The following is a 144,179-nucleotide window of genomic DNA, read 5'->3' as shown; positions in this document are numbered from 1 at the left end:
CATTGCAGGTAATTATATGTTGCAAAGACTTGCATCAAGTTGCGCCTTCAAACCGTCAGGACATCCCTGTTTTGCATGTCACCTATTAACCTTTTCAAGGAGAAGCTTGGCATGTGACATACAAAGCCCGGATGTACTCGTGATTAGCGGTAGTATGGTGCCTGGATCGCGTCTCCGACTGGTGTGTTTAGCGTCCTATCCCGCCCATACATGAAAAGTGGTCCCAATGTGGCAACAAATGAGGTCACAGAAGCCGGAGTGTCATGCTGTTGCCTGTCGAGATGCTGGCGGTTGGCCGTAGTGATGCTTGCGAAAAGCACGAGCGAACGCGAGTGTCGCTGTCGTCGCGGCGTCCCAGACGTCCCAACTTCCGGCTGCTCTAGCTTCCGTGAACTGTCACAGTGGAGAGCGACCTGCAGCAGAACAGGCATCTGCCATATCCACCACAGCTGCTGAGACACCACCAGGGTCGCGACCGGCGACAGCATGACACTTGTATGACGTCATCAGGCGGAAATCGAGGGACCACTTTTTTGGCCGCGGTAAACAGACCAGTCGGAGACGCGTTCCAGGCACCATAGCGGTAGTAATGTAAAATGGGGCGAGTACCATCACAAATGAGACTGAACTTTTTCCGTACGTACAAGAAATGTGATATTTGCTGTTTTGGACGCATTGGAACATGTGATGTACCTTATAAAAATGGTATGTGTCCTGGCATGGCTTGCAACAGAACATGTACTGCTGTGTGCCATGATGGTACATTTCCTGTAGCATACAGTACTTGTTCCGTAATGATGATGTATGGAACTTGTTGTGGCTGCCCACACAGCAACAACAGGTCCCATACTAAAGAAGTATGGAACATGTTCTGTAGTCGGGTAATACAGTACATGTTGTGGCAACAAGGTTAGCATGTATGTGTCCCATACTTTGACAGGAGTTTTTCTAACAGTGTGGGGCCTCTTCCCTGCGCAGGAGGTGGCCATTGTAGAGACCGAGACCAGACAGAGTCAGCTGGGCCGGATGGGCAAAGACCCACGGCAGTCTTTATTCACAGAATATATACAAACGTAACAGTGAGGCAGCGCCCTCTATGATAGTATGTTAGAATTAGTGTTAGTCGTGTTAAGAGCGACACCTGACGATAACAAACAACACTACATCCCCCCTTCCAGAAGGATGCCCTTCTCTTAACTAGACCAACAATCACAAGTCCAGTCTCACAGGCGGAATAACCCGTCGCCCTGATCTTGTGTAGCGATGCTCGTGCTGCCTGAAGTCCCCTGATGTCGAACTTCCGTTCACCCATGGGTTTGCACTCGTCGCTGCCGATCGTCGCTGTTGCGGCTCAGCCGGCGTCTCTGAAGGCGGGGCTGGAAGACCAGCCAAAGCCTCCTCGGGAATCGGAGGATCAGCAACCGGCTCCCCAGGAACTGCAGAACCAGCCACAGGCTCCCCAGGAACTGGAGCCCCAGGAGCGTGAGCACCGTAAGGCACCAGGTGTCGCCGGTTTCGCTGTAGCATGCCCCGTTGAGTTTCCACGACATAGGAACGTGGACGCTGCGCACCGTTGAGCACCCGAGCAGAGCACTGAGCATCGGTTACCCAGACCTCCTCTCCAGGCGAGAGGTCTCGAAGCACCTGCACACCATGGCGACGGTTGAAGTCCACTGCCTGCTGCCGCCTCGCCGCACTGTCCCTCTCTCGGAAGGCACCCAGGGCCGGCACCTCAGGACGCAGCTTCTCCTTGGCCCTCGGCATCCGAGAACGCAGACGCCGCCCCATCAGCAGTTGCGCCGGGCTGAAACCTGAAACGCCTGGGGTGTCCCGGTATGACAACAGTGCCAAAAAGACATCGTCGCTCTTGCGGAAAAGGTCCTTAATGGTTCTCACAGCGCGCTCCACCTCCCCATTCGATTGGGGGTAGCCGGGGCTACTAGTGATATGCTGAAAACCATAGTCTCTTGCGAAACTTGCGAAGTCATGTGAAGAAAACTGTGGCCCGTTGTCGCTTCTTAGTACTTCCGGTATACCGAACCGAGCCATGGAACTCTTGACCGCTGCAATCACAGCCTGGCTTGACGTACTTCTTAATGTTACAACTTCTGGGTAACGAGAGTGGTAGTCCACAAGTAAAAGAAAATCCTGCCCGTCCAGATGAAACAAATCCGCCCCCACCTGTTTCCATGGCAGGTCCACCGGAGGCGTTGGCAGCAGGGGTTCCGCTCGTTGCGTCCTGGTAGATGCACAGCGGTCGCACGTTTGCACCATGGCCTCGATCTGCTGTCCAACATGTGGCCACCAAACCGAGTCTCGGGCCCGCGCCTTACACCTGTTCACCCCCTGGTGTCCTTCATGGATCAACTGTAAAACTTCGGGTTGCAGAGCTGCTGGGATCACTAGACGGCCACCCTTGAGAAGCAGACCCTCGCAGACGCTCAGCTCCCCACGGAAATTCCAGTACTTCATGACATGGCTGGGAAGCTTGTTCCTTTGAGGCCAGCCGTGGTTGCAGAACTTCTCCAGCGTTACGCACTCGCCGTCTGATGCTTGATGCCGACGGACATCTTCGGGGCTGACTGGAGAACCTTCCTGGATGGAATGGATGACGTTCTGCACGTAAAGCTCCACGGAGCTCGCTTCTACGGCTGATGTCAATGGGGCCCTGGACAGAGTGTCGGCCGTAGCCAACAGCTTTCCGGGAACATAAAAGATCCTGTACTGGTACCTCATGAGCTTGATGTTCAGGCGCTGGATCCTTGGAGGCAAAACGTCCACGTCCATTTCTCCCAGTAGGGCTGTCAAAGGCTGGTGGTCTGTCTCCACGGTGAATCGCAGACCTCTGACGTACTCGTCGAAGCGTTGTACGGCCCAAACAACCGCCAGGGCCTCTTTTTCGGTTTGACTATACCTCTGCTCTGTTGGCGTGAGTGCACGGGATGCGAAAGCCACGGCTCGGCGTTCACCCGTTGGCTGGTCCTGCAGCAAAACTGCCCCAAGTCCAAACGAGCTGGAATCGCAGATATGATGGTTGGGTGTTCTGGGTGGTAGTTGGCCATGCAGACGTCTGAAGAAATCATGTCTTTCAGTCTCTGGAATGCCGCTTGCTGGCTTGGACCCCAGAGCCAAACACTCCGCTTGTTCAGTAGCTCGCGGATTGGTGCTGCAACGTCGGAGAGATGTGGCAGAAACCTCCCCACATGGTTGACCATGCCCAAGATCCGGCGCACGCCCCCGACGTCGACCGGCGGTTCCATACGCTGCACGGCTGCCACCTTCTGCGGATCTGGTGCAATTCCGTTTCCGCTCACGATCACGCCAAGGAAACCGACGCTTGTGACGCCAAACTTGCATTTGGCCTTGTTCAAAGTCAGCCCTGCCCTCGCCAGAGGATCCAAGACTTCCGCCAGTCGGCGATCGTGTTCCGCGCTATCCCGGCCGAAGACGAGGACATCGTCTATCATGTTGACGACGCCATCTTGACCCTCGAGGATGTAACTCATTTGGCGCTGGAAAAACTCTGGCGCCGACGTAATCCCGAAGGGCAACCGGCGGAAACAGTAACGCCCGAACGGGGTTATAAACGTCGTGAGTTCCTGGCAGTCTTCGGCCAACTTCACTTGATGGAAACTGGATGTAGCGTCCAGCTTCGAAAAAACTCGAGCTTCACCAAGAAGTCCCAAGACCTGGTCTACCGTCGGAAGGATATGGCGCTCTCGAAGCACCACCTTGTTCAACCTCGTGAGGTCGACGCAGATGCGGTAGGCGCCGGACAGCTTGGGCACGACGACCATTCCCGCGCACCACGGCGTAGGATTCGACACCCGCCGGATGACGCCCTGGGCTTCCATTTTGTCCAACTCCGTCTTCACAACGTCGCGCAAGGGGATAGGAACTCTTCTTGGAACGTGAAGCGAGAAAGGAATCGCATCGGGCTGAAGGCGGATGATGTACTCTTCTTTGAGCTCACCCAACCCTTGGAACAACCCCGTCGGCGAAGTATCGTTCCTTCCTTGCTGGACGGCTGCCACCGGCTCGACGAACTTGACCACGCCGAGCGCCTGGATACCCGGAAATCCCAGGAGCGGAACAACCTGGGACCGGACCACATAAAGCTTCTGCCTGCTCGTCTTGTTCTTCCATTCAAGCGTGGCGACGAACGCCCCGAGAACATCCAAAGGCTGGCCCGCTGGACCGGTCAGCTGTCCGTCCGGCGGCTCGAGCCGCGCCGGAATCCCAGAAAATGTGCTGGGGATGACCGTGACTTCGGCCCCGCTGTCGACCTTGAAACCTAGTGGCATCCCGTCGACTTTCACCTCGACGAACTTCGCCCGAGTGCTGCCGTCCGAACTGACGGCACCCAGCTCAACCGACGCGAGCCTCTTGCTGTGCCTCTCGAGCTTTGTTCCGGAGCGACATACCGCTGCGAAGTGGCCCTTCTTGTGGCATTTGCTGCAGAGTGCTCGGCTTGCAGGACACTCGGAACGCGGATGAAAGTCACGTCCGCAGAACCCGCACGGCGAAGAACCCGCATTCCCTACGGCAACGTTGCGCGCTGTTTTTGGTGGGCGGTTCCCCGTGACTCTCGCCGCGTCGACGCTTATCGCCTTCGCTTCGGCAGATGCCGCCGAGGCTCCGGTAGAATCGCAAATCCTCCGCTCCCTCTCGGCATCTTCAGCCTGACGTACTTGAATCAGGGCTTCTTCGAGTGTCAGTCTCGGATTGCGACAAAGCCTGTCTGACAACTTGACATCTCGAAGACCGACCACGAAGCGGTCCCGTATCAAACGCTCCTCCACTTCCCGCGAAGGATAGTTGCATTTTTTTACGAAGTTTCCCAAAACCGTGAAAAAAGAGTCGGCCGACTCACCGGCTTGTTGGACGCGGCGATGAAAGCGTGCACTCTCGTACAGTTCGTTGGCGGGATGGATAAAATAGCCGTCGAACTTTTCGGCGATGTGGTTGAATTCGCTGAAGTCCACCTCTTCCACTTGCAGCGAGCTCAGGATGTCGCGTGCCTTGGGTCCCATGCAGTACAGCAGTGTCCGCACACGAACTTCGTCACTGGCGGCGTAGAGGCCTGATGCGTAGCAGTAGTCTTCAAATTGCTGCCGCCACTGTCGCCATGCTCCGGGGTTACCGAAGTCAAACTGCGGCGGCGGGCGTAGGCTTGGCACGCCCACTGTTACGGGTCCCGCCCCGGACCCCGCCGGCTTGCCTGTAGCCATGGTCTCCGAACTTCGCCGCGGCCGCTGCCGTAGGAGGCAGCCTAGCGAACCACTTCTGACACCATGTAGAGACCGGGACCAGACAGAGTCAGCTGGGCCGGATGGGCAAAGACCCACGGCAGTCTTTATTCACAGAATATATACAAACGTAACAGTGAGGCAGCGCCCTCTATGATAGTATGTTAGAATTAGTGTTAGTCGTGTTAAGAGCGACACCTGACGATAACAAACAACACTACAGCCATGAGTAAGGTGTGTATGACCTATCCTCAGTCGACACAAGACAACCTCATAGAAACGTTCACGGTGTCAAGCACTCTCCCACTCACTGATCAATGGTTTTACAGAATGGAGCTTGTTATTAACTTCTTCATCTTATTCTTATTGCCACTTCCTTCTAATACAATGCTTTAAAAGTGTGCTATAGTCTTTGTATGGAATGTCATGCAGGTCCACTTCTTGCTCACCAGCAGAACTTGCAGCAAGGTCCGCTTCCTCATTTCCGGGTATACCAACATGGTTAGGAACCCAACATAAAATTATTTTAATATTCCTTTTTAAGCATCAATAATTTTATTCTGTAACTCCATGATTATTGGGTTTTTCGAAGTCTTTAATGATGAGAGTGAGCACAGAGAACTCAGTGAATCAGTGTACACGACTGACTGCTTGCTCTTTGTTTTTACAATATGATCAACTGCAAGACGGAGACCGCATAACTCTGCAGTTAAAATAGTGGCTGTACACGCAATCCGTTTTACACAGCGAACAGAGGGGCCGACCACAGCACATCCAACAAACGATTCTGTCTTAGTACCATCCGTGTAGTATGAGTTGTGACCAGAATATCTACTCTGAAGCTCAAAAAATTTCTGTTTTAGTATGTATTCTGGTGGAGTTTCTTTCTTTTTAATTTTTGTTAGTGAAAGGTCACAGGAAATGAGGCAGTGGTCCCACGGAGCTATAGTTTGTGGAGCAGGAGTGACGGGCATTGTACTACTCAGTCCAATTGAATCTGCTTTGGATGCATTTCTCATACTAAAAGGTGGTATTACAGTGGGCTTGATGTCAAAAGTATGTTTATATCTCATTTCTTCAACAGCTTCTCGGGAAGGGTGCAAGGGAACCGAACGAATTCTAAGCGAATACATAAACCCTAAAGCAAACCTTCGCTTCTTTTTCCATTCATTTGACTCTGCGTAAAGGCTGGGGATAGGCGACGTGCGAAATGCACCTGTAGACAGCCGCAGTCCCTGGTGATGAATAGGGTCAAGCATTCGTAGGGCTGAAGGCCTTGCCGATCCATACACACTACTACCATAATCAAGGCGCGAGCGAATCACCGATCTGTAAATTCGGAGGAGGCAGAGGCGATCAGAGCCCCAGGAGGTGTGGAAAAGCACCTTAAAGGGATCCTTCAATGAAATTTGAAATATTCCCATCGTGTTCAAAAATAGGTTGAATATGATCCACAATATCCGTAAATGACAATCGCACGTTTGTATTTTGATCCTGGTGGCTGTATTTTTCGTTATAAACGGCCCACTCTGGCAAGCGCTCGGAGAAGGCCCAGCTTAGAGCACGTGACATCCAACGCAATCGTGACGTAGGTCGTCTCAAGACGAGCAAAGCTACGGCGAGGCTGACGTCGAGAGGATGGCCTAGTCATTCCAGCCACCTAAGCGGCTGCTTTTGTACGAATTTTGAGTGACGGGTTAATCTTCTATAATCTTCTAGGGGGACAATAGCAACTTCTGCGACACACAAAAGGGATTCTCCGGAAGAGGAGAGTTCCTCCTTCCCCCCTTCTCTCGTCGCGGCCGGAGACGAGACAACCTCCGTCACTAGCTGTCAAGGTTCCTAGACGAGCATTACAAACGAGGCGTTAGCGACATCCACCAGGTGCTCTTTGCTAATCGTTTAATTCGTTTTAAAATTCCTTTTCGAGACTTTTTTAACAAGATATTGGTATGTGTAGAATTCAGCAGCAAGCGTACCGCTATGAAAGAACGACCATCTCGTCCGGTGCCTCGTGATGAACTGCTTTTATGTCATCGAAAAGAGAAGAAAGAGGATAGGATTCTTAAAGTGAGATAGGTAGGGCAATACATAGAAGAAGAAGTGAAAGAGAAATAGCAGAACACAACATTTTCCCCCCTCCCCTTTTGGAGAAAAAACGACTATACAAAATGCACATAACAAAGCCAGTCATAGATATTATACATACAAAGCAAAGATGCACAAATCATAATTCCAAAAGAAATTCAAGTTAAGCATTCATTATCAGACTCTTAGCCTAGGCTATTTTTAAAGCATTCGCACTCAACACTCATACTCTTGTACACAATATCTCAAATAACACTGTCAGAAAGTTTCTTTTTACAGAATTCCAGCAAGTTATTTACGAAACTACGGCAAGTTATTTACAGAATTCCAGCAACTTATTTACAAAACTACGGCAAGTTATTTACAGATTTCCAGCAATAAATTGCACTTCGGATAATAAGCGTTAAAGAAATATGTAAACTTCTCTTCGCCCCCAAGACAAATATAGTCAACTGTCACGTCTGTCACCGCGGGTCAGAGACTCAGATCTCTAAACCGAACCGGTGGTCGGCGAGTTCGGGTCGATCGCCGAAGCTCCTCCACTGGGGGAACGGAAACTGGCACTGGGGGAATTGTAGCATCTACTGAGGGAACGGGAATTTCCGGTGGCAACCTCACTCTTTGGTGTGTACTTGGTGGCACCGTCACGGCACCCTGTCGAGAGTCAAAAAGACCGGTTGGACTACCTGGGCACGCTTCGTCTCCATCCTCATCTTGTCCCCGTGGAGGTGGAAAAGGCGGAGGCGTATGTGGCCTTAGCTGCTGCTGCTGCCACTGAGTAGCCTGCTTTAATCTGTTTGGCCGCCACTCATGATGAGGACGCTGGCTTCTAGAGGTCTTTCTGAGAATTCCCTGTGTACGAAGGCGCTCAAAAGACTGTGTCGTTGCTTGCGACGACTTCTCAACGTTATCTGGGCCAGGTGGAGCCGTTGCCGCTGTAAGCTTGGAGGCGTTCCAGATCCGACCGTCCTGAAGCTTGAAGGTCCATCGACCGACACGCTCCACAATTTTCATTGCCGGACCAAAAGCTTGGTCTCCCTTCTTTACCTTTCCTGGCTTCCTGACGCGCACCCATCCGCCGACCTGGAATGTCGGAACTTTGGCAGCTCGCCGTCTGTCTGTGTAGCGCTTGCTGTGCTCTTGTCCCCGCTGCACTCGGCACCGCAGACGCTGCAGCTCCTCAAATGGGTTCTTCAAGAACTGCGATGGAGAAAGGCCAATGATGTGAAGCCGGTTGCGTGGCTTGCGTCCATGTAGCAGAACCGCAGGAGACAGTTCTGTCGTTGCGTGCGGCGTACAACGATACACGCACAAGTAATCCAGAACGGCAGAGTGGATTGGACGCTTCTCTAGTGCAGCACACTGTAAGAACGACTTGAAGGTACGATTAAATCGTTCTACTTGCCCGTTCGCTTGTGGATAATACACAGAGACCAGGTGATGGTTAATACCTCGCTTAGCCAGGAAGCTCTCGAATTCTGCAGAAGAAAATTGAGGTCCATTGTCAGACACAATGGTGTCGGGGTATCCTTCCCGAGAAAAGACGAGCTTCAGGAAACCGGTCACCGTGCTTGTCGTGACGTTGGAGCAAAAATGGACTTCAGGCCACTTTGAAAAATAATCCACGAGCGTGATGCAGTACCGATACGCTGGTGGCGAAGCTTCAAATGGGCCAACGATGTCGATGCCGAGCTTTGACCATGGTCGCTCTGGCAAGGGCACGGGTTGCAAAGGTGTTGGCGATGTCTTTGCACTCTTGTCAGCCGAGCTACAAACACCGCAGGCTTGGACTGCCATTTTCACCTCCGCATTCATGCGGGGCCACCAATATAGTTCGCGAAGGCGAGTCTGCGTCCTGACGATGCCAGGGTGGCCCTCGTGTGCTCGGCCGATGAGAGCATTTCTCATACTGGTAGGAACGACAAACTGTTCCCCGCGCAGCAGGAGACCGTCGTGTACAGAGAGTGTCTCTTTAGTGGCGTGGAAGATGGCTTCGTCGGAAGACAACGCCCTAGATGGTGGCCATTCCGACATGACATAAGACATCACTACAGTCAGCTGGGGGTCATCCGCCGTTTCCTGTTGGAGTTGAGCTTTTGATATGCATTCGTCGTTCAGAGCGGTGAAAGACACAATCTGCTCGTCAAATGCTGTCCCTCCCTCATCTTCCGGTACCGGAAGTCTGGAGAGAGCGTCAGCTACTTGATTCTCTGCGCCACGCTGGTACTGTACTTGAAAGTTATAGTTCAGCAACCGGGTCGACCACCGAGTGATCCGGAGTGGGCGATGTCCGGTCCCTCTTGTGGCCAAAAGAGCGACGAGAGCTTGATGGTCTGTGCGCAGAGTGAATTGGCAACCCCAGAGATATGTGTGCCATTTTTCACAGGCCCACAGACACGCAAGGGCCTCTCGTTCACCCGAAGAGTACTTCCTTTCTGCGGCAGTCAGCGTTCGTGATGCGAAAGCAATTGGGTGAATGTCTTGTCCGTGAAGCTGCTGCAACACTGCTCCAATTCCATAAGCTGAAGCATCCGTAGCTACGATGATAGGCAGCTCTGGGTCAAACATCTTTAACGTTCTTGCAGAGGACAGCAGCGTTTTCACCCGATTGAAACTTCGATCTGCTGCCTGGTCCCAGATGAACGGGGTGTCCTTCCTCAAGTACGTTCGAAGCGGTTCCACTTCAGAAGCCAGGCGCGGTATAAAGCGTGAATAATATTCAACCATTCCTAGGAATGACCGCAACTGCTTTAGGTCCGTGGGAATGGGTGCCGCACGAATAGCGTCGACTTTGTTTTGAAGGGGTGAAATCCCCGCAGCACTAACTTTGTGCCCCAAGAACGAAATTTCTCCTACGTCAAACACGCATTTGTTGTTGAGTTGCATACCAGCCTCAGATATGCGCACGAGCACTTCTTTCAGGCGTTCCAGGTGCTCCTGCTGGTTCTTACCGTAGACAACCACATCATCGAGGTAGAAAAGCACTCCTTTGCAGCCCTGTAATATCTTCGCCATCATCTGCTGAAATGTGGCTGGCGCTGAGGCTAATCCAAAACACACTCGCTTAAAGCGAAACAGTCCTTCATGCGTAATAAACGCTGTCAAATCCCGACTATCCGGGTGTAATGGGACTTGATGGTATGCGGCAGCGAGATCTAATTTGGAAAAACGCTGCGCTCCATGTAGGGCGTTGAGCAACTCTTCAATGTGTGGAAGCGGGTAGCTGTCGATTACGACCGCTTTGTTCGCTTCACGAAGGTCAACACACATGCGGATACTGCCGTCCTTCTTCTGGACGACTACTATCGGTGACACCCATTCTGAGGCATTAATGCGTTCGATTACTCCAGCTTCCTCAAGACGTTTAATCTCGTCAGAAACTTGTTGTCGAGCAGCTTGAGGAATACGTCTCATACGATGTTTAACAGGAGTGACAGAGGAACGGACCTTTATCTTACAGGTGACTCCCTTGACTCGGCCTAGTCCTGGAGTGAAAAGATGATCGAAGTGTGTCAGAGATGATGGAAGTCTAGGAATGGAAGACACAGGCTTCGCTAAGGCAGTTGGTAGAGTCCGACTTGCCTTTGCTGGTGGCAGAAGACGTTCAGTCCACTGTTCCTCCAGTGCAGCTGACGAGTCGTGCAGCTGAGAGGTCGCGGCTGAATTTGCTACCGTCGACTTGGCTGACAATGTAGGTAATTGTGACGACGTTGACGGTTGTTCTGCCGCACTTGTAGAAGCCTCACCGGTGTCACTGGTCGCAGTATAGAAACAAGTCCGCGTTGCTCCGCTCATTTTGATGTCGAGTGCCACGACGGCGTCCATGCCTAACAATGATGTGCCTTGGTCTGCAATGTAGAATAGTACTTGCGAGCGACGCTGCTTGAATACCACCATTGCCTTGAAGGCTCCCATGATATTAATGGGCTGGCGCGAATAATTCAGTAGCGTCACCGGTGGTGGTATGACGAGTGCATCTCGCGCAAACCATTGCATGAACGTGGCTTTGTCCATTATTGAGACGGATGACCCGGTGTCGAGCAGGAACTGTATCGGCGTTCCAAAGACTTTGGCGGTAATCAAGACTTTTTTAGTTGATGATTCTGTTATGTGGCATACGATCTCAGAATCATCGTCGTCGTCGTAGTCATCATAATCTGAGAGCACCTGCTCCACTTGCTTGTATCGCGATCGCTGGTAGTCCCGACGTATGCTTCTGCATACGCGGCCAAGGTGACCCCTGCGACCACAGTTGTAGCAATAAAGGTTTCTTGCGGGGCAGGTGTCGTAGCTCTGGCATCGATGAGGACCATGTCCGCAGTTGGCACAAGTACGTGTGTGGCGAAAATTGTCATGTCGCCTTGAATGCTGCCGCCCTTGCCAGCCTGGCCTTGAGCGAATTGACTGTGCCGCGGGGTCCTGACGGCGGTCCGACGACTGTCCAGGTCGTGGTTGCTGATGGCTGGAGAACGGATCTCGGCCGCTTCCCCCGCAGGTCGCACACGCGTCTCTCGAGGCAGGACGTTGTCTCGCAACCCTCTGGGATGATGACCTCCGTGGAGGTGGCGGCGATGTCTCATAGCATATCCGTTGTGAAGAACTATGCTGACGGGCAGGCTGCTTGAATGGCGTTCTGGAAGCATGCCCTTCACGTCGCCCGGACTGTCTCTCCCTGGGTTGTCTCGAGGCTGACGAGTCTGATGAGTGCGTCACTTGACAGGTCTGCTCGCTCGGTGCAGCGACGCCAGCCCACTCTCGAACCTCTCGACGTGATCTTTCCAGGTTCATGACGGTATGCATAACAACGTCGAACGGGAGAGCTGCATCGAGGACCATCCGTTCCTGAATTTCAGTTGAAGCCACTCCAATCATGAACTGTTTCCGGATACGGTCTTGAGTACGGCTTCCAAAATTAGCGTTGGCGGCCAACGTCCGTAGAGCCGACAGAAAATCGCGAAGGGACTCGCCTTCTTTCTGTCTTCGTAGATGAAACTGGAGCTCCTGGAGCGTCACATTGACTGGCTGTGTAAATTCAGCCTCCAGTAACTTAACTGTTTCCTCGTAGACATCAAGGGGAGCTCCCACAACTTGTTCGCCACCTGCTGCTGCCAGCGGTGCTAGCGCTTCCTCAACAGCAGGCTCAGGCGTTGGTAGAGCGTCGTAAATCTGCTGGCCGGCCTCTCCGAGACAGTTGAGCAGCATTGCCCGACGGCGTTCTGCACCAAACTCTTGAGCGCCAGTTGCCAGCAAATAACGCTCAAACATCTTGATCCATCGCTCCCATGGAATGGGCGGAGGTCCCAGCTTGACTAAGAACTCTGGGGGTAGCTTGCCGCCCGAGGCCATAACTGCTCCAAGATGGCTTCTCAGCACTCGGTGATGCCGTTCGATGTAGTCGCCATCTTGTTGCTGGATCAGTTCTGGGGAAGGTTTTGCCGGGACACGCAAGAAATTGCCCATTCGGCGATCAGCATTCCCCGCATGTCCTCGCTGAAGCCCAGTCCAGCGCAGAACTCACGTAGATCCTCGTCGCCATAATGTAGAATTCAGCAGCAAGCGTACCGCTATGAAAGAACGACCATCTCGTCCGGTGCCTCGTGATGAACTGCTTTTATGTCATCGAAAAGAAGAGAAGAAAGAGGATAGGATTCTTAAAGTGAGATAGGTAGGGCAATACATAGAAGAAGAAGTGAAAGAGAAATAGCAGAACACAACAGTATGTTCCATGTGATACTGCTCTTTTGAACACATATAGACCAAGAAATGAGCGCCGAAATTTCGTTGTAGTATCCCTTTAAAGGGATACTTCAACGAAATTTGAAATATTCCCGTCGTGTTCAAAAATAGGTTGAATATGATCCACAATATCCGTAAATGACAATCGCACGTTTGTATTTTGATCCTGGTGGCTGTATATTTCGTTATAAAAGGCCCACTCTGGCAAGCGCTCGGAGAAGGCCCAGCTTAGAGCACGTGACATCCAATGCAATCGTGACGTAGGTCGTCTCAAGACGAGCAAAGCTACGGCAAGGCTGACGTCGAGAGGATGGCCTAGTCGTTCCAGCCATTGAAGCGGCTGCTTTTGTACGAATTTTGAGTGACGGGTTAATCTTCTATAATCTTCTAGGGGGATAATAGCGACTTCTGCGACACACAAAAGGGATTCTCGGGAAGAGGGGAGTTCCTCCTTCCCCCCTTCTCTCGTCGTGGCCGGAGACGAGACAACCTCCGTCACTAGCTGTCAAGGTTCCTAGACGAGCATTACAAACGAGGCGTTAGCGACATCCACCAGGTGCTCTTTGCTAATCGTTTAATTCGTTTTAAAATTCCTTTTCGAGACTTTTTTAACAAGATATTGGTATGCTCCATGTGATACTGATCTTTTGAACACATATAGACCAAAAAATGAGCGCCGAAATTTCGTTATAGTATCCCTTTAAGGATCCTTAGTGCTTTTTGGCATTTTACTTTGAGATATCTGATATGCGAAAGAAAAGTAAATTTACTGTCAAAAATAAGCCCTAGGAATTTATGTTCAGGTTTTGTTGGAATTGAAGCGGATCGCATGGTCAACGAGGGCTTCACTGAAGTTCCCCGTAGGCGAGAAAAACAAACAGACACTGTTTTTTCAGGTGAAATGCTGAAGCCGTTCTGGTCTGCCCACTTGAGCAAATTGTTAATTGCTAGTTGGACCCTACGTTCGCACAAAGCAAGGTTGCAGGATGAGACGGATATCTGAAGGTCGTCAACATAGAGTGAATACTGTAGAGATGGTGGAATGGCCCGAGCTATTGAGTTCATTTCAACTATAAAAAGGGTCACACTCAAAACGCCTCCCTGAGGAACGCCATTTTCCTGGGAGAACTCTCTAGAGTAAGTAGTGCCCAATTTAACACGGAAGGTACGCATCCCCAGATAGCTCTTGACGAATGCTAGCATTCTACCACGAATGCCAAAACTATACGGGTCTTGCAGGATGCCATGACGCCATGCCGTGTCGTACGCCTTTTCCAAGTCGAAGAAAACAGACAGGCAGTACTGCTTATTTACAAAAGCCTCACGAATAGTAGTCTCCAGACGAACTAAATGATCCATTGTAGACCGTGACGAACGAAACCCACACTGGTATTTGTCAAGGATATTTTCTTTTTCCAAAAAATACATGAGTCGTTTGTTAAGCATTCTCTCCAGAGTCTTACTAAGACAGCTTGTTAGCGCTATTGGGCGATAACTGATCGCGCATGATGCATCTTTTCCAGGCTTTAGCAAAGGGATAACAGTGGCCACTCTCCATGAGGATGGAAATGTGCTCTCGTGCCAAATGCGATTAAACAAATACAGGACTATGTCAAGTGTAGAGGGGTGGAGATGTGTAAGCAAGTAATAATGAATTCCATCTGGTCCGGCAGCCGTAGGTTTGACTTCATGCAGCACCCGTTCCAGCTCACTCAGCGCAAGGTGCGAGTTGTAAGCTTCTCGAGCACCACCGGATGTTCGAACAGACTGCCGCTCTGCCCGAGTCTTGTGTTTCAGAAAAGCAGCTGAAGAGTGCTCGGAACTAGAAACACGTTGAAAGTGTTCCCCAAGGAGATCTGCCTGCTGTTCAAGGCTCTCGGGGCAAAGTCCATTTGCAGAAAGAAGCGGTACTGAAAAAGCACGGTAGTTCCCATTGACTTTATGAATTTTGTCCCACACTTCTTTGCTAGTGGCAGTGCTGTTGATTGAGGATGCATATCCTTGGAAACTTTTACGTTTAGACTGGCGGCGTATGTATCTCGCACGAGCCTTCATTTGTTAAAAATTTAATTAGGTTAGTTTGCGTTGGGTAACGTCTGAAAATCCCCCAGGCTCTGTTTTGCTTTCTTTTCGATTTTTCACAGTCGGCATTCCACCATGGTTTAGGACGACGGGGAAGGGGAGACGAAGTCATGGGGATAGCTATCATTGCAGCATGAAGAATATGACTACTAAGCAGACTGGTGATTTGATTGACAGACAGATTGTCAAATGATGTGCAAGCAAGCTGAGTGGCCTCACTAAAAGTACCCCAGTTTGCCTCTTCGAACTTCCAACGGGGTGTTCGTGTGGATAGTGTAGCGGGTGGATTGATGCGGTTTAAAATTATGGGAAAATGGTCGCTTCCATATGGGTTGGGATCAACAGCCCATGAAAAAAGGGGGAATAATCTTGGGTCACTTAGTGACAGATCAATGGATGTGAACGAACGAGTTGGAGCGCTGAAATATGTAGGCTATAGTTTGTTTAACAGGCATAAAGCAGTAGAAGAAAGAAAACACTCAATCATCGAGCCACGTGTATCACGTCGTCCACTGCCCCACATAGGGTTATGAGCATTGAAATCTCCTAGGATTAGAGCTGGTTGGGAATCGTCATAAAGAGATTCTAGCTCTCTGCGAGATAAGGTGTAGCTTGGAAGAATATACACAGAACAGACAGTTATCAGTCGATCAGATAAGATGCGAACTGCCACAGCCTCTATCTAATGTGGTATTAAGTGGTACCTTGACACAAGGGGTAGACCTTGCAACAATTATAGCTACACCGCCAGAGGTGTGGGATGAATGGAGACGGTCCCTACGAAAAACCTGGAAGCGCGTTAGGATGTTAGTATGATTATATTGTTCAAATGAGTCTCCTGAAGGGAAAACGCTAGTGGGTGATGAAGATCTAGTAGAGAGTAAACGTCGTCATAGTTCCGGAGTAAGCCTCTGCAGTTCCACTGGAGAACTGTTTCTGCCATCTCACAAACAGGACAAATATATATATACATATATATATATATATATTTTAAGAGTATATGTTTCACTACACCTTAAAATCTATTTTGACGCGGGGAGCATTTTTCTTTTTAGCCGTATCTTTCAGCCTGCCGGTGGTACCACCGGAGGCCGAAAGTAGGCACTCTGAACTTGAGTGGAGTCTGTCCTCATCGGACTTCGACCCACTCTCGTCCATTGGTTCACCGGGGGTTGCCGTAGGCTGATCCTTACGGACCTGCGACCCCGACGGCTCACCGAGTTTCTGGGCGCCTTCGGAGGTGCGAGGGGGAATTCCCCGACCCCGAGGCAGCTGGGTTTTAGCGGGCGCAGGGGGTCCACACCTCTGCGCTTGGGTGTACCCTGGCGGACCAAGATCCTCCCTTTGGTTAGTGAGGGGAGTGGCTTGTATCACTCCAGGTGAGGTTGAGGGGGACTTGGGGAGGACACACAGGTCGTCCGTCGACGTCTGTGTTCCTGCTGACACCGTTGACCGCGCAGGTCCCCTGCGCGCGGTCTCGGCGAATGAACCTCGAGATAAAAATGAGTGTCGTTTTCTTGCTTCTGTGTAGGAAATATTGTCTTTGACTTTCAGGGAAAGAATTTTGTTCTCTCTTTTCCAGACAGGACAGCTGCGAGAGTATGCCGTGTGAGGTCCCTGACAGTTGACACAAATAGTAGTGTTGTTACCACAGTTATCGGTGGGGTGGTCAGTACTTGCACACTTGGCACAGGTAGCCTTTCCCCTGCAAGAAGCTGTTCCGTGTCCAAAGCGTTGGCAACGGAAGCAACGCCTTGGATTTGGGATGTAGGGCCGAACCCTACAGTTTAAATACCCGGCCTTGACTGTTTGAGGAAGTGTAGTCGAGTCGAAGGTTAATACTAAATGTTTTGTGGGTCGCTCTTCACCCTGACGCCGGAGGGTAATACGTCGCACAGAAACGACACCCTGACTTGAAAGTCCCTCAACGATCTCGTCGGTGGGAATTTCGAGGAGGTCATCTTCGGAGATGACGCCCTGCGTGCTGTTGAGTGAACGGTGTGGGGTCACAGATATTTTGTATTCTCTTACTTCGTTGAGAGCCAGAAGTGCCGTACTCTGCTTCGCAGTAGTGACTTCTACAAGGAGGTCGCCAGAGGGAAGTTTTTTCGCTTTGAAGTCCTTTCCTATCACATTCTCTAGGGTCTTTGCAACTAAAAAAGGCGAAAGCTTTGAGAGTGGTTGGTTGTCGTTCTTTGAGTGCATTACCAGAAACTTTGGAAAGGTAATAACTGGCATTGTAGGGCTTGCTTTTTTTATGTTTCTTCGGTCCGACCCCTTTTCAAGGGCCGATCTAGAAAAGATTTTGCTTTGGAACCCATACGAATGGGAACAAAAATTCAGCACCCATGGTGTGCCACCCACCACCGAGTCCAACAAACGGAATGGTCAACAGCCCATAACAAATAGGGCTTTGCTGGTACCGTTGAGCCATTAGCACTTGCCCGGGTGCTATACCCAAGCGTGGTTAGAATTTAGAAAATTCATTACCACACAAGGTTGGCCCTTGCCGCCAAAGGAGATGAAAAGGGTGTAAGGAAGGTGGGGTGAAGAAAAGAGAGAGATTTATAAGTAAAAGAAGAGAGGGGATAGTAGGAGAAAAGGCGACTGACTGGATCATCCTGGCCGGGCCTTACCAGGACACCCGTCTACAGGAAGCAGGGGCCAAAGTGGTGTGTTGCCTCGCCCGGGGGGCCCTGAAGGGTCCAAACCTACCCTGGGCTCGACTCAACCACCAGGATGCCCTTTTCCCTGGACACGGGCTCGCCACGCACAGCCAGACGTGGGTGGGTCTTACCCACTTTTTACTCGGGGCCTGTAATGTAGCCAATGTGGCTGGGGTCAGTGGTGTCGCTACTCACCAAGCACCTAGCACATAAGGCGCAGGCGCCCCCTGCGGGGCTCGGGGTCCGTGGAGACGCCACTCTCCAAACACCTGTTTCACAGGTGCCCCCTGCGGGGCCCAGTAAAAGAGCAGAATGGAATGGAATTTGGAAATGAAACAATTCAGGAAAGTGGGCATGACGTTCATTGTCCAAAGCGGGACACAGCCACAAGATATGCATGATGGTAAGTGTATCCCCACAATGCTCACACACCGGTGGGTCCTCCCCACTAAGGAGATATTTCTGTGATATGTAAGAATGACCGATTCTAAGTCGACACAACAATACTTCATGGAATCGGTTCCTGTGAGAAGAGTTCTCCCAGAGCCCGAGAACCGGCTTTGTAATATGAAGTTTATTGTTGCACTCCAGGTTCCATCCAGACTGCCATAAACGAAGAAGGGATGACTTTATTACAGGTTTAATGTCTTGGTGTGGCAAACAGGCGTGAGACGGGGGAAGATTACCTGAGGATGTAGCGAGTCTGTCTCCTTCCTCGTTACCTTTTATTTCCATATGACTGGGCACCCAACAAAATTTTATATTTAGGCCTCCATGTACAGCTTTATTGAGCTTACTTCGTAGTTGCTGCACCAGCATATTTTTAGTAACTCTCAAAGAGCATACTGCGGTAACAGCACTCTGGGAGTCTATGAATAGGACAGCCTGCTTTATTTTAGCTTGAAGAATATAATCTATGGCCATAGATATTGCATAAACTTCAGCTGTAAAAATGCTGGAGAAAGTATTTAGACGTTTCACTTTAATAAAACAATCAGAATGTACGGCGCTGCCAACAAATGACGACGTCTTAGCACCATCAGTGTAAAAATGTGTGTAGCCTTCATACTTAGATGTTGGCGTCTTTTCTCGAGTGACATCTCATTTGATTCAGCATACAGGCTGAGGACGGGGGACGTCCGAAAAGCACCTGTTGCGAGTCGCAGTCCAGGGTGATGGACAGGATCCAACATCTTGAGCGCGGACGGTCGTGCAGAACCGTAAACTGGGGCCCCATAGTCGAGACGGGATCGAACAAGAGCGTTGTACAGCCGTAGAAGGCATTTCCTGTCAGATCCCCAAGTTTTATGGGCTAAGACTTCGAAAATATTCGCAGTTTTGTGACATTTTTCTTTGAGTGACTTCAGGTGAGAAATGAAATTGAGCTTTTTGTCAAAGGTAACACCTAAGAACTTGTGCTCTTTCCTGACAGGGATGCAGGTTCTTTGCAGTTTTAAGGATGGATCCAGTGATAGACCACGGCGTAGAGAAAATGGGACACAGACGCTTTTCTCGGGAGAAAACTTAAAACCATTTTGGTCCGCCCACTTAGCAAGCTTATTTATGGCCAGCTGTAGCTGGCGCTCACAGCTCGAGAGATTGCACGACGATGCCGAGATCTGGATATCGTCAACATAAAGTGAGTATGTAATGGACGGTGGCAAAACCTGAGCGAGAATTCATTTTGATAACAAAAAGTGTAACACTCAGGATACCTCCCTGGGGAACCCCGTTGTCTTGAACGTATGGATCCGACAAAACAGTTCCTAATCTAACCTGAAACGTCCTGTCCGTCAAAAAACCTTTTATGCACTGCAGCATACGGCCACGAATTCCATAGCCATAAAGGTCTTGGAGGATGCCATATCTCCATGCTGTATCGTAGGCCTTTTCCAAGTCAAAAAAGATTGATACTCAATTCTGCCTATTCACGAATGCTTCACTAGGCCGTTTCTAGGCGCACCAAATGATCCAAAGTGGATCGTCCTCGGCGGAACCCACACTGATTGTTATCCAAAATACTTTCCTTTTCTAGAACGTACATCAGCCGCCTGTTTATCAGTCTTTCATATGTCTTCCCAAGGCAGCTGGTCAAAGCGATCGGACGGTAACTAGAAGGCAGAGATGGATCCTTACCCGGCTTCAAGAGAGGGATGTGTGCCCGTTTCCAAGCCGCTGGAAAGCTAGCCTTTTCCACAATGAATTGAAGAAATTAAGAGGGGATTTAAGAGATTCTGGAGAGAGATTACGCAGCATTTCGTAATGCAGTCCATCGGGTCCAGGAGCAGAGAGTTTTCTTATATCAAGGGCACTCTTTAGCTAGTACTGTGTGAAGGGCTGATTATAAGGTGCAGCGTTTGATCCCGTTGTGACTATATTATGTTGCTCTGCACGTCGTTTAAACAACTTGAAGGAATCTGGATAACTAGAGGAGCTGGACACCGAACAGAAGTACTTCCCAAGAACGTTGGCAGTGCCTTTCAGTGATGCACATGGAGGGTTGAAAACGGGAATCGTGAACCCCCTGTAGTCCCTTTTGATTCTCTTGAATCTGTCCCAGACCTCCTTAGCAGTTACAAAGCTGCTTAGAGACGACACATATTTAATCCAGGTTTTCCGTTTCGATCGCTTACGGGTCCACCGGGCTTTAGCTTTTCGTTTTTTCAACTCAACCAGGTTTATTGAGGTGGGATACCGCCTGAACTTGCCCCATGCCTTATTTTGCTCCGTGCGCGTAATCGCACACTCCTTATTCCACCAAGGTTTGCACTTACGAGGCAGATTACCGGTAGTTTGGGGAATTGACTGCTGAACGGCATTTATTATCTGCTCTGTCACATACAATGTGGCTTCATCTGCAGTCATGGAGGAAAGCAGGGATGTATCCAGCGTGGAGCTTAACTTAAAAAGAGACCAATCGGCCTTGTCCAACTTCCACCGAGGCATTCGTTTTAACAAAGTGGGAAGACAAATGTCGCTCTCTAAAGTAATAGGAAAGTGGTCACTCCCAAAAGGGTTATTAAGAACCTGCCAAGAAAAACAAGGCAGTAATGAAGGTGACGCAATAGATAAATCAATAGATGTAAATGAATTGTGAGCTGAACTAAAGAATGTAGGCTCCCTCTTATTAAAAAGACATATTTGAGATGATAGTAAAAACTGCTCAATTACGCTGCCTCGAGAATCGAGACGAGTACTGCCCCACATAGGATGATGGGCATTAAAATCACCTAAAATTAAAAAGGGTTGAGGGAGTTGTCCCACGAGTCCTTGGAGCTCAGAGAGATGCAGGGGAACATTTGGAGGCAAATAAATAGAAACTACTGTTATAAGACGGTCTAAAAGAACACATACCGCCACGGCCTCCAGTGGGGTGCACAGTGGGACCTCGGAGCAGGCAGCCCCGCTCTGCACAATCACTGCCACGTCCCCAGAATTAGAATTAACACAATCTTTACGAAAAACTTGATGACGCCTTAAAATCTGTGTATGATGAGCTTGGAGATGGGTTTCTTGTAACGCGAGGGCAATAGGCCGAAGATCATCCATAAAATAGTTAACGTCCTCAATATTAGGTAAAAGACCACGACAGTTCCACAGCATAAAATGTAAATTCTTCATTTATCTAAAAAGGTGAAATGTAAAATTAAAAAGAGAGAGGCAATGAAAAATTGAGAGTATTAAATTAATGGTTATTTGGGAGGGACCACTGGCTTTTTCCCTTTGGATTTCAAAGTCTGCCACTCCATGTCATCCTGGTCGGATGCAAGAGTGGGTGACTCGGAGGTATCGTCCATCGCCTCCACTTCTGGAGGCGAGTCTTTACCTGAAGGTTTTGGCTGGTTTGTTGCACGGGGTGGCTTGCCCCGGCCACGACCAGCCAAAGAGGCACCGGAGGTGCTGGGCAGAGTGTCTTTCAACTCTGCCTCCTCCGGCCCCTTGGGTACTGAGGGAGCGGCACGAGGGTTGTGCCGCTCTTTCGAAGAGGAGGTCCTCTCTGAGGAGGTCGGGCGGGAGTTTCGCCCCCTCTCCCCAAAAGAGGACCGCGATGTGCGAACAGGTACGGCATTTGCCGGCCTGTCTGGAACCAGCGAAGCAGCCTGTGCACTCCCTCCAGGAGGAGGGGGGCACTGCTGCCCCAGATGGGGTGTTGGGGCCTTGAGGGCTGCCTCTAGAACCTCAGGTGAGACCTGGGTAGCCCTCGATTCCGAACGTGGCGCAAGACCCCTGCGCGCCACGTCGGCGTAGGATCCCTTCGACATAAAGGAATACCGTTTCTTAGCTTTGATATAACTGATGTTTTCTTTGACTTCGATAGCAATGATTTCTTTTTCTTGTTTCCAGATGGGACAGCCACGATAATAAGTAAGGTGTGGTCCATTGCAATTAATGCAGTGGGCAACATTCTCACAAATGTCAGAGAAGTGATCTTGACTGCCACACTTCGCACATGTCTCCTTCCCTCGACAGCTGCGTGTTCCGTGGCCAAAACGCTGGCAACGGAAGCACCGCTGGGGGTTGGGGACGTAAGGGCGGATGTGGCAATTCAGGTATCCAGCCTTGATGTTTCTGGTAGTGTATGCCTCTCAAAAGTAAGTATGACATGTTTTAAAGGGACTTCTTCACCATCTTTTCTAAACATAATGCGTTTTACTGCAACGACACCGGCACCTTGGAGTCCCTCGAGGAGTTCTTCCTCACTAGTGAGCAAGAAGTCGACCTCGGAGAGGACTCCGCGGATGGTGTTAAGTGTGCGGTGAGGGCTCACCGACACTTTCACTTCAAGGATGGTGTTCAGCTTGAGAATTGCTTCGCTTTGCTTTTTGTTGTTTACTTCCACTAGGAGGTCTCCAGAGTGGAGTTTTTTAGCCTTGTAGGAAAACCCTACAAGCTGTTCAAGTACTTTGGCTACAACAAATGGTGATAGCTTTGACACGGGTTTCTGTTCATCAAGAGAATAAACAACGAAAAACTTCGTAAAACTTTCTATCTCAGATTCTTTTTCGATGGTCTTGTGTTCAGGACAGCGCCTTTTAAGGGCGTGCCCCGAACAGGGTTTGGAAGAGAGGGGCGCCATAAGAGGGCAAGGAGTGTTCGGAATCTGTGGCGCACCGCCCACCACGGAGCCCAACGAGGGAATAGGTAACACCCCATAACAAATATGGCTTTGCTGGAAGCATTACTCTATTAGCGCTACCCAGAAACTATAACCAAGTGTGGATCCGGACAAGAGTATCTGTCACCACCCAAGGTTAGCCCTTGCCGCCAAAGGAGTTGAAAAAGGAAAGAAGAGAAATGAGGAGAGTGAAGAGTATGAGAAGATAAGGGCGAAAGAAGGGAGGGGATAGTAGAAGTGGCGACTGACTGAATCATCCGGGTCGGGCCAAGCCAGGACACCCGTCTACGGGAAGCGGGGGCCGAAGTGGTGTATTGCCTCGCCCGGGGGGCCCCGAAGGGTCCAAACCTACCCCGGGCTCGGCTCAACCACCAGGATGCCCTTTTCCCCGGACACGGGAAAGCCACGCACAGCCAGACGTGGGCGGGCGAACCCGCATGGCTCGGGGTCCGTGGAGACGGGGCTAGTAGAAGTGGCGACTAGACAATCATCCTGGCCGGGCCTTACCAGGACTCCCGTCTACGAGAAGCAGGGGCCGAAGTGGTGTATTGCCTCACCCGGGGGGCCCCGAAGGGTCCAAACCTACCCCGGGCTCGGCTCAACCACCAGGATGCCCTTTTCCCCGGACACGGGAAAGCCACGCAAAGCCATACGTGGGCGGGCGAACCCGCAGGCTCGGGGTCCGTGGTGACGCCACTCACCAAACAGCTGCTTTCACAGGTGCCCCCTGCGGGGAACTCTGTTGTTCTATAATTGTTTACATCATTATGCGTTTTTTTAATACTTTTAGAGTCTTATCCTGCCCAGCCTTGCATGGAGAGCTGTAACTTTGTAAATGATGTTGCTTAATGTTTATTTCAGAGACACATTAAACTATGAAATTGTATGATGGGTGATTTTTATTCACTGAGGTCCATTTGTCTGCCTTGTTGAAACTTGTTCTCAACTGTTGGTGATGTTGAGTGCCTGGGAAAGAAGGCGCATTTTTTTCGCATGCATTTCCTGTCGCTTTTTGTGCTTCTCCGCCTTTGCCCTCCTTCTTTCTTCCCGCCTCTCTTCCTTTTTCTCCTCTCTTTCTGCACGTCTTCTGGCCTTCGGTTCCTCCACTTGCTCCAGCCTCTCGAAAAATTGCTGCATGTGCAGCACTCTCGGGGCACTGGGTCTTGATACCCTGTCCTTTGCTGGTGCTGTATCCTTGCTGCTGGCTGCTGCGGCTCCAGCCACGGCTCCTGGTGGGCTGTTCCTGGCTGCTGCAGTTGCAGCTGTCCCGCAGGGGCTGCTGGACATTACCGAAGTGGATGGGCGACAGCATGAGCCCCCCTTGTAGGTTGCCCCGTGGATGTCTCTCAAGACTTTGGGCTCAATGCTGTCGTCCATCATTCTGATTCTGTCCAGCTCCCCCTCATAGGCGACCTCCTGCAAGGATTCTCCTTATTTATTGTTACGGCAAACTGCCTGCCTTTTTCATTTCTGAACAGTTTTAAAACAAGTAGTGCATTGGTCAGGTGTCTTTACTGAGCCAAGTTTTTCAAATGGAACTGCTGAAATTTTTATGAATACTTGTTTTTTAGTTTTAAATTTCTTCAGGGGTCCCATCTGAGGCAGGTACTTTTCATAGCAATCGAGCAGGAGCTTCGTCTCTCCGTCACTCCACTCGCAAGCTGAAAAAGAGAAACATGTTAGAAATAAAAAAAGGGAGCAAAAGTTTCTACAATTGGGCTCTAGATTTTATTTTGTTTACCTTTCAAGAAAGAGAAATACATCATTTCTCGGCATGGTAGCAGAGAGCAGATTCAAAATGTCATGCAACAACAGAATGAGCTTGAACAGCAGTTCTCCGACAGTCCCAGAAAACTGTAAGCATTCTGGGACTGTCAGAGTCCCAGAATGCTCAATCGTTGACTTCCGAACTTCTTCTTGATCATAGACAGGCATCCGCCAATAAATATCTCTTAAAATAAGCTTTATGAACACCAAGACTGATGTCTCATGAGGAGGTGAATACAGCAGTGCGTTCGTAACTAATAGTGTAGTATCGGCAAAAGGAAGGCGGCCGAGCAAGCGACCCGAGCCATCCGGTAGCAAACACGCAGTAGTCGTATTCCGTGGTTTTCTGCCTGCTCGACTCAAGCACCGCAATCTTTTATTCGCATCATGATGTCAGCGTTTCAGCAACAAAACAAAAGATGCAAGAGTTGACAAGGTTGCCGACGCGATACAACATCTCTCCCCCCTTGCAAAAAGTTAACTTCAATGCAACATCTAACTTCTACGCAATGTTAACTTCAATTAAAAGAATGTCTATTTCTTGGCGTAGTCTTGGAGCCATGCTGGTTGTCGCCGTTCTCGAGTCGACTTCCTCGGTAGCGGCCTACTTTGATCTTCCGCCAGCACTTGCTCCTCTACAGGCTCTCCTCCGCCATCCAGGGGTGCCTCAAGCTGCTCCACGTCCTTGCCCTCATCTGAAACTTCGGAAGCACTAAAATCTCTCGATACGCTTGTCTAGGGAGGTGACATGGGCTTGACTGGACTCTGCGTATCACCTGCAGGCATCTGCGGTACACTTGACAACTTTGAAGTGTTCCACGTGTGGTTATCTTCAAGAATAAAGGAACTTGGACCCTTCTGTCCCACAATTTTTTGTGGCTTACTGTAGGACAGGTAAACCTTTCTTGGCGATAGTGGGTTTCTTCACCCTCACAGAGTCGCCTGGTTGAAACTTTGGAGTCTTCGCACCTCTCTTTCGGTCCGTATACTCCTTGCTGTATTTCTGCTTAGTCTTCACTCGCTCCCGTAGTTTGGCCATCTCCGAACTGGGGTCACCAAAGAATCTTGGGCTAGGCCACCCAACAATGTCCAGCATGGCCCGTGGGGCACGACCGTGCAGCAGTACAGCCGGTGGCATACCTGTCGTTGCCTGGGGCGTACTCCGATAAACAGCCAGGTACTCCAGTACTGCAGTTTCTAGGGGACGTTGCTCCAATGATGCAAGCTGAACGAAGTCCTTCAGCACCCTATTGAAGTGCTCTATTTGCCCGTTACTCTAGGGGTAGTAAATGGAGGAACAGGATCGTGCTTAATCCCTCGCTGTCGAAGGAAGTCTTCGAACGTAGCAGACGTCAGTTGTGGTTCATGGTCGGTCACAAGTTCGTCGGGATATCTTTCACAGCTGAAGACCGCGGTCAGGAACTTCATCACCATTTCTGATATCACGTTCGAGACGAAACACACCTCTGGCAACTTTGAGTAAAAGTCTATTAATGTTATTGCAAACGTACAACTCTCCTTGGCCTTTCCGAAGGGCCCAACCGTATCCAACGCCAGCTTTTGCCAAGCACGTTCAGGCCATGGAATCGGCTGCAGGGGTGCCACTGCAGGTTTGGCGCATTTGTCGGCTGACTGACAAATACTGCAACAGTTGATTGCTTGCTCCACTTGCTTATCAAGTCCCGGCCACCAATACTGGTTACGAAGTCTCTGCTTGGTACGAACAATGCCGGGATGGCCTTCATGCGCAGCTTCCAGTAGCGTGAAGGTCTGTAAGACCGGAATTACCAAGCGCTCGTCCCGCAGCAGGAGATCATCCATGACCGCGAGTTCCTCCCGGACATGGTAAAAGGGCAGAAGCTCAGAGCTGAGGTTGCGTTTCGAAGGTCACTGTGTTTCGACGAAGGACATTACCAGTTGAATCGTGGAGTCTGACTTGAACGCTTCCTGTAGTTGCTGCTTCGTCACGCAAGAGGATACCAGAGACACAATCTCTTCTTCCTGTTCTTGACGTCCCGGTAAAGGTAGTCGCGAAAGTGTGTCCGCTACCTTGTTGTCACTCCCCCGATGGTACAGCACGTCGAAGTTGTAATGAAGCAGGCGAGCTGACCATCTTGCAATGCGTGTCGACCGGCGACCTATTCCTCTTGACGACAGTAGGGTGACCAGGGCCTGGTGATCTGTACGAAGCTCAAATTTCCGTCCCCACAGGAAAACGTGCCAGTACTCGCATGCCCAGACGCACGCCAGCGCTTCCTTCTCCCCAACCGAATAATTACGTTTGGCTTGAGTTAGTGTTCGGGATGCGAAGGCAACGGTGCGGAGTTCGCCTTGAAATTTCTGTTGCAACACGGCTCCCAGTCCGTGCTCGGAGGCATCCGCGGTCACTACCACGGGAAGTGAGGAGTCGAACATATGTATGGCTCTGCAGGTAGAGAGAAGTAGCTTCACCTGACGAAAGCTCTGCGCCACCTCTTCATCCCAAGAAAAACGGACACCCTGCCGCAGCAGCTTGCGCAGAGGCTCCAGAATGTCCGCATAGTGGGGCAGGAATTTGGCATAATAGCCAACGAGTCCGAGGAATGAACGTAACTCAGTGACATCGTTAGGCCGCGGTGCATTGACGATGGCGTTGGCCTTCGACTGGAGAGGTGCCAATCCCCTGTGACTGACGACATGTCCCAGGAACGTAAGCTCCCGGACATTGAAGACGCACTTGTTGTTTAAGCGTAGTCCTGCAGCAGCGATCCGGCTGAGAACGTCTCGAAGATTCGAGGTGTGCTCTACCTCTGACTTCCGGTAGACGATGACGTCATCGATGTAGCAGAGTACCCCCTTGCATCCCTTTAGTAGCGCTGTCATCATCTTCTGGAACGTAGCAGGAGCAGATGCGAGGCCAAAACACACCCGCCGAAAATGAAAGAGACCCTCATGAGTAACAAAGGTCGCGAGGTCCCGGCTCTCCAGTGTCAACTCCAGCTGGTGATAGGCCGACGCTAAGTCGATTTTTGAAAAGTGGGTTGCACCAGCCAGCTGGTGCAGGAGTTTCTCCGTGTGAGGTAGAGGGAAGCCATCGACAATGATGACTTTGTTGGCTTCACGTAAGTCCACACACAGGCAGATGCGGCCGTCTTGCTTGCGAACGACAACAATTGATGAAATCCATTCGGAAGCGTCCACGCTTTCAATGATGCCGCATTACTCGAGACGCCATAGTTCTGCAGACACTTGCTCTCGAAGAGCCTCGAGGGAACAGGGTGGCAGGGGCGGCAGGGGGTGCCATCCCCTGCTTCAGGGTGGACGTTGAAGGAACAGCGTCCACTGTGTGGTTTGGCTGCCGTGACGCTGGCACTGCTCCCATAGGTTTTAGAGGGGACACTGACGGGAGACACACACCCTCTGGAAGAGTCTGTGTTCCCGCCGATGCCATCACAGGCCATGCGGGTCCCCTGCGCACGACCTCGGCATATCCTCCCTTCGAAAGGAAGGAAAAACGTTTTTTTGCCTCATGGTACGAGATGTTTTCTGTGGTCTTCAGAGTCAGTATTTCCTTCTCCTCCTTCCACTTCGGACAAGAGCGTGAGTATGCTGGATGACGACCATCACAGTTGGCACATCTCGGTTCACTTTCGCAAGTGTTGGAAACATGCTCCCCACTGGAGCACTTCGCGCAAGTGTCACTTCCTCGGCAGCTCCGTGACCCATGGCCGAATTTTTGGCACTTAAAGCACCGCTGAGAATTCGGCACATAGGGGCGAACACGGCACTGGAGGTAGCCTGCCTTTATGGTCTCTGGTAGTGTGGTGGAATCGAATGTCAAGATAATATGTCTTGTTTTTCGTTCGACACCGTCTCGGCGGAGGGTGATGCGGCGTGCTCCTACAACCCCTTGGCTGGCAAGGCCCTCAACGAGCTCTTCCTCAGATGTTTCGAGCAAGTCGTTCTCAGAGATGACTCCCAGAATGGTGTTCAGCTTGCGGTGAGGTGTCACGCTAATCTTGTAATCTGAAACGGAGTTCAAGGCGAGAAGGGCGTCACTTTGTTGTTTTGTGTTTATCTCAACCAGAAGGTCGCCTGACGCCATCTTTTTGGCATTGAAGTCAAAGCGTATTGAAAATGTCAGATACTGCTAGTTTCAGAGCTCAAAGTTATCAAAGCGTGTGTACTTGCGATCGCAGCAGAAATGTAAACATGCGGGGTTGTGGATCGTCGTGGCCTCGAAAGTACAACAGAGCAGCTTGACAGTGACAGAAACACGCGGCATTGAGCATAAAACAACTATAAAATGTTATTCCAGACGAAAAGCTTGTTGAATTTTAAAGATATAACATTCTAACTTCAGAATAAAAGCTATCGCAACATCTTGGTGGCGCTTTAAGTGTGAGATGCTTGCGTTTTGGGTCCCCGGCAGAGAAACGCTTTTGCCGTCCGTAACGCGAGATGAAGCAGCGCCCGTTGTTCTAAAACTCCCCATTTTCTCGGCTCATTTTTGCTTATTAAGCTATTTCTTTAACTAGTTGTGCTTGCTTTACCTGTTCTTATGTTTGGAACTGTGTGCAGCATAGAGAAAAGTTGTCACTCATTCCGGGTGTGGTCCGAGAAAGTGTAGCTTATGTCAACAGAGCACACTTACTGAATTCCTTAATGCTACCTTCAATCCGTTTCTTTAGAAAATGTCTTACTGGTCTAGCGGTGGACTGAAGTGGTCCCACTTTAAATTAATTACATTGATCATACTTAATTTCATTTGAAAAGTTACACTTCCATAATATTCGGTTCATGCAGAGCCAATATGCCTTTGCAGTTAAAATGGTTCAAAAGGATAGCCATTTTTCGAAACGCGTGACAGCATGCGACTAGTTTTGAAGTTATGGAAGTGGACTGGATGGTACTGTTAAAGGACACATGCAAAGGAAAAAATCTTTTTTTTTTAAACAGCTTAGATGGAAAAAGGATATCATAAAACAATTTTACAACCAAGAAAAAAATTCTTACAACTATATTTACGGCGCTATACGAATTTGTAGTTGGCGCCGGCGGGCGCCGCGGAAAAGTGGCCTTTGACGGGCCCATATTCGTCATGTGGTGCTTGCGCTCTTTCGGAAGCTTCCTATGGCCTCTAAAAGTAACTTATTCATCTTTGTTTGAAGTATAACAAAAAACGAAGATGAATAAGTAACTTTTAGAGCCCAAAGGAAACTGCTGAAAAAGCGCAAGCAGATGTGATAGACCTGTGCGCCGGTCAGACGACGGCGGCGGCGCCCCGAAGCAGACGAACTTGTGCGGCGGCGGCGGCGTGGAGAAACGCGTTGAAACGGCGTTCGCACAACGCTCAGCGTGCGGCGGCGATGCAGCGCGGCGGCGCGCAGGCCTGCTACGTGACCAGCAGCGGCTCTCGCGAGCGCCAACTACAAATTCGTATAGCGCCGTAAATATAGCTGTAAAAATTTTTTTTCTTCGTTGTAAAATCGTTTTATGATATCCTTTTTTCATCTAAGCTGTCTAAAAAAAATGTTTTTTCCTTTGCATGTGTCCTTTAAGGCAAACCGGGCGAACTTCAATCCCCTGACCTTCCCGAATTGATCTGGGTTTACATACCCAATATGTATTCGTTGACCGAACTAAACGAAGATTGTTAGGAATCCCACAAACATAAAGCTGATATCAATTTGACATTATTTAATTTCAAGGTTCTTCAGAAGGCTGACGCTTGAGAAGTTTTAAAGGCAGTTAAGCTCATGATGAAGACAGAAAACAAAGAAAATCCAGCCTCTTAATTTTATTTTTTTAAGTCTGAAATTTTCAGCATGCTCCAGTCATCTATCTAATGGCTTTAGCCTTAATCACTTTCTGTGGTGACATCATCCTCAACCTTTGCCATGCCGCCGATTAACTCTTTTTGTTTGTTCTGCTGCTCATTTCAGGATTTCAAGCAAGAAGTATGCCATTATGCTCTGGCACATTTAAGACTCAGTTTGTGACAGTGTTCAGCATCAAGATGCCTTCATAACAGGAGCAAGTGTACCCCAAGACCCTTTTTTGCATAATAAAATGTATAAAGGCACCACCATTCCTTGTGTGCTCATGCAGATGGCCTATATGCCAATGCACCAATAGGCCGATACACCAATAGGCCGATACACCAATAGGCCGATACACCAATAGGCCGATACACCAATAGGCCGATACACCTATAGGCCCATACATCTATAGGCCCATACACCTATATCCCCATACACCTATAGGCCCATACACCTATATGCCCATACACCTATAGGCCGACACACCCATAGGTGTGAATAAAGCGATAGGCTATGGGAATTCTCTATGGGAATTTTTGCTAGGGAGAGGCCCACGGACTGCTTGAAGGTTGGATTATGTCGTCGTTCACTATCTCTTGAACTTGCTCCTGGATCACCTCTTTTTCTTTAACGGAGACTCTGTACGGCGATCGATGCACAGGGCGCGCGTCGCCCTCGGTAACGATTTGGTGCTTCACAACGGTGGTTTAGCGCACCTTTGACAACGTCACAAAGCAGTCGCGGTATTCAGCGAGAAGGTTAATCAGCTGTCGTCGTTTCGGGCCTGCAAGCTTAGGGTCAATGTCGGGCCGGAAGCTTAGGGTCAATGTCGAGCTGCGCTGGCGACGTACTGAATTGCTGAGGTGGCGAGGATTCGTCAGTAACAAAAAAATAGTCAGAGTGCAGGCGAGCTGGTGTAAGTTGAACATGATTGTAAACCTGAGACTGCGGCAGAAAAGAGAACACAACAGAAGGTAGTAAAAGCGGAGGCAACGTCTCAAACTCAGCTGCAAAGTTTATTTCGAACACGCTTTATATACCCCATCTCCAACGCCGTCTCTACAAAAAAAAAAAAAAAATACACATATGACAAAAGGACAATGACACTTGGGTAAACCTTCTCTTATCTCCCTTGACCTCGGCTGTGGGACACTCACACAAAGGGTCACATTCTAGCATAACCACCGCCAACCGGCGAACGTAGGTGAAATCACCACTGAACACAAAGAAAGGGTTTGACCTTCAAAGGTGCGTTTCCTCTAACAAATCACTCGGTCCAAAGAAACAATACTATACACAGCTAACAGCCAGAACTGTGACAGTAATAGTTTACGAGAGATTTGCTGGGGCACATACTGAGTTCCATAAAAACTCTTCTTTATGAGTCCATTCATATTTTCGAATGGAAAGGCTGAAAAGCCCCACAATGACCCCCACTGACGTACAGAGTCACAAAGGTGTACAATCAAATGCAGGTTAAAAGTCATTTGTGCACACCCATACAGGTCTTAATACTCTCTCATGAAGGTTGGTTTTGGGGTTTTTTGGCGCAGCAGCATCGGGGCCATAGTGCGCGCCAGAAACATTGTGTAAAGGAAGCCTACATTCTTTAAGGACTGACTAAAGCCTCAAAGCAGACCTTACTAGGGACTAGACTTATAATTTCCGCAGAATATTAGTTTCTTCCAAAAAGTTGAAAACTTGTGAGACTGGGACAAGAGGCTCGTCACCCAGTAAAAGTGCCAAGTGAAATGGTACATGTTCCCGATAGAATATAAGAAAACAGGTTCGACGGTTCTCTTCAAAGTGTGGACAAACTATCAAAATGTGAAGTATACTTAATGGTTCAGAACAGAAGTCACAGGTCGGTTCACTCTCCCTACGCAAGAGGTAGTTATGGGTAAGGTGGGTATGTCCTATTCTCAATCGGCATAAAACTATCTCATAAAAACGCTCTCGGTGTCTGGCACTGCGCCACTCCCTCAAGATGGGCTTAATCATTTGGAGTTTGTTTTGCAGCTGGAAATTCCATTCCCTCTGCCAGGCATATTTTATTTGCCTTTTTAGTGGTACTCGGTAATCAGTAGCAGGGATGCTGTTATGGTCAACTGTCCTATCTACACACGCAGAAGCTGCACGGTCAGCTAGCTCGTTGCCTTCAATGCCAATATGGCCAGGGACCCAGCAGAATTCTATCTGTATTTTCTTTGCCAGTGCTTGTGTTAGTGTATTACAAAGTTGCACAAGCAGAGGGTGCTTCCAAGATGTTGGAGAGTTGAGTGCTTTCAGTGAGCTCAGAGAGTCGGAGAAAATGACAGACTTTCTATATCGATGTCTGACAATGTGGTCAACTGCAGTTATCAGACCATAAAGCTCAGCAGTAAAAATTGAGGCATTTTTGTTTAACCTTTTTATAGATCTGTAGCCCTTGCCGATAGCAGCACAGCCAACGTAGTCTGTGGTTTTTGATCCATCAGTAAAGAAGTGCTTGTAGCCATATATTGTACGAGGTACACAGCTCTAGGAATTCTTGCCTGAGAACACTAGGGTCAACTGTATCTTTTTTGTGCTTGGTCAAAGAAAGATTACAACAAGTATTGGCAACTTTCCAGGGTGCAGTTCTTTGTTGAATTTCAAGGACAGAAGAGAGAGTATCAAAATTGTATTGTTCTGTAGCAATTCTTACACGTAGTGCAAAGGGAGGGGTTATAGATGGTTTGTGCTGAAATAAGCGCTCATAGTTTATATTTTTAATTATTTCATAAGCAGGATTTTGCGGAAAAGAACGGAGTCTTAGAAAGTACTGAACAGCGAGAAAAAGTCTACGTCTCTCGAGCGAGCACTCATGCGATTCAGCGTACAGGCTAAGTACCGGCGACGTACGGAATGCCCCCGTTGCCAAACGGATCCCCTGGTGGTGAATAGGATCAAGCATCTTGAGGGTGGATGGTTTCGCAGATCCGTAAACAAGGCTTCCATAATCCAGGGTAGAGCGCACTACAGCCCTGTAAATTCGTAAAAGACATACCCTGTCCGCGCCCCAGGTGCGATGTGAAAGAACTTTTAAAATATTTAGTTTCTGCTGGCATTTCAGTTTCAGTGCCTTGATATGGGGGCCGAAAGTAAGCTTGCTGTCAAACGTCACACCGAGGAACCTGTGTTCCGGTCGGACAGGAAGGGGTGTGCCATTTATGTGAAGCGATGGTTCGGGAAACATTCCCCTTCTCCGAGAGAAGCAAACAGCCTCGGTCTTCTCAACAGAAAACTTGAAACCGTTCTCATCAGCCCATTTACTCATTTTATTAATGGTTACTTGGATTTGGCGCTCACAGATAGCTAAATTACATGACGAAAAGCAGACCTGGGCGTCATCAACATAAAGCGAGTAGGAGACCGAAGGTGGTATTGCTCGGGACAGAGAGTTGATTTTAATAAGAGGGTAACGCTCAGGACACATCCTTGTGGGACTCCATTCTCCTGGATGAAACATGACGAAAGGATTGTTCCCAATCGTACCTGAAAGGTGCGATCCTGCAAAAAGTCTGCAATGCAATTAAACATATTTCCGCCAATATTCATCTTGATAAGGTCTTGAAGGATACCGTACCACCAAGTGGTATCGTAAGCCTTTTCAAGGTCAAAAAATACTGAAAGGCAGAACTGCTTGTTTATAAAGGCCTCTCAGATGGCCGTTTCCAATCGTACGAGGTGGTCGGCAGTGGACCTGGCGGCACGAAAGCCACACTGTAAATTGCTTAAAAGCGAGTTCCGTTTAAGAATGAAGATAAGCCTATTGTTAACCAGCCGCTCGAATGTCTTTCCCAGGCAGCTAGTCAGGGCTATAGGCCTATAGCTGGAGGCTTTAGTTCTGTCTTTTCCCGGTTTGAAGATAGGGATGACAATAGCCTTTTTCCACACGCTCGGCAGCTTCCCCTCTGCCCACACTCTATTGAAAAACTGGAGGAGAATGACGAGGAATGCTTCAGGCAGATGGGAAATCATAGTGTAATGAATGTCATCAACCCCGGGAGATGTTGCTTTTGCAGTGGCAATGACTCGACGCAGCTCAGTAAGAGTAAAAGGCCGGTCATATTCTTCGGCACAGCTATCAGATCGGCGGATTGGGACCTTCTCAGCTTTGGTTTTAAAGCGTAAAAACTTTTCCGTATAATTCTTAAAGCTGGAGACCTGTGCAAAATGTCTACCCAGTGCATCAGCCTGTTCTTGCAAAGATGAAAACGCCTCTCCATCGTCGGCTGATAGCAGGGGGATTGAAAAGTGGGCGTAATCACCATCCATTCGCCTTACCCTGTCCCATACAATTTTGGCTGGAGCAAAACTATTAATGGAGGAAGTATACGAGTGAAAGGAACAGCGTTTCGCTTGTCTCCTGACGCGTCGGGCTTTTGCTCGCAGGCGCTTGAATGCGAGAAGGTTTGTGGGGGTGGGATACCGCCGAAACTTTGCCCAAGCGCAATTCTGGCGATTTCTGGACTTTCGGCACTCCCTATCCCACCAAGGCTTTGGGCACTTGGGTAGCTTACCCGAGGTTTGTGGAATAGCAGCAAGAGCTGCATCAACAATGGCAGTTGTGATGATTTCATTTTCTTCTTCAATAGAGTGTGCTACAGGCAGGACAGAAAACGTTACACATTCCTGGAAAAGTTCCCAGTTTGCTATAGAAAGTTTCCATCGAGGAGGGCAACAGGGGAGAATAGGTGGGGGCTCTGTGGGGATGAGACGGATAGGGAAGTGGTCACTGCCACGTGGGTTATTCAGGACAGTCCAGGTAAAATTTGTAAACATGGATGAAGAAACAATGGATAGGTCAATGCAGGAAAAGGAGTGGTGAGTTGAGCTGAAATATGTGGCCTCACCAGTATTTAGGAGACTGGCAGCTCTTCGGGAGAGAAACCTTTCTATAACAGATCCTCGGCTGTCGACCCGTTGACTTCCCCAGAGCGGATTGTGGGCATTAAAATCTCCTAGGAGAACATAGGGTTCTGGAAGCTGGTCTGCAAGGCGTTCCAGATCGGTCACCGTCAGGGAAGTTGAAGGGGGTATGTAGAGGGAGCATATGCTAATAAGGCGATCTAACATCAACCGTACTGCGACAGCCTCCAGAGAAGTGTTCAAAGAAATTTCAACAGCTGGTACCGTTCCGTCCACAACAATGGCAACACCTCTGGAACTGCCAGACGTTGTTATGCGATCTTTGCGAAAGACTTGAAATGATCGCAGGAAATTACTATTCGACGGTCCCAAATATGTCTCCTGGAGACATACTGCAGAGGGTGTGTACTCCTGAAGCAAGGAGTAAACATCATCCAGGTTGTGAAAAAGTCCTCTGCAATTCCACTGTAAAAAGCCTCCTGCCATAAAAATGTGCTAAGCTAAAAGGGGCGTTAGGAATGTGGACCAAATTTTAAAATCGCTAAAACTGAATAATAAAATTAATATTAAAAAGCAAGTTTATACTGATCTCAAAATATTTATCACAATGCAATACACATAAAAAAGTAGACAATGTGAAATTGGAGAGCTCCAGAATTAAAATATATGGGGTATATACATGAAGAAAAATGCATGGGGTGAAATTAAATGCCTTGGGTAGAGGGTTCATTTCGGAGGCTTAACAGGCGTTTTTGCTTTGTTCTTGGGTTTTGGGGTCTGCCAATCCGTGTCTTCGAAGTCAGACAGGTTTGTGGATGAATCAGCAGCCTCAGCTGCTACTTCCATCTCCCTAGTTTCGCAGGCAGGTTTGCCTGCAGGCTTCGGTTGATCAGGTGTTCGAGAGGGCGGTTGCCGCCCTCGGCCCGATCCACAGGGAGGAGTGGAGGAGGAGCTGGGCAAATTGTCCTGCTCCATCGGTTCCACTCCATTAGAGCCAGGGGCGGTGCGAGAGTCGCGCCGCTCCCTAGAAGAAAAGCCCCTCCCAAGCGAGTTGGAGCGAAGACTTCGCTCCTTCTCCCTCAGGGAGGGTCCAGGAGGGACAGTGGGCACGGCTGCCGCCGTCCCACTCTGTGAGAGGGCAGCTTGCGTGCTCCCTCGAGGTGTCTGAGGGGGCAGCTGCCTGCGTTCAGGAGTTGGGGCCTTGAGGGCCACTGCCAGCATCTCTGGCAAGACCTGGGTGGCCCTCGACTCCGAGCGTGGTGCAGGACCCCTGCGCACCACCCCGGCATAGCCTCCCTTTGAGAGAAACGACAACCTTTTCTTAGCCTCTGGATATGTGATATTTTCCTTGGCTTTTCGTGAAAGAATTTCTTTTTCTTGTTTCCACAGAGGGCAGGTGCGGGAGTAGGCTGGGTGTGGTCCACTGCAGTTACTGCAGCGGGCCACTGCGTCGCAGATGTCAGCGACGTGGTCCTGCCCACCGCACTTCGCACAAGTCTCTTTTCCTCTGCAACTCCGTGAACTGTGGCCAAATCGTTGGCAGCGGAAACATTGTTGCGGGTTGGGGATGTAGGGACGAATGCGGCAGTTCAGGTAGCCTGCTTTGATTGTTGCGGGAAGAGCATGTTTCTCAAAGGTCAGGATGACATGTCTTGATGGGGTTTCTCTGCCATCTTTTCGGAACATTATGCGTTTTGCGGAGACAACACCGGCGCCTTTAAGTCCTTCAAGGAGTTCTTCTTCACTTGTTTCCAGAAGGTCGTCCTCGGAAAGAACTCCACGGATGGTGTTGAGTGTGCGGTGAGGACTTACCGACACTTTCACATCTACAATGTTTGTTAGCTTACATAAAGCTTCGCTATGAAGTTTTGTATCCACCTCAACAAGGAGGTCTCCAGAGTGCAGTTTCTTGGCCTTATACGAGAACCCGATAAGGTGTTCCAGAACCTTCGACACAATAAAAGGAGATATCTTTGCAACGGGTTTTTGTTCATCTAAAGAATGAACAACAAAGAACTTGGTAAAGTTTTCCACAGGAGGGTCTTTTTCGATGGTTTTGTGCTCAAGGCAGCGCCTTTTCCAGGGCTGTCGTGAGCTAGGTTTAGGAGGAGGGGCAGCCATAAGAGGCGGAGTGTTCAGAACCTGTGGTGTGCCGCCCACCACGGAGCCCAACAAGGGAATAGTTAACGGACCATAACAAAAAGGGCTTTGCTGGAACCGTTAGACTATTAGCACTGCCCAGGTACTATAACCAAGTGTGGTTTTGAACAAGGGGTCTGTCGCCACCCAAGGTTAGCCCTTGCCGCCAAAGGAGTTGAAAAAGGAAAGAAGAGAAATGAGAAGAGTGAAAAGTATGAGAAGACAAGGGCGAAAGAAGGGAGGGGATAGTAAAAGTGGCGACTAGGCTGAATCATCCTGGTCGGTCCAAGCCAGGACTCCCGTCTACGGGAAACGGGGGCCGAAGTGGTGTATTGCCTTGCCCGGGGGGCCCCGAAGGGTCCAAACCTACCCCGGGCTCGGCTCAACCACCAGGATGCCCTTTTCCCCGGACACGGGAAAGCCACGCACAGCCAGACGTGGGCGGGCGAACCCGCATGGCTCGGGGTCCGTGGAGACGCCACCTTCCAAACACCTGCTTTCACAGGTGCCCCCTGCGGGGGCTCTCTCTCATGAAGACTGCGATTTCGGCTTCGATAGCACCAAGCCTGTCAAGGGTTACCACATCGGCCAGTAGTGCAAGCATAATGGCACTGAACCTACACCAATTTTTGAAATATGGTTTGGGGAGCACCCCATTCAGGACAAATGGCGAGTAGTAGAGCAGCCATGCCCTCCATTCCGTCGCCTTCCAGAATTTTCGCTGACACAGCAAGCGTGGAAGGCGCGGGTCTTCTCCAGCGATATAAAAGAGGCAGCTGCGCTTCATAATTTCGGGATTTGCGGCCGTTCCGGCCGAAAGGCTGATCGTGAATCTGCTTGGTTTTCCAGTTATCGGACGCTTATCATCATCAAGCTTCGGAATTTATCTTCACGACCAGCAACCGTGCTTCAAGCACCAGCCTGTCCAGGCGCAAGAGCGTCGGTGCTACCGGGGCAAGCAGTCAACACAAGCGGAAACCACGCCACCCAAACGGCGCGGGCGGCGCCAGCGGTCTTCTCCAGCGATATAAAAGAGGCAGCTGCGCTTCATACCTTCAGGATTTGCGGCCGTTCCGGCCGAAAGGCTGATCGTGAATCTGCTTGGTTTTCCAGGTAAGAATATCACGGGTCTTTCCCTATCTCGCAATAGTTAGGCCGCAAGTCCCGAAGTGTTCGCTTTGTTGTGCATTTCTGTTTGAAAAGATGGGCGTTTCTATCTCTGTTTACCGGGCACGTATTGGGCGGTTCTTTCGGTCCCATGCCCCCAGGAATGGGAAAAGTCAAATGTTGTTAATTAGACTGTACCTTGTATTCCCGAGACCCCGGAGTGTGTTTGCTGTCGTCTGCATATGCTCTCTGCTTATCCTTTCTGGAGATGTGGAGCAGAATCCCGGCCCTGGCAAAATGAAAAAACTGCAAGCTGCCCTTGACAAGCTCCTTGCAAACACGGAATCTTATCAGTAAGATAACTCGGAAAGGCTTCAGTCAATATCTAATGGTGTGGTGACTTTAACTGCAAGGGTTGCCCAGCTCGAATCGAAGGTGGAAAAAATAGGACGCAGCCACCGACGATATAATCTTAATGAAAAACGGCATAGTTTCACTGAAAAACAACTTGTGTGAATTGTCTTCAACTTGTCAGGATATGGGTTACATCGCAGAACAGGTTGATGGACTTGATAATCGCTTACGAAGAAATAATCTTATTTTCAAGGGTATCCCAGAGGTACACGGCGAGACTTGGAGTCAGACCGAGCAGATTGGAACAGATTTCATTCAAACCAACCTGAAAATTAATGCTGGTGTAATCGAGCGGGCTCACCGTGTAGGCAGAAAGCGTAACGAATACAGCCGCATGATTGTCGTTAAATTTTAAAATTTCAAGGAAAAACAGGAAATTCTGAATTGTGCACCTTTATTAAAAAACCTGACGTCCATGAAGGTGTGGATAGAAGAAGACTTCTCTCCTCGCGTAAGAGAGGCTAGAAGAAAGCTTCGTGAATACGGAAAGCCATTCCGTTCAGCTCAAACACGTGTACGTCTTAGTTTCAACAAGCTTTTCATTGGTGACCAGGCATATTATTACAACCCCGTATCTGATAGAATTATCGAATTGAATCAGGATTTTGTACCGAGTACGAGCACAGGGCAAAATCCGTATCAAACTTCTGCGCCGAATACAAGCACAGGGCAGGAATGACAGGCGGGACGAGGCCCAGCACCGATATGGATGCGTCTTTTCTTGTTAACTTTAGAAGTATTCTCTCGAAAGAAGATGATTTAAACAACTTGATCGCGGTATGCAACCCTTGTGTTATTCTCGGGATGGAAACCTGGCTTTCGAGTGACATAGACAACAACACACTCTCTATAAATAAGGATTACACTATCTATAGAAAAGACAGGAACCAATCAAGAGGCGGTGGAGTCCTTGTTGCTATCAAAAACTGTTTTTCCACCACTCCAATCTTGATTGATACAGATATTGAACTTGTTTTTGTTCGTGTGAAGTTCACATTTTCCTATGCCATAATAGGTGCTATAGTCACCTTTTCTTCTACTATCCCCTCCGATCTTTCACTTTTACCTGTCCTGTTTCCTTCATTTCTTTCTCATTTCTCTTGCTCCTTTTTCTCCCTTCTTTGGCGGCAAGGGCTAACCTTGGGTGGCGACAGATACCTTTCTTGAACCACACTTGGTTATAGTTACTGGGTAGCACTGGTAGTGTAGCATACCATGCCATACTTGCTATGGGGTGCTATGTACCCCCTTGTTGGGCTCGGTGGTGGGCGGTGCGCCACAGTTTCTGAAAACCTCCCCACTTTTATGGGTTCCAAGTCAAACCAACCTGATCGGCCTCTGAAAAGAGGCCGCACCGAAGTTATCATCCCAGACAAGACTCCATGTTTTCATTCCAATTGCTAAAGTTTTTGGTTATTCACTGCGAAAGTGACAAACAGCTCTCGAAATTATCACCCTTCCTCGTTGCAAAAGTACTGGAAAGTGTAGTGGGAAAGAGCTTCAAAAGCAAGAAAAATGTCTTATGGCGCGTCATTCTGGTAGAAATAGAAACCAGCTTGCAGAGTACGGCACTCCTTGCACTGCGTTCAGTGTCCGACCATAAGGTGCCAGTCACGCCACATCGCACACTGAATACGATTCAGGGAGTAATCTCCGAGGAGGACCTTCTAGAGACAACAGACAATGAAATTGCTGAAGGTCTTTCTGACCAAGGAGTCGTGGCCGCAAGGCGTATCTGCATGCGACGTGACGGGCAGGAAATAAGAACAAAACGGATTGTTCTAACATTTGAAGCCGCCACACTTCCTGAAGCTGTCAAGGCCGGATACCTCCACTGCAGGGTTCGGCCGTATATCCCTAACCCCCAGAGATGCTTTCAGTGTCAGAGGTACGGACATGGCGCCCAGAACTGTCGCGGGAAAGCCACATGTGCGAAATGCAGTAAAACTGACCATAAAACAGACTCCTGCACAAACAGCGCACACTGCGCAAACCGAGGCCCACCCAGCATACTACAGATCATGTAGAGTATGCAAAGATGAGAAAGGAACTACTAACTCTGAAAGTAAAAGAAAACTTATCATACCTGGAGGCACGCCGTCGTTTTGCTTTCTTGCGAAAGGGTGGCTACGCGCAGGTGGTGCAGCGGGGACATGCACCCCTGAAGGTTGCAGTGGCTACCCAGACGTCCTTTCTGGACTACCGGAAGCCACTGCAGTCCCCCACGCCCAAGCTTAAAATCGAGCTGCCCGGGCGTGCAGTATTGGCTGGGGGGTCTACTGCCTCCTCCAGCCAGACGACCACCCCTCCCGCTCTCACGGGACAGCAGTCTGACCCAGTTAGTGGGGAGAGAGCACAGACGGCATCCCCTTTACAGGTTGGGTCGGCAACGGCCAAGCCTGTCCGCAGCCCGCGATCCCCTTCAAGGGAGAGGGGCCCACGCTCTCAGGAGAAGACATCCTCATCCAAAAAGTGGCATAGTTCCTGTGCCACTCCAACACCCAAAGGGCAGGAACAGGAGGTCTCTGGCGCCTCCCTGCCTGGCACCTCCACCGCCTCTTTGGCTGGAGGTGGTCGTGGCCGACGCCTGGCTCCTCGTGGCCAGAGCCTTTCCGTACCTTCTGGGAAGGTCTCGCCACACGACCCAGGACCTATGGATGAAAGTACCCAAGCCTCCTCTCATGCGTCTGACACAGACGACATGGAGTGGCAGACTCCCAAGGCCCGCCATAAAAGTAAAAAACAAGTAACACCCCCGAAGTAAGAATCTCCAACACATGGGTGCAACATTTCTTCAATGGAATTGCAGGGGATTACTTACTAACCTCGACGACGTTGAATATCTTCTGCAGGAACACAAACCTGCAGCCCTGTGTTTACAAGAAACACCATTTAAATGCCACACATACCAACTTCCTCCGAAATTTTACTGTCTTCCGAAAGGATCGCCTAAATGCTACCATTTCATCTGGAGTAGCGATAATAGTTCAAGGCTGGCAGCTTGTATGGCCATACCCTTACACACTCCTTTAGAAGCAGTGGCAGTGCATGTTCTAGTACATAAAGCCATTTTTAATATATTTATCACCCTCACAAGCTATAACAAGTGCAGAACTTCACTCTCTTTTAGATCAACTTCCAAAGCCATTTCTTTTGATGGGGGATTTAATGTCCACAATACCCTTTGGGGTGGGAATCTAACTGATGTTCGCGGGAAAATAATCGAATCAGTTTTAACTTCTCGAAGCCTTTGCCTTTTCAATACTGGTACTTCAACTTATTTTAGCGCCTCATCCTTATCATCGACCTCCATCGACCTCTCCATTGGTAGTGCCTCGTTGCTGCCTGACTTCTCAATGAGTGTAGATCAGAATCCCTACGGTAGCGATCACTTTCCCATTGTTTTAAAAAGCACAGTCTCTTTTAAGTCATTAAAAACTCGAACTCCGCGTTGGAAGTTGGAAAAGGCTGACTGAGCCACTTTTAAAAAGGAGTCAGAGTTGCATCCTGATACATTAGCTAGCTTAGATGTTAATGCAGCCTGTGAAGTCGTGACTAATGTAATTGTCAAAGCAGCACAGCCCTCTATTCCAAAAACGTCAGGACGCTTACCATCAAAACCAAAGCCTTGGTGGAATGAGGAGTGTAGCCTAGCTCGTAAGCGGCAAAACTGTGCATGGACAATAGTGCGCCGTTACCCAACAGTTGAAAATGTCATTAAGTTTAAAAAGCTATGTGCTAAGGCCCGCAATGTAAGACTCCAATCTAAAAAAACCACGTGGATGTCGTATGCTTCTTCAATCAACAGTTTCACAGGCATAAAAGTCGTATGGGACAAGGTTCATAGAATTAGAGGGGATTACCGTGCATTTACTATCCCTCTCTTCACATTGGATGGCAGCAGTGTTCCCACACTAAAACAGCAGGCAAATATTCTTGGTGAATACTTAAAGTCTGTCTCGGCATCTGAGCATTATTCAGACACCTTTCTAAAAATACAAGGCTGCCAAAGAGAAAGTACCATTAAAATGTACCGGTGGTTCTAACGAGGCTTATAATCAACCATTTACCCTTGTGGAACTGATGATTGGCCTTGACAAGGGAAAGAACTTGTCCCCAGGGCCAGACCTTATTCATTACAGTATGCTTCAGCATTTACATCCTGCAACATTAGATACGTACCATACTATCGTTTTTTAACTCTGTAAGGAGCAGTGGAGCTTATCCCATTTTCTGGAAAAGGGCAATTGTGATTCCTTTGCTAAAGCCTGGAAAGGATCCATCATTACCCTTCAGCTACAGACCAATCGCACTCACTAGTTTCCTGGGAAAAACGTTTGAACGAATGGTGACCTCTAGATTGGTGTATTTTTTAGAGCAGGAAAACTTCTTCGTCAAATTTCAATGTGGGTATCGGACAGGGCGATCAACTGTTGATCACCTTGTTCGCCTAGAAAAAACGGTCAGGGATGCCTTCGTTAACAGACAACATTAATTATCTGTGTTTTTCGATATTGAGAAGGCATATGATACCACATGGCGGTACGGAATTTTAAGGGATTTAGTTTCAGCTGGAATTTGGAATTTGTGGGAGAATGCTAGCTCTTATCAAGAGCTTCCTCGATGAGTGCTCGTTCCAAGTGAGGCTGGGCACGACACTTTCTAAAACGTTTGTCCAGGAGAATGGTGTTTCCCAAGGGTCGGTGCTGAGTGTTATTTTGTTTCTGATCAAAATGAACTCCCTTAGACAGGTTCTTCCCCGATTTCTCTCTTATGCACTTTATGTCGATGATGTACAAATTTCCTGCTCTTCGTGTAATTCAGCTATCTGTGAACGCCAAGTTCAACTAGGTATTAATTGAATGACACGTTGGGCAGATGAGAATGGTTTCCGTTTTTCAGCTGAGAAAACAGTCTGTGTTCTGTTTTCTCTTCGAAGGGGTATCATTACAGAACCTACTCTAACTTTGGGAAGTCAGACTCTAAACATACATCCTGAGCATAAATATTTAGGGGTTATTTTTGATAAGAAACTTAGCTTCCGTAGCCACATCTTGCAACTAAAAAAGAAGTGCCTGCTAGCATTGAATACTTTGAAAGTTCTTTCTCACAAGTCCTGGGGTAGTGACAGAAGGTGCCTGCTGCGTTTGTATCAGTGCCTTGTTCGATCAAAATTAGATTACGGTTGCATGGTGTACGGTTCAGCACGGCCGTCTCTTCTTCGGATCTTGGATCCTGTCCACCACCTGGGACTACGACTTGCAACGGGGGCTTTCTGAACCTCTCCAGTTCCCAGTCTCTACGCTGAATCTAATGAATACTCTGTTGGAAAAAGACGTCTGTTCTGATTCTTGTATCAGTCTTTTTGGCAAACAGTGTTATTTTCAACTTCATGCACTTTTCTCATTTACATTTATATTTCATGTTTTTGTTTGTTCAAATTATGTATGCGTTTGCGTGCATCTTTTTTATGCAAAACTGCATGTAGGTGTCAACGGTGCACCCTTATGTAGGCCTATGGGCTGTTTAGGGGCACCGGAAAAGTACAATAAATAAATAAATAAATAAATACCTCCTTTTCCTCTGCGCCTTAAAGCTGAGGCCAAGAATTTTGCAATAGACTTATCGAGTCCGGTGGCAGTGTTGCCCAGCCCAGTTGCACCCTGGAACATCACACCTATTCCAATTAATTTTTCTCTTTCCAAGTATGACAAGAATGTACCAGCGGAAGATCTTAGGCAGAAGTTCTTCCAAATCTCCGAAAACTACAAAAACTTTGTACAGTTTTACACGGATGGAACGAACGGGAGCGGCAGTATTGGATGTGCTGTAGTCGGGCCGTCATGCAGTATTGTAACGCGGCTCAGCAACCAAGCCACCATCTTTTCTGCAGAATCATATGCCCTACTGGTAGCTGTGGATACTATCATCAAAAGGAATATCAAGGCTGCAGTAATTTTCTCAGATTCTCTCAGTGCACTTGCATCCCTAGATCGATCAAAAGATGCTTTTATTCTGCAAATACGTAACAAGATTGTAGCTGCCACAAACTCCAACATCACCATTAATTTTTGTTGGGTCCCTAGCCACGTCGGTATTGTAGTATCTTACGAAGCGCATCGCGTATGACGTCACATTGATAGTGCGTCGCTTATCTCTATATAAGCGCTGGGAGCCGTATGCTCCGTGTTCTCGTAACCAGTCTACGTTGGTCGTCACTCTGGCTCTGCCTCGTCGCTCGCGGCTACAACATACTGGCGACGAAGAATGGGATAAAGGATTCCGCCGGGTTGCAAGAAGCCACTAGCGGCGGTCCCGGAGCAGGCTGCGAAGAGACTGGCAGGATGGCGACGATTGGAAGGTTCGACCAGTTCATCGAGGACGGCGACGAAGACTTCGAGTCCTACGTGGAGAGGTTCGAACACTTCCTGAAAGCCTCGAAGGTGAGCGACGACCTGACGGTGTCAGTGTTCATAACGGCAATAGGAAAGAAAACCTACAAAACTCTAAAAACTTTGCTGGAACCGGAAAAGCCGGAAAACAAGACATATGCACAGCTAGTGCAGACCCTGCGAGGGCACTACGTACCAAAGCCCTCTGTCATTGCAGAGCGGTTCAGATTTAACCGTCGCTTCCAGCAAGAAGGCGAAACGGTGGCAGCTTTCGCGGTAGAGCTGAACCGGTTGGCGGCGTCCTGCGACTTTGGGGCGTTTCTGGACGAGGCTCTTCGCGACCGTTTCGTGGCCGGGCTCTGTGACAGAGGAACTCAAGCTGAGTTGCTGAAGAAGAGCAAGTTAACGTTTAAAAGTGCCTGCGATATCGCAAGGAGTATCGAGTTGGCCAGCCAGGAAAGCCGGAATTTGCAGCCCAGCATGGGGCAAGAGACCATCAGCACTCTTCGCCACAAGCCAGACAGCGGGAAACGCCCACCGCGCCGGAGGGAGGTACCGGCTACAGTACCCGCAGGGGCAAGAGCGACGAAATCGCCGGACTGTTTCCGATGCGGTTCAGCGCATGAAGCGTCTAGTTGCAAATTTCGCAAGTATCGTTGTCATTTTTGTAAACGTGTTGGACACTTAGCGAAAATGTGCAAGGATAAAAGCAGAGACGCTGCGAACGCAATAGCTGAGGACAGTGACGGGGGTGAACTTGTGTTGCACAATATTTACTCCTGTGAGGGGCGCACCGGACTTTACGAAATTTGTCTGAAAATTGAGCAGAGAAATGTCCGCATGCAGATTGACACGGGGGCATCCGTATCAATATTACCAGAGGCACTGTATAAGAAATACTGGCCCAGTCTACCGAAAGAGCCATGCAGTCTAAAGCTAAAAAGTTACAGGGGTACTCCACTCTCGGTAACGGGGAAGCCAACCGTTTCGGTAGAGCACAACGGTCAGCGTAAGCAGCTCCCGTTAATTGTCGTGAAGACAAACGAGAATACCAACACTGTGCTGTTGGGACGTGACTGGCTGGCGGCCCTTAAGTTGGACTGGTCTAGTGTGCATGGGGTTTGCTTGGACAAGGTAACGGCGTTGCTTGAAAAGTACGCTAAGCTTTTTGAGCCTACCCTTGGCCTAATCAAGAACAGTGCAACTAAATTAGTGCTTAAAGAGGGTAGTACACCAGTCTTCTGTAAAGCGCGTTCGGTTCCATTTGCGGTTCGAGAAGCAGTGTCGTCCGAATTGCAGAATCTCGTAAAAACAGGGGTGTTAGTACCTGTTCAGAAAAGTGAATGGGCGACTCCACTAGTAGTCGTGCCTAAACCGAACAACCAGGTCAGAGTGTGTGGAGACTTCAAAGTGACGCTAAACCCATGCCTTAGAACGGATCATTACCCCCTTCCCGTCATGGACGATCTGTTTGCAAAAATGGCCGGGTGCAAATATTTTACTGTGCTTGATCTATCTACGGCATATCAGCAGCTGGAATTGCATCCGCAGGCGCAGTCACTAGTCGTGGTCAACACACACTTGGGGTTGTTCAGGTACACGCGTTTACCCTATGGCATAACGAGTGCACCTTCGATATTTCAGGCAGTCATGGATGACGTGTTAAAAGGGCTGGATCGCGTAGTGTGCTATCTGGACGACGTGCTGGTAGCTGGAGCTACGTTTGATGAGTGTTTCCAAAAGGTGGAAAGTGTTCTGTCACGGTTTCAGGACAGGGGCATACGGTTAAAGAAAGAAAAATGCAGGTTCTTTCAAACGTCGGTGTCGTACTTGGGGCACGTTCTTGATGAAAAGGGCATACGCCCGTCAGATGAAAAAGTAAAGGCAATAATGGAGGCGCCGTCACCAAAGGATGAATCACAGTTGCGGGCCTACCTGGGGTTGCTTAACTTCTATGGGAAGTTCGTTCCTAACATGGCCGCCAAGCTAAGGCCTTTGTATGACGTAGTAAACCAGGAAAAAGGTTTCAAGTGGTCACTTCAGGCAGAACAAGCATTTCAGCAAAGTAAAACGTGGCTAACGGGCGAGAATGTTTTGACATACTACGACCAACAAAAAGAGATTGGGCTTGTGTGTGACGCGTCAGCGTATGGCGTAGGCGCCATTCTGTTTCATAAGATGGTAAAGATGAAAAGCCAATTGCATATGCGTCTAGGGCACTGAGCAAAGCAGAGCAAGGGTACGCTCACATCGAAAAAGAGGCTCTCGCCGTTGGGGCTCAAGAAATTTCACAAGTACCTGTTTGGGCGTAGTTTCGTCATTTATTCAGATCACCAGCCATTAGCTAGCCTTCTGGCGCACGGCAAGCCTGTTCCAGTGATGTCAGCGGCACGCATGCAACGCTGGGCTTTGTTGCTAGCGGCATACGATTACAAATGGGTGTATCGTAAAGGCAGCGATATTGGAAACGCTGACGCGCTGTCGCGGTTGCCGTTGCCGAATGATAAGGATGTTTCAGATTATGTACATTTCTTCTCAGTGGTCGATGAACTTCCCTTGTCTGCTGACGCGATCCAAAAGGGAACGAGCACTGATAGGGTGTTATCGAAAGTGTTGATGTACACGAAGAGTGGCTGGCCTACGCGTGTAACGGAGAGTGAATTGTCCCCGTACTTCGTCCGCCGGCATGAGCTGTCCGTAGATCAGCAGTGCGTTACGTGGGGAAATCGTGTGATTGTCCCTCGCCGCTTGCGCAAACAAGTGTTAGCGCTTATGCACGAAGGTCACCCCGGAGTTACGCGCATGAAAATGCTCGCGCGTAGCTATGTCTGGTGGCCTCGGTTAACACAAGACACTGAATGTGTTGTTAAAAGTTGCAGTACCTGTCAGTTGACGCAAAACACTTCACCGAAGGCCCCACTACAAACTTGGGGTTGGCCGAGCCGCAGATGGCAACGAATCCACCTGGATTTTGCATTCACAGACAACCAATGGCTTTTGGTGCTGGTGGATGTACACTCCAAATGGGTGGAGGTGTTCGTGATGAGTTCAACAACGGCAGAAAAGACTATTGAAAAGCTTCGGAGTGTGTTCGCGGCGTATGGCCTTCCGGAGGAGGTCGTTACGGACAACGGGCCGCAGTTCACTGCGAAGAACTTCACAGAGTTTCTGCTCAGGAACGGAGTGCGTCATACCAGGACACCTCCGTACCATCCGGCATCAAATGGAAGTGCCGAGAGATGCGTCCAGACGGTCAAACGGGATCTTCTGCGACAGCTTCTCGACGAAAACTCTTTGGGCGTCAGGAAGACCCTACAACACCGTATAGACCAGTTTCTATTCAGGTACCGGAACACCCCCACCACGACAACGGGGCAAACGCCTGCTGAACTGTTCCTGTCGTGGAAGCCCCGCACCCGCCTGACCCTGCTACAGCCAGATCTGGAGAGACGTATAGCAGATCGTTTCTCCAAGATCAAGAGCCAAGCTGACGACAGAAGAGGGCCGTGGAGGTCATTCGAAGAGGGCGAAAGAGTAATAGTTCAAGGCCTTCGTCCGGGGGAGGCAAAGTGGCTACCTGGGGTCATCGAGAAAAGGTGCAGTGCCGTTACGTACATTGTGTGTGTGGGACGCGGGACCAGGTTTGTGCATGCAGAAAATTTACGTCCTCGTTATTTTGAAAGTGACGAACAAGGGTCCGGGAAGCCTTCATGTGTGGTACCCAGTTCGATTCCAGACCGTGTGCCGGAGGCGTCTGCTACGAGTCCTCCTCTTCCTGCATTGGAGTCTCCGAAAGCGGCTGCAGCACCGCCAGAGCCACCCGAAGACTCAGCCCCCTTGGGTCAGCGGAATGCAAGTCCCCGCCAAGGTTCCGCACCGCAGTCCACTCTCCGAGAACCGGCCTCTCCTCAAGGGGCACAGACTCTTCGACGCAGTGCTCGTGCAAGAAAACCTCCCGATTAGTACACGCCCTAACATTGTGTAAACAAAATTTCTGGGGAGGAGTGTAGTATCTTGCGAAGCGCATCGCGTATGACGTCACATTGATAGTGCGTCGCTTATCTCTATATAAGCGCTGGGAGCCGTTTGCTCCGTGTTTTTTTGGTTACGCACTGGCGTGCTGAATAAACCGTCTACGTTGGTCGTCACTCTGGCTCTGCCTCGTCGCTCGCGGCTACAACAGGTATAGTCGAAATGAGGAGGCCGATAAGGCCGCTAGAACATGTCAGGACATGGACACAGAGGTTACCTGCATCCCATACCTGGATTACAGGTCATCATTGAAAAAGCCGATTAAAAAGAAATGGCAGGAGGAATGGGACACTGAAGTTTAAAATAAACTCCATTGCGTGAAACCTGTTCTTTCTGAGCGGGCCAGTTGCCGACATAACGAGCGTTTTTATGAAGTTGTTCTCTGTTGCCTGAGAATTGGTCACACTCGACTCACACATGGCTTCCTTCTGCGAGCAGAGGATGCTCCGATGTGTGAAAAATGTGGTGAAACACTCTCCGTCTTGCACATTCTCATTCAATGTCCGAAATATCATGAGGAGCGTCGCACCAACTTTTCATGGTTTTTTAGAGAACAGATCCCATTCCACCCAGCGCTTTTGCTGGGAGAGGAGCCTCTTGTTCCTCATAACCAAGTTTTTAACTTCCTAAACAGCATTGGCTTATTACAGCACATTTAAGTTAGTGGATTTTCTTTGTACTGTCTGCATTTCATGAACGATTTTAAACTCTCCCCATATCATGCCTCACCTTTAACTAAATAGCACCGCAGTTTTTTCCTCTACCATTGTTCTGGCGCACTATGGCCTTAGCAGCCGCTGTGCCATTAAAACCCAAAATCAATCAATCAATCAAGAACTTGGCTGCCTTGAGGGAGGTGGAGCTGTAGCATAGTTAAGAGGCTCTCCGTTGCCTCTTCTGTGTTGTGGTGACGCAAAACGTGAGCCATGAGCAAGAGAAGGCTCTCCTCGTGTGTCACCTCAGCCCCAGGAAACAAGGGTTGAACCTGGGAAAAGAGAACACTTTCTACATTACAAAGTTTTTCCAAACCAATCATTTTCTGTCATATTGCCGCACGCGCAGCTGGCCAAGTAGGCAGCGCGCGCGTGGCCTAACGGTTATCACGCTTGCCTCCCACGCAGAAGGCCGGGGTTCGATTCCTGGCCGTGGCTACATATTTTTGTTGACAGTGTAATTTGATGTTCTGGTGAATCGAGAACCGTCTTGCTGATTCAAGGTCAGAATGTTCTACACGCCGAACCTTCTACGCCGATCATTCCAGAAGCCCACACGTGTACATAAGGGGCTCCGCGTGACGATCTGCAGTCAGTCTCGCCCCAGCGTTCGACTCTGCAGCTACGCCGACTTCGACGCCCGCGACGCTCTGTTATTATCTTTTGTACCCCTTTTATTTTTGGCACAAGTTTGCCACATTAAACGTTTATTTCCTCCTGTTTAGTTATTGTTTTTTGGTCACCACCCGTGACAATATAAAAACTCGAAATACTTTTCACAAACTATTAGAGTTTTGGATTCCTTAAAAAGCAACTCCGGTCCATACTTTCGATTTTGGGACTATGACTTTTTTAGCGCAGTCAGCGTCCCTGAATTGCAAGGTGTAATTTTTTTTCGCTTTATTGTGCATAGTTTTAAAGATATTGACGCCTCCAAGTTTTGTTTGGGGTGCGGCCGACAAAACCGAAACTAGCCGCGCAAGGCACCGGCAACACTGGAAGTTAGCCGCTATGTGGACGTGACGTCAGGGTCGTTCTCGTTCAACGGGTACGCACGCCGAGCGGCACCTACCTCTGTCGCGTTAGCCGTCTTAACATAAAAGGTAAGCTGATTTTGTTTTAATTCTGTATATGTGGTAGTTATCCAGCATATGTAGCAAGAGTTAGTGCGTATACCCAAAAGCTAGCAACTGGAAAACCTGTGAACTCGTTCGGTGCCGTACTCGGCGGCCATCGCCGTATGTGCGCTCTGCCGTACTCGTCGCTTGTATACTCAAAAGCTCGCGACTGTGACGAGTGAATTCGTTCGGTGCCGTACTCGGCGGCTGTCGCCGTGTGTGCGGTCTGCAGTACTCGTCACTAGGCCTAAATTGTTATCAGAGCTCCGTGGATAAAGCGCCGTTGCTCTATGCCGCGCTGCCAGTGACATACAGTACTGGGGGCCCTCTCGTTTTCACGCTGCGAATCAGTCCCAGACACGAAGCTTTGAGGCTCTCCAGCACGGGCCGCGGCTCCCGAACACACGTGTGCTAGGCTGTACACGTCTCTTTTTTAGTTCTTTTTTCCTCAGGCGCGTAAAGGCCGAATTTGTAAAGTACAACACTAATTTACCACACAAGTTCGTCTAGGTGGTAAATCTAAGTTGTAAAAATGCCAAAAAAAACCAGAAAAAAACTTGCCGCATTAAAGAAAAAAAAAAGAAAGTTCTATAAGCAGACATTTTCTTCTCATAAGCTAGCAAATGTTTTCGCGGGTGATAGAGGAAAACAGAACGTTGGCAAGGTGGAAGAACATTTTCTTTCCCTTCTTTCCCTCGAAGAAGCGCATTTTACACTGCTCGACCGCACAACGGCTGCACCCGTTCGGACCGGAGGAAAAAAAGAGAACGATCCTGACGTCACGGCTCAATGTTGCTTTAGCGATCGGCAACGCGCTGGCCGCCCGCTAAGGAGCAGCGGGTCGCATTTTTATTATCGGCATTAGTTGAGAATGCGGCGTCCCCTGACGCAATATTTTGGCTGGCTTCGTATTTTGTGTCACTACAACGACAGCAGTAATTTATTTCATTTTGGGTTTTCGGCCGGAGTTGCCCTTTAAGAGGGATAATCCGGAGAGTACCCGGGGGTGTTCGGGTTCGTGGGCAGGATGTTTCGCGGGACCAAAACAGTCAAGGGACCGAGTTGGTCCCGAAACGTTGGGATTTTTGCTTTTAATAAAGCTTGGTTAAAGTTTCAAGTTAAAGTTTTTTAAATCATTCCTAACCAGACGAATGTCCGTCGAAAACGTTTACATTTAAGTATGCGTCACTTTTAACCAAAAAGCAAATCACCAGCACGAAACCTCCGTTGACGCTGTCGGGGTGGGAACCGAACAGGACGAATGCATGTTGATGCTTTGAAGTCATGCGGGGGGTCTATAGAGCACTTAATAGATATGTTTATAGTGCCAGATATCTAAAATATGCACTTGGCGCAAATTTAAATAAGGACTAATACAAGAACTTTATAAATTGTAAGAGCAATGGAGGCCGCAGACTGCGACAAAAATGTCTGTTTTTAATGTACATTTTGAAGCACAGTATCTTTGATGCAGACAAAATAATGCAACATGTTTTTAAAGGAAGAAATGGCAATATGGTGTAGAATGCTTCAATTACCTATTGAAGTTGCAGGAATTTTTACCTTGCTACATGTTTCAAGCGCTGTAAATATTTTTTTTCATGAACTATAGATCTTTTCCGCTTACTCTCGGCCCCGACCGCCAAGTAGGCATATCCAGTATGGGCGACGAAAAAATATCAAAAAGTTTCAACCTGCAAATAGTAAAAAAATAGAGGGGAGGCAAAACGAGAATGTGTGACGCTTACGTTTATGTTCTAAATGCCTTCTATTGGCGTGGCGACGGCAAAACATTGTTTTCGCCCATACTGGGAATGACAACAATTCAAGATGGCGGCGCCCTTGCAAAAAATGTCTATACCAACAAATTATATACAGACGATAGACCCTTATGTGAATAATATGTTATAAAACATCCAATGCTATATCTTAAAAACACTACTAAATAATAAATCCCAAAAATGTCAAAGCCAGGTTTGGTAATTTTTTCCACATGGTATTACTTTCCAGAATTCTACAAATTGTGGATGTTGGCACAATAAACTATCTTTATAAAATATCTGAGCTTCCTATAGTTTGTACTTTGTCTGTTATGTGCTATCACTTTACAAAAATTATAAAATGCAAAAAGGGGGTTAATGCATTGATGCAGTCTAAATTTTTTTTCTCGAGAAATATATTTTTTTAAACCCCTTTGCAATTTTTAAGAAAATATCACAAAGGACTTTGAGAAATATGAAGACATTCAAAAATGTCGACCGGACACGTGTGCATTATCTAATACGAACAGATCCTGTTACCTTTGCCCTTTTTCAACATAATCTCTTCACCGGCAAATTATCTTTCGGTGTGCAACAATGCCTTGGGGAATTTATTACTAATTGACACTTGTGTTGTATTTAGCTCTCCTGAAATATCATGTTGCTAGCTGTTCAGTTTTGCAACTTGCTTTTGTAAGATAAATCAAAGTGCTACACAGGTGACATCACAGCCCTTGCTGTAGTAGATTGCTTCTGGCATACAGGGCACATCCTTTGTGAACAGATTATGTTTTCGTTTCCTTTTTTTTTTTTTGTGGCAGGCGGTTTTTTTATGGTCCAAGTATTCACTTTGTCAAAGCTTTCTGCCGTTTCCGAGCATGTATGGGTCAAAACCAGTACATATAGATTTCTCACCAAAGTAATTTAAGTTTGTCACCCCCTAATGAATGCAAAATAACTTTCTTGTTGCAGTTTTTGTTTGTAAAGTTGCATGGTTAAAAACAAAGACATGTGCTGACATGGGCGTCACACAGCCGAGACATAGAGGTGATTTAAAGGAAAGCTGCCAGATTTAGAAGATTTATACTTTACGCCGTCTTTCCTGTGCTACGCTGTAAGGGCGAGCATAGCTTGCACAGTGCTGCAGCCTCGCACTGCGGACTCACAATGCTAACACGAGCTTTGTTCGACAACACCTGCATCAAGCATTTACAATGTATTTTAAACAAAAATCTCATCAATCAGTCGACAGCTGCCCACATTGCCCTTGTGTGATCTCCTGATCCACAATAATTTCTTGCTTCCCATACACTCCTCAAGAAAAAAAATTCTCTTAGAGGGTTAGGAATCTAGTGGAGCTCCTTTTTACTTCTCATTGTCGACTACTGAGAACACCTTTACAGGTTTGAGGCCTTTTGTACCTTTTTTAACAAGTGTGGCATGCAGCATATCAAAAAAGACTTGACTGCCAAAGTTGATAGTCAAACATTTGAAGGTGAGCTGCCGACCCCTCGTCGGCCTTCTAATGCCCCGGGACCCCCAGTCGTCGCACTGCAACCCCCACTTTGCACACCTCTGGTCTTGGGCATCGCTGTGGTGCTGAAACGCATCACGGATGATGTGCTTACCACATCCTCATTTATGTCTCAATTCGTGCTCGATGACGTTGCGCGTGTCAAACTGTTGCCTGCTGTAGTCCTGTAGGTCAAACAGCAGAAAATATGAGTGTGGCAGACAACTGTTCTGCTGTAGCTCACTCTGCAGCATGGTGGTCAACAGAAACCTCACAGCCTCAGCTGCCAATTCCCTCCACTTGTGTTCTTCTCTGGCACTTTTACGAACAAGTGCCAGGATCGCAACAGTGTGGCACACCGGCTCCTGTGACATTTTGTTTACCATTTTCAATGCGTCATTTGAAGATGCATTCCAAGCACCACAGCAGTGATCATACCATCAGTTGTTTTGATGCATAAAGCCCCATTTCTGTTGAAAGATTTCAAATATTTTAGCGATATGTGGCCACTTCAGGCATGCATGGTCATTGCTTCCATGAACTCGAATCACTGTTCCCGATGATCAGTTTATGAAATAAGAAAGTCTGTAAGATTTGTGCCTCTCATTTGTGTTTTAAAGATTTTTTCAGGGAAATGAATACACGGAATCAGTAAACTGCACCTAAACAAATCATGTCCAAGCAGTCTTGTGTCACTTGCTGCTTAAGCATATTTTTGTGTTCTGCTTTTTTTTACTTTTTTTTTTATTTTTCAGAGCTTGCAAATGCTGTGAGCGATGTTCGCCTTCTTCATGAAGAGCTGCGAGAAATGGGGAACGCGAGAAATGCAGAAATCGCGGAACGTCAAGCAGAGGTATGTAATAGTTTTTACATTTGATGTTGATATGAAGCAGGAGCAATGTTTTCACCAGTTACAATTTTGCAGAGCTTATTGTCACGAATGACAGCTAGGTGACGAGGCAGGAAGTAACCGAGGAAAATGCATGTTTAATGGGGCGAACTTGTGCCCAAAACAAAAGAGAATAACTACATGGTGGGTGTCGAATCTCAGTCTGCAACGGAGTCAAGCGCGGGTGATAGACTGACTGGCTACGCGGGACTCCTTTTATAGCTGCTTCACTTTGTGGAATATTTCTACTAGAACATTCGCCACTAAAACAAACAAGAACATTCTCGAATTTTCTAGAATGACGGATTTTACGAGTTAATAAAAAGACAGCAACCGGTCCCGGGATTCAAACCCGGGACCTCTGCGTGGTAGCCAGGTGCAGTGCCCACTCAGCCACCGCACACATATGCGGCAATATGAAATAATTTGGTGTAGTAGGAGCAAAGTTGTCACTAATTATAATTTTTCTGAGCATATGAGACGATTTGATAGAGTAGGAGCTATGTAATAATCAATTAAAAAATGGCTTTAGGTCCAGTTTATGATGAGCATGTGAAAGAAGCAGACCGGAGGCGAACTAGTGCCATATTCGACTGGTCGCTTTCCATCATTTTAGAGCACCCTGGAAAGCCGCTGCGCATTGGGCTAGGTTAAGTCGGGCGCTCCAAGTACATTCTGCAGTACTTTCAGAGCGCTCTGAAAGTGCCGGCTGGCTCCGTCTCCTGAGTCGCTGCGTTGCGAGGTTGCCGAGTGTTCAGCTGGCACGCCGTTCCTCTCACTGGAATTTCGAGGCTGTTCGAGGCGGGGTTTAGGCCGCACGTCCGGAAGCTTCCTGGCTCGAGACGACGTCCATTCCCCGAAGTGAAGAACCCAGGGGTCCAGTGGAGGTGGGAGAATTGGTAACGTAACGAACGGTTTAATTACATGGTAGCGATACAGTCGTCAAATCCGAGAGAGAACAACGGAGCAGCCTCGCGCTCCGCCTTATATAGGGTCCGTTTCTCCCTCACTCCTTGCCAGGGCAGCCAGTGCGATGCAGGAACCCGCCGTCAAGTGCGACGCAGCAAAGTCCGCCGTCCAGTGCGACGTAGCCAAAGTTCTCCGCAGTTAGGCCATGCCTCTCTCCCTTTCCCGAGCGCACCAACCACCACGCACACACACACGTCCCGCTAACGTCACGGGCGCGTTGAGACTTGTTGCCGCAGGCCCCGTCACGCAGGCGACGGTCCCGGACTCGTCGGGACTCGTTTCGCGCAGGCCCCGACAAGCGGGCGACGGTCCCGGACTCGTCTTGACTCGTTTCCGCAGCGTTGAAACTCGGAAGAAGGTCGCCGAAGGTTCCATTCTTAACAGCCCCTCCGGGGCCAGGGAAACCTCGAATGGCCGGTGATACTATCGCTGGCCTGAAGAGGTGGGCTTGGAGTAGGCCTTGAGAAGATGCTGCAAGCACTAAGCAAACTCCCAAACCTCTCACAACGGAGGCATCAGCGGAAACGTCCCCCACAACACCACGCCACACCGCAGTCAAACGCTCGGAATCCGCCAGAGACCCGCCAGACTGGATTACGGATTACCAAAATTTGCCAAAACAATGCAATTTAAAACCTTAGGACAATTTCGGGCATCGAGACCCGCTGTCGCCAAAGCAAAACTCATTTTTCCAAAGAGGTCACTATGAACAAAATACAAAAAGACAAAAACTCTTCGCAATTTGTGAGGTCATTTTGGGGTGTTAACGAAGTGCCCCCCCTTAGATCCTCATTCCCGTGGATGACGAAAACCTCTGAGATCATCCCTACGCTTTTTGGTGATATCAGAAAAATCTGCTCAACCCATCGGCATTGCTGTTAAATTTGCCTTTCCTCTTTCTTACGCTGAAGTCATAGTGATCGATTTTCACGTGATTTCTAGACGTGAAAATGCGGTCCTTATAGCGCCGATAAAACAATCCGCCTTTTTCATGCCCCGTCACATTGGTCCTGGCAATCTCCTGAGCTGTGCCGCGAAACCCTGACACACTAGGGTCGCTCTTCTGCTCGACTGTCAAAGACGCTCTGTCTACTCGTAACAGAGGACCAAAGTTACGTGACGCCGGAGCTACGAGAGATCCTTTGATGATCCCGTCTTCCTCCGCCTTTTTCGCCGGCGCGTTGGGACGGCGTACACTTTCTAGTGCTACGAGGTCGGGCTGTTCTACAACCCGGTCCCCTTCATCCCGTTTCTCTGCCTCCAACTCTGGGAGTGCTTGCTCCCCGTCAGCTGTCTTTCGCTCTGGATCACTCGTTAACAAAGGGGCGAGCTGACGCGATTTGGCCCTCGTACACGACTGAACGAGTCCTTCTCCCAGTTGTTGACCCCTTTCGCGTAGCAGGAAATCTGACCGGTTAGAAAACAAATAGGGATACTCCAACGGGACTGTTTGCGAGACAGCCGCCTCTGTCACTAGCTCTCCGAACGGGCCAGTTATCCTTACTCTCGCCATAGGCAGACAGACACTGTGCTTCTCGAGCAGCTGCTTGATCCAAACTACCTTTCCAGTAAAGTCGGATGGCGTTACATACGACGGATGAACAACGTCCATCGTCGCTGCACTGTCACGAAGCACCCTGCACGGCTTTCCATTTACCTGGAGCTCGTGAAGATAGGGACGAAGAAGCTCCAGGTCCCTGTCACTACCGCTCACGTACGAGAACACAACCCGCGGTTTGTTACACCTGGCCGCTGTGTGTCCCGGCTCCTGACAGTTGTAGCACAGGAACGGCTTCCTTGCCTCGAACTGCCCTTTTTGGCTTTTCCGTGCCTCGTCTCCGTTCGAGGGATCTCCGCTCGAGGGATCTCCGCTCTTTTCTGGGACCTTTTGTCCTGTTTCTGGCTTCTCGGGCCTTTTTTCTCGCGAGCCGTTTCCCTGTCGGAAGGGCTTGCGCTGATCGCTCCGGCCGGGTTCGCTTTCCTCTCCGCTCAGCTTTCTACGCGTCGCGTACTCTTCGGCTAGCTCAGCGGCCCTCTCGACAGAGTCGACTCCCACCCTATCCTGCACCCAGAGCTTGACTGACTGCGGAATGCTACGAAAGAACTGTTCGAGGCACACACACTCGACTACCTTGTCGCGGCTTTCGTACACTTCCTCGCTCTTCAACCATTCTATCAAGTTGGTTTTAAGCCCGTACGCGAATTCCGAGTAGCCCTCGCTGCTCTTTTTGAATGCGTTTCTAAACCTTTGACGGAACGCCTCGGCAGAAAGGCGATACCGCTTCAAAAGGCTCGACTTCACCTTGTCGTAGTCGTCCGCGTCTCTAGTATTAAGGCGCGCGACAACCTCTGCAGCCTCACAGGGCAACAAAGTCAAAAGCCGTTGCGGCCACGTTTCTGGGGCGAAGCTCAACTTCTCACATGTCCTCTCAAAGTTAACTAAGAATAGGCCCACGTCTTCCCCAACTTTAAACGGCTGCAGGAGCTTCTTCATTTGATACGACTCGGCCTCACTTGCTCGTACCGGAGCCCCAACTCTACTGTTCTGCGAGTTTAATCGCTGTTGTTCAATTTCGAGCTCTAGCCTTTTTAGCGCTCGTTCCTCTGCCGCTGCAGCCTGCGCTCGTTCCTCTCTCGCTGCAGCCTGCGCTCGTTCCTCTCTTGCTGCAGCCTGCTCCCGTTCTCGTTCCTCTTTCGCTGCAGCCTGCGCTCGTTCCTCTCTTGCTGCAGCCTGCTCCTGTTCTCGTTCCTCTTTCGCTGCAGCCTGCGCTCGTTCCTCTCTTGCTGCAGCCTCACTTTTAGCGTTCTGAAGTAATTCCCACGCAATTTTAATATCCTCTGCTTCCGCGCTGTCTGAAATTGCTTTACTGATCTCAGATTTCTTCATCTTTTGCTCCACCTCCACACCCAATTCTTCACATAAACAGAGTAAATCTGTTCTCAGTAACCTCATTAGATCCATGATCGCTGCTTTTTAGCTTTGGCTTTGTTCTAAAACTTGTCGCGAGGTTGTACAAAAACCTAGCGCACGAGTCAAACACTAAGGATTCCCAGCAGTTCAAAATTAATTACCCATAATCTGAAGCCTGGCGAATCTCAAAGCAAAGTCCAAACGCTCACCCACAGATGTAGCACGATGTCGCATGGTCCGATCCCAACTGCTGCCAACCAGTTGTTCGAGGCGGGGTTTAGGCCGCACGTCCGGAAGCTTCCTGGCTCGAGACGACGTCCATTCCCCGAAGTGAAGAACCCAGGGGTCCAGTGGAGGTGGGAGAATTGGTAACGTAACGAACGGTTTAATTACATGGTAGCGATACAGTCGTCAAATCCGAGAGAGAACGGAGCAGCCTCGCGCTCCGCCTTATATAGGGTCCGTTTCTCCCTCACTCCTTGCCAGGGCAGCCAGTGCGATGCAGGAACCCGCCGTCAAGTGCGACGCAGCAAAGTCCGCCGTCCAGTGCGACGTAGCCAAAGTTCTCCGCAGTTAGGCCATGCCTCTCTCCCTTTCCCGAGCGCACCAACCACCACGCACACACACACGTCCCGCTAACGTCACGGGCGCGTTGAGACTTGTTGCCGCAGGCCCCGTCACGCAGGCGACGGTCCCGGACTCGTCGGGACTCGTTTCGCGCAGGCCCCGACAAGCGGGCGACGGTCCCGGACTCGTCTTGACTCGTTTCCGCAGCGTTGAAACTCGGAAGAAGGTCGCCGAAGGTTCCATTCTTAACAAGGCACTCCCAGATCTCGCAGATCCAATTCAGAGGATTTGAGCGCTGGAAAGCTACCAGCCGAATATGCTATAGGAAAAGTAACGTCATCGGCAGTATTGGTGACCCTTGCCTGACATTCATGCTCAGAGTTGCCGAAGATGTCATCCTAGTTTTTATTGTAGTAAAACAGAAGAAAAAAATATTTTCACTGTAGCACACTGTGAAAAAGGGCTTCTCCTGTTTTCACATTGGAAATAGCTGTTATGAGGAAAGAATGAAGGAAGGGCATATTTAAAAAAAAAAAAGAAAGGTTACGCCCGTACAATTTTTGGGGTTCAGAGATTGCATTGTGAGAGCACGCTAGCTGCTTTCAAAAGAATTAACTTTTATGTAAGTGAGCTTTATTTCAACATTCTTATCTGGGCTGCACTGGAAAGCACCCGCTAGCTCAATTTGGAATGCCTACTGCCATCTACCAGTCCTTTTATGCACAGCCTTATAGCTTTCATTTCATTGGGTTCAGATAAGAAACCTTGTTTGGAGAGTGCATCTCCGTTACAACACATAGTCGGCTGTAGTCAACGTTGTTGATTATAGAAGTAACCCTCAACAGCCTTTTCTGAACAAACTGGGACTCGCAGTACAACTGAAATCGTTCTGGTTTCTTCTAGCCTGAAGATGAAACTGAAGACATAGGGGGCTTCATGGTGAGCAAATCGCTCCTGAAGATGGTGGAGCTGGGCCCCACAAAGACCGCCACATCATATGCCAGAGAGCTGCTCCGCCAGATTTTCCCGGAAGAAGAACTAATGGGCAAGTCCATCTCCGGGAAGCAGTCAAATGCACAGAAGGACAAGGACGCAAAACCACAGCTAGATCCAGTCAGGGTCAACGCTGTAGTGAGTGAGTATTCCTTTTGCAGTTTTAGGAATGAAAAATGGAAATGGTTTCTGCAAACTATTTCCTTAAAGAGACACGACACAACCCAAAATATTTTTAATATGTTTATCAATGCGATTTAATATGGTTCAGAAGACTACTTAATCAATACTTTGCTACAGCGTCACACATACTTCAATTGAAGTAAAAAAAAAAAAATACAGCTGCTCGAAACGGGAACTGAGACTGGACTGGAGGAGGAAGAGGAAATGTAGAGGATTAGAGCGTTGCCGGGCGTCACGTGGCAAAACTCCACTGCATTTTACTTTTTTTTTTTTACTTTTTGCCCCCTTCATTTTTCTGTTTGTGCGAGGCAGATGAGAAATTCGCTCGTTGCACGAAAAACGCGAAATTCAAGCACGGGGTGCTTGACGTTTGTGCGTTTTTGAAGCACCTACCTATTCGTGTTCGTAAGACGGGCAGGAGAAACGACGACTCGGCGACGTCTTTGTGCGAATCACCTTGGTGGTCGGGCGTGTCGTACGGAATAAATCCTAATTTTTTTCTGTGGTAAACGATTTCTCTTTTGACGCTAGACAGACTCGCTGGTACCGCGAACAACACTTCTGAAGTAGAGGTCCCACGCTCATCGTCCGCCGCCATTGCTTAGTTCGCTTCGTTCAACCTACCCACAATACAATGCCATGCTGAGGATGCACATTGTTTTTCCTCGTTTTCTGTGCAACTTTTTTTTTTCAGTCAACATATTTGCAGTTTCTGAGAAGCCAAAAAAATTGGGTATCCTATTTTTATATTTTTAATATTGAGCGTGTGCCTTCGATGGCCTATGGTTCTGATTATATTTGGTGTGTGTGTCTAAACTATAGAGAACTGCACGGGACCACGGAGAAGAGAGTGAGCGCGACTCAAACTGGCCAGTTCTCGATCGGCGGTATTAGGGCGGAAAGAAAACAAATTTTGAGCCGCAAATAGTGTTCTGGGTAGTTGGGGTCTCATGTGTGATGTACAAATAAAAACCTTGGCGAGCATTAACAGCCTGTCATTGTCCCTTTAAGCACAAGCTTTGAATATGTGAAAACTATTCTTTGCATAATCTTCTTAGTGGAATTTTCAGATAAATTTCTTTTTATGATTTTTTTTTCCTCTTGGTATGCAGGAGCAACTTGGCTCCCGCATGCCTGCTCGTTTTTTTCTAATTGTTTTCCCTATTAGTTATCCATCGGAAGTTTCCTCCACGCTAAACTTGCTTTTGAACATTGGTTCATATGAGGGGCGTGAAACTCAGGATACACCAGCAGCAACCTTGTTCAAGTTAACAGTTACAAATTTTGATGCATTCGAATTGCCGGGAGCTCTCGTCGAAGTACACAAGGGTTGAACTGCATGTTAGCTCAACACGCAGGTCCCGTTCAATTGTGCTCGTATTATCTGCTGTATGAATTATTGATATCGAGCTACCATGATGTGCTGATGGGACCAATTAACTGAGAACTCTTAATTGATGCAGCATTATTTTAAATTTTTGTTAATTCATGCATGCAGATGAAAGCTTGTTTTTTAGATTTAGCAATTTGTACAATCTTCGTCTGCGCATTTTCAGAACACACTTGCAACAAGTACAAGTATACCAAGGAGTCGACGGTGAGGACGTCCCTGTCAACCATGCTCAACAAGCTTCAAGCAAACCATATGTCCCTCCCCTAGATTCACTGCATTTCAGTAGCGGGGAATAAAGGTTGTATAAATATTGCTTCTTTTGTTTAAATTCATAATATATGGACATCTACCTTATACAAAATGGCAGACCAGAACACAACCCTGTAAACTAAAAAGCTAGCATGCCAGATAAAGTGAGCCATAGGTGGAAAATTCTTTAGCAGCTCTCAAGCTGTGCCTGCAACAAAAGTGTGTATTTCTTCTTGCAAAATGTAAGAGCAAGCCTCGTAAAGTTCACTCCTACATTTGCTCACATGCAGGTGCTTAAAGCCCAGGATCATTACAGAATTGTAGGTGTTCACTGTGTCAGTCAGAAATGTGTCGCATTCGTTGTAAATGATAACATGTATGCTTCCCCTCTGTATAAGAACATTGACTACTAAGTCTAGTGTACTGTTTCCCTGTATTTTGTTACTAGCTTGCCTTTGACTATCTGTGCATGTCAGTTTTTGTCCTTGCCTCGACCCAATTCGCTTTTAACATTGTCTGATGCTCGCTTTGACGGCTTTCCACAGCTCAACGCATCAAGTTGAAACTGGCGTCGAATACGTATTTTACTAGTCCTGTTTATACAACTCGCCTCGAATACATATTTTTCTAGTCCCCTTTGCACATTAAAATTTCAAGTCTATTAGAGATGAAAAAAACTATTAAAAAACTAACCCATTTAAAAGAATAGGGCATTTTCCTTTTTAGTTTTTTTTAAATTTTATACTTGGATGTGATACTTAAAATTTTAATGCCTAAATCCGACCAGTGAAAGCTGTATGTACTCGAGATTTCTACTTGATACGTTGAGTCGATCCCTAATTTTTGTGGGTGATTTTAGAGTCGAAACCTTGTTTTGACACACCCTATACTTCATACCTCACCCTCCCACTCACCTTCCCACCCTCCCTTCCTCCCTCCCTCCCTCCCTCTCCTGTTCCACGGGTGCTAGAAAGTCCGCTTTGTCACTGAGCTCATTTTATATACGCTTATCTAACATACATCTAATGCCGTATGAATGAACTTGAGTTTTCCTCAAATGTTTCTATGTCAATGTTCAATAAACTATAAATAAATGCCACTATAGTCCCCAGTCTCTTTATATAGGTGAAATTTGTAATAGAATTTTTAGTGGTTAGTCACCACACAGCTATTTTAGGTGGTGGATGAATTAACATGCTCATAAGAATGCGCAAATGGGCTTGCAAAAAAGTGCATTGTTGCTTGCATTCAATACGATTCATTATCTTGCTTCTATAGGGAGAGACATAATACTGACTTCGAATGATCTTTTCGAGGCTAAGGGAACCCAAATGGTTGAAAGGTCTACATATACCCAATGAGATTTTCTAGAGCCAAATTGAGCATTTACGATGTTAGTTTATCGCTCCGGTGATACGCTTTAAAGCAGCTAGCTAAACAAGCTTCTACAGTCGAGTATATAGCTTTTGTAAACAAATCATTATTGGGAGCGTTTGGAATATTGAAGGTCTATATACGAAATGCGAGCAGCTTCTATGGCTGGTGTAGCTTTAGTGACACCCTAAGGACCATAATAGCAGCTAATTAAACTATTATTGTCGACTATATAGCTATAGCTTCATGGTACAAACATGCAAAACTTAATGCTGCCAAAGAATCTTCATGGTCGACAGTACCATAAATTTTTTTTTAGTTGCCTTAAAGGGGTACTTCGGCCGTTTTTGAGCAACCTAGACTTCAGTCGTCACGGTATGCTATTTATTTTCTCGAAATCCAAAATAGCAATTGAGAAAACCGTAAATGAAGATGATGCCGAAACCAGCATTCAAATTTTCGCGCGCTCTTCGATTGTGTGACGTCACACATGGTACAGACTTTCAGGTCGTGCATGTAGTCTTAAACAGAGTATTTCGAGTGTTTTTTTGCGTGCTTCTCAGTGAATCAGTTACCAAACATTCTTTTCCCACCATCAAACGTCTTGTAATCAGTTGGGAAAATGGCTTAATGCTGCTTACTGCCCACTTTGTACCATTTCTGTTGTCACATTTCAATGTTGCCAGTAGAGACTCCCGGTTTGAGAAACACGATAAAAACGAAATTCGAAAATTCAATAACTTCGCGAATTTTTTTACTTTTCACACAATACTTCGGGAACTCATAGAGCCTCGCCTATCGGTGTGCTGAGCCAATTTTGAGGCAAATCAGCGATCATGAAAAAAACGCTGGAGTACCTACCCCTTTTTAAGAAACTTGAATGGTCGCATGTCTATAGATTTGGAGACGAACTTCCTGTAGGCAGCTAAAGAATTCTTTTGTTTGAAAGTCTATACCTTTGGTAGCATACAATTTTCTTTAGATTAAAGGAAGACGTATGGTTGCACGTCTCTAGCCTTGGAGACAAGCTTCTCTACAGATGGCTAAGGAAAATTGAATGGTCACCGGTCTATAGCTTTTGAGGCATCCACTTATTTATGTTTGGCTAAAGAAAGTTGAATGGTCTCAGGCCTATAGTCTAGGAGACATCCAATTTTCTATAGCAGGCTAAAGAGCATTTAGTGGTTTTATGTCTTGAGGCACGGTGCCATAAAATTTTCTATAGGCGGGTAAAGAAAATTTATTGGTTCCCTGTCTTTAGACTTGGGGCCATCGAATTTTCTATAGGCAAGTAAAGAAATTTTATTCGTTCCCAGTCTTTAAACTTGGGACCATAAAATTTTTTATGGGTGGGTAAAGAAAATTTATTGGTTCCAAGTCTTTAGACTGGCTGTAGGTGCACTTATGGATTTCTATGGCCGACCATAGAGGGCCATAGGGGGTGATATACGGCCATAGAATTTTCCATAGACGACCATAGGCCATTTTTGTATGGGATGGCTTCCAGAAGCCTGAAGAAGGGGTCCCTGGACCTGGTTTGGTCGTTGATGGAATTCCACCAGTACCACGTCAGATGCAACGGTAGCAGAGTCTTGCTCGTCCCCTTGCCTTTTTTGAGGAGGTCTTGTTCTAGGGCAGTCCAGGTGGACTCAATCTTCTGGGTGTGAGCGCCGGTTTCGGGGTCCACGAAGTTCTCGCTGTGATTCACGGTGAGATGGTTGAGCACCATGTGCCCCAGTTCATCGTGAACCGTCCACAGGCCGTCGTAGCCCTTCCACTTGTCCGTGACTGCAGTGGTTCCCGGGTAGACGTTCCTTGCTACGATGGCATGCAGGGTCCTCCGGTTCCTCTTCTTCACCTCAAGCAGGCGAAGCTCTCCCGTCCCGAATTCATCCGAATTCAAAATCACATCATGAATTCGTCCAAATTCACTATCACTTAACGAAGTCATTCACCATCACAGTCAACACGAATTCACCGGAATTAACCATCACATCATTAATTCCGCATAATTCACGAAGTCATTCAGGTTCATTCTGACTAAATTCGACTTCACGGCTGGTAGCCCTTCACGAGTTCGCAACTCTCGCGGAATAGGACTGTGGCTCCTTTTTGTATCAGCCACTTGAAACCAGGACCTCATTCCGTCGGAAAAGTGGGATATTTCGAGAGTATGAAACGCAAAACACATTGATAGAGCGCCAATCCAGCCAATGCCGCGCTGCGATCGTGTCACGTGAATGTTAGTTAGTGTCCTGAAACGAGTGTCACGTGAATGCGAGTTAATGTCTTGAAAATCAAACATGGAACGAGCCAAGCCAAGGTGGGGGTGAGGGCGGGGGTGGAGGATATCCTTCATTGCTACACTTTCAAGGGGTAAATATTTTGCTCAAAAATTTATTTTCAGAGAATTTATTTTTTAACATTAACTTTCGTTGAGTACACGGTACACCCCATCAGCGTGTATAATTTTCGTGTACAGAAAATGCACTCGAGTGTCAGACTCAGAGGTACGACAACATTTTTAAACTGAAAATTTCCATTTTCAACTTTAAATCGCTGGGTAGCGCGCAAGCCAAACGCCGCAGAGATCATTATGTCTATCTGCACCAAGATTGAAGCACAAGGTCGGCAAGAAGCTCACCGATTAGCGAGGAACCGCTCAGGACAACGGTGACATTCAATGTTACCCATCAAATCGACACCGCCTGTCAAACCAAATGCCCGCCACCCCTGCTTCCCTCCTCCTTTGAAATTGCCACCACTATACCTACCGCGGCCGCACTTTTCTCAGACCCAGAACAAAAGCAAGGATGAAAAAAACTAACAACAAATCAGCAGAAGAGGCTGCAATGGTGCCGGGTAGTCTGGAAACACGAGGAGGGCGGTGAGCTTATATCAACAATTCAAGAGCGAAGGCTTGAAAAATCCGAGGCGCACGCGAGCCGCGGATTTTGGTGGGGCGCTATCCTTTCCCCACCGCGCGCTTCCCCTTTTGTCGACGCCATCAGGTCTGGGTGGACGCAGCCCGCGGACTGTGTGCGGCTGCGCCATGCATGACTCACGAGCGAAACGGCACAGCGACAGCCTTCAGGGACTTCCCTTATAAACAGCTGTTACTGTGAAAGTGGATCGGCAAAGGGGCACCGCGCTGAGGCACGCACGGCCACGCAGCGAGACAGATGCCCAAACCGCTAAAAGTCGAATGGGTCCCTGTCGTTTGTGGTGAAGGATGAAAACAAGCAGCAACCAAACAAGCACCTGCGTAACATGTTTTACGCTTATTCTGAATTCATACCCGTGTTCACTAGCTATCACGTCGAAAATTAAGTTCACGGTACTACTTCCCATCACAAACTTATCATTATCAAGTTCACGAGCCACTCACATCACAAATTCATCGTGTTCACGAGCCATTCACCATCAGGTCACAAATTCATTGAGTCATTCACATCACAATGAATTCTATTCAATTCACGAAGTCATTCACAATCACAACTGATCATGAGTTCATTCAAATTCACGAAGTCATTCACCATCACATCACGACTTCATTCAACATCACATCATGAATTCATTCAAATTCACAAAGTCATTCGCCATCACATCAAAAATTCATTCAAATTCGAGAAGTCACTTACCATCACATCACGGCTTCACGACTTCATTCACCATCACATCACGACTTCATTCACCATCACATCACGAATTCATTCAAATTCATGAAGTCATTCACTATCACATTACAAATTCATTCAAATTCGCAGTCATTCACCATCACATCATGATTTTTTCCACTTCACGAATTCATTCAGAGCCATTCAGATTCACGCCGTGAATGCGAATAAAGGTGAATGAGCGAGTTCATGAATGAATTTGCCGAGGTATGACTGCCCATCCCTGCGCCATGGGAATCCGTTTAGCTAGCCCGTTACCTGTTTTGAGAAGATGGTTTTCTGTACTCGGTAGTTTCTAATAAAATTACTTTTTTGTTTTGGGTGTTTTACGCACTTGGGCAGCGACGTTTTCAAGAAGGTGAAAAGTAATAGCACTTTTTTATAACCACATTTTGGAAAATTAATGAAATAGAGTAGCACAGTTCTGTAACGCGAACCGTGTTTTACACGTGGCAGACACGTTGCTTTTAAGCGATGAAACGCTACGTCGGGGTTCTGCGCGTTCAGAGACGGCGTACGTGTGTGAAATGTTAGTCATTAGGGTTATTCCCTGATGCCCCCCGAATATGCTTTTTCTCTCCTCCGTCGACGAAGCTTGTGAGAACCGATCGAGTTCCTTTCTACCGCATTGTGCACTGCTGACGCCATGTGGCGATAATATCGAAAGGGCTTTGCCGAAGTGGACGATCTCGTGCCCACAGCAACGCTGCCTGGGGATGACGAGGCTACAAAGGGACAAAGAGACAACGGTTAGGATCTTGGCTGTGTGGGACGAACGAGGACGGCTGCCTGGCTTCTTGAGCACGAGGCTCTGAATGCCGCCGCTAGCCGGCGAACTGCCCGGAGCTGCAGCCCCCCATGGAAGACGACTGCCTGGCTTCTGGACCGCAGGGCTTGGATTGCCACCGCAAGCCGGTGACCTTCCCGGAGCCTTTGGATAACAGTGCCGCGTCGAAACCAACGTAGCAGCTTGCCTGGAACCACAGGTTCCCATGGACGACGTTTACGCGCCTGCAGACCATTGGGAGGCCGACCCAGGGCAACGTTTGCGTGCTGCCCGCTGACTGCCCGGACATTGACGTGAGGCTTGTCTCGTAAACATTGTTGGGTTAATAAGCAGTTAACCTAGGGCGTGTGTAGTGTCCATCCGAGGAAGGGGAGTTAAAGAGCCGCCCACAAGCTCGATCAACAGAGTGTTCAAGGCCGGCACCTCTCACGTGGACACCTAGCAAACAAAGAAGTCGGGATCTGGGAAAGGCGACCTTCTCGTTCCCAAGCCGGACACACACCCAAAGGAGATTGAACCATAGCGGTGACGTTTGTGCCTCAAATATGTTATTGTCCGTGTTCGTTGCCCACCTTGAGATAAGACCTGTGCGCCTAAGGAGGGGGGGGTAGGGTGTTCGGGCTTTCAAGTTGAGAAGTGTATCACCGCTTTCTGGTTTCGGGATGACACACAGGTCTCAAACTATTGTTACAGAGTTCACTCCTTTGTTAATGATTTCGACATCCAAATTAACAAAGCACAGCAACTGCACTGTCTAAAAGTTCACTTTTGTGTACATCGTTGACCTTTGCCTAAAAATTGCTCCCCCTTGTCTCATTTCGTGGGTATATAAACGGACAGGATCGCCGATTTTGTGTGTGCAAATTGATCTTCGATCATGGCGACCACTTCTCTACCTGCCGGACGAGTGGACGCCGGCGTCTTTACGCTCGTTACGATATTGTCGGATCCCCGAGCACTGCTCGAGCTTTGCTGAATGTACGGCCTGAGCCCCATCCCCCCACCTCAGCCCACACCGGACTCCGACCCCTGTCGACGAGGAAGACCTGCGGCTACTGATGAACTTAGGAACACCTACAGGGTGCTCGGCTTCAACCCCAAGGCTCCGAACTGCGGTGGTTCGGTCATCACGCGTTTTGGGGAAAACCCGAAGGGCGCACGTCTAACATTCCAGTGCGGCTCCTGCAGGAAGGAGGTAAGCGTAATTATGGCGTGTGATAGTTTCGTATTACGCCTAAGAAGATAATTAATATGCTGTTCTTTCACAAAGGCCACTCAGCAGGCCTAATTGTTTTCACATTCTCTTATCTAGCAGTTCACGTACGAACGCAGTTTGGCGTCCGCTAATAGTTTGATTTTTTTATTTCAGCTTTCGCAGGAGAATGGTGTAGACAATCTCCGTGGCGGGCCGTCCCGGCCATCTTTTTTTCCTATGTGGACGTCGAAGGCCGCCCCAACGTCCAGCTCTCCAGGAGGGAGATCCTGCGGATCTGCTTTTCCCTGACAAAAGGGTACTCCAGTGTTCAGATGACAGAAGCTGTGCAAGACGTCTTCCCAATGGGAAATGACGTCCTGTGCGATTGGAAGAACTTCATTAGTGAAGCCGACCCCACCCCACTGGGAGGGGTCGGCGAGGTCGTCGAGGTGGACAAGTCGCTCTACCGGGGCAAGCGGAAGTATAACCGTGGACGGCTTCTGACGAGCGACAACGTGCCTGGTTGCAGCAGCGACCACTACCGCGGGACCGAGGACAAGGGTCCTTGGTCCCAGAGTCTACGGGAGAGCTTCGCCTGTTCGAGGTGAAGAAGAGGAACCGGAGGACCCTGCACGCTATCGTAGCTGCAGGAACGTCTATCCGGGAACCACTGTAGTCACGGACAAGTGGAAGAGCTACGACGGCCTGTGGACGGTTCACGATGAACTAGGGCACATGGTGCTCAACTATCACACTGTGAACCACGGCGGGAACTTCGAGGACCCCGAAACCGGTGCTCACACCCAGAAGATTGAGTCCGCCTGGGCTGCCCTAAAACAAGACCTCCTCAAGAGAGGCAAGGGGACGAGCAAGACTCTGCTACCGTCGCACCTGACGTGGTACTGGTGGAATTCAATCAACGGCCAAAGCAGGTGCAGGGACCCCTTCCTCAGGCTTCTGGAAGCCATCGGCCGAAGGTATCCGTGTGCATGAACACGCCCAGCAAACGGCCCTTTTTAGGGCCACCCACTCCAGTTCAAGCAGTCCTCCAAATAAACCTTAGGGTTTATTTGCAAGCACCAATTGAAGCAAGATTTTTTTTTTGTTCGCACGGTATTTTTGAGCCTATCCCTGCATCGCCGCAGATAAACCAAGGAAGTAATTATTATGGGTCATCCAAACGAATTCCCGTGTACGCGGCACGAGCACGTTTTTACGGCGACGTCAGAAAACGCGCAAATGACGCCAGCGCCCCAAAGCAGGAGGCAGAATATCTAAACGGATGGCGCGAGTGCAACGCGAACAAGCGTCGTCGACGGCGAGGGTAGCGCGCTGGTAGCGCGACGACACCAGCGACCTGACGCTGGCGGCGGAGAAAACGCGCTACGCTCCCCCGCCGCCCCCCCCTTCCCCTCTTTTTACGTCCTCTCTCTCTCTGTTCACGCATTTCCTCCTCCACCTCATTCTCCTCTCTTCATTGAAATTTTCAACTGGGACCAGTTGGTCCCAGTTGAAAATTTTCGCGTGGGTAACCAAGGTCAAAGTGAGCTACAGTTCGGGCGTGGGGCGGTATGCACAATGGGTTCCGATCGAGCCCATCTCCATGTCGTTTGCCATGAAGGGAAAAGCCTTGAGGCATGTATTGGTGCGCAGAACCGTTTCCTCTCGTTCCAGCAAGTGCCAAGACGATACACAAGTCGCAGGGTGGTACCTTCGACACTGGTATACGACTATGCTAAGACTCACCCTCAAAAGCTGGTCCACGTTGCCCTTAGCCATGTCACTACCCTCCAAGGCATGTATCTGACCAACGTGGAGCAAGACCACAGATTCTACCACCATCTTAGCAATCCAGATAAGACTTTGGTATCGGCATTTGAGCGCCTAAACAAGCACAGCCTGGACACAGCCTCATGCTCGCTGTAGAGAGCCAATGACAAACCCCGCCACGGTCTACACAATCGCCCTGCTCAATGTCTGATCGTTGATTTGCCATATGGCGGACGTTTGTGGTGACCGTCTCTTGACCAGTGCTGATGTTCTCTTTACAGAGGTTGGTGTTGCCACGGAATCACAAGCTGTCACAATCCCCGAGTTTAGCATGGTTGCTTATGCCAGCCGTGTTGACACTACCAGAAGCTTGGGAGTCTGTATCTATGTGAGGAATGGGATTGCTGCCAGTGAACTGACAAACGTAGCGGTGCCCAAGGGTGAAGCCTGTGCCGTTCAGCTTGACGAAAGTGTTGTGGTCATCGAAGCCGTGTACGTGTCGCCGAACAATTCAGTTAAAAACACTATATACATAGTGGCTACGTCTATTCGCAACTCCAACGCCCTATAGGTGGCGGGGCGGTAGTTCGAAGATGGCGGAAGAGACGGGGATAGATTCTCCAGGATTTCCATGCCCCTGCTCGCTGACCCTGGTCAGCACGCTAAAAATGATTTATTTGTCTAGAAATGCGAAGTGGTTAGGGCAGGATCATATTACAGGTGACGGAGATGTTGATGCGCGTTAGCAAAACGAGCATGCTGATATTTAAAAGTTGCCAAAACCTAAATTTGCCTAAGATCAAAGAGCGTGTTGGTGAAAATACAAGAGTCAAAGAAAGAATAAAAACACTTAGGGACAAGGAAAGACAGCACAGTTCTTTGAAAGAACTCTGCTGTCTGTCCTTGTCCCTAAGTGTTTTTATTCTTTCTTTGACTCCTCAATTTGCGATGCTTTGTGGTGGTCGAACGCGTTTTAGGCACCGGCCACGTCACTGTTTGTGGCACAATGTTTTTGAGGGTAATGAAGATATCGTGTTCGCGCTTTGCCTGGCCATTAGTGCTCTAAAAACTGAGCCGCGCACGGTTACAGCCAAGCTTCGGAAGAGCAACATTCACAGTATTGATGTCTTCGTGCCAGAGGCTCCCACCTCGCTGCTCACCGTCGCGGTTTTATAGTGTATATCAACACGTCATCCAACTGCACTATGATTATTGATTGGAAGTTTATTATTGGAAGCTACCATGCGGTGTGGCATTGCAAAAAAAAGCTCGTGCTGCGCCTTTGAAGCACAATTTTCAGCACGCGCCAGATGTGTTGCTGTGCTCACGGTAGCCTGCGGTAACGCTATGCCAAGACTGCCTATTACCATAATCGGCGTGTTTAACCTCGTGGGACCCGAGAAAAATCCGGCATAGGAATTAAAGATTAAATAACATTAACTGCTTGATTAGGGGTTAGTTTGAGCATTTGTGATTTTTTTTTGCACTATTAGTATGCAGGTTCAGTAAAAATTGGTGTCCACCCACATGGACAGTGGGACTTTACACTTCAGTCAGGAAAATGAACACAAACTTTATTCAACATTTTGTGAGTTAACTTTTCCAGGTTAGGCTTTGGGAGGACAAATAACAAAACTGGAGCGATACCGGCAAAGAAATGACTCATTTCTTGGTATGGAAATCAAAGAAGCAGTGCCGGTCAGTTTCAATGCAAAGGTAGATGTCACAGGACGTGCAACGGTGCCGAGTCTTCTTTGAGCAGCCAGGGTTCCTGCACCGTGCAGCGTTCTTGATGTTTTCTTTCTTTGGCATGTGAAGTGACTGTGACGTCCGGACTGGCAAACTTGGCAGCGGCTTGACTCTCTTGCGTGGAACTTCAACCGTGTCTTCATCGCTGGAGTTTGAATCCTCTTCAAGTATGGTACTGAGAAGTGACTCAGCCACACTGATTTTGAATTCGATGTACTGCATGGCAGGTTGCTTCAGATACTTCTTGTTTGCACGGTACTCAATCCATGCATTCACGCAGGCCAGGTCAACGAGGTGAATCATCGTCCTGAGGGTCCATCTTGAGGTACGGCGACGTTGGCTGTAAAACGACATCATCCTGTCGCAGAGGTCAACGCCTCCCATTTTTTCGTTGTACTTTTGGACCACCATTGGACGAGGGACTGCGACCTTTCTGTGCTCCTGCTTACTGTATCGCTGGCATGTACCAACGGGTTCAACACCAAATGCTGTGGATGCAAGTGTGACTGCCTTTTTGTCATACCACTTGGTTATGGAGAGACTGCCATCGTGTTTCAGAACAGCATCTGATTTCCCACGAGGTTCTTTTGCTAATTCCTTGTCTGAAGCCAGATCTGCTGTTTTCGGGATCCGATTCTTCATTATCGTTCCAGTTGCGAATATCTTCTTCCTAAGCAGTGTTTCGAGAAGTGGTACAGACGTGAACCACCGATCAAAATAAAGTGTGGAATCCTGTGGGATGGTTTGGCACAGATGTACGACGGAGTTTCCTGACACCCCAAGTCCATAGTCTGGAAAAGTAGATTTTCCTTGGTACAGATGAAAATCATAAACCAATCCATCCTGTCCCGCAAGGACGAAATTCTTGAGGCCTATGGGGTGCGGCTTGTTTGGAACATACTGCTTGAGTGATGTTCTTCCCGTAAAAGGGACCATCTGCTCATCGATCGAGAAACAGTTCGGCCGCAGCAAAGAGAGGCATCCATCCCGAATCATGGTCACAAATGGCTTCACTTTCCACAGCCTGTCCTCCTTCTTTACTGCATCAGGCACCTCGATCTCTGTTGTGCACGTGAGGTTAGAACGGATCCGGAAAAACCTCTCTCGGGCCATGGCGTTGATTATCAACTGCACTCCAAGTCCAGCCTTCCAGTAGTAACGAAGACGGGGGTACCCAGTTGTACTCATCAACATAGATATTCCAAAAAAATGTTGAACCTCTTGCCTTGTTACTTTTGCGATCGTCCCATTTCGTTCCAGGATCCTAATGTTAGTCTTTTCAGCCAGTGTCTCATACATGCTGGAAGCGAAGTACTGCCGAAAGTAGTCGCCAGGTGTGAACGTTCCCTTGCTTGGATCATGTCGGCACCCAGTCTCCAAAACTTGTGCGCCAGAGTTTGATGGGGGGCTGGCAGAGGGTTTCCAAACTTTCCTGGCAGGCGGCCGCGATTCATCTTCATCACTTGATTCGTCGGAAGACGAAGAATCTTCTCTAACTTCATTTTCTGCTGCCACAAAATCAATGTCATCGTCAGAGTCGTCAACGTCAGAACTTGTGGCACCGCACACACTGTCTAAAATGGCATCAGCCTGACTTGTTGTTAGTCCTGAAAAATATAACAGAGTCAAACAAACCAATTGTTTTCAATTCGCGAGTGTTTGACATTGATAGCGAGCAAAATATGGTCATCGCGAAAATCAAGTCACAAGTTTTGGGTCCCAGCGTCCACCCACGCGGACACACAGTTTGGAAAGCGACTACTGCAACCCATGCTAATACTGTTGTCAATATTAGGCATTATTAACCATCTCTGAACTTTCAAGAGCACTATAGAAATATAAATTTACAAAGATTCCGTTTATGTAAATCATGTAAACTGATTACATACCTTGGCGTCGGCCGTAGAACGTGCGAGTGCTGCAGGTCGCCATTTGCAACTACGAGCAGCGAGTTGTTTTCAGTGCTGTTTGCTCCACACTCCACCAGATGGCAGCACAGAATATGTCCATCACGATGGACAGGAGTTCTTCCCTATGTGCGGCGCTGTTTTTTTTCAACAGTTAAAAACCCAATGTCCACACTGGCGGACGCAGGGTTTCAGGAGGTTAAGGCAAGACACTGGTTCTAAAATCGACTTTTTTGTTTATTAATGGATTATAATGAAAATCAGTGTGTATATGTGTTTTGGCTTCCTCTTTTCAAATATTCAATTAGTTCTGCAATATCTCAATTACTTTTTGAGTTACGAAGAAAATAATGAAGCCTAATTAGGTCATATCTTACGACTCATTAAGGAACTTTCTAATACAAATTTTTTTGCATAAGTGATATGGATTTGTAGCTAAAGACCTGCCATGCAAGATGATGCTATTTATATTTTGTAAAGATAGATCATTGTATAAAACTAGTCTAATTAGGTCAAGTACACTATTTACAAAGCCTAACGAGGTCACATTATCACTAATAATAAAATTTCGGGCCCATACTGTCATACAAAAATAGCATCACCCTGCAGTTCACTTCTTTCTGAATCCAACGGTATAAAGTTTATAGAAATCCTTGAAGAATAATCTCATGAAAACAACCGTAAGGCTAGGCATGTAGACGAAAAATGCGAAGCTGAGAAAATTGCAGTTGAAGTTTTGACACTCATTGCATAAAATTGAGTAAGAAATCCCATGCAATAATGTTCAGCAATATGAAGCATAGTTCCATCTGAACAAATTGAGATGAAAAATTCTGCGATCCGTTCACAAGAACCTTTATGTAAAATAAAGTTATAAAAGAATGAGTAGACTCTATAAGGGACAACGGGAGGAGGCACTAAGGGTTGCACGTTCCAAAAGCAGATTTTGTTTGGCCCTGAAAAGGGCCTTTGTTCATGTAGCACTTGAAAGGGGAGCCCCCTCACAGCTGTCCAGGACTGTAGTCCCCCAGCTGTTCCAGTCTGGTGTTGCCTGGAGAACCTCTGTTTTGCATTGCTGCTGCTCTGGTGGGCAGCGTTGGCCTTACGCAAACGCAGATTGTCCTTCTCCATGCTGCGGCGTACGAGGCAGTCACCGGCAGCATAGCCCAGGCTCGCAGCAACGGACTCGCTCATTGCCCGCCTGCCCTGATTGTAGACGGACACAGCTTCGGCAGCAGCCCTCTTGACGCTGTCCAGGGAGGCATTGGCGTTCTTCGAGGTTTGCGTCCAGATGACCGAATGCAGGCTCTCGCTGGCATTTTGCGTCTTGCCTTCGCTGCACCGTGCCAGCAGGTTTTCATCACTGAGCCTTGCAAACACTGGCTCGAGGGCGGCCCGCACACAATCTGGAAGAGGGTTCTTGTGCGCAGGTGGACACTCGCCATTTGCCAGGGCTCTGTTGAATTTGCACTACGACTCAGCTCCGTCGGGGCACTTGCTGTGGTCTGGAGCACTGTCTGTAGACGTCATGTGCAAGAGGGTGGCTTCCACTGCCCTCTTGATCCCTGGCACATCGTTACTGTTGCTCCTAAGGGCATAGCTGTAGTAGTTTTGAATCTTCTTGATTAGGTCCTGTGTCAGTCTGCCCTTTCCGCCGAGTGCTTCACCCTGGGCCTTCTTTTTCTCAAGGAGGTTACGCAACGCAGCCCCCGTCCGCTTGTGCACATGATTGATGCAGTCCTTTTTCTCGACCTTGACGAAGCCGTAGACTTTTGCCTCGGTCAACGCATGAAAGGTTCGGCTATCTCCATCCGAGAGAACTGTGGTGTACCTCAGTCCGTGCTTGGCCAGGGATCTTTGAAACATGGCCAATGCAGCCTCCACTTCCATCCGACCTGAATTGCAATCTATGTTCCTCTGGCACTCGTGGGCTGCGTACCAGTCGCCGTACCCCTCTTCCTCCGGCTCCGGTCCCAGGGCACACCCAAGGCAAAAGTTGGAGTACACCACATGGTCAAGAACTAGGCCGGAATACAGCTCGACAATGCAGCCCACACCAATGTGGGAGCTGCGTCCTCTCGTCATCCAAGATCCGTCAAAGATCACGCCGATGTTGCCGACAGGGTTCAAGAAGTCTGCATACAGTCTCTTGACAACTTCTGAGCTGGCAGCTTCACTTGCGCTTGCTGACTTTTCGCAGGCTTGCACATGGGTCTTCAGGTGTCCCTGGAAGGTCTTGTGATGCAGGCCGCGGTGTGACAAGTTCATGGACGCACAGAAGTCTGCGAGGGCAGTGACTCCTTTCCCAATTGACTGAATTCCCTTCATTGCCCTCATGTTCACTTCGGAAGGAGTGATCTTCGCCGTTCCGGCAACTCTTGGTGAAGAAAACTGCTTCTTCTCAAACTCGCATGTGGCACAGACGAGCAGAAGCTTAACTGCCAAGCCATACTCTTTGTCCGTGGCCTTGCTAAGTGTCAGGGTTCCCGCACCGCAGCTTCCGCACTTCGCCTGCGCGAAGAGGTCGTTGAGAGCTTTCATGTCCACTACAATGAACTGCGTCCCAGCGTCGCGCGTCTGGCCTCCTGTGGTGACGCCGAGAAGGTCGAATTTGCGCTGGGTCGCCGACTTTTCCGATAGCGCACACTTGCATTCGTCCGATCGTGCGACTCGTTGCGTCTGCTCGGCCGTGGAGTAGTATGCGGTGTCGACACGAACCGCGCTCGCAAAGCTCGACAAACTGCCGCTGCTGCATGGAGTCGCGATGTCTCCGGCTGATGTTTCCGGACGATCCAAGGCATCCGGCGGTGCCGATCGCGGTGGCGCACTTGCAGCAGACAGCTTCGGCTTCTTGTTCCACGGTCGCTTCCTCTTCCTTCCGAACGCTTGCAGCGTGCTTGATTTCAACCGAGCGTCGTCCGGCATCTCGAGAACTCGAAGCGAAACAAAACAAAACACGCGCGACTTCGTAGCAAAGCGAACCAACCATGTTCAACGCAAGCGCGCAAACGGGAACTAAAACGTGCGCTCGATAACTGAAGAAACAAAGCAGACAGGCCTAAGGAGACGGGCGAAGACGGGCCCGGGAGCAGACGACGCACCTCTCGCCAGCGCGGGAACGGAAAGGAGGAAAGGAGAAAAAGAGTGGAGGGGCGCGTTTAGGCCAATAGCAGAGGCGCTAGGCGCCGCGCGTGCTCTGACGTACAGGCACCTTGCTAGCCGGCCAATGAGCGATCGCAATTGGGGCCTTCGAAACCCGCGGAATGCGGACGTTTCCCGATGTTGTCGCGATAACGAATGGCATGGGGACGTGGGGAAAATAAGCGGCTTTCCAACAAGACCAAGATGGCCGCGATCCGACGAACGATCGCGAAACGCGCGGGGCGCGAAGTTCCACTTGTTTTCATTGAACTCGCTGTGTTAGGGCTCTGCGGGGACATCGTAAATATCATTTTTTTCATGCTTAGACATTGAATTTGACATTGAAACTTTGCAGGCAGGTACCTTAGACTACAATTAATCCAAATATGTGAATTTTGAAAAACGTGAAATTTCGCGTTTTTTTACCATTTTAAGACCCGCGTCTCCCCTTAAAGGTTTACTTTATTGCTCTATCAAAAATAAATATTTTACTATAACATACATTTTTTGTACCGTGATTATTCGCAACGTTGCGGCCCCTCTCGTCAAAACGGCCCCTTCTAAGCTCTTGTTGCGAACGGTTAGCTAACAAAGACACGTTTAAAATGCTTCGAGCATTTCTTTATTTGCTTTGTAATCACCTAAAAGCTAGTACGCGCATCTTGTCTTTTGAAAGTGCTTGGAATAAATGATCATGTTACTTGTAACGGCCTGAAAACGCGAACCCTTTCCCGATGTGTATTGCTCGACATATCGTTGCACGACGAGTCTTCTCCTACTTAGGGCACAAAAGACTTTTCGTAGACCGTACGGCAGAGCTCTCCATAACTAGTGGGAGTGTTTGCCATCACGATGAGCACAGATTGAGCTGGAGGTCGTGCACGAGACCAGAAATCCGCAGCGGAGGAGATATACGAAAAGTCCCTAATGAAATAAGACATCCCAGTCCTTCGTGCAACGGTGTTGCGAGGCGGACCACCAGCGTTCCTATTTTAACGCGCCCACAGTTTTCGTTAAAACGGCTTCACGCATCAAGGCCGACAGCCCGCGCTGCCGCCGCCGCTGCCGTCCCCGCTCCTCTGGTTCTCCGCTCGTCCGCGAGAGGGCGAGCGGTGGGCTGGAGTTGCGAATACCTGGTCGTGTGGCAAGTGAACTGTGTGTGGTGGCTGGTGACTTCAATCGTGCTCCAGACTCTTCTGGTGTTCCTTTGAAGGGCATATTTAACCTGGACTTAGCCAGCGTTCCAACTGTACAGACGACCCAATGGAGAACCACCATTGATCTTCTGTAAGAGACAGACAATCGATTCCAAATACTGGGACGGCAGCGTGTTACTACACTGACCACCGAGCCGTCTTTGTGGCATTAGTGAAGCAACCAGATTTTGAGCAAAAAAAAAAAGTAAAAGCCGCTTACAACTCCCTGTAACGCCGAATTAGAGCGCAGCCCTTGAGGAGGAGGAGGGAAGGGCACTGGGGGGGGTTAAACTAACCAGGGGGGGGTCACGTGACCCCCAATGCCGATGATGTCATCACTGACGTCACTGATGACGTCATCAGTGACGATGACGATGCTGGTACCGATGACGTCATTAGTGACGTCACTGATGACTTCACCAGTGATGATGACGATGACGATGCGAATGTCGGTTACATCATCAGTGACGTCGCTGATGACGTCATCAGTGGTGATGACGATGACGATGCGGATGCCGGTGACGACATCAGTGACGTCACTGATGACGTCATCAGTGATGATGACGATGACGATGCGGATGTCGGTAACGTCATCAGTGATGATGACGATGACGATGCGGATGCCGGTGACGTCATCAGTGATGATGACGATGACGATGTGGATGCTGGTGACGTCATCAGTGATGATGACGATGACGATGTGGATGCCGGTGACGTCATCAGTGATGATGACGATGATGATGTGGATGCCGGTGACGTCATCAGTGACGATGACGTCATCGGGGGGTCACGCGACATCGGCGGGGGTCACGTGACCTCGGGGGTCACGTGACCTCAGGGGAGTCACGTGACTTCAGGGGTCACGTGACCTCGGGGGGTCACGTGACCTCGGGGGGGGAGGGGGGGTCACGTTACCCCGGTGGGGGAGGGGGGTCACGTGACCCCGGTGGGGGGCTCGCGCGGTGCATTATGGGACATTTCCCATGATCCACCGCGCGGTTACGCCGACGGCGACGGCGACGCCGCTCAAGCCGGAAACGGGCCCCTAAGAGCTGCGCTCTAAAAATAAATATACCGTAATATCCAGAGTCATCGCCTATCCCCGAGCCATCGCCCACCCCATTTTTTGGGCCAATATCGATTTCCGAAAAAACACAGAGTCATCGCCCACCCCTTCAAATACCCCAGCGCGAACTCTGCGGTCCGCGAACACTCATCCTACCCGAATGACGCGGCCGCGGACCTTACTGTTGGAGGACCTCCGTGACAAAGTAAAACGAAGGAGGGAAAGACACTTCTCTTTGTTTACGCATTTCCTCCGTGAGCGACACCAAAGTGGTCGTGTATCCGTGCGAAAAGAAAACGTGGAGATAACAAAAGAGTTTGTTAATGTAACCGCGGAGTATTAAGTCAAAGTCTGTCTCCACCGAAGTAAGGACACCGCGAACCCGCTCCTTCTTCCCGCCCGTCGCGACCGCGGTTGTGCAATATTTTAGGCAAAGCAAACGCGTAAATAAAGCTTTGCTGGAACGCCCTACACAGACGGTTGCAGAGCGTCCCAACCGTGCATTGATAGCCCGCCGTGCACGGACGCACGTATGTACGCACCAAACAAGAAAGTTGCGCAAGAGCTTGCGATTGACAAGGCGACCGACTTGGCCCGACGCCAAAGTATTTGCCAACGCGACCGCCGGCTTTCCCGCTTTCCCAGGATTGCTCTTGGTCGCTTCTTTGGTCCGCTCGCTCGCTCGCTCGCTCCTGGTCGGTTTTTCTATTTTCTTGTAGATTTTTTTTTTTTTTTTTTTTACTAACTAGGAGAACATAGTGGTGACATTCTTTCACGGAACAAACGTTCGCGCTATATGCAGATCGGCGGTGTTTCTAGCGCGTATGCAAGCAACGGACTTCGCTATAGTAAAATATTCTTTCGTGAGCATTCTTTTCTATAAAACTAAATCGAGTTTTGAGTTTTATGTATCTCTTGTGCATCAGCGCTAGATACGCAGAGAAAAATAGGCGGTTTTTTCCGATTTTTTTCAAGTGTTTGTGCTCACCCACCGAGACATGGCCCACCCCACTTTTTTAATGAATTTCAGGCAGTAGGGGGGTGGGCGATGACTCGGGATATTACGGTACATGTCACATAATGCGTATACCATGTGTGTGTCATTGAAGCAGCAGTAAGCATGATAAGCTAATCCTAGACAACCAGGACAGCTAAGAATAACCAGCTGAACCTAAGCTCACGCTATGTATATCATAACATAGCCGAGCTACGCCACTGCAATTTTTTTTTCCTTCAAGGGCATATATTAACCTTCGTTTGATCATTTCTCCCAAGGTTTTTTCCAGACAACTTGTTAAGGCTATAGGCCTGTGACTGGTTACCTCAGAGGGGTCCTTTCCCAGTTTTAATAGAGGAATTATGTTGGCTACCTTCCATTAAAATGGGAAACACCCTTCCTTCCAGATTCGGTTAAAATGTATAGAATTAATTTTAGTGTAGAAAGGTGAAGGTGGTTCAGCATCTCATAGTGAATATGCATCAGGACCAGCACTGAAAGTTTAGTATGTTTCAATATCAGCTGGAGTTCATGCAATGTGAAAAGGAAATGGTAATGTTCTTTCACCTCCAGATGTTTTTACAATTTGTCGTTCTGCTTGGAGCTTATGTCGTAGGAATACAGCTGGTTACTGCTGAGAGCTGAGACAAATTGAAATTGCTCCCCCAAAATATTGGCCTGCTCCTCCAAGTTTGAAGGGCAGTACCCATTCCTGGTCAAGGGGGGAATAGAGAACGCAAAATATAGGTGCCACTCACTTTATGGATTCTGTCCCACATTTCCCTGGGTGTTGTGGTACTGTTAATTGAGGAGGCATACTTCTGAAAACTTTGACGTTTGGACTGTCTGTGAATAAATCTACCTTGGCCTGTTATCTTCTTAAATTCAATTACATTACTTGGAGTAGGATAACGTCTAAGTTTTCCCCACGCTCGGTTTTGGTTCGCCTTTGCCTCGCGGCAATCCTGATTCCACCAGGGTTTTAGGCGCCTGGGGAAGCGCCTGGATGTTATAGGTATGTTCTGCATGGCCGCGGCAAGAATATGTTGTGTGAGTAGTTTGTTTAGCTCGTCAATTGAAAGCTGGTCAAGTGATGTGCAAGCTAGAAGTGAGGACTGGGTCAAACCATCCCAATCAGCTTTGTCGAACTTCCACCGCGGTTCCTTAATGAAAGTGTCGGAGGCGGGAGGCAATGCTCAAGGACAACTGGAAAGTGATCACTTCCATACGGATTCTTTATAACCCACCACGTAAAGAGCTGGGATCAGCTATCGCTGATCCACCACGTAATAAGCTGGGATCAGCTATCGCAAGATCAATACATGTAAAAGTGTTTGACGAAAAGCGTAGTGAGTGGGTTCTATTTTATTCATCAAGCATAAATCTGATGAGAGCAGAAATTGTTCAATCATTACGGCCCGCGTGTCCCGTCTGTTACTTCCCCACAAGGGATTGTGGGCATTTAGCTCACCAAGGATAAGAAATGGATATGGAAGTTGACTAACAAGGGCCTCAAGTTTTTCATATTTCAAGTAATAATTTGAAGGTATATATAATGAATATATAGTTACTGCACGATCAGTTAAAATTTTTGCAGCACCTGCTTCCAGTTTGGTGTCCAGGCACACCTCAGCACAAGGAGTTGATCTTTGAACTATTATGGCAACGCCACCAGAAGCGTGGGAACCATGTAGCCTATCCTTCCAGAATAGCTGAAAGCATTTTAATAAGTTTGTTTGGCTCTCTGTCAGGTATGTTTCCCGAAGGCAAAGAGCTATGGGGCTGTGTTCCTCCAACAAATTGTAGACATCATATAGTTACAGAGCGATCCTCGACAATTCCACTGTATGATCATCATAAGATTAACCAAGCTAAAAATTACCCTCGGCTGTCTTTGCTGTGTGGGGAGTCACAAATCACTTTTTTTTTGTGTGTAGGAGTATGAAAAGCCTTTACTCTTATAGCTTTTATCAGGGTGGAGCTATTGGCTTTTTAGCTTTTTGCTTTGGAGTCTGAACCTCCATCTCCTTTAGGTCAGTGTCAAGGGAAGAAAGTTCTTCACCGTCTGCCGTTGCTTCTGTATTCAACGTCTTTTTGTCAGCAGGCCTGTCAGAAGACCTCGAATAGTCGGTGTTTTTTGGGGGCAGACCCTGGCCTTTGCCTAACACATTAGGGCGAGTGGTCGACGTGCTAGGCCGAACCACTAATCTGTTCATCTGGTCGGGTTCTGCAGACGCTGCACGTGGAACGTGCTGTGTCCTTGTTGAGCAAGTCCTCCTCTGAGAGGACGAGCGAGGGGCTCGCTCCTCTTGAAAGGACGACCTGCGAGGAGTGGGCAATGGGGTTACCTCCATCGCCTCTGTTGCACTTGTGTCTTTGGCATGACTGGGTGCCTTAGCTGCTTTTGCAGCCAAGAAAGTGCCCAGGAAGAGAGAGCTTGAACCTGGGCATAGGGGCTGTAGTGGTTTCCCGGGGTTCTCAAGAGACACCTGGGTCGCCACCGATACCTTCAGCGGTGCAGGTCCCCTGCTGGACACCGCCTCGGCACAAGAGCCTCTCTGGAAAGCGGAGAGGCGACGCTTTGCATCATAAGATATGTTTTCTTTGGTCACATGATCTGGAATAGGCTGGGTGGTTACCATTGCAATTCGCACATCTGTGATCCGCTTTGCAGTGATCAGCAGTATGCTGGGTGCCGCTACACCTGGCGCACATCTCGCGACCGCGGCAAGTGCGCGAACCATGTCCGTATTGCTGGCAACAAAAGCAGCGAAGAAAACTTGGGACATAGGGCCGAACCTTACAGTTGATGTAACCGGCCTTAACAGAAGGTGGCAAAACGTTCCTTTCAAAAGTCAATACATGTGGCTTGGTGAGTTGTTCTTTGCCGTCCCTTCGGATATAATTGCGTTTTGCGGCCACAACTCCTTGGGATCGCAGACCTTCCAGAAATTCATTCTCAGGACTGTCCATCAGGTCATCCTCCGAGATCACACCGCGTACGGTGTTCAGTGTATGATGGGCGGACCGGTGACCTTGAGATCTTGGAGGGTTTCGAGGTTGAGTAATGCAGTAGTCTGGTATTTTTCATTCACATGTACAAGGAGATCGCCTGAAAAGAGCTTTCTTGCTTCGAATTTTGCTCCCAAGATGCCTTAAACCCCCTTAGCAACAATGAATGGAAAAAGCTTATTTTCTTCAGAGTGCAAGACAAAACATTTTGTAAAATGGTCAGTTAAGTCATTTATACTTAGGGAATTGGACAGAGCCTCGGTGCGGACCCTTTTCAGGAACCGATCAGAGGTTTTGTTGTGTTTAGAACAGATATAGATGGGGAAAGAAGTTTAGTGCCCGGGTGCACCGCCTACCACGGAGCCCAACAAGGGGGCAGGTAATGTGCCATAGCAAGAAGGGCTTGGCTGACACAATTACTCTACCAGTGCTGCCCGGGCACTGTACCCTAGTGTGGTTGCTGTTGTTGTATTGGTGGTTTACTGGCGCAAAAGCGACGAAGGCCATACTGCGCCAAACAAGTGTAATAATCTTGCTCAGAGTAATAGTTTTGAAAGGCTCGCTGTGAAATCAGCTCTGCAACAAAAGTTTTGTTATTGGTAGAAGGTGAAAAGGGATATGAAAGTTAAAATCGACGTAAAAAAACACTTTTTTCTAGGTACGTAATGACACGATTAAAGGAGTGCAGGATGGAAAGGAATATTGTATGCGAAAAATTCCGGGAAGCAAGCACGTCGGTTTTGCTCAAGACCAGAACAAAGCCATAGAATATGAAGGACCGTTAGTGATTCGCCACAGCGCTCACAGACTGGAGTGTCCCCTCCACAAAGGAGATGCCCATGTGTCAAGAAACTGTGTCCAATTCTAAGGCGGCAGTGGAGAACTTCGATAAAGCGATTTTCATGAGATGCACTCTCCCACAATCCTAAACCTGGTTTTACCACATGGAGCTTATTTTCACTTTCTTGGTCCCATTCAGACTGCCACGTTCGGAGGAGTGCTTTTTTAATCAGGGGCTTCACATCTTGGTAGGGTAGGCCAGTAGAGGTCACCGCGAGATTTTTTGTGGAGGTAGCCAACTGGTCTGCTTTTTCATTGCCCAAAAGTCCAACATGACTGGGGATCCAGCAAAACTTTATATCATGGCCACGAACTAAAGAACTATTGATTTTAAATCGCACTAATTGGGCTAGCTTATTTTTGGTATCTTTTATTGAGCAGAGAGCCAAAACAACACTTTGTGAGTCCACAAAGAGAACAGCTTTCAAAGTTTTGCTTGCCATGATGTATTCAATAGCCATCAATATGCCATAGAGCTCTGCAGTGAAAATACTAGCCATGCTTTCAAGTCGTTGGGCCTTTGTAAATTCTTTAGAGTAAACGGCAGTTCCTACAGAGAAGGAGTTCTTGGATCCATCAGTATAAAAGTGAACATAGTTGCTGTATTTCTTTTGTAGCTCAACAAATTCTTGTTGAATAATAAGTGGAGAAACACTATGTTTGCTGAACCGTGTAAACGTCCAGTCACAAGAAACTGGAAGCAGCTCCCAAGGTGCAATACGTAGAGGCTTCTTAAGGAGTTCAATCCCATTAAGGTCGAGTTGAAGAGATTCCTGATCACTTCCCACACGAAAACTTAAAGGTCTGACCGTCCTCGGCTTGTTCTCGAAAAGACGGGTATACCGAGATCGCTGCAAAGTAGTAAAGGTTGGATGGTCAAGGTCCGACATAATCCGGGAAGCATAACTCAGGCCTAAATACTGCCGTCGCTTGGCAAGGGACATCTGATGAGATTCCACATACAAGCTAAGCACAGGAGACGTACGGAAGGCGCCCGTGGCGAGCCGCAAGCCAAGGTGGTGCACAGGGTCCAGCATTTTCAGCGAGGATGGTCGCGCCGAGTTATAGACTATAGCACCGTAGTCAAGACGGGATCGCACCAGAGAGTTATACAAGCGTAACAGGACCTTTCTGTCTGAACCCCATGTTTTGTGAGACAGAATTTTGAGAATGTTAAGGGATTTTAAGCATTTCTGTTTTAGTTGCTGTAAATGGGAGTTAAAATTTAACTTTTTGTCGAAAATAATGCCCAAGAACTTATGTTCAGCTTTAACGGCTATAGGAGTTCGGTTTATTTCTAAGCTGGGATCTAGGGATATACCACGTCGGAGAGAGAAGGGTACGCACACAGTTTTCTCAGCTGAAAACCGGAATCCATTTTCATCTGCCCATTTGCTGATTTTATTTATTGCTAGCTGCAGCTGGCGCTCGCAACTAGAAGGATTGCAAGAGGAAGAAGAGATCTGCAGGTCGTCGACATAGAGCGAATAAGCAATGGAACGTGGTATCACTTTAGCAATCTTATTGATCTTGACGGCAAACAGTGTGACACTAAGGACACCTCCCTGCGGGACCCCATTTTCTTGTAAGAAGATATCGGACAGAGTGGTGCCTAACCGAACCTGAAAAGTTCGTCCCGTTAAGTAAGCTTTAATGCAACGGAGCATGCGACCTCGTACTCCATAGGCAAGAAGATCCTGAAGAATGCCATGCCTCCAAGTAGTATCGTACGCTTTCTCTAAATAAAAAAATACAGAAACGCAGTGCTGTCTGTTTACAAATGCTTCCCTAATTAAGGTTTCAAGGCGTACCAGATGATCCAAGGTGGACCGACCCTGTCGGAAACCACACTGATTCTTATCCAAGATATTGTTAGTTTCAAGAAAATATACAAGTCGCCTGTTAATGAGTCTCTCATATGTCTTACCCAGGCAGCTAGTGAGTGCAATTGGGCGGTAACTTGATGGACATGAAGGGTCCTTTCCCGGTTTCAGGAAGGGTATGATATGTGCACATTTCCATGCGTCGGGAAAGTAGGAGTCTTCCCAGAGGCGGTTAAAGAATTTAAGCAACTGTCCAAACGATTCCAAGGAGAGCCGACGAAGCATTTCGTAGTGGATAGAATCGGGACCTGGTGAGGATTGTTTCTTGGTGTCAAGGGCCAGTTTTAGCTCACAAACCGTAAAAGGTTTGTTGTAAGGTTCTGAATCCGTACCTGACAACTTCAGTCGCTGACATTCTGCATTCCTCTTGAACAGCTTAAAAGAAGCATTGTAGTTATCAGAGGAAGACACACCCTGAAAGTGCATACCGAGGGCATTTCCTATATCCTTTAACGATGCAGGAGACGGGGCGAAGAGAGGAGGAACAATGAAACCACGGTAGTCACCCCTAATTTTACGGTAGCGGTCCCACACCTCTTTCGCGGAGGTAGCGCTGCTCAGCGAAGAGACATACTTCTTCCAGGATGTCCGTTTTGCCTGCTTTCGTGTCCACCGAGCCTTCGCCTTTCTTTTTCTAAACTCCATCAAGTTTTTGGGAATTGGATACCTTCGAAAAGTGTCCCATGCTTTTTTCTGGTTTCGCCTAGTTGTGCTGCACTCCTGGGTCCACCACGGCTTGCACCGTTTTGGGAGGTTTGTGGATGTCTTGGGGATAGAGTGATGTGCTGCATTTATGATTTGCTCGGTAACATATAAAGTAGCCTCCTCTGGTGTAATACTCTCAAGCATTAATGGGTCAAGTGTGGCCTCCAGTTGAAACAGTCCCCAGTCAGCCTTATCAAGTTTCCATCGAGGAATTCGCTTTAAAATAGTGGGCAATGGAATATGACTTTCTAAAATGTTGGGAAAATGATCACTGCCAAGAGGATTATCTAAAACCTTCCATGAAAAACAAGGGAATAATGTAGCTGATGATATAGACAAGTCTATACATGTGAAAGTGTTATGGCTCGAACTATAAAATGTTGGTTGTTTACTGTTTAAAAGGCATAGTGATGATGAAAGTAAAACACGTTCTATGACTTTTCCACGATTGCCCAACCGAGCACTTCCCCATAAGGGGTTGTGTGCATTAAAATCCCCTAAAATTAGAAAAGGCTTCGGCAGCTGGTTCAGCAGGTCCTGCAAATCGTAAAAGTCAATCGGAACATCTGGTGGAAGGTAAAGGGAGACAAGAGTTATGAGACGATCAGCAAGAATACGCACTGCAACAGCCTCCAGGGGTGAGCGAAGAGGAACTGCCGTGCATGCAATATCGCCTCGTACCACAACAGCCACTCCACCCGAAGAATGAGATGATGTACGGTCTTTTCGAAAAACATGGTGACGACGAAGGATGTTCATGAGTGCTATTGAGATGAGTCTCCTGCAGAGCGACTGCTAGAGTTCGCAGCTCATCAAGAAAAAAATGCACATCGTCAATGTTGTGAAGCAATCCTCGGCAGTTCCATTGCATGAAACTGTAACTATTTATGGTGGATATGTTAAAAGGGGTTCCTGCCTAGACGCCCTCAGGCGGCTTGGGCGGGGTTACCCGTGGTATTGGTTTCTTCTGGGATGACTTCTTTAGTTTTGAGTCATCAGGAGGAGCCAAACGGATGGGAGGAGACTCACTCACATCCATCCGCTCCTCTTCAGGTGAGACGGTGGAGCCAGCAGGAAGAGCCTGCTGCTCCTTAGATGTGGACGGCTCCTCGGGAGGCTTGGGGCGAGGGGCTCGCTCCTTCCTCCTAGGAGGAGACCGAGTTATCAGGGCAGGCATGTCGTTTGACAGCCTGTCCCTCTGAGTGGGAGGGGCACCAGTGCCACCTCTCTGAGGTGGAGGGCACGCCGCCACCTCTGGTTTCTTGGTAGGTGGGGGCTGAGCGACGGCCTCCCGGTTCCCAGAGGGAACCTGGAAGGGTCGAGGCTCGGAGGGTGGTGCAAGCCCCCTACGCACCACCTCGACGAAGCCCCCCTTTGCCAAGAAGGCATAGCGCTTCTTGGCCTCGGGGTAAGAGAGGTTGTCCTTGGCTCTCAACGAAAGGATCTCTTTCTCCTGTTTCCATACGGGGCATGCGCGCGCGTAGGCGGGATGTTCACCATCGCAGTTAGCACACTTGACTTCATTCTCGCAGATGTCGGCAACATGATCAGTGCTTCCACACTTTGCACAGATTTCATTTCATTTCATTTATTATACTCTCAGGGCCCGAAGGCATTACAGAGAGGAGTGGAAATATATACATCAATATAAGGTGAACAATAAAAACAAAACGCAAAAAACAAACAAAACACAAGGTACAGAATCGCTATGGAACATTGTTAAGAACATCAGTTATGGCGGTTTTAAAAGCAGCAGCGTCAGTAAGTGAGACTACGGATGCGGGAAGGCGGTTCCAGTCGACGGAGGTCAGAGGTAGGAAGGAGGCATAAAAGGTGGAAGTGATGCAGTAGGGGATTCCTACTTTTAGTGGATGATCGGTGCGCGGCGATATGTATGATGGTTCTGAAATTAATGAGGCTCGAAGTGCTGGGTTAGAGTGATAAATTTTGTGAAATAAGCAGAGGCGAGCTATTTTTCTACGAAAGGAGAGATTGGGCAAATGTAGAGACGCTTTCATGGAGGTGACGCTGGCTGTACGGTGATAGTTAGAAAGTATAAAACGTGCGGAGCGATTTTGAATGGATTCAATGGATGATGCTAGGGATACGCCAGGGTTCCAGATAGAGCCTGCATACTCAAGTTTGGTGCGCACTAAAGTTTTATATAGGAGAAGTTTAAGTGAAACAGGGGCAAGGGAAAAGTTTCTTCTGAGATAGCCTAATAAGCGATTAGCGTTGTTTGTGATATAGTCGACATGGATGTTCCAGGAGAGATCGTTGGTTATATGAACACCGAGATATTTATAGGTAGACACAGAAAGCAAGGTGGAGTTATTAATACAGTAGGAGGGACAAGTGTTATTTTGACGGGACACTCTCATAGATTTACATTTAAAGGTGTTAAGTTCCATAAGCCAATTATCGCACCAGCGGGTGACGTTGTTAATATCGGTCTGAAGAGCAGATATGTCAGAGTCGTTAATGATTTCCTTATAAATTACACAGTCATCAGCGAATAGGCTAATAGAAGAAGATACATGCGTGGGAAGATCGTTAATATATATAAGAAATAGAAGTGGACCTAATACGGAACCTTGTGGGACACCGGACTTGACAGGTGAAGTTGAAGAATTAGTTCCGTTAGCGTGAACAAATTGGTAACGGTCTGATAGAAACGATTCTATCCAAGCGATTATATTTAGATCTATGTTAAGTTTACGGAGTTTATAAAGAAGCAGCGCGTGAGGAACCTTGTCGAAAGCTTTTGAGAAATCAAGAAATATGCAGTCAGTCCTGGAACCCCGGTCAAGTGTTACGTGAAGGTCATGAGTAAAGGTTAGGAGTTGAGTTTCGCATGAATAAAACCTTCGAAATCCATGTTGCGCTGAGTTAAAAAACGAATTTGAATCTAGAAAATTGAAAATGTTAGTGTAAATGATGTGCTCAAGGATTTTACAAGGAATGCTCGTTAAAGAAATGGGACGAAAGTTTAAAGGGTTATGCTTATCGCCACCTTTGTGGAGAGGGATCACCTTCCCCACCTTCCAATCTTTTGGCAATTCTCCTTGTTCGAGTGATTGCGAAAATAATTTAGATAAGATAACGCATGAGTACGTATTAGTGTTTTTCAAAAACTTAGCATTAATATTATCAATGCCTGCGGTCGTATTGGTTTTAAGGTTTTCAATAATATTAGATACACCTTCACAGTTTACAATAACAGGAAACATGGGCAAAAAATAATAAGTTCTAAATACAGGACAATCTGAGGTTACCGTGCATGAAAAAGATCCAACAAACACATCATTTAACAAAAAAGAACACACTTCACTTGGCACCTCCTCTCCATGGGTGTCCCTAAGCACTATGCCAGTACTAGAAGGAGGGTTAATAACTTTCCAGAATTGACGCGGATTGTTAAGCAACATTGACGGCAGCGTATTGTTAAAGTAATGTAATTTTGCCTCTTCGACTGCTTTCTTATATACGTTAGCTGCAACATGGTAGGCCTCCCAGCGTTGTACATGGTCCGATAGCTTTGCAGTGCGAAATAATCGTTTCTTTTTATTTGACAGCTTTTTTAATGTCACGCTGTACCATGGAGATTCTGGTGAAGAAGATACCACGCGAAGGGGAACATGGGCGTTCATGAGTGACATAACTTTCTCTTTAAATAAACACCAGTTATCATCAACTGAGCGCTCAGCAAAACAACCCATGTAGTCCTCTAGAAAATGGCAAAGTTCGTTGTTGATTGAATTAAAATCAGCCCTAGCATAGTCCAAAAATGTTTTCGTCTGATTGGACTTACTGCGTCCAGGAATGTTTAAAAAAAAGTGTAGTAGGGAATGATCACTGAGACCAGGCATGTAAGTTAACGAGGAGATCAGCTCAGGCGATGTTGTTAATATGAGATCAAGCACAGCAGAAGTTGTTGTAGTCGTACGCGTCGGTTTTGTAACAGTTTGAGAGAAATTGAAATCTAAACAAAGATTCAAAAACTCACTACATTCAGAAGAGAAGTGACTAAGGTTTGCACCCTCGTCTGACCATATTATAGAGGGGTAGTTGAAATCACCCAACAGTAGTATCGGTGCATTCGGGAAACGAACAATGACTGAGTTGATCGCATCGTGCAGATTCGTTATAAACACAGTATTGCTAGAAGGAGGGCGATAACACACGCCTAAAATGTATTTTTTATTTTTTAACTGGAGACCAACCCATAGCAGCTCGAGTTCAGAAACAATATTGATAGAAAACGATGGTACATTTTCTGCTACCGCGACCAACACCCCGCCACCCTTCCTTTCTTCCCTGTCGTGACGATAGAAGTTGAAACGTCTCTGACAGTGCAAAATTTCACAGTTGCGTATCTTACTGGACAACCATGTCTCGCTTAACACGACAACATCCGCGTTAGAAGAGTCCACAACTGATGACAGATCGTCCCGTTTATTCATAATGCTTCTAATGTTCGTAAAAAGAACAGAAATATTATTATTAGGCAAAGTATTGGTAGTAGCAGCCTCACCCCTCCTTGAACGTTATGACGAAGCTGAAGCTTGATTAGGATTTACGATGTCACGCTCTGGCTGAGCGGAAGCACGGTTAGTAATTTCGGCGTTACGTCTAGGTAAATTCTGTTCTGGCCCGTGGGAGTTCACTTCACTGACACAGTCTGTTTGAGGTACATAGATATAGCACTTATTTCCAATCAGCAGTTTGTCGAAGCGCAGCTTGAAAGGTATATCTTGTGGTCTTGCAAATTCTAATAGCTTTCGCCGCGGAAGTCGCACTGATGGTATGAAATCCTCACTCACGGAAAATGATGTTCCTTTGAATTTGTAGGCCTTAGAAAGTACGGCCTCTTTATCTTTGTATGAAAACATTTTTACAATTATTGGGCGACACTTTTGCTGAGAAAACATACCGAGACGATGCGCCCTTTCGATACACGACGGTGCAAGAACAACTCCTAACTTGTCGAGGCACTCGTCTACAACAGTCTTTTCCGACTGCGCCCATGTTTCCTTATCCTTATCGGGGAAGCCAAAAAAAAGAAGATTTGATCTGCGCGCTCTGCTCTCCGCGTCATCGCAGCGTGCCCTGAGCTCCGATATCTCGTTAGCAGCCGCGGCTATCTGTGGGGAAGGGCCCACGTCGCTGTTAACGCTGACTGATTTTACCGTAGAAATATCACTCTCTAACTGGTCGACGCGTGCAGCGAGATTACTCAGCGATTTCTCGGTGGAATGTTGCTTAGCCTTTAGGTCTTTTACTTCCTGGAGGATGTCGGTTTGCCCGGTCTGAAGCGTCACAACTATTTCATAAACTTTGTTGAGTAACTCCTCTTGCGCTTTGGTCATGGGTCCAGGGTTGGTTTCAATATCCCCACCAAGTAGTAGAAACAACCCAAATCCCTCACTTTGGACATATGCATCAACAACGCTAAACAGCTCTAGAAATTCAAGATACAACGTAAAGCATGCCTTGGGGCCTGGCAGCACAAACAAACACAAAAAGTTGCTTTTGAATTCAAAGTATTTGAATTTACTAACCTGCAACGAAACGACAAAAAACTTAGGCATCCTGATCCGACACTTGCTGTCAGGCCCACTGGCGAAGTTGAAGGATGCTGCCGCTTTTCTACCCTGTGGCGCTGAGGTTGATGTGGCTCTTGATGGTAACTCGTTGGGTTCCAACGAAAACTGCACCGTAGGGGTCACCTGCTGACCAGTCCAGGAGTGGCCAAGCGATAACGGAAACTTGTTTACACTTGTAACTGCCGATGTCGCCGATGAAACATTGCCTCCGATGACGGTGTTGACGTTTTCCGATAGCGATGGGCAGGACGGCACCAGGAACGCTAACAGCAGCTGCAACGAAACGACAAAAAACTTAGGCATCCTGATCCGACACTTGCTGTCAGGCCCACTGGCGAAGTTGAAGGATGCTGCCGCTTTTCTACCCTGTGGCGCTGAGGTCGATGTGGCTCTTGATGGTAACTCGTTGGGTTCCAACGAAAACTGCACCGTAGGGGTCACCTGCTGACCAGTCCAGGAGTGGCCAAGCGATAACGGAAACTTGTTTACACTTGTAACTGCCGATGTCGCCGATGAAACATTGCCTCCGATGACGGTGTTGACGTTTTCCGATAGCGATGGGCAGGACGGCACCAGGAACGCTAACAGCAGCTGCAACGAAACGACAAAAAACTTAGGCATCCTGATCCGACACTTGCTGTCAGGCCCACTCGACAGCTCCGAGCGCCATGACCGAACCGCTGGCACCGAAAACACCACAGCGGATTCGGTACATACGGTCGGACACGGCAGTGGAGGTATCCTGCCTTCACGAATGCTGGGAGAGTGTGTCTTTCGAACGTGAGAATAACATGCTTGCTTGGAGTTTCCACACCATCCCGTTTGAAAATGATCCGCTTTACAGCAACGACACCCGATGGTCGGAGGCCTTCGAGAATTTCCTCTTCACTAGAGTGTAGGAGGTCGTCCTCGGAGAGCACCCCTCGAATGGTATTCAGTGTGCGGTGTGGGGCAGCTGTTACTTGGACATCCACGATGCGGGACAGTTTTTGGAGCGCCATGCTTTGATCCTTAGTGTTGACTTCGACAAGGAGATCACTGGAATGCATCTTCTTTGCTTTGTAGTTATAACCAATCAAGTTCTCAAGAACTTTTGCCACAATGAAAGGAGACATTTTTCCCACGGGGCGCTGTTCATCTTCAGAATGAATAACAAAAAATCTTGTGAAAGTTGCAGGTTCAACATCTTTTACTTTGGTTAGTTCAGGATAAGGCCGCTTGGACGCTTGTCCTGAAGAGGTTTTGGTAGAGGACGCCATAGAAGGCAGATAAAATTCAGCATCCGTGGCGTACCGCCCACCACGGAGCCCAACATGGGGACAGGCAGCACCTCATAACAGTTAGGGCTTGTCTGAGAATGTTGCTCTGCCAGTACTACCAAGACGCTATAACCAAGTGTGGTTCAAGACAAGAGAATCTATTGCCACCCAAGGTTAGCCCTTGCCGCCAAAGGGGGTAAAAAGGAAGGAAGAGAAATGAGAAGAGTAAAAAGAAGGAGAAGAGAACGCTGAAAGAAATGAGGGGATAGTGGAAGTGGCGACTGACTGAATCATCCTGGTCGGGCCAAGCCAGGACACCCGTCTACGGGAAGCGGGGGCCGAAGTGGTGTATTGCCTCACCCGGGGGGTCCCGAAGGGTCCAAACCTACCCCGGGCTCGGCTCAACCACCAGGATGCCCTTTTCCCCGGACACGGGAAAGCCACGCACAGCCAGACGTGGGCAGGCGAACCCGCATGGCTCGGGGTCCGTGGAGACGCCACTCTCCAAACACCTGCTTTCACAGGTGCCCCCTGCGGGGTAGTGTGGTTGCAGGGACAGGACCTGTTTTCACTCAAGGTTGGCCCTTGCCTCCTAAGAAGGTAAAAAAGAAAGGAATTGAGTGTAGAAGAAAGGGAAAGAGGTGGAGGGAAAAGTGAAAGAAGGAAGAAGAGGGTAGAAGAGGCGACTTACTGAATCATCTTGGTCGGGCCAAGCCAGGACACCAGTCTACGAGAAGCAGGGGCCGAAGCGGTGTATTGCCTCCCTCGGGGGGCCTCGAAGGGTCCAAACATACCCCGGGCTCAGCTACACCGCCAGGGTCCCCTTTTCCCCGGACACGGGTTAAGCTACGCACAGCCAGATGTGGGTGGGCAAACCCACATGGCTCTGGGGTCGTAGTGACACCACTCACCAAGCACGTACTAAAGTAGGTGCCCCCTGCGTGCGGGTATGGTGGGACAAACTTAAACAGATAACAGCGTATAGACCAATTTGATTAACTAATGTTGATTATAAAATTTTCATGAAGGTGCTAGCCTAAAGATTGCAGACTGTTATTAAAGAAATAGTTGGCCCACATCAGACGTGTGGCATAAAAGGATGCACAATATTCCCCAATATACACAAGGCGAGGTGTGTTTTAGACTGTTGCGACGCCTTAAATGCTAGAGTAGCAGTCCTTCAGCTCGATCTCGAGAAGGCGTTTAACTGTGTGGCGCACATTACTCTGTTTGCGATTTTGGATTATGTGAATGTGGTTGACGTAATTTGAGGGCGTTGCTCTGGCTTACTGAAATTGTACTACAAGGCGGATTGTAAACAAGAATCTGGAAGCCCCCATTGAAGAACACAGTTCGGTGCGCCAGGGCTGTCCCCTTATCCGCTTTTGTATCGTATCTATAGCGTTATGTTTAACGATCAAGCATTGTGAAAAGATTGAGGGTTTCCAACTAAGTGGGTCAGAAGTTAATCTTTTGGCCAATGCAGATGACAACGCTGTTTTCTGCACTAACAAAGGGAGTGTTGAACGAGCTAGCATGGGGATTAGCCTCCAAGCCCAAGTTCGTTTGCAAATGCCAGATGGGTAACAGCCCCCATAAAGTGCCTGGGAGTTCCGCTCGAGTGTTATAAAAGCAGCGGGGAATACTGGAGCGCACAAGTGCAAGAAACTAAAGCTAAAATGGAAAGGAGAGAAATCTCCATGTTTGCCAAAGCCACAGCTTGCAATTTATTTTATGTCTCCAAAATATGGTTTGTTATGCAAGTGTAGTATTGTTCCCGAGTTAACGTTAAAAAATTCCATCGAGTGTTTGCTGTCTTTATTTGGGCGTCATCCTAGGAAAAGTGTGCCAGGGACAATCTGTTCAGACAAGTCCGGGACGGAGGACTTGGATGGACTCACCTGTTTGTCCACCAGGTAGTGAACAGATTTCTGTTTTTTCGTGACACCTCTGACCCATTCCTGCGAACTGTGTGTCAGATGAGGTTGGCGCGTGCGCTGCCTCAGTTCATAGTGTCCACAAAGTGCACATCCGATCCTGTTCGCGGTTTTTTTAGAGAAATTGTATGCTCACTTCGGTTTTTGCAGATGCGTTTTGTTATGGAATATTTAAGTAACGTGACACACAAAAAACTATATAAAGATATAAGAGATAGCGTATTTTCTGTCCCGAGGTATAGAGCAATATATTGTGAAGGCCTAGGGCAGGATGTTCTGAAAGGAGTGAAGAGGATGCTAGCTAAGCCGGGGGTTAAGACATTCTTTTTTAAACTTCACACAGGCATGTTGTCAGTTAGAACATATTTAGAAGAAAAAAGATGTTCGTCCCTTGGGGATCGATCTGTTACACTTGCAAAGTCCCTGTGTCTCCTTGCATTGTTGGGAGGGGCCTTTTGGGATGTGCTTCAAAGATCTATATGCAAAGATTTTCCTTTAGATCAGCATGGTATTCGCTTCTTGGCAACAGACAATGACGAGGGGGTGCCTTTTGGTTTGATAATGCTCCTGGGCCTTCACAGTCTATGGCGCTCCCGCACGGCGAGGCTCCATAATGATGCCGACGCTCGGCCTGCGAGTATGTATTTTCGTCAGTGTTGTGGCGTACGTCGAAGGCGTTAAAACACAAGCCACCGTACCCGATTGGTTATCAAGAATTGAACCGCTAGAAATGTTAAAAGAATTTTGATGTGTCAACGTCAGCCAATGAATGAATGACGGCTTCATATTTTTTTCATTTGTATATAGCTGTCATGTAAACATGTTTGTGTAATGTAAATGTTTGTGTCGTGTCAAAATCAGGTAACAAAAAAAAGGAATTTAGTGTGTCAACATGTCATGTTGTACCTTGTGCTGCTTGTGAATGCGTTCATGTATAAAATCCTGTGGTGTCTGTATGTTGCATATGTGTGAAGTGTGGTGTGGGATATGTAAACACGCGCATCTCTGGCGAGGCGCTAAAAAAAAAGACTGTTGGTTTTTTTTTTTAGTTTGAGCGCTGTCCGTTAGGTGGCGCGTGTCGCCGCCCAATTCAAGGAGTCGCGCGTTTATCTGTCTACTTATTCGAGTGAGAACATGGAGGCGTTCCATGGCTCCACGGAGCAGCCTACGGAGGGTTCGGTTCTGGCCTCTAGTCCCAGTGGGATCAGTCCCATAGCCAGTTGAATGGGTGTTCTGTGCGGTGAATAGCGCCAAGTGCGTGCACAGACACGGTGAGGATTACCAGGGACTTGAAAGTGGATAACGAATGCTAACAGGTGAGCAGGAGCGTTGAATGATCGGTGATGCTTCGCCTCGCCGCTGTCAACCGAAAACGCCGGATCACGTGCGGCAAGCACAGCAAGCAGATACTCTGTTCAATAAAGACATCATTCCATTTGTCGCTATACGATTCCTTCTTTGAATGTTTTCTGGCCGCGAAGTAAATGCAGTTGGCCGCGCCGAAGGCAGTCGTGGACAAACCCCCTCGAATGCCCCCCCTCACATCGTCGACCCTACTCGTAATAGGTGCGGTGCCGGTGCTTCGAGGCGCGTCTTGGAGTGCTTTAGTGTGCACGGAAGGCAGCCAACGGACTTACGCACTTGAGAATCGGATTTTAGCAAAAAAGCAGTCCAGCTCGCAAGGCCTTACTCGCATTGCTCCACTGTTGCTTGCCAGCCGCCATGTTGCTTTTGGGGGTGGCCACTGTGACTACCTGTCGATTGCGTACCGTGTGACTACCAATGGGGTTGTTAGTATAACTACAGGGGGGGTAGCGATATCTGCGACGACTTCTGACTAACCCAAACGTAGTACCCTACACTACCCTTTTGTTGAGAGTGTGAACGCGACTTTGTAGTCATTTCAACATGATGGCTTGCCGATGTGATGTTGCATATGAGATCGCCGGGTTCAATACTCGTCTCATGCAGTTGCGGCGTTGCCTCAGGGAACGCATATTTTCTGCCGAGAGAAACGGCCATCCCTCCGTGATGGTATGCATCTCACCGGGATGTGCGACAACAAACGACAACGGCGCAGGAGCTGCTCGGCCGTGGCTTGACCGCCTGATCCGAATGGCGACAACAGGCGGCTGCCTCTGATACCCAAGCCACAGTTGCTCGTCACGCTCCGACATTTGCTGGCAGGATGTTTCTAGCTGTCGCCAGTACACAACTGACGGCGTGCCGTGAATTCGGGAGTGACGCGTCTTACCGTAAAGCACCTGTCGCTCCGACTGCTTGAACCTGTCCACTCCCCGGGCGCTCCCGAAATCATCCAGCTCCTTCGAGTAACCGGGTTTACGCACGTGTGTATAAAAAGCCCGATGGTGAGTTTGCAGGCATTTATATTAAGTTGAAAGCAGTTTCCTGCATAAAGTATCAGGTAGGTTCTCCCATTTGCCAAAAATATACAAGCCTCCAGAGCTTCTGCTGTGAAAAACCTGAGCAAGCATGTGTGGTGTCCATGCACGTTTATTGATGGAAGCTGGTGACATGTATGTAAAGTAAGCTTCCTGTACGCATACTAGCAGTTAATTCCGAATTTGTATTATTTGTGCTGAATTGCCTGTTTACGTTGAAAGCATGATATGTATTATGTGTCTGTCCCTCCTGTCAACAAATAAACATCGAAAATCAGGACTGTGGTGCTGCCATGCGTTTAAACCTCTCAAGTGATCTTAGCCGTGTCAAACGGCTGTTTAAGAAAAAATTGTTCAAAGAGTTGTTGAAAACTCACCCTGATCCATGTATACACCTTCTACATTTTACTGTTGCTGCAGATTTCGACTTGTTTTAACGTGTTGTTTCATTAATATATCTGTTCACTAGCTATCTACCAGGAAAGTCCCTTTCGACAATGTTACAAACTCCCCAGTTAAAAATACCCATTGACTCCAATTGGAATTTCAATTGGTACCAATTGGTATCAGTGGGATCCAATTGGTATATAGACAACCAATTGGCCATTCCAATTGGAATGCATTTTCCCAATTGGTCACACCAATTGGAAATATATATACCAGTTGGTCTTAATCAACCAATTGGCCATTCCAATTGGAACACATTTTGCCAATTGGTCACTCCAATTGGAAATATATATTCCAGTTGGTATTAATCAACCAATTGGCCATTCCAATTGGAATGCATTTTTCCATTTGGTCACTCCAATTGGAAATATATATTCCAATTGGTATAAAACAACCCATTAACCATTCCAATCATAGAGTTTACGATTCCAATTGGAAATTAATTTTCCAGTTAATTTTCCATATATAGCAACCAATTGCGACAGTTTAGACTCTCTAAAAGGAAACTCTGAAAAAACATAGGTTTTTTTCAAAAATTCGTTTTTTGAAAAAAAAAATGAATTTTCGTTTTTTTTTTTTATTTCTCTGTGACATATATATATATATATATATATATATATATATATATATATATATATACATATATATATATATATACTATCATTAATTTGATGGCTTTTCGTTTTAGTAATTCTTTTTTTAGTTTTACTAATAGTTTTGATTTCAAAGTTGGAATGCCCCATCGCTAGTGACACCAATAGTAGTTTGTTTTTTCTGGGAGCATGTGTGTGGAATGCGATTAGGGGGATGTGAAAATGTGACATTTTGACATTTTCATCAAGTTTTCCAACATTTGACGTTTTTTTGTTTTAATCAATGTGTCCAAGGAAAGCCTGGGGGAACCGCAACATGCTGGGGTTAGCCAGCAACTCCGTTCCGCGGCAGCTGCGGTGAGCGCAATTTTTCTCTTTGTCCTTCGGACTCCTGAAGCAAGTTCTGAATATTTTCACGTGGTCAACCTTGTTTGCTAAAGTGTTCTTTTACCTGCTTTGTTTGCTTTTAGCTGTTTTGTTGTTTTACCTGCTTTTATGCTTGGAACTGTTGCCGCACGTCCGCGTTAGGGAAAAAATTTGCCATGCGGTGCACACATCGCATTGTAAAACGCTTTCCATTGCAGCAAACAGTTTCTAGTGTCTCACTATTTCCTCATTCAGTATTTGAGCCTTCAATATATTTGCTGTTTTTCTTTAGGTTGCTCTTAACATTCTTTTTATTGCCACGTGTTGCTTGCAATATTTGTAAATTATTAAGTGCTTCCATTGTGCAGAATGCAGCTAGCATGCTATCATAAATATTCATTTGAATATGGACAGCTGTAAGAATAAAGCTAGCTCTGCTCTTTTTGCAATCAAAGGCATGTGTATCCTCACACATTCAAATAATGACAATTGTATCCTTTCCGAGATCCAGTGTGCACAGAACGAATAGTTCCTTGCAGTCAAAATTGTTGAAACGAATGGTTGCACTGCAAAGCCTTGGCTCCAAGGCAAAGCGCCGGCCTACGGATGCCCAGGTGGCGGGTTCGAATCCCGGCCGAGGTGCCCGCAATTTGATGGATGCTTATTGCAGAGAAGGGTCCGTGGTGACCATGCTTTCGGTTACATGTCAAAAGATACTACGGTGGTCCCATCAATTCTCAAACCTCCACTGGGGCGTGCCAGACGCCCGTCATTGATTGGCATGTAAAACCCCAAAATTAGACTGACTGCAAAGCTTTGGATCCCCTCTCAGCTGATAACAACATAGTAAATTTCTCTCACTAGGTATGTAAAAAGGGACTAATTTTGATGTAGAAGCTCAAGATGGCAGAAAACTACCGAATTGAACGGACAACACACAACTCTCTGCTGCCAGGTGTGTTAGACTTGTGAGCCATTTATCCTTCCAAATTTTTTGACAAGCCTTGGATCACTATCATAATTCAGAAGCCCATACTAACTTATTATCCTTATTATCTAGCTTTCATTGATTTCTATGCTTTCATGTTTTACCCACGTCATGATACCGACTGGCATTCATGCTAATGTACTCCTTGTTCCATTGTTCATTTCAGAATTTCAAGCATGAAGAATGCAGCTCTGATTTTAATAGATCCAGTTTGTGCCTATTTACAGTGTCTGCAGACCATCCAGGGAACAAGTGTTGTCCAAGAGCATATCTGCATAATAACTGCGGGGGGAATGCTAAACAAATGCTCAAGGACGTCATAGCGTCTCTCAGGAATCGTCCTACTCTCGGTAGAAGGAAAAAGAAAAATCCTTTTTGGGTCGGAACTGGGTTTTAGTGTTTCCTTTTCTATTGTAATAAATGCGCTCCTTTTAATTTTGCTTGTTTCTCATATCTTGCAAAGGTGTTTGCCATTATTTAGTGTGACTGCAAAGAACTCATTAAAAAAAAAACTAGAAAAGATGTGTTTCTAAAATAATGTGTTATTTCAGAATAGGCTTCAAATGTTTTGTATATAGTAAAACCCTATTTGTTAGGAACATATCCAACTGGCATATCTAGACGTACTTATGTGAGACATGCTCAATTTGAAATTTCATTTGGGAGTTCTACCTTTGGCTGTGTTAATTGCTAATGCATCAGAAAACTAATTTCTCTTGCTAGCTATCTTTCTAATTGGTTACAGTTTGAATTAAAAGTGTATGAACTGGCAGTTTTCTAAAGGGAATTTCAGACCAATTGGAAAATTGGTGTGGTTCCGATTGGAACCATTCTAATCAGAACCACAGCAATTGGTATTTTTCCAATTGGGCGTTCCAAAACACAGTCGGTTATGATTCCAATTGGGAAAAAAGCAATTGGTACATTTCCAGTTGGGTGTTCTAAAACACAGTTGGTCATGGTGCCAATTGGAAAAAATCCAATTGGTAACATTGAACCAATTGGCATTTTTTCCAACCGGGCGTTCCAAAACACAACCGGTTTTGGCAATTGGTACCAACTGGAAAATCCAATTGGACCCAATGGGTATTTTTAACTGGGTCTGGCCTTCGCCCAGCAGTAGCCGCTACTGATCCTAGATATAATGACATGTACCAAAGATCAGCAGCTGCACTGCATCTTATTTGCTACAGCTGTTTGATCCTAGTGCCCGTGATCTAACCTGGGAGGAGTCTCAAGCAAAGACGGCAAGCCTGGCCGAGCTGCTCGAGATGGATGACTCAACCATTGAGGCCTTTGAGCAGAAGACGTGTCGGCAAAGTGATAGTCTCCCTTGGCACAAATACCGAAGCGGCCGTATCACCGCCTCCAACTTCAGGTTCATTTGCCACACGAGTTTGGCAGATACCTCGAAATCCCTCCTCGAGCGAATATGCTATCCTCAAAGGAACCGCTTTTCAACAGCAGCAGCCAGGTATGGAAAATTGAAAATGAGCCAAAGGTCATTGCAGCTTATGAAGCACTTGCAACAGCGGGGCACGAATATGTCACTTTTAGGAGGCCTGGCCTTATGATTGCGAAAGGACACCCATTTCTTGCGGCCACACCCGACCTTCTTGTTTACAGCGCTTGCTGGGGGAAAGGCATTGTGGAAGTGTCCATACAAGCTGCGCGATGTACCCCTCAAGTCTGCTGCGAAGGACCCAGAGTTGTGTAACGCTCACAGACGACGAGCTCACGTTAAGTTTTGTGTCTACTAATCATTAACTAACGGAAAGTTGGCTAACAAGCGCCACAGCATACGGGCCAGCCACGCCCGCCACGCACGCTTCCCGTGTTATACTTTTTTGTGCAAATAAAGACTGATTGATCGATTGATTGATTGGTACCTGTCTTTCTGCAACAAAAAGAAGGTGAAAGTCCTGCCAAAGTGGAGGGACTTTCCGGGTGCCTGCAACCGTCAAGAAGCCATGCCAAGTGCATATGTAGGATCCTGAGATCCAAGAATTGAAGACAAGTTCGACTTTTGTATGAATTGTGTCTGTGCGGTGGCATCACGACTTCGGGAACCCATAGACATTCAAAACATCTATAATTGGTGACACAAGTGACTGAGTTCCCATGGCAACATGTAAGAGCAGGGATGCCAAGGAAGCCTTGTGCGCCCATAGCCGGCCAAGGATGTTTGACAGATCTGGGAGACGGCCACCTATCTGGCAATGTTAAAAAGATCCTGAAAAAAGACCCAAAGTACAGTGTTGAACCACGTCTGACACGACATGAAGGCTGTAGTGCATCGAATTTCCAAAAAGACTGATGCCGACAAGAAAGAGAGGTCTGTGTGTTCTGGAAAGACTGGGCTGTTTGACGCGTTGTTCCAAAGCAAGATCCTGATCCCCTGATGAAAGAAACTTTAACAAAGTGGTGTAATTTTTTCAGAAAAATAGACTAAGTTCACTACAGGCTGACAGGGATGTTGGTATGCCCCAGGAAATGTTTGGGAGTAAGTCTTGTGCCAGTGTTTCTAAGAACTTCAAACCGAGTTTTCTCGACCGAAAGAAAATTAAAAACGCCACTTTGGAGCTGTGCACCCGCCTTGAGTTGCACTACCTGGAAAGGGGCATAAAGAAAAGCAAAGTTGGGCACCTGGAAGTCTTTTTCACGGTTAGAACCCATAAGCAGGGTTCACCTTTTAAGATCCATTGTCACCGGAAGAAGGACAAGGCAACGGTTGGTGAGTCAATAACTTCCGAAGCAATTAACTACCCTGCAACTTTATGAGCCATTTCTGCTAGAGATCTCACAGCGATATCATTGTGGACCCCTACAAGGCCGCTGAAGTGAGTTAAGAGGTGTGCATGCGCTGCACAAGCACACTAATAGTAAAATGAAAGTTTCAAACTTGCAAAAGTTCATGTCCGAATCTATAAAGCAGCCGTTAAAACAACCCTAGGATAATGCAGGATTTTAATACATAAATATATACAAATATTTAACATATATTAAAAACACCTGACACAATTTCTTTTTAATGGGCACAATTTACACAAGATAATTTAAGGTAAAAAGTTGGTCCATAGAAAAGCCCCCCGTCCTCAGAAAATAAACAATACAACAGAACATTGTAGGCTGACATGTTCTGATCTGAATAACAAACACTCATGGCAAGTAATAGGAGAGGCATTCAGGGATGGGGTCGAAAACTACCAGAAGGGCTCTAGTCAGCCCCCATTCAGTTTTCTAAAAACAAATGGCTACATAAAAGAGGCTTTGCTGGACAATGTCAATGTTGTCAAGGGATTTCTATCAGCGTGCAATTGTCCAACACTGCGAGTGAAAAGGTAGCAGGGAATAATGTAGTTATGACGAATTAGCATAACCATTATAGCAAATAAAATTAGCTTAGCCAAAAAGGCTGTGAAGCAGTCAGAAAAAAAGAAACTCCCCCTCAGTTCCTCCTTTCCATTTGCGAAAGAGGAAGACTCCCCTGCTTCCAGCAGAAAGTAGTTCCGAGAGCAGCACATATGGGGTGAGGAGGATAGAGAGTGCAAAGACAATGTGCCATGATCATTACAAGTTTTGCTTGCTCTCCAGGTCTTCAGGGCAGCTACAGCGCCTCAAGGCGGTGCTAAACTACCTCGACGAATCGGAGGTCCACGCACAAGGGAGCGGCTTTTTAATAGAAGTACTGTGGAGAGACTCCGGGTCACATTGACAAGCACGCAGGACCTTCTCAAACACCCGAAAGAAAGTGGGGCACACATTTTTTATGATGTGCCGAGGAAGAGCCAACGTGGAGCGCCTTTTCAGCATCATTCGACACTTTTCCGACTCCAACGAGCACTGGTTCAAGCCGGTTTCTGAGTATTGCAAGTGCTCCAGAATTTGACAGTGCTACAAGACCCCCAGAAGGAAACACACCACCAGCTGGAGTCAGCACAATCCTCAGCTGCTCCTCTCCTCCTGCTCCCAAGGAGGAGTGCCTAGTGAAGCTGGTCGATTGGGCTATCGAAAGAGGCAATTTGCAGGCAGCAGAGAAAGTGCTGGATCACCTTTTCTATGCGGCCCAAAAGAGTTACGGGAGGCTTCTCTATAACATGGCGGGCTATGCAGCTTGCAAAAACAATGCTGAAAAGCTCATGCGGCGAGTGCGAGACGTCTTGTCTGGTCGCTGCAGATGCAGCACCAGAGGGAATCTCTTCTGCAACGCACGTGCTTGACCGGAGAGTCCTTCTGTATTCCTCCAGGAGGCTCTTTGACCTCATCAGCACCTTCAAGGACTGAGCATGATGGCAGAACTTGAAACCAAGCACCAGCTTTTTCAAGCACACCTAGTTTTAAGGTGTATCCACACGAAAAACCAAATCGCTGTTTTGGTCCGCGGGCCGCGCATCACATGATCTTACGTCATTGGTTTGAGAAATGCCAAGCGACTTTTCTCGCCCGGACTATGGTGGCGGACCACGGCGCTTTTAGTATAGTTGAAGTGCTAAGTCTGGCAACAAGCTGACTTTTATTGTTCGGATTGGAATACAAATCCAAAGTCGTTTTCTTTCGGCACTATTAAAGACAAACTTTTGCTGTGCGACAATGGTGGCATGGTGTGACGATGAAACTTTTTATTTCATCGCGCTCGTTCTGTGGGACAGTAGTCGCGACGACTACTCAAATAATCATCTAAAGATGTCCCTATGGCACAACATCGCCCATGCGATGACCGAAGGTTGGCCCGCGTACACTCCCTACAGCATGGGTATGTCTACACTACGATTGTAAACCTGAGACTGGGGCGGAAAAGAGAACACAACAGAAGGTAGTAAAAGAGGAGGCAACGCCTCAAGACACCTCCTCTTTTACTACCTTCTGTTGTGTTCTCTTTTCTGCCCCAGTCTCAGGTTTACAATCACGTTCACCTTACACCAGCTCGCCTGCACTCCGACTATTTTTTTTACTATTTTTTCGTCTACACTATGTCTGAATTTTCTGCCGTACTGTTGAAGCGTTGGTATACCTTCGAAATGCGCAACAGAAAAAGTAGAACAGGGGTCTCACAGGCGCCGCGATAAGGCAGAATAATGACAGTTTTCATCATAAGCGGTTCTCCAAACATAATATTGCATAGAGCGTTGTACTATCCATTACCTTAAAAATAAAAGTAATAATAATATTATTCTTTCTTTTACATGCCCCAAAACAACCACAATCACTCTGGTGCACACAAGTAAATATAAACTAGAACTCTACCAAAATTCACGCTGTATCGAAAGGGGAGAATCCCACATGAACAAATGGCAAAGAACCTTCACATGAACTATAGTACACAGTTATTAGTTCTAACTCCCTGCAGAAGACAGGAAGATCACACATTTATTTATTATTACAGACTCATTAAAGACGCTATTTGGCAACAAACGGAGGACATATCAGAAGGAGAAGCAGAAGACGACAAAAACAAAGAGTGGCCATGGCTCGGAGGACATGTACACAGGGAAGTGGCGCTTCTTCCGTGTTACACGGTTCCTGGACGCTGTGCCGCAGCCTGCCCATCGCTCCTTCAGCGACGTGTTCGACGAACACACAGAAACCGTAATTACATTATCATATGAGAAAGTTAATATCAGCCTGCTATTTAGTAAAAGCGAGTAGAAAGCAGGGATGAAAAATTAATGCACTTACTGCAAGGGTGGAGCCGAGCTCGACAAAAATAAACGATAAATAATCCCCGGAGCAGGTATTATTTATTGTTTATTCGTTTTGCATGCTCTTCATGCTCGTACGTATGCAAACTTTGGTGTCAATAACTATAGGCATTTACTTCCTTAAAAAGTAAATAAATAATCATCCCACAGCCAATATGTATGACCGCTTTATTTGAATTATAAGCTGAGGAATGCATAGTTTGCCAGAAAAACAAAGCAACATTAAAATACTTGTCTTTTTTCTGATCTTTCTTCTCTCCTTATCTTTTCAACTTTTTCTCCCTCGAAATGAAATCCTGTGAATGCCACTGCAACACACAATATCTCCAACACAGCTGTGCTTGAGACCTTGCGTGTTGCAGCGTCCTTCATCGTTCCCCCAGTTTGGGGGTTTTTTTTTCTTCAAATATTATGTTTTGTTACTGCGAAAAGAGAAAAAGAAAATGAAAGATTAATAAAACTGAAGTCATCACTGCTTGATATGTAACGTTACTGCTGTGCCACCACATTACAGATTGAAGAATGCATTGAGCCACCCACGCCAACCACAGTCGGAGACGAAAGCTGGGAGCACAATGAGCAAGAAGACTCAACGAGTAACCAGCCGCCCTCTCCTGAGTTTAGCAGAGTTCAGCGGCAGAGCTCAAAGCGGTCAAGGCAGCCCAAATCCTGTGTCGTCAAATGACATATGGGCTCAGAAACAAGCTGTTCTTAAAAAAATAGCATGTGCTGTTCAAGAGCCGCCCGAAGCAAATGATGCCGCAGTACATTTTGCTAAGACTGTGGCAGCTCTACTAGGCCATTCAGCATAGAAAAGCTTGTTATGTGCCAAAAATACTTGATGTGATCGTAAAGCATGTTTCAAAGTAAATAAACAAAGACGTGCTCAGTGTGTTGCTTAATTTACAATGCGTGTTTATGTGCTGGTTCTTATCAATGTATACAACCTCTTGCTGCCCCAGCACAGCACCTGTCCTCATGCACAGCAGCAACACACACACACTAGGATGGTTGATTGATTGATTTTTTTTTTTGGCACATCAGCATGTAATTTATGCCACTAACCATAATTAAAGATCCATATGGCTCACAGTAAACAAAAGCTGAAAGTACCAGATCCCTCATTTTAATGTTATATCTCTAAAAAAATAATCACTTGGGAAAGCCAGAAAACGATCTAATTGCTTTGCGGCGATTTCTACACTTCATCTATCTGGAGTAGGTAAACGAGGTTTGTAAAACATCTCTAGAACTGAACAGTAGAGTTTGTTGATATAATATACTTGAATATTTAAAGCGCAGTCATGTAGAATAGAAAACATGACACAGATGACGTGTCTGTTTGCTAAACAAACAGTTTTCTAAAATGCGCATTCGACCAGCCCACCTCAATATTTTAGTACAGTTTCTTCTGCAAATGGGTCCCTCTCCGTGTGTATCCAATCCAGACCGTTTCTTACTATATTAATTTAATCGCTTGACCTTCGTGCTATTTATTTCAAAAATGCTCGAAACTCAGACGGGATTTTCCTGCCTTTTTTGTCGAACGCCACTCTGACAAAACTCCGTTGTCAGCGGTGGCGAAAACTTACGTTGCGGACGTCGAGTGGAGCAACACGAGCAATGCCAACTTCATATCACAATTTCCTTTTGCTTTTTTCTCTTTGTCGCACCCGAGGTAAAAATTTTTGTTTTAGTGCAAAGAAGCTTGGGGGTATTTTTGAAAAAGTGAATAGCGCCGAAGCACTCAAGTTTCGCCGCCAACTACAGCGCCATTCCAGCCCCTGGTGGGACGCTATCATCCGAGTGGTTCGCGTTTTTCTTTTTGCCTCGACGCCATCGCCAGTTGACTACGCTTATCGAGGCAGTTGCGATGGAAAAAAAAATGCGCGCCCAGCACTAAGTACTGCTGTGTGGTCGGTTGCAGTAATAACCTCCGTGACTGTAGTAATAGCAGGACTAGTGGCCAACCGTTGAAGTTCTATCGGTTTCCAGGAAAGCCATACGAGTGTGCTCGACGCCAAGCCTGGATCGTGGCAGTGCGCCGGCAAAAGTAAGCTTTTCTTTTGTTGATGCATGAATTTCGCTCAATATACCGAAAGAGAAACGAGGTGGAATCCTTTTCAGAACATAAACAGTGTGAATACCAAACGCGGCAAAGCAATTTGGCCATGCGTGTATGACTGGATATCCCATTTATGTTGCGTATCCCTCGATTAAGTGTGGTGATTGACGGGACCCAGATCGCCTCGTCGCACTTTCTTTGCATTATTATTTTAAATTTAGTCATTGACAAGGTGAGAACGGCGTCGCTCTCGTTGCCTTTCGCCTGGAGTGCTCTCCAGCGCTTTACTTTTGCCGTGCTTCGGCTGCGCGTGTACGCTCCCGAGACGCTTTTGCCCTGCTTCGGCTGCGCGTGTACGCTCCCGAAACGCCGTACTGTTATCGAATAAGGCGGGACGACAAACTCCTCCCTGTCGTTCTCATTTTATTTCGTCTCAGTTTTTCGTATATTGCAACAAAAGTCTTGCATTATTCCTTTTTTCAGCGAGGACAGTACGAACTGGATGCCCTCAGCGCCGACCAGGATATGCAGCGCCCATTTCGTCGGCAATCGCCGGAACGACGCGGAAGCCCACCCATCTTACATCCCGACAATCTTTCCTCCAGTGTACAAAAAAAGGCACCCAACGTGGAGAGGGCGAAGAGGTACTAGTAACCTGATTTCTGTCTAGAGCTCTGCATTTCCGGATTTGATTTTCGATGAAAGCAGGAGGGTATTTTCGAATAAGATGTACTTTTAAAAAAGCCAAGTGAGCTGGTTGATATTTATCGTTGCAAAAAAACCAACCCGAGGCCATTATTCTGCATTTACCGGAATTGAATTTCGTGATATGCACAATTCTTTAGAATTTGACTTGAAGTAGAATATTCTCAGTTGTAAAAAGACGCACAAAGCTATTTCGCTTGTAATTAAAAGAATGTAGCACCACTCAAGCAGACTCCAGGAGGTCTCTGTTGCTGTACAAAATGACCTGTTTTACTGACAATTGTTTCAAAATTTTCCTACAGCTTTATTGTTAAATGCAAAACCCTCTCTGGGACATATGTTAAAAGTACTAATTTGTTCCCTTTATAGGCTGTTCAACAGGTCAGGACGACTTCAGCCTCAGCCACCACAGCTGGAGGCGCCTACTGTTCCCAGTTAGACGCCAAGGTCGGAGGCCACCGCCGAGGACGAGAATGATGCTGACTGGGACCCCCTCCAGATGCTGGTGGACGTTGCAGCCGAGGCGGTGCCAGAGAAGCACACGTCTACAGTGGTGAGCGATCCTGTGGCTATGTGATTGCTAAACACATTATTCAGAAACCCCCATTACAAGCAGAGGTACAAATTCTGTCTTGACATATGAATGCCCACTATTTGTTACCTCTCAATATTTACCATTATTAGTGGAGATAATTTCTTTATTTCTCGGTAGCATCAAATTTATGAGCAATATTATAGAGCCTGTTTTACCTGTTATTGCCCCATAGGGAACACAGTGTGATCCCACGCCACAGACCGGAGGACCACTGCAGCAATGGATGGCCAGGGCGGATCAACTCGGGTCACTCATGCAGAACAAATGAATGTGGTAATTTAAATGTCCTAGTTTCAAGATTACACACAACTTCAAATACTTTAGTTTCTACTTTGCATAGCTCAATTGAAAGTACTCGTATTGTCACGAATGACAGATGATGAGGCGACGAATGAACAGAAACAAAACATTTGATTTGGCAAACTTTAGCTGAAAACACTAATACAAAGAGGTAGTGTCGAAAGTCAACAGAATAGCACAATCAAGCGCAAGAGAGAGACTGACTTGTACGGCACGGCACGGCTTCCATGGGAGCCTAGAATATTCTACCTCAATGCTTCTTGCACAATATATTTTGCCCATGAATAGGCCTAGATGGTTCTCCAATTTTCCCAAACTTCTACTTTCACAAAGAAAGATAAAACTACATGCAGTGCCAGGAATTGAACCCGAACCACCTGCGTGTGAGCCGGACGTGCTGCCGACTTGGCTACGTAAGCGTGTGGCAATATGGTATAGAGGTGATTTATATTTTGCAATTTTTCTCTTCAGGTTTCAAGCACGGAGGGAGACTGGCGACGGCAGTGTGGGTTCCTTGGCTTTGAGTCGCTCAAGTCATCCGAGCACGCTCTCCAGGACCTATGTGGGGTCACCATGACTGTTTTAGTTTGTTGTTGAGCCTCACACCAGCAATCAGGTACAGAAAGAGCGACATTTCAGCTGAGGACAAACTCACCCTCTTCCTTATGAAGCTTAAACTGGGGATCAGCTTCACTGCACTAGCCGCCCTCTTCTCGGTCCACAAGACGACAGCGTCTTGAACATTCAAAGCACTACTGGACATTCTAAGCGTAAGGCTCGAGCGCTGGTTGTTTCTGCCAGCTCGAGACATCATCAAGAAGTCACTGCCACCAGCCTTCAAAACACACTATCCAGGCTGTACATTCATCATAGATTGCACAGATTCGTACTGAAACTCCCTCCGACCCTGAGCAGCATCACCACATGTACTAGAGTTACAAGAGCGGCTACGCCATCAAATTACTAATTAGCATAATTCCTAATGGCATGATTTCATTCGTATCTAAAATCTATGGGGGGCGACACAGTGACAGTCACATCACAGTAAATTCAGGGTTTCTTTGGTTTAACCCGGCGATGTCGTTTTAAGCGACAAGGGCTTTCCCAGCATCTGGACTACCATGGCTGAGAAGGGTGCTGTGCTTGTCATGCCGCCTTTCTCACTTGGAGGTCAGCAGCTTTCCCAGGAGGACATGGACAACACCTTCCACATTGCGCAGGTCCGCATCCATGTGGAGAGAGTAATTCAAAGGCTGAAAAATTTCCACATTTAGAAACACAGAATCCCGCTCACTCTAATCCCACAAATGGAACAGGTCGTCCAAGTATGCTCTGCTCTTGTGAACATGCAGGCACCAATTATAAAGAAACAAGAAGACAATAAACTATGTCTCGAACTGGGCCAAGTACGAGACATTGTTTATCTGTCTTCTTGTACCTGTTCCTTCCGTTCGTGCAGAAAATGCTACAAATATGGTAATGCACACTTTGGAGACTTCGCTCAACTGTTGGCTCCCGAAAATATTGTAATGTACAGTAACTCTAATTTCATAGTCATGTAACGGTTACAATATTTTTCTGTGTAGAAACTGGGGTTTTTGTTTTCCACAACCTCACTCGGCGCATGTTATAGTGGTGCGACCTATGTACGTTTTTCTCTATATGTATGGACTTCAGTTATGCAGCCTTGCCACAGGATGACCATGCAAATATATAAGTACTACTTATACAAAGGTGCGACTTATGTACCAACTTTTTCGTAAAAACAACCGTTTATAGGAGGTTTGGCTTATACAATGGTGCGACTTTTTTGGCTTAGATGGGTGTTGTACCAGCATGCACATTACGAGTCATCTTCTGTCATGCTTGCTGAAAGATGACGGTCACAGTGGCTCTTCTCTTTCATTCAGATGGTGGCTTCTGTCACTAGTGACGTTTTGGCAGTGTTGGGAAGTACTTTAAGTACATTGTACTCAAAGTACTACTTTAAGTAAGTTTAGAAATTTTGTACTTCAGTTGAAGTACGTTTTCTGGCTATGTACCCGTTCTCAAAGTATTTTTTCTGGTACTTTCCGGGGAAAGTAACACTCCCGACTTTTAAGTCTATTGCCAAACTTGTGTCTTGCTAAATTTGTGTAGGAGGGATATTCTCTCACCAGAAATGCAAGCAGACGCCGCATCGCTCTGTTTGTACTGGGGGCAGCTTTCCCACAGCCTTTCGAACTCTCGCTACGTCTCGCTCGATCAGCACAAGCAAGAAGGTTAAAAATATTAGGAGGACACACCTTTATAAGAGGAGACTCCTCCCCGAGAGGATTAATTGCAAAAGCTACGGGCTGACGTTATGCTCTTTTCTAGTACGTTTAAACCTCTTGGGTGCAAGCCAGTGCACACTGGACTCGCCAAAAATGGGTTTAAAGGGAAACTCCGCTCAATTCCGAGGGATAATGATTGATTTCGGAATAAAAAGCCCTAGTAAAACACACTACGTCGTTTGCTTCGCGAAAAATGGGATATATATTTTTAAATCTGATTTTAAACACGAGCGGAAATCGAAACCGAAACTTCGGCTCCGCCCGGCAACGTTGGCCTCGAGTCGCCAAGTACATGGCCATCACGTGGTACAAAATGTCACGTCATTCTTGGCCCAACGACGGGCAGGATTGGGGCGGGCGTGTGGCAGGCGCGAGTGTCGTCTGCACCGCACTCTTCGCCACGTTTTGGTGTCTACGGCATTCAACGACGTCTGCACAACTGCGGCATAAGTGTGCGCACACGTGGTGTCCGTAGTGTGGACAAAACTCCCGAGATACAATAATCACAATCGGTGAGACGACGACGACGGTTGTGACGCGGAAGACGGCGGTAAGGGCGGGATCACGGCGGGCGGTCATTGGCGTAACGCGCTGCGCAGGCGCGTTACGCCAATGACGTGGACACTGCTGAGCGCCGAGAGGCAACGTTGCTGACGTCATGCGCTACGCTCACCCGGAGAAGTGAAAACAAGCAAAAGGGGGCCATGATGATGACGTTTAGCTCAATGTTGGCTCCGCCCATGCCGTAGCCTTGACTGCGCCGTTGGTTGCGCCTGAATTCGCCCGCTCAAGTCAGCCGATTTCGGCAACTTGGCGAGTTGCAAAGTTTGCCGGACCGTTTAAGAAACATTCAGACAGAACTGCGTCGTAAGATTTTACGTGTGGTCTTCCTAGGTGATACTGAAGAGGACTGCATTGTTTTTTCAAAACCGAAAATGAAGCGGAGTTGCCCTTTAATATTGTCTTTTCCGCTCCATAGCCATACTCAATAAAGAATGTAAACAGCGAGTCTAGCTTACATTTCGTTGTGGGATGGGACCGTACGGTTATCGATATATCTAATATTGAATCCACCCTTGATGCCCTCTTACCTCAGGTGGTTGTTGGGAATGTGTAAATAGGAATTTCATACATTTGGCTGACCATCGTGTTCTGCGAGTTAGGCACACAACAGGGCATTTTAGTAAATTGTTTTCAAAGGCCCGCTGCCACTTCAGGCGCGCGCATTCAGAGAATGGATCGAAGTCGCAGCGGGAGCTCCCGCTAAATATAGCGTGGCCTGAAAACATAGTCTGCTAAAGTTCTGCAATAATTTGTGCTCACTGCTAGAAAACAGAGACCTTCTACAAGATGCCCGCGCCTAGTACATCATTTTCTTTTCCATCGATCCCTATTTGAGATAGGTTTCAGCGTGATAAGCCATTTTTTTTTTGAAGATGGAATGTTTTGCAAAGATGTAAGTCATCCTTACATATTCAAATCACCACATCTTGCACATCTGTTTTGAGCTCCTTGATCAACCGAGAATATCTATGAAACGTTCCTTCATAGGGTGCGGGGATGGATCGCAGCTCCCAAGTATGCGTTTACTTTGCCACGGGCTAAACCAAAGTAGTTCGACAGCTCAAATTCGGTGACTGCGAGGGCGCAGCCTTGCAGCTCCGTAAAACCTACACCCGAGGGGCTAGGCTTGGAGAGAGACAAAAAAATAGGGCAGATTACGCGATAGGAGCTGAAGATACCTGTAAGTCACGAGGTCGCTGCTGCCGCACCTATCGCCCGTCGCTCAGAAAGGGGATTTTCTCGGCTTATCCTCTCAGAAGCCGGCGCAAAAGGGGACCTTTCCCCTTGCCTCGCCGTGTTACAATACAAGAAAGAAAGAGGGCGAGGAGGACTTTCCGCCAGGCGGAAGAATATTTCTGCTGGTCCCCTTTTAACTGATAACAGTCAGTGGTTAAAACAGCTAACCAAAAACGTCATCTTTTCTTTTTTTTTTGCAAGCAAACAGTTTTAAGGTAAATCTAATCTTATGAAAAGATTAAAAAAATGGTGCTGAGAAAGCCGAACCAGAAAGGAGGCTTTACGAAATACAGTGAATGCAAGTATGTTCCCGGAAGCCTAGAAATCGATCACAATTCAGGCCCAACAAGGCCCATATTTGAACTAGGAACTCCATCGGATGGCCTTCGGGGTTTAAAAGAGATGTTTTTCGTGTTTGGATATGCGGCTCCAGCGCAAGACACGCCACTAATGTAGCATCATCACTGTGTGTGCAGCTTGGCATAATCTGGAGTATGCAAGGAATGAGCCCCTATCTTCTCCTTAACCCCCGTCACCAAGCCCCAGGGCACAGAATGCCAGAAAACGGTGGCTGCCGCACCCGTCACAGATTTTCCCAGAGGACTCTCCTTTGGGTGTGCTTACCCGGCAGAACATCACTCGGCCGAGCTTCATGTGAGTTGCAAGTAGGCTCAAGAGGCTCATCAAGCAGGCCATGAAGGTGAGGAGTCATACTTCCAGGTGTGTAATACTTACTTTCAAAGTGAACCATCAGTAAAACAGGCATAGCAGTTTGAACATGATTAATTTTCCAGCCTTCTGAGTCAGCCCCCACAGCAGTATCTTTTCTTTGATACTGAGGAGCTTCATCTCCATTCGTGAACTGCGTTTCTCTTTTTCAACTGGTCATCGCACAACTTCATTTCCATTTCATGAAGTGCGACCCTCTTGCCGAGTGCGTCGCAGTGGTCCTGCTCAAGAAAGTTGCAGCGCAGGGCATGCTCCTGCTGGACGAAGCCCCCCCTTCAATTATTTTCGTCCGCGAGGCTCCTTTCCAGGAGCACCATGTGTCCTCCAATATGGCAGGCACCACTGCCCACAGCTACTACCGCAGCTCCACTATTGTACGCTGCAGCAGCCGCAGGTATAGGAGCTGGTGACCCAGCAGCGCATGGTCTATCAGCAATGCTGGCAGCAGCTGGTGATCGGGCTCCTCTGCAATGGCAAGGACATGTAGATGTTATGAAGTGAACAATGGGACATACATAAAGAGGGAACCAGAAGTTTCGGTACCGGACATTTCGGTACCACAAGATTCGGTGCAGACATTTCGGTATGCGGTCAATTCAGTACACGGCTGGTTCGGTACACAGTCATTTCGGTACACGGTCACTTCGGTATGTGGTCATTTCCATATGTGTATTTCCATACCGCTGACCTTTAACCATCCGTGGCCTATATATCTACCTGTGTACCTGGCGTCCGGTTCTGGGCATCATCTGCCACAAAAGAACACAAAAGCAGTTCTGCTTTTGTGATGGTTTTCACTAGTATGTTCTGTTGAGACTTTCGTAGTAAAGAGTGAACTTTCCACTTTTTGCTTTTTAGCTTATTTTTACTTTTGTACTTGCAACATTTCGCCTAGCTTTTTATATAGGAAGGTTAGTTTTCCTGTCCCGTCATTGCCTGTCTTTGCGCATCGGGCCTAGATCTTCAGCGATGGCTTCATTTCTACCGAGCAAACAAGGAGGATTCAAGCTTTTATTTGATGGGGTTGAATACGACAAGCAACGAGAGAATGGCGACAGGGTATGTGGTCTAGAGCCTATATTACATAAAAATATAGGCTCTAGAAGTTGCATTTAAATGCGACCCACATAAGCATGATTTCGGTAGCTAGCAGTGAATGTTGATACTCACACAAACTTTTCTTGTCGGCTTACACTACCAAGTACCCAAATTGGAAAGAGTTGTCCCATCTAGCTTACACGATGCAAACTTCTTACTTTATTAAGACACATAGATACAAAATTTGGCACGAGAAAAATATTGCATTTACATCAATTATTACAAACTTCCATGCATATGGCTCCTGATGCGGATACTGATGCACTGCATGGTAATTTTGCAGATCTACTGACAGTGTAGTCGGAAGCTCGAATGTAAGGCCCGAGCCCACACCATCAATGGAGATGTGGTCAAAACGGTGACCAAACTCACGGGTCATCTCTGCTCGAACAAGAGGCGAAATTTGCTTATGCCGCCATGAAGGAAAGGTCTCGCCAGATGGAAGAAACTAACCAGTGCATCATCGGCAATTTCGTGGAAGCAACGTCTGCGGAGTCACGGTGCTACCTGCCTCCCCAAGCAACCATGAAAAGCGACCAGTCTGAATGAGTTGGAGCTGGTAATTATTTCCGATAATCAACTCATTATTCATAGTTCTATGTAAAAGTGAATGTTTCACACTATTATTGTTTCTATGCATCTGTAGAAGACGTTTCCTCTACATCGCATTTTGATTACCATTATATACAGAACAATTTATAACTGAAAAGCAAAATTATTTTAAGTCCGTGGTCCTTCCGAAGTGATGGGATGGTACAAAATTGATAATCTGCCTCTTTAAATTGAAAGCAAACTTGCCAAACCAGCGAGTTCCTTATGAGTGGCAAACAAATTGACTTTTGTAAACATCACTCACCTTCGGACATGCTCGTGTGAAATGTTACGCGCTGTAGGTGTCTAGTCGCAGGTAAGCAAAGATATATTTTCCTTCTCTTCAATAAAAACATAAATAAAATAAGAATGCATGCTGCTAAAAAACAAAATAAAAAAGAAGAGGAAATCACCATTACGGAGTTGCGGCGTGAGCACGCATTTCCTTCATTTCACAGCGATAATACAGAAGACCTGAAAATGTATTGCTTTACCCTTTCCAGAACGTCCTGGAAACAGGATTACTTTGTTTCTCCATTGTAGCACAGCGTTTGATCAAGGCTAGTATGGCTGGTCGTGTCCAAGACAGATACATCTTGCTTGGCATAAATGTTTTTGGGGGTGGCTCCATCAGCTCCACTTGGTCACCTTTCTTTTGGGCTGTGTATTGAGATCAGAACTCCTTTCAGTTAGACATAAAACGTTTGTTTCTATTAGTTAGAGCAAACCCTGTAATTATACTCCAGGTGCCTTATAAATATATGTTCCCGGCATCATAATTTGCACCAATTACAATTTGCGGAAATTTATAATCATTTTCCACACGGCGTAGCGGTACTCAGTGGTATATGTAGCTTAATTACCTTAGTTTTGATGCTGAAAAACAAAAAATACCACAGAGAGAACTGTGGGTACCAGTCAGGTGGCACTCAACATATTTTATATACAATATTTACAAGAAAACCAAAACAGCAGAAAACGTCGTCCGATTTAGCCGCCGGTCCGCTCGGTCGTTGATTCGCAAAGCATGTGTCTCGAGGTCTCCTCTCGTGCGCCACGGCTTCTTTTCTTTCGCTCCAGTGGTACAGCTGGCACGGCTGCTACAGATGCCCCCTCTTAGACAAGTAACCTTGGCCACTTGCGTCAGAAATGTATAGTGGGGGGGGGGGGGGGGGGGGGGGATCGTTCTGGGAGGCCGGAGTGGTAGCACTGTCGAGAGCAGCAGTGAAAGCGGGTTTTAGGCGATCCAGGGAAATTGTTTCACGACGTCCCTGTATGAGTACTGTGTAAAACTTTGGTGTTTTGGCTACGACGAGATATGGACCATCGTAGAGGGGTCTGAGGGGCTTTCTGACCGCATCTCGACGGACAAATACATGTGAAGACTGGGCGAGAGCAGGGTGAATGAAGACTTGCCGAGCACTAGGTTTTCGTGTTTGTAATGGGCGTAAGGAGGTCATTGCTTCTCGGAGTCGTTGGACATAAGATGATGGATCCATTACCCTTTGTGCCGTTGAGGTAGACGAAGCGGAGAACCGTACACGAGTCCTGCCACGGTACAACCCAAATCTGGTTTTAGAGTTGAACATAGTCCGAGCAACACAACAGGTAGGTTGTCGACCCACGCGTCGGGGAGTGGCTGTGCTCGGAGCGCAGACTTCAGGTGTCTGTGGAGTCGCTCGACGAGGCCATTTGCAGCAGGGTGGTATGCTGTTGTACGCGTCCGTATTGGGCCTAGAAGAGATGTTAGCCCGTGGAATAGTGCGGATTCGAACTGGCGGCCGCGATCAGTAATGACCGTGGCAGGCACGCCGAAGCGGCTGACCCAGGTGAAAATGAAAGCTCGAGCGACTGTTTCCGCGGTGATGTTTCCTAGAGGCATCACCTCTGGCCAGCGAGAAAATCTGTCCACACAGGTCAACAAGTACGTGAAATTCCGTGAAGATGGAAGTGGGCCAACGATGTCCAGGTGGACGTTCTCAAAATGTGAGGATGGTAGGGGAAGCTTTCCGAGTGGTGTGTGCGTGTGGCGTTGCACCTTGGACTTCTGGCAGGCTATACAAGAGCGAACGAAGTCCCGAATGTCGGCGTTGATCTTGGGCCATACAAAACAGTTCGTTACAAGCTCTTGTGTCGGCATATGCCTGGGTGGCAGAGGGAGTGAAGTGAGGTGCACACCACATGACGTAATTATCGTGGAACATAGGGTCGGGGTTTTCCTGTCAATGTATCGCATAGTAAGCTGATGCCATGATCGGAGAGGGTAACTTCTTCAAGGACGAGGGATGTGCCGGTCTTCCTGGAGGGATTCGACTTCTTCGTCCTGAGCTTGAGCCGCTGCCAGTTCAGTGTAGGTGAACTGTTCTTTTTCTGTGTTCAAAGCATTCAGCTCAAGGCGTGATAATGTGTCTGCGATGGTGTTTTCTTTTCCTTTCACATGGCGGACGTCAGAAGTAAATTCCGCTATGAATGAAAGATGTCGCAGTTCACGTGGGGAATGGTTCTGGTGAGGTCTGGATAGTTCTCGAGCAGGCTGGCAAATGTATTGGAAGGAGGCTTGATGAAGGTGGGGCTAAGAGTTGGAGTTCGGGACGCCACACCGGAAACTCGTAGGTGAGTGGTCGCGTCAACCAGCCTCTTGTGTGCCATATCCACCAAGATGTTGAAGTTTCTAAGAAAATCTCCTCCAATAACTGCATAATTGCACTCGACAGGGGGGCTCTTTCACCAGACTGCATGGCCGTGGACGTCTGGGTCACCAGTTATGTGGGTACCAGTCAGGTGGCACTCCAACATATTTTATATACAATATTTACAAGAAAACCGAAACAGTAGAAAACGTCGTCCGATCTAGCCGCCGGTCCGCTCGGTCGCCGAATCGCAAAGCTCGTGTCTCGTGGTCTCCTCTCGTGCGCCTCGGCTTCTTTTCTTTCGCTCCAGTGGTACAGCTGGCACGGCTGCTACAGAACTTTAAAACTGAACAGCATTTTTTTAGGGTGGGAGGGGGGGGGGGGGGTAGGGTTCTTGACTGATCATTTACATAAAATCTTCAAAGCTTTCACTGCTGACAAGCGCTATTACACATACTCTGGGAAAAAATTACTTTCATTTACTTCATCATCATTTCTTCATCATCATCATCTACTGTGTTCGACAATTTTGAGCCTTTGATATTAAGCCTTCTACAATTTTGAGCCTTGAGATATTAACAACAGGTATACACCATTCTAATATTTACAAGACCTCAGCCCAGCGTGCGATCTCCTCAGCCCAGAAAGCGCATGTTCGTTGCTTAGGAAAGCGAACAAATCACGCGCCATACGCATGAACACTGAAACCGAAAGCGGCCAGGGCCCAGGAGGCCTTTTTTGGAAAGGTCTATACCTCCCTGCAGAAGGTACACAGTTTGGATATGGTGCACGGTCGATTCGTTGGTTGAAAAGAACAAATCACAATAACTCCATATGAACGGTTGCACCTCATTCGCTGCCATTTTGAACGTCTGCCACCAAAGCTAACAAAGCAGACGAGCTTCGACAACTGTGAGTGCAGAAAGCAGATGACGAACAGATCACGTGACGTCTTTACTCACATTACCGAACGATTGGAGAAGGATAGCGTAAGTAATTACTCCGGAGTAAACAACCCGCTTTTGGAAAGCGAGTTCCGACGTCATCGAGTAAGCTCGAATAAGTTCCGACACCACGGTACGAAATCTTTACTCTGGAGTCGGATCGAGTAAATTTTGGAACACGGCCAAGGTTGTTTCATTTTCTGCTCCGCACCCCTCCATTCAACTTCGCACGCTCTGCCGTGCTAGTGCCAGATTAATTGCTTTCCACGTTTCTCGTCCTTCTTTTCCTGTAGATCAGTAGTTCTCAAATGGGAATCCACGAAGGCGTTCCAGGGGTCCGCAAAGCCCGGAAATAAAAGTTGTATTTTTCAGATTGAGAAGAAATGTTGTGATTCTCGGGCAAGTTTTGTTGTGTATATGTCAATAAAAGAAGTGTACTTCAAACTAGCCCTTAGTTATTTCCATTTATTAAATCAATATAATAATTAACCTATATTTTCCCTTCCCCTCACATCGAACAGGGTCCTCCATCACCTCCACTGTTCCACAAGGGGTCCGCGAAAGGTCAATGTCTGAGAACCACTGCTGTAGATTACATCCTGCTACATTGTCTTTTTATGTAGTTGTGTTCTGTTATTGTGCGAATTGCTTTTGAAGTCTGTTTTTTGTTTTTTTTGCATTCGGAATCAGCAGTAATTCCTGTGACACGATCATCGGCCGCGATCACGACTGGCCATGATGGCCCTTCCGTGGGTGGACGACCTGAAGCTTTGACCGAAGATTCAGCGCTCGTGTAAGTATCAAAGATGTGTACTGTGTTCAGTGTGACATGAATGAAATTGGCAGCATTGCGGTGATACGCCGTGATAGTTATTATTTGCAAGCTGTCTTGTTTACATTACTTACTGGGGTATTCCGTGGCTCTCGCTCGCTCTTTGAAAGTTAGTTGAAAGTATATTCCCGTGTATAAGTCAAACTTTTTTTTAAAAAATGTGCATCTAAAATTAAGAAGGTCGACCTATATGCGGAGGTGTCAACCTATACATGGGTTTGCGCGCAATTCTGAGCCGAAGGAGACATACTAGGGATGTTTCACCTGCTCTTAGGGACTTTTCCCTCTTTTTCCCCCACATGAGAAGATAGTTTCGTGTTAGCATTGAGGCTGAATCACTGAATCGTCGGATGCACACACGTTGGAGCCCCGTTGTGATTTGGCACTCAGCGACTCAGGTTTCGCGACTTCCTCGGTGAACTCCAACGATGCCTCCAAAATCATGGCATCAGTACAGTACGTCCTTTACGCGCAAAGTTATTCTGTACGCCGAAGAGAAGAATAACGTCGCGGCCGAACGCAGGTTCGGCGTTTCGAAGAAGTGCTTACGAGGATGGCGGCAACAGCGTGACAATATTTTTGCATGCTCCGGTACCCGTCAATCCTTCCACGGTCCGAATAAAGGACAGTTTCCTCTCATCGAGGAAGTGGTAAAGAATGGGTGCGAGAGCAACGAGACAAGAGCCTCAGCGTGTATTACGAGGATATCGAAGGCAAGGCACGCGCCGTCGCCAATGAAATGGATATCGACCGGAGCGATTTCAAGATATCAAAGAAGTGAGTGGGGAATTTTATGAAGCGCCACGACTTAAGCCCAAGAAGGCAAATCACCATTTGTCAGCGGCTGCCTGATGCGTACTTCTACCACTTCACAAATTTTGGTGGTAGCTTTTCATTTGTCAAAGTGAAGTAAGAAAATCTGGCTATGGCTTGTTCGTGATGAGTTGCACTGTGCACACTAATTTGATGATTGCTCCGCGAAGCTACACATGAAATTTAAGGAAGGGTAACAATATAATGAGCTATATGAAGAAATTTCGGTTCTTTTGAGTGTATGACTGATTTTCCTGCTGAGCCAGTATATTAAAAGCGGTGAATTGTTCTGTTTAGTTCATCTAACTAATTCGGCACACGGCTGTAGAAGCTGGGAACATAGGCACATTTCAATGCTATCAATGAGATGCCACATCTTCCAGTGCCCCTCATGTAGTACAGTGTAATCCACTTATAACGATACCAGATATAACGATATATCGCTTATAGCGATCAAATTTTTTAGATTTGTCAATTCTCCCATCGCCCCTATGTAAAAATAAACCATATATAACGATAGAATTATCGGCGACATATCGGATACAACGATAGAATTCTGGCCGCCCGGAAGGTGCTTATCACGAAAAATTTGCCTGGAAATTTGAGAAAAATTAAAATACTTGAAGCGAACGACATGAAAACTAGTAAAAATATCAAAAACCGGTCGGCGTGGAAAGATCCGCTAGGTGACGCGAGGCGCCGCCCGATTTAAAAAGTTCAGCCTCATCCTTCGGAACTAAGTGCTATCGTCATCGCAATCGCTGAAGGGAGGAGAGAAAGAGCTTGCTTGGCCGCCGCCGCGCAACGCTTCCTAGTTTTCCCCCGTTTCCGCACGTTCGTACGTTCGTGAGGTAAAAATGGCGCCGACTAAGCGCAAAGCGATATCTCTGGAGGTGAAGCAGCGAATTCACCGGGATTTCCGACAAGGATTCAAGGTTGGTAGCCTCGCAAAAAGATACGAGCTGTCTCAATCAACGATTTCTACAATCATCAAGGCTGGAGATGTCTTGAAGAAGGCTGGCACCAGCGGTCACGACGACCAGCGAAAGCGGGTTAGGGATCCTTTGTACGGCGACGTTGAAGACTCCCTGTACCGACTTTTTTAAGCATGCTTAAATTATTTTATAGTCATTTTCGTACCTTTTAATAAAGCCTTCGGTTTTCTTTGCCTCGGCTCGCGTTGTACGACCTGATTCACTCATCGCCCGTAAGTAACTTCTCTTTGTGTTTTTTTTTTGTCGGTCCAGATATAACGATAATCGGCTATAACGATTGGATTTTGCGGTTTTCTCAATATCGTTATAAGTGGACTGCACTGTACTAATTTGTTGGGTGTAGTTGAGGAATGCAGCACTGGGACTTTTCATGTGGTGCATGCTTCTGAGACTTCAAGGCTCTTATGCACTGCCCTGTGAAACACTCGCCTGAGTTGCGGGTTTGGTGCCCTAGAGGCTTAAATCTCGTCTCATATTGCTTCGTTCCCCAATAACCCTTAAAATGTACTTTGAATTTGAGCCGATTGATTAAAACACCCCCTTTTACAGATATCTAAGAGTACATGATCACCATGCAAGACATCGATGGCAAGCCATCACAGAATTTTAAGGGGTTTTTCGAGGCGCTGAGCTTGCTGAATTGTGACCGTGTTGGAACAATCCTCATGCGGCAAGAAGCTGGACTGTGTGAACTTAAATCCGAAGTCAGGTCCTCACAGGCAGTGTCTAAATTGTATGAGACACAGGCCACCTTCACAGACAATGTCACCACAAGCATCGTCTGCTCCTGTATGGCTGGGCAGGGGCAGTCGTGCTCACACGCAGCAGCACTTGTGCAAGGTTGCAGAAGCATCGAGATCAGGGCTGACTGGGTCAGCAAGCCCCGACGTACAGCACCAGGTGGAACGCTTCCACTGCAAAGAATGTGGTGCCCGCACCCTTGGAGGTCATCTGTGCACTTAAGTCGGGCAAGGCGGGGTGTTCTCCCAATTCGAAAGCCATAGGGCACTCCGAGAGCATTTGAAGTGCTCTGGCTCAAGAACATAGAGGGGACCATCTTGGCATCTGTCATGGACGCCAGACTGAAGAATCCTTCTTGTCAAGTTGCGAGAGGTAACGCCAGCCAAATTGCTTCCTTTCATTCCTTAATGCCTTGTGCATGAACAACTTTTTGGGTCCACGTTCCCATGGCTGCCACTCCGGCGAGCTCGTGTGCGGCCGTCGCACTGACCACAGCAGCGATAGCTTCCTTGGGTTGCAGACCCATGGCCAGGACAGCAGCCAGTGGCAGACCGCACGAAAACTGCAGATAACTGCGAGCACAGCTGGGTCCATCCCAAAGACGGCCTCCCTAAGGAAATGGATTGCCATGCGTTGAACAACAGCTTTCGCGGGAACGAGAACATGTATTCAAGTTTATGTTGGTGCAGACAAGGATTATTTGAGTACTCTCAGAGCAGCGAAATGCTGAATCATATGCTTTTAACATGCTGCAAAAGCCGCATCAATATACCAGAATGAACACCAAACGGCAGTCAGTTGAGGCTGTCTGTGTCCGACCACCAAACGGTCACTGCATCAGCACATGCTGATGCAGTGACGGTCTGGTGGTCTCGTTGTTTACCTTGGTGTTTTCTTTTCATTAAACGTTCAATTGAAGTTCAGCGCTAGTCCTGTCCATTTTTCTCCTGTGCCTTTGTTTGTTTGCACGTTGCTACCAGCTTGAAATCATGAACTAACTCGCCTGCATCGCCACATTGATCGACTTTGACAGGATTTTCTGAAGGCTGCTTGCAACATTTCGTACGTTTCAGCACCATTTTCACAAGACGGAAACAGAAACTGATGCAGGGATGCTGCTGAACTTTCTCCTCCATCGTAAAATGCTATGCACTCTGCAGGTAGACATTCACTTAGAGGCTTCTACAAAGCAAATGTGGGGTATGCGGGTACACTTGTACAGAGTTGCCATCTGTCCTGCCTCGCTGCCACTTTACTGCGAGTTATAGCTTCCCCGAAAGAAAATCAGTCCCGGAATTGAATAATCAGCCCTCGTATATAATATCGACCAAGAGAAATCTGTACATGTCACAGAATTCCTGAAACTATAAACACTTCGAATGAGCTCGGCATGGGAGTGCAGAATGCATGGGTACAGGCACTAAAACTGATTATTTCAGCGTTAAGTGCTTCATAATATCCATAAAAAAAGGCTTACAACATGATGCACGTTACAAAGTAGCCGTCCGCCTTTTCGGATTTTGATGGGAATCGAAATAAGAGAATAATTGAGCAATCTGAACGGGCCCCAGGTCACTGAGGGCTATGTGCCAATGTCAGAATAATCAACCATGTCCGAAATATTGATTCATTGCTGTACTCCGTTCACTGCTAGGCTAATATGGCCGTGAAATTACATGCTTGTTGGACCAGTTAGCCAATGGTTTTGCATTGTGTCTGTGCATACTCACGTGCAGAGAGCGATGTCACGCCTTCAAGGGAAGGCGGTCGATTGGTTCAGCAACCATGTTGCTTTCGTTGCCCTGTCAGCTTGGCGTCGAAAAGTGCAGAGAGCGTGAGCGATGGTGCTGATAAATTTACTGGTTTGTGTTATGTGCTGGCAGACACAGCAAAATAGCTGAGCCGAAAGCATGGGTTTGGTATCAAGAGGACCAGGACTGAAAAATCCGGCTCTGCGGCTTGATCTTCCACGAAGGCAACCCATGGCTGGCGGCCAACCCAAATGGCCTGGAGACGTCAGTAACGTGTTGCTTGAAATCAAATGCCCAACACCACACACTGAAAAAGTATGGCTTTCTAGAGGGCCTCCTTGCATCTGGCAGGTATGACATGCCCTTTTCCCCTTTTCCATCTTTTCCACCTTCGCTCCAACTACACTATTCACGATAGACATTTGGGATACCCACCCCGCCCTATTTCCCCACTTTTATCTCATTACAACCTACACCCACGACAGAGACTCCTTCCACACACCAGATATATACCGATGGATCCCTCTTTCAGGATACCGTAGGCGCTGCGTATCTCATCCTCGATATACACGACAACATAATAGGACATGGTAAATACAAACTCCCATCTCATGCCACCATCTATGATGTGGAATTAACAGTCATATACCAAGCAGTCACTCACGCATACCTCCTCCCGAATACATTAAGCGTTACCCTATACTCCGATAGCCTTTCAGCCCTAAAGGTGATTGCCAACCCACATAACACACATCCTAGTCTTTGCCATCAAACAGGAACTACTCGGCTTGCATACATCACACTCAATTCACCTCGTCCACAAACGCAGCCACACGAACAATTACGGAAACGACCTAGCAGACCAATTAGCCAACACAGCTCGACACTCTGGCACTCCCCTCACACTACTACGCACGAAATACTACATAGAGAAACTCCTCAAGACACAACAATACCTCGTTTGGAACAGCGATTGGCAAACAAACTGTACTGCCTCCCCCTTATTCAAATGGGTACCATCCATTTTCATGATACCCAAATATTTCCCCACTAATTATTATCAGACACAAATTTTTACAGGTCATGGCAGATTCCCCTACTACTTTTTAAAATTTCAAATAACCAATAATAGGAACTGCTTCTGTGGCCAACCAGCTGATTCATTCATGCACTACACCTCCACTTGCCCACTCACTCAAACATTTCACACACAACTCACCAAACTGTTGCCTCAGGGACTCAATGACCATAATAAACCTAATGTAGCGGCCAAAATAGAAATAATGATTATATTAGAACCCTTAACTGCACACATTCTCTAATAGGAAAAAGAAAAAAAACCAAAAAAACATCTCGGCGGGAATCGGCAGCATGGGGGGTGGTGCACCTCTTCACGTATAAACCACAGTACCTCAACGGTTACCCCAACACAGGTACAGAACATTCCACCTTGGTGGATTCTCCCCAGTCTTTTCTTGTGAACTTCCAACAACAAACGTTCCCTCCCCCCCCCCCCCCCACAAAAAGAAAAGAAGTAAAGAAGTATATCCCAGATATAGCAATATCAAAGTCTACACAAAACTCTCATGACTTTTACTTGGGACACCCAGTTCCACAGGCAGAAATGGGCACCCACCAGTTCACGCACGATACACAGATCCTCCGATCTTCCTTCCTGGCCCAGGTCTTGGATGGGTGGAGGGCCCTTCCATGGGAATGGAACAACCACCTGCAGGGACACATTTAGGGGGGAATCCTGCAACGAAGAGAGCAGCTGCCAAAGTTGCTACGGAGTGCGCGACGTCGGTGGACGCGCTCTACAAACAGCTCTCCTACGGGAGCCCGAGCAACATTGCCGTCTCCTACGACGGGAAATGGAAAACGAGGGGCCACAGCTCACACATTGGTGTGGGGACAGTGATAGAGCTTTTCAGTGGAATTGTGCTAGACCAAGTTGTTCTTTCAAACTTCTGTCTCGCTTGTGAGAAGGGACCCAAGGACGGCACTGTGGGTTACGAGGAGTAGTAGGCGTTGCATAAAGCCTCGCAGAACTGCCAGAAAAACACCAACAGCAAGGCTGGCCAGATAGAAGTTGAGGCAGCCCTCATCCTCTTCAAAAGATCTTGGGAACGTCACCACCTACGCTATACAACAATGCTTTGTGACGGCGACAGCCGCTCATTTACAGCCCTCCAAGAGAAGAATGTCTATGGGATTTTTCCTACAGAAAAAGAAGAGTGCGTGAATCACAGGGAAGAAGAGAATGGGCACCGCTTTGCGCAGCCTTGTGCAAAAACACAAAGGTGCAGTGGGCATCAGCCTTGGTGGCAGGGGGAGGCTCACGGCCGAGCTCATTACTAGGCTCAGCTCCTACTATGGCTGGGCCCTCAAGTCCCACGAAGGCAATGTCGACGCCATGCATGACGCAGTAATGGCAACATACCACCATGTCACTTCCAACGACACGAAGGCCAACCACAGCCTGTGCCCATCTATCTGGAGAAGAATCGTGCTGCAAACAAAATGCAGCCCGAGCAAAGGGGGAGCCTGTACCCAAGCACCACTATAGCCTACCAGACCACGTGTGCGCAGCCCTCCTGCCTGTGTACATACTACTTGCCGACAAGAAGTTGCTGCAGCGGTGCCAGAGGGGAAAGACTCATAATGCAAATGAAAGCCTACACTCTGTTATCTGGTCGCTCGCACCCAAAGACCAGAATGCTTCCCTTTTCACCATTGAATCGGCCGTCGCAGAGGCAACGATAAGATTCAATGTAGGGAGCCAGGAGGCATCAGCAGCCATCCTTAGGGAGCTGAACCTGGACCCCAGCAAGAAGTGCATGAAGCGGGGGGCCGAAAAAGACCTTCGCCAAAGTGCTGCATCGGAGAGCAAGCGTGCCGGCCAGGATAACATTCAGAAAGCAATGAAGAAGCATGCAGGCAAAATGCATACTGACTATGCTCCCAGAGGTTTCTAGGCCTGTACCTCGCAGATGCTTAAAGAATTATTTGAATGTGTAGTAAAAGCTGGTCTGTGAATGTTTTTTTTTTGTTTTCTCAAAATCAACTTTTTGCACACTTTGCTATTTTACAGAAGCCGTATCTCCAGTCATATGCAACCGATCGTGTTTATTTTTCATTTTTCTGGTAGGTGTATAAGTGAGGTATGCAATAAGGGGCATAACCGTATCAAATGCGGCGTTGGGAATTTTTTTAAATGCTTTTAATATATATTGTGAAAATTTGTTTGTAACCTGAAAAGTTCAAAGTGTTGTAAACAAGTTATAAATGATCCTAGAGCTTTCATTTATACCTTATTGGATTCTGCAGGCCTCCTAGTTTGCATATATATATGTTCATTTTTGGTTCTTAACATTTGAAAGTTTTTAAATCCTGCTCGTAACTTTTGCAAATGAAATTTCCAATATTAGCAGAACTGATCAAGATATATCGAAACAAATTTCATATTTTTAATCAGATTATAAAGGTAGACATGATGTGTAAATTTTATCAACATTGGACCACAGAAAGACTAAAAAAGCTCTAGAAGCACTGTTTCCCCTTAAGTCAGTGCTCAAGCGAGAGCGGACGGGGGACTCTTGATTTTTAGTTCTTTTTACTAACCCCACCTCAAAATCTGTATTGGTCTGGGTAACACTCGTGTGACTTCGTGGTGTTTGCAGGGAAGGAGGGCTACGTTGCTAAAGTGTCTTATAACACAGCCTTTATTGCCAGCTTGCTCCCAAACTGAGATCTTTATCTCGAACACTACCTGCCAACACTTGTTGACCAGCATGCAGATTTGAAAAATGACGAGTGGTCAAAAAAGTTAACATTCACCAGAAGGATCACTGCTCATGAGTGACATTTATTTCAGTCGTCCTTAATAAGCGATGGCTGCAGGTTGCAGATCCCTGCGATGACAGCCAGGGTGTTGTCGATTCAATTGCTTTTTGCAAAGATCGTCAAGGGTATATACTTCAAAAACTGAAAACACTTCATGCGGTGAATGGACTTTTCAACATGAATGCGCAGTTTAGACAAGCGACGCGAGTACACCACTTCAGCATCTGAGAGCTGCTTTTTCTGCTTTCTGAATGAAGTAACAGCTCAACTCCATAATGCAGCATGTCTTCAATGGTGAAGCCTTTATCTGCTAAGATTTGATCCCCTGGCAGAAGACACCTCAGCAGCCCAGAGTCTGAGGTTATGAACCGGTCACTTGCACGGCCTCCATAGGCTGTTGAAATAAACATGATAAAGTCATTTAGTGCGATCACGTGGAGAACAATGGCCGTGTTATGACATTTGTAGGGGTTGTACGATCGCCCTCTCTTCAGCATGTTTTGTGCCCTGTAAACTAATATTTCGAGACAGTCGACTATGCATGTTGTATTTAGAAAATCTGTGAACACGGACGGACGTGTTGAGGCTGTCGTCTCTTGTGGTAGCCACATAACCAGGTACTTCCGCGAAATATCCGCAAGTACTTGAATCCAAAACTTGAAAATCTTGCTTGCCAAACCTACAGAAACCACGAAGCGGAATGCGAGATCTACGAGCAACAACCCTAACCTAAGGCTCATGAGAGTAAATAAAATCTAGTCATTTACGTTAAGCTTGGAAGTGATTCTTGCCTCTGACGATGCAACTCTGGTGTATTCTTCAAAAAGTACCTTTGTGTGAAAAACCAGAAATATTTGGCAGGCAAAGTGTCACAAACTGAAAAAGCCGTTTGTGTAGCACGTGTAGCTCTGGTCACCACCACAGGGGAGGGGAGCTTGGTGTACAGATGAGGGGTCTTTCTGCTGTCCAGCTTCGCACTGTATACCAACTTCTACCTCCTGGAGTTGAGCTTGGTGATAGTTCATGTACGTCTATATCCTCCCCTTGGGGGCACCACAATCCACAATCGAGGACGGTGGAGCTTGAGGTGGAGATTGAGACGGAGCTTGAAGCACAGCTGGTGGTAAGTTGGACAGTGGACTGCTTGAGTGCACACCAGCGGGTGTAGCCAGTGTTGCATGCTCTGAAAGTGGGCGCCGGGATTGCTTGCGCCTTCCCATTTTTTGCAAACATCAAACAAAAGATTGAATGATGTCAGAATAGTTTTATCGACATAGAAACACAAAAAAACACTCCAGCTTGGAAGGCTTGTGTTCATTAAAGCACTGTGCTACCGCAGCAAAAAGACAACAACGCCCTACACAGTCATCACAGCAGTAAACCAGAATGGAAAAGTTGTAGACGGCAACTGTGGACAACTGCTGGGAGGGTTGAGTGTAACCATTTGATAGGCATGCTCCACACGGTTGCACTACTGCAATGAAAGGGATATTCGGAAGCGGCCCGGAATATGTCATGCACTTGACCTGCCACAACAATGGAGGGTGACCCGTGGCAAAGACATCAAGGAAAGCTCCACCCACGCCATCGACTGGAGGAGTGCTAGAGAAGACGACCTGAGCATTCCGAAGCTGGCAAGGCCAACAGAGCACATGCTGCACCCACGCACCGGACACTTGCAAGTGATTGCAAAGGAGCTATATCTTGGCGAGAGATGCGAGCAACGCATTCACTCGGACACTTCTGCTCCCAGCAGAGCAACCGTGCAAAGAAACAAAGTATGGCCTGGACCCGGCATCATCTCCTCTCAGTTACCAGCAGGCACTGCTGCCTCATGGCTCTAGCGTACAGCTGTCAGGCATTACACCAGTGTCTCTTGGTTATGCACAGCTGGACGTCAATCTATGGCAGCAGGTGTCCGTCGTCTACATCGCTGAATGCTTAAAAAAGATGCAACTGCCACAATCCGTTTACGCTCCACTGCAGCCAAAGCTGCAAACGCTAGCCTGCACTCCAAGCTACGAGACGTGCAGTTTGCACGTCTCATAGCCCATACAAGGCTGTGTTACGGCATAATCTAAACTACTTTACTTTTATTTTAGCGCAAAAAACGAGGACGAAAAAGGAACACAGTGCAGTTCTAGTCTTTTACTTTAATTTGCTGTCATGGATCACTAACTAGCCCAATTACCCACCCTATAGTCCGTTGCAACCTAAGAACGAAGGACGAGGGTAAGACGGGCTGGGGAGGACGAAGCAGACGGAACGCTAAAGAGGGAAGGAGGTTTCCCCCTTTCTTCTCCAGCGTTCCGTCTGCTTCCTCCTCCCCGGCCCGTCTTACCCTCGCCCTTCGTTCTTAGGTTGCAACGGACTTTAGTCGACTTTATTTTCATGGGCTCACTATTTTGCAAATTTGGAAAGGTGTGGTTTTCGGGAATATTTCGCGAGCAAGAAATTTCGCGAATCGGGGTGGCATGCTTTGTGCTTGTTACCACAGAAAAATATATTCGCGCAATATTCTCGTCACGAAATCCGCAAAATCAGGTTCTCGCAGAAATTAAGTAATTTACAGTATATACATTGTAAAGCTTTGGCATAGGAAGTACTAAACACTGTTGCATACTATACTAAAAAATGGTGAGAGTACTGCTTGAAATAATTATTATTAAATTACAGGCTCCAAGGAAGAGCTGGAAGCCAAGAGGGCGTTGAGAGGGGTGCGCAACGCTGTTATTCACCCTTCAGATTTGGAGCTGGGAGAGGGAAGCGACCATCATGCTCCCGCTTCTCAGAAGCAATCGTCGCAGTTGGTACATAACGCTCACTTATTTGTTTATTTGAGCAACACTGGCTCTTCCCTGAGAGCCATCATGGGAGTGGACCTGTGTTAATATGTAGAAAATAAAAAAAAAAGATGAACTTATAAAGGCAATTTTTACGAAAATATATTGTTAATGCATGAATAAGACTATTTATTGAACAAAGCACGACTCGAATTATGAAGGGAATTTCAGTCTTGAATTGCCTGAAGGAAAAGGAATGTAAATCTTGAATTGCCCGAGGGAAAAGCGAATTGTTAAGAACATAGCGTTTAAATTTGTATTGTTTAATTAACCCTGCGTGGTTGATCTGGGATGACATTGACCAATATGTGAATTGGTTATGAGAAAAAGGGAATGTTTTTTTGAGTTAATTTTTATTTAAACTTTCAAGTCTCAGACTTCTGTGAGCAGCTTCTGCGCTTCATATTTCAGGATTCCCACCGGACTTCACAAGACAAAAAAGCAACAACAGAAGGCTCGCCAGTTGTCATAAGAACTCTGCTTACCAGAGCATATTAAAAAACAACTTGAAAAGGAAAAAAAAAAAAGAAAAACGAAGCCACCTTTGTTGTACGGATATGTGCCGCAATATGCATGTCATACATGCTTTCAACATCTGTTTATCTGCAATCTGCCAAACATGTTCTCGCGCAGGTCCCCAAAAAAAGACCACGTCCTGCCCCAGAATCGGAAAGCGACACTGATGATTACGTCGTTTCTGCGTCAGAGTTGAAACGCGCACGGACAGAAGCAAGGTACTGGCGTCACTGCTATGAAGAAGTCGCCAGAGAGAAGGCCCAGCTTACTTACATCGTTGAAACCATAAGTGGAACGATAAATGGCCAGCTGGCAACGGGTAAGTACAAATATGGTGATCTGATGTTCATAATAGTGCCTGTGATTCTTATGAGCACAGGCTTGGAGACAGGTGGTGCCTTGGATAGAAAAAGTTTTAGGTAATTCGGAAACCTCGGCTGCAGCGGCAGTGAGTACCCACATACGCAATGTTAGCTCATTCAGCATGCGGTATTTAGCTCATTGTGCACAAAGTTATGAAACGAACTAGCGCCAGTGTGCTGCTGTACGCTTTAAACGTGCCCCTTATCATTGTGCAGCTGTTGTGGATCACATATAAACCACTGCTGATACCTTAATTGTAAAGAAACCAAGAGATGTATTACGTACGAGGTACTGAAACTGCCATATTGCAGCAGCCTCAGCTGCAGCAATATGTCATTATCTGGAAAGGTGGCTGTGCTTCTGTACGTGTAAACTCGGGTTTCGTTGACTTGCACAGGCTCCCTCACCGGCTGTGCCAGATGCCAGCCCGGGCTCATCATCAGCGTCTGCACGGACGGCTTTTCCACTCCCACCATGTTGTAAGTGTGGAACAAATAAAAGAATTTCAATAACACAGCAAGGCTCAGCATGCTGGTGGCAGTGCAAGTTGCTGCCCATCACAAAAGGTATAGCCAATGTTATGGATGTGTCTGGAATTAACAACAACATTCTTGAATAATTCCCTAGAAAAAAGGATTTTACAGGTTGTGAGGGGTGCGGGCTGTGCGTGCGACGGCTATGCACAGAACATAGGCGCTCGCGCGCCACACACCGTGCTGGGCACGGAGTTCATGCCCTCCCAACGGGTGGCACATCAAGGCATTGTTGCTCACAAGGGACAATGCGATGGGACAGCAGAGCGTGCGCCAGGCCGGACACGAGCGAGAAGAAGGAAGTTAGGACTCAAACAATTGGAAAATACTTCGATGGAGTGAATTGAGGATTGTGTAAACCACTACACTTCAGGTGCTCAGTGACTTTTGATATCACCAAACAATAGATGACCTTTGTCTTTGGTCAGCACTGGTGATGTCCCAGTGTCCCAGCTTGAAAAAGGAACAACTGACTATGACCTAGCTGCCCTCCATCCATCAAGAGGGACTGAAACAACAACAAAGGACCATTTGGCTCAGGTCCAGGACACCATATTGGACCTTGAATGCCATTTTGACTTTGGAGTGGCCCTCCAGAGCTTTCCGGACAAACTTCCAACCAAAGGCTTGAGCAAAACACCAGACAGCCTGTCAACAAGATCAACAACCAATGACATTACATTAGATCCTAGCGATTTAACTGTGATAATTTACTCAACCACTCTTTGGATTCTGACGCTTTACATTGTTAAAGTTGTCACTGACTCAATCAAGAAAGAGGCAGCACAGGAGCAACCCCGAAAGACTAAAAGTTCCCTCAATACCCTAACAAAGGGAACCCAGACAAAGACACCTAAAGGGAAATCTCGTGCCAGTTAGAGCCGACCTTGTCCTACTGTAAAAACAGTTCAAACCCAGACTGAAGGACCACTTCCAAACCCAGTCACAGAAGGTTTAAAATTAAAGACAGCCACTGAAGAAAGCCAAAAAAATGCCACTGGTGCTTCCTGGATTTGCTTCGAAAGAAGAACTTGATCGATGATTTGCCGAAACCTTTTCAGCTGTAAACAACAGAACATATTCGGCGTCTTACTTTAACGGCTTACCAGATTCGACGAACTACAGCTATGAGGAAAACAGGCAAGTAACTCGCGGCGGCAAAGATGCCTGGATAAGCCGCTTTTTGTTTGATGGCCTAAGATGCGCCCCACCCTTAAAGGAGGGGAGAAAGGAGCAGACTCAAAGCAGTTACTCACAGGAGTTAAGGCCTTTTTGAGGTCAAAGGGAAAGATACCAGCCCCGGTGCCCCTAAGCAAAAGGAACGAACTGTCTGTCGACGGTGTAGAGCCCGACAGGGCTAACTGGAAAGAGAGCACGAGCCAAGGAGCATACCTGATCTCAACTGCGATAATGCAGCTAAAGGCCAAACGAGACCCTGAAATTGAGTCTCTCCTTGCAGACTTCGCACATCACTACACCGTCATTGCGACAACAGAGAACTGTCCAAAAGAAGAGACAGATGCAGCAACGAAGATGCTGGGATACACAGCCTGCTGGGCTGAAGAAGCATTCAGGGTCACTGCACTGACTGGCTCGGGAACTGGGTTCCAGCAGCAGGGCTCAAGCATATACGTGATATTTTCCAGCTACTTCTGGTTGTACAAGATGGGGTGTAGAGGCTACCAGATGTTTGAAGAACTAAATGGCCTCCTAGTGGGGATCTCCCAGAGCCCTCAGGGCAAAGGCAAAACAGCAAAGGTGCTTGAGGAAATGGGGACACCTGTCTCCAGATCACTTGTCCTCATGATGTCGAAAAGCACTGAGGTACACCTACCACCATTCATCCTCAACTCAAGCAGGCTGTACGACCTGGTAGCCATCTTTGGCACCTTTCCGGTGGACGACGTGAGGTGTGATGGCCTTGAAGGCTTTAGCTGCTCACCAAGATTTGTGTTAAATCTCAAGCGTGAAGGTGGTGAAGGGCTAGCCATGATTGGAAAAACCTGGAACATATGGTCGGGGAGCTTCCCAGGCAGGCCAAAAGAAGGAGAAATCTCAGAAGCTGAGCACTTATTTCATCAGTTTCTCCTTCAAAAAAGATCCCCTTTCCAAAACAAGCACAACCTCACTGGTAATGCACTCAATGTTGAGATTGTGCCCACTATGTCTGAGACCTACAGAGACCTCGATGCCCACCTCTCTGAGTTCGTAAGAAAGCAGGGCAAGGGAAGTGGCTGCTGGCCCTTCCGGACTGACCCTTGCAGGCATGGGTAGGGGTACTTCTGTGCGGCCACTGGGAGGAGGCCGATCAGGACAGTAAATGTCCAAGAAGAAACAGTCACAGGCAAGTGGGACACTACCTCCCTATGGAAAGGACAAAAGAGGGAGAGGGGAAAAAGGAGGAGGTTGCAGGAAGACAGTTTTTTTAGGTATTTTTGATCTGCCTGCTACCACATGCTGAACCCTCATTAAGCTGGGAATACAGGTAGAGGCTTAATGTTGTAGGAGTGGTGGGACACACTCAGTGACAGTATTTTACAGAAAATCCTCTCACTGAGTGTGGTGGTACCTGTTGTACAGGTAGGTGTTTATTCCTACACGGGACCAGGACTATGCGGAGGTGTTGATGAGTGCGTACTTCCTCTACCAGCTGGAGGTGTCTCTGGTTTTAAACCCCGAGTTTAAGAAACTCTCCTACGATGAACAAAAAAGAGTCGTGGAGGGGTTCGCCAGAGCCGCCATGCAGTCCAGCTACAGCTCCGAGGAGCAGGGGGTGCGTCAGATGGTCAAGCACCACCTGGTCATCGTCTCCCCCCGCGGCCTCTTCCTCACGGGCACCAGGGTTGGCATGGCCATCAACGACGCTGCCACTGCGTACCGCCGGTACTAAAACCGCCGTTTTTAGGGTCAGTCGCCTCCACCGGTGGGCAGTGAAGTGAGAGCTACCTACAAAGTGGGCCTGATGACAAGACCTTCTTATCAGTAAACATCTGGCACGAAACAAAAAAAAACATTATATACCTTCCATTGTGAGCTTCTATGTACATCATGATTGCAGTTCAGGAGCTGAAAAACTTGACATGTGGGAAACAGAAAAACAACAAAAAATAATGAGAAAGGTGGCGGGGAGGTTTGTTTTAACAAAGTATGACTATTTCAAAGACTTAAAAATGGGCAAGTGGCAAGAGGCATTGGAGCTGATGGAGGATGTCGAGAGTCTGGAAGACTTCTTGGCTGCCATCGCTCCTACCATAAAGCAAACTGAAACAGCCATCGATGCTGACAGCCACAGGGAAGCACGATTCAGCTTCAACGTGGTGGCCGGCTGCACTACCCAATGGACAAGCTCCAGCGGGGTGGTCCCAGAGTCGACAAGACTTTGTGGTGCCAGGGCTGACGCTGCCGTCCAGCAGCTTGAGGCTGAGGCAGCTCAGAAGGCTGCTGAGGAGGCCCCACACCTGGTGACGGGAGAGGGGAGCCGTGGGTGCTCAAAGAGGAGCTTTGACGCCGTCCAAGCAGAAGACAAGGAGGAAGGGGATGAAGAAGGGGGCCCCCCGAAGCTGCAAAGAAGTGCGGCCCGCAAGACATAGAGGAGGTCTTAAGGCTGCTGAAGCTGGCCCCAGAACAGCCGCTCGAGGAGGGAACCATAAACTGGAGGAAGGTCTTGGAGCAGCTGAACCAAGAAGAAATCAACCCATACAACCTCCAGACCCTGGAGAAGCTCGTGAAGTTCAGGGGCTTCAACGCTGGATGAAGACCGGCACGGACAGGGACAACAAGACCAAGGACGTCATGGCAATGGTGGCCATTGGCATGACCAGGGGCTAGAAGGTGGAGAAGATACGCAAGGGCCTCTGAAGAGAGGGCTTGAAGGCTGTCAACATGCTGAGTGACACCTACGGGATAGTCAGCACCACCCTAGACCCCATGGTGCCCACCTTCCCCCGGATGGTGGCTGTCTTCCCCAGCGTGGCCATGGACTTTGCCAGCCTGATGACCCTGGGGCCCGTCTCCCATGTGACGATGACCAGCTCCGTGCCCAACTACCCCAGCTGCCTGATGTGCGCAGGCTTCCCAAGCCTGATCCCAGTCCAGGACCAGCACTATGTGGAGGTGTTGATGAGTGCATACCTCCTCTACCAGCTGGAGGTGTATCTGGTTTTAAACCCCGAGTTTAAGAAACTCTCCCACGATGAACAAAAGAGAGTTGTGGAAGGGTTTGCCAGAGCCACCATGCGGTCCAGCTACTGCTCAGAGGAGCAGAGGGTGCGTCAAATGGTGAAGCACCACCTGGTCATTGTCTCCCCCCGCGGCCTCTTCGTCCTGGGCTCCAGGGTTGACATGGCCATCAGCAACGCTGCCACTGCGTACCGCCGGTACTAAAATCTCCCTTTTCAGGGTCAGTCGCCTCCACCGGTGGGCAGTGAAGGGAGAGCTACCTACCAAGTGAGCCTGATGACAAGACCTCCTCATCAGTAACAAGAGGCAACCAAAGACAAAGTCCACCGGGGGACCAAGCCCGAGGCAGCTATCATGCTGAATTGCCGAGTTTTCTTTTATGTGTCTTGCAATGTTTAAATGTGCTTTGTTTGATTTCGTGTTCTTCTTGTCATGGTGATTGAGAAGTTGAGTAACTCCATTCTTTGTAAAAATCCCCAAACATGCCTCCGCAAACAACTGTGACCTAAATTGCGGATTTTTCTTTAGTCGACTATGTTTAGTATTGCTCTTAAAATAATACCACATGTAGAACCTTTCATGGCCTTCCAAATTAAGCAAAGTTTGTGCCTTTATCATGTACGAGTACTGAGAAATAAATTATGAAACAAAGTTTTCCCTTTTCATTCACTTTCAGTGAATTTCAGCATCCTTTTCACCCCTTTCTTTTACCCAGAATACATTCCGTTAGAGATATATGCACCTCTGCATCCTGAAACAACTGAAACTGAATAATTGAGACAAAAAAGTGCATGTGTGTTACACATGATTATTTTTCTAGTTCTTATTTTGCTCCTTTGTTTTGTTCTTTTCTACAAACTTGCAGGGGAACATCGGGAACAGAGTTATGGTTCCTGCAACACTGCTGGCCACACTCAGCAAAAACTATGGATTCCAACTAAACAAGCTTGCCTGGCACTTGGTGCTCATTGTTTTCACCGTGGAGGAGAGGCAAGGAAAGTCTCTGAATGGAAAGGCTTGCAATGCTCGAAAAGATATCCCCGCGAAGCAAAGTATTGAGAAGGAAAAGATGGATGCCATCATCAGTAAGTCCAGAAATTTGAGATTTATTTCGATTCGTTTTTATACTTTGCTTATACTTGGAGCTCTTATACTTTGAGTGACCCATTGTTTAATGGCCACTCAAAATAAATACATAAATACTATTAATTTTTTGTGCCCCAAATGGTCTAAAATATGTCATTTATTTCTAAAAACAGTTATCTTTTTGCTCATTTCATAGTTCTTAAATTATATATATATATATATATTTTAGTATAATGTAATCAATCATTTATTGATATTACCAGCTTTGCTGTGTAAATATTTCTAGTTACTTAGCTGCTGCTTTAATAAATGTAACATAATTATATGTGTCATGTTACACTTGGAAAAAAAAATTGATTCTGGCTGATTGTACCAAAAATTTTTTCTTCGCCAGCCTATGTCTGCAGCCAATGAAGGTTGATGACACAAAGATCAAGAACAGCCTGAGCAACATGCTGTCAAAGGGATCAAAAGAATAGACTTATATACTGGAACTAATAAAAATTAAGAGTGAAATCCAATTGCAATTTCAATTATCAACAATAGTTAAGTACACAAATGACTTATCACAACCATCTCAAATTTTTTTTTTTAATTATGCAATGTGATCAAAAGTGTTTAGTAGTCAGTTTTTCTTAGAAACCACAAATGCACTGGAAAGGCAGCAGAAAAGGGTTAATGATCGGAATTATGTTAAAGGCAAATCTGCAATATGAATAGCCTCAAGTAACCAAGGAATGAGGGACAATATTCACTAAAGTAAACCGAAAAGCGAATGAAAACAGTAAAGTTCGTTGCTTCTCTACTATGGAGGAAGGACAGCTTCCTTCCACGTAGCTCGGCGATGCTGACCGAAGGATCCAGGAGACGACGTTCAAAGTTGAAGTAGGAAAATGTATTTACAGGTCATTACAAATAGTTTACAGCATGGTGCGTGCACAGCACAGAATCTCGTCGTTCGACGCTCTTCAGTTACCGTCGAGCTCTTTCCTTCTGCTTCGTCTCCCATTTTTGTCTCTTCATGAGACAGGGCATGGCAGGTTCAAACAATCACTCTCCCCTCTCCCCCGTCACTTCACTAATCATGTTTCAATTTCACTTTCCAAACTCCGCCCAAGAAACGCACAATGCTGTAAACTATTTGTAATGACCTGTAAATACATTTCCTACTTCAACTTTGAACGTCGTCTCCTGGATCCTTCGGTCAGCATCACCGAGCTACGTGGAAAGAAGCTGCCCTTCCTCCATAGTACAGAAGCAACGAACTTCACTGGCGCAGTCGACAGCACATCTCACTATCAAACAACGGGCCGTCAGGCAGCAACTCTACAGAAGGAGCGCAACTGCTACGACCACTGACAAGCCACAATGGAACTGCGTGAAGAACCAGGGGCCCCAAGGGTCAAGACACTTACGACTCACCGAGGACGACTACCGTGGACGCATCATCCGGGCTCTGGGCGACAAGCTGCAGCAATGCTTGCGCCGGGTGAGTGGGATTTTTTGCGTCTAGTCGGAGTTGGCATAGCTTGTAATTGGTGGGACATATGGTGCTGACGCGTGGGATGATAGCTAATATGGAGAACGGGCCAAGTGTGGAGAACCCGACAGGGACAGGAATTGTTGGTCAGAGGCAACAGACGCCTCAGAATATGACAGATGGGGAATCAGACGCTCTCGCGATTCGGCGGCTCGAGCTGCGGAGACTAAAAATCGAGTCCGAAGAGAGGAGTTCGATACGCAGAGTAGAGCTGGAAGTCGAAAATGGTCGATCTTCGTCATCTGGGTCAGAGACGAGCGATCAGCGGCGCACAGGCATAGGCCCGGTTGCGCAATGTGCAAAAGTCTTGAAGGCGTACCGTCTGCCGTGCGACGCAGACGTGCCATTATGGTTTGATGAAGTGGAGAAGCTTTTCACTACGTACGAGGTGCCGGACAGCAGTCGCGTGCATTTGATTATGCCGGCGTTGACTGAGCGCGTCCGCTACTTATTACGTACGCTAAACCAGGATGAGTGCATGAACTATGAGTCGGTTAAAAAGGCCGTGTTGATCGAGCTCAAGCTCACGCCAGTCAAGTACCTGGAGAGATTCGAGAAATCTTTTAAAAGAAAAGACGAGACGTGGGCTCAGTTTGCTTCCCGAGTGAAAACATACTTTGCTTATTACCTTCAAGAAAGAGCAGCAGACACAAACGAGGCTGTAGCGGAGCTCATGGTTGCCGATCGAATGAAGGCAAGCCTTAGCGCTGAAGGTCTGGAGTATGTGCGGCTACGGGAAGGAGAGGACATTGTGCGTTACTTGGGCGGAATTTGGGAAAGTGACATCGAAACACGATTGGTAAAATGACAAGGGAGAGGGCATTGTGCGTTTCTTGGGCGGAGTTTGGAAAGTGAAATCGAAACGCGATTGGTGAAGTGACGGGGGAGAGGGGAGAGTGATTGTTTGAACCTGCCATGCTTTGTCTCATGAAGAGACAAAAATGGGAGACGAAGGAGAATGGGGAGAGCTCGACGGTAACTGAAGAGTGTCGAACGACGAGATTCCGTGCTGTGCACGCACCATGCTGTAAACTATTTGTAATGACCTGTAAATACATTTCCTACTTCAACTTTGAACGTCGTCTCCTGGATCCTTCGGTCAGCATCGCCGAGCTACGTGGAAAGAAGCTGTCCTTCCTCCATAGTAGAGAAGAAACAAACTTTACTAAAACAGTCGACATTTAATACCTTTTGTGTCACTTTCGATTGAGTCAAGAGACATCTTGATGCTTTTCTGTTGAAACAGTTAAGAAAATCAACAGGGAATATTGAATGTCAACAGCTTTTCAACAAAAAAGCACCAAAGATGTCTGTTGACGTTCAATTGATAAGTGGGCAAATACTCATAAAAGTCAACATTTTTTATGCATTTCTTTTGAAAAGCTTTTGACATTTCATATTCAATGTTTACTTTTCAACAGCTTTTCAACAAAAAAGCATCCCAGAAAGTCTGTTGACTTTCAATAGAAAAGTGGGTCAATTTTCAATAGGATGTGAACAGACTTTTTCCAGTGCTTCCTGTTGAGAAGTTGTCGACATTTATAGCCTCTGCCGACTTTTTTCAACAGCTTTTCAACAGAAAAGCATCACAGGAAGTCTGTTGACTTTCATTATAAAAGTGGGCTCCTATTCAAAAGGAAGTAAAGAAAAAAGCTGTTGACAATCTATATCCTCTATTAACGTTTTTCAACAGCTTTTCAACAAAAAAGCGTAACAATTTTTTGTAAGAATAGTGAGAGTGGTCCGCCGCATTTGTGCTCATAAAGATGCACGTGCCGTTGCAAACTTCATCAAATATATTGCAGCGTTTGCGTCACGACCACTTTGCCAACGCCGGAGTCCAGACATTATGGCAAGCAGAGGACCAGATTGCGCTACCGCAAATAACTTTCTAGCGCTTCATATATAAAAAAAAAAAAAAGGAATTTAGGTTGGCTTTTTGGGTTTGCCAAGCTCGAAAACATGTTGCGCAGTCCAAAAACAAGACAGGGAACTTGACTGCGAGTTGACACTAATCGGCGAGTTTCACGTTATTCGTAATTTCCAAAGTATTCAAAGAACTCGAATACTTCAAACAGCGAAAGAGCGAAGCGAAATCGAATTGAATAGAAGCATTATTCACGAAGCATTCAAAGTTTCGAATATTCACACACCCCTAATTGGAAGTAGAAGAATGCAAAGTGTTCAATTGACACAATGGTCTTCCAGCTGGACGTGACCCCATGTTTCTATGCCACAACATTTATCCTGTTATTTGTTTCGTATGCGTTGTTCCTGGCTATTACCTCAATGCATAGTTTTGTATTTCTTCTTTGAAACAACTCGAATAATCTTTTGAGTGTTTCCATGCATGTGACAAACGTGGTAGTTGACATTTATCTTCGATGATGCGTCTCCAAATAGTAAGCTCTGCTTCCTTAACCTTGAATTAGGGTGAAGGCTTTTTCTTTATAATTCAGTTTTCATTACTTGAACCACGTGCTTTGTACAAATATTGCACAATTCTCTGGCCACGCAATATGTACAGAGCAGGTCACTGCTAGCTACAACATGCTTGCGCTTTTTCACATTTCGCTCAAACAGTGAAACGAGGGGTGCAAATTTTTATCTAGATTGTTGCCCCAGATGAGTGCTTTCCACCACATCAGTAGTTTTCATGATAGCATTTTATCTGAGAAGTAAAATGACAAAACCAGCGATGGCTTGTTCTTGCCAACTGACGTGCGCTGTAGTAGGAAGAGAAAGCTTCTTCGGCATTAAGATGAAGCTACCACTACCCGACTTTTTGTTTGTGCATATAAACTACAACAATGGCAGTATCTATGTGGTGTTTCAAACTATTAAATGGCATTCATCTGTCAAAGAGAGAACTAATCCATTTCTGTTTTTTTTTGTTTGTTTTTTTTCATTTTGATAACCAAGAATGAATGACATCACACAACCTTTTTTTAACACCATGCGACAAAATGCATTGTGGCAACAAAAATACTATATGTCGCAGCTGTTGCAACACTTAATGAAGCTGCCCCGGTA

The 144,179-nt window shown here is 47.3% G+C and overlaps 4 protein-coding genes and 2 pseudogenes across 5 annotated transcripts; 4 read left to right on the top strand and 2 right to left on the bottom strand.

The window, feature by feature from the left end:
- Positions 1 to 10,849: 10,849 nt before the first annotated feature.
- LOC121835841 lies at positions 10,850 to 13,025 on the bottom strand. Its single transcript, XM_042290355.1, has 2 exons — positions 11,084 to 13,025; positions 10,850 to 10,866 (listed from the first exon to the last, which is right to left on the bottom strand). Exons 1-2 carry the CDS (start codon positions 12,795 to 12,797, stop codon positions 10,850 to 10,852), a joined length of 1,731 nt encoding a protein of 576 aa, XP_042146289.1. The 5' UTR covers positions 12,798 to 13,025.
- Positions 13,026 to 53,602: 40,577 nt separating this feature from the next.
- LOC115324800 lies at positions 53,603 to 63,735 on the top strand. Of its 2 annotated transcripts, XM_042290959.1 has the most exons (4): positions 53,603 to 54,568; positions 55,342 to 55,439; positions 60,826 to 61,057; positions 62,655 to 63,735. In XM_042290959.1, exons 1-4 carry the CDS (start codon positions 54,514 to 54,516, stop codon positions 62,756 to 62,758), a joined length of 489 nt encoding a protein of 162 aa, XP_042146893.1. In that variant the 5' UTR covers positions 53,603 to 54,513; the 3' UTR covers positions 62,759 to 63,735. The 2 variants fall into 2 exon arrangements, with proteins under 2 accessions (XP_042146893.1, XP_040070044.2); XM_040214110.2 differs by having other exon boundaries at positions 53,603 to 55,439.
- A 9,470-nt stretch (positions 63,736 to 73,205) lies between these two features.
- Positions 73,206 to 75,286, bottom strand: LOC121835840 (piggyBac transposable element-derived protein 2-like). The gene is made up of 2 exons (XM_042290354.1): positions 75,182 to 75,286; positions 73,206 to 74,899 (listed from the first exon to the last, which is right to left on the bottom strand). Exons 1-2 carry the CDS (start codon positions 75,222 to 75,224, stop codon positions 73,206 to 73,208), a joined length of 1,737 nt encoding a protein of 578 aa, XP_042146288.1. The 5' UTR covers positions 75,225 to 75,286.
- A 31,034-nt stretch (positions 75,287 to 106,320) lies between these two features.
- LOC121047217 lies at positions 106,321 to 108,183 on the top strand (annotated as a pseudogene).
- A 482-nt stretch (positions 108,184 to 108,665) lies between these two features.
- LOC121835839 lies at positions 108,666 to 110,081 on the top strand. Its single transcript, XM_042290353.1, has 4 exons — positions 108,666 to 108,676; positions 109,264 to 109,389; positions 109,558 to 109,561; positions 109,793 to 110,081. The coding sequence occupies exons 1-4, from the start codon at positions 108,666 to 108,668 to the stop codon at positions 110,069 to 110,071; spliced, it is 420 nt and encodes a 139-aa protein (XP_042146287.1). The 3' UTR covers positions 110,072 to 110,081.
- Positions 110,082 to 110,605: 524 nt separating this feature from the next.
- Positions 110,606 to 113,386, top strand: LOC115324798 (annotated as a pseudogene).
- Positions 113,387 to 144,179: the final 30,793 nt, after the last annotated feature.

This window comes from Ixodes scapularis, unplaced genomic scaffold (genome assembly GCF_016920785.2).
Source record: "Ixodes scapularis isolate PalLabHiFi unplaced genomic scaffold, ASM1692078v2 PGA_scaffold1__304_contigs__length_218370807, whole genome shotgun sequence".
In the NCBI taxonomy this organism is placed as follows: domain Eukaryota; kingdom Metazoa; phylum Arthropoda; class Arachnida; order Ixodida; family Ixodidae; genus Ixodes; species Ixodes scapularis.
The sequence above is the reverse complement of the archived record's forward strand: the minus strand, read 5'-3'. Positions and strand labels throughout refer to the sequence as shown.

Coding starts and splice junctions, on each gene's coding strand:
- LOC121835841 (XM_042290355.1), bottom strand. CDS start 12,797: ATGGGCAATTTCTTGCGTGTCCCGGCAAAACCTTCCCCAGAACTGATC.
- LOC115324800 (XM_040214110.2), top strand. CDS start 55,260: ATGTCCAAGCAGTCTTGTGTCACTTGCTGCTTAAGCATATTTTTGTGT. Junction 55,440..60,825: donor TCGCGGAACGTCAAGCAGAG/GTATGTAATAGT, acceptor GGTTTCTTCTAG/CCTGAAGATGAAACTGAAGA. Junction 61,058..62,654: donor CAGGGTCAACGCTGTAGTGA/GTGAGTATTCCT, acceptor GCGCATTTTCAG/AACACACTTGCAACAAGTAC.
- LOC121835840 (XM_042290354.1), bottom strand. CDS start 75,224: ATGGCGACCTGCAGCACTCGCACGTTCTACGGCCGACGCCAAG. Junction 74,900..75,181: donor GTTCTACGGCCGACGCCAAG/GTATGTAATCAG, acceptor TATATTTTTCAG/GACTAACAACAAGTCAGGCT.